The sequence below is a fragment of the Barbus barbus genome, assembly GCF_936440315.1.
Source record: "Barbus barbus genome assembly, chromosome: 5".
NCBI lineage: Eukaryota > Metazoa > Chordata > Actinopteri > Cypriniformes > Cyprinidae > Barbus > Barbus barbus.
Genome location: NC_136733.1, coordinates 27032330 through 27175175, shown reverse-complemented (window position 1 = coordinate 27175175; position 142846 = coordinate 27032330). Strand labels below are relative to the sequence as shown.

At 37.8% G+C, this 142846-nt stretch overlaps 13 protein-coding genes across 25 annotated transcripts; 6 read left to right on the top strand and 7 right to left on the bottom strand.

Moving 5' to 3' along the window:
- Window positions 1-2538: 2538 nt before the first annotated feature.
- On the top strand, window positions 2539-7445 carry LOC306869478 (transmembrane protease serine 4-like; the record flags this gene model as incomplete). The annotated part of the gene is made up of 11 exons (XM_079416250.1): window positions 2539-2674; window positions 2760-2912; window positions 3294-3420; window positions 3608-3724; window positions 3826-3869; window positions 5441-5603; window positions 5871-6040; window positions 6667-6756; window positions 6890-7032; window positions 7144-7293; window positions 7425-7445. 11 exons carry the CDS (start codon window positions 2539-2541, stop codon window positions 7443-7445), a joined length of 1314 nt encoding a protein of 437 aa, XP_079272376.1.
- A 2430-nt stretch (window positions 7446-9875) lies between these two features.
- LOC306869332 (sodium channel regulatory subunit beta-4-like) lies at window positions 9876-18705 on the bottom strand. 2 transcript variants are annotated; one of them, XM_079416041.1, is made up of 6 exons: window positions 18430-18703; window positions 17340-17749; window positions 14565-14728; window positions 12975-13197; window positions 12710-12839; window positions 9876-11212 (listed from the first exon to the last, which is right to left on the bottom strand). In XM_079416041.1, exons 2-6 carry the CDS (start codon window positions 17431-17433, stop codon window positions 11128-11130), a joined length of 696 nt encoding a protein of 231 aa, XP_079272167.1. In that variant the 5' UTR covers window positions 17434-17749; window positions 18430-18703; the 3' UTR covers window positions 9876-11127. The 2 variants fall into 2 exon arrangements, with proteins under 2 accessions (XP_079272167.1, XP_079272168.1); XM_079416042.1 differs by having other exon boundaries at window positions 10144-11212; window positions 17340-17536; window positions 18430-18705.
- A 3124-nt stretch (window positions 18706-21829) lies between these two features.
- Window positions 21830-28207, bottom strand: LOC306870422 (myelin protein zero-like protein 2). The gene is made up of 4 exons (XM_079417682.1): window positions 27966-28207; window positions 24875-25044; window positions 24405-24615; window positions 21830-23479 (listed from the first exon to the last, which is right to left on the bottom strand). Exons 1-4 carry the CDS (start codon window positions 28018-28020, stop codon window positions 23316-23318), a joined length of 600 nt encoding a protein of 199 aa, XP_079273808.1. The 5' UTR covers window positions 28021-28207; the 3' UTR covers window positions 21830-23315.
- Window positions 28208-33192: 4985 nt separating this feature from the next.
- LOC306870421 (platelet-activating factor acetylhydrolase IB subunit alpha2-like) lies at window positions 33193-36822 on the top strand. The gene is made up of 6 exons (XM_079417681.1): window positions 33193-33564; window positions 33991-34075; window positions 34212-34301; window positions 35093-35209; window positions 35309-35431; window positions 35567-36822. The coding sequence occupies exons 2-6, from the start codon at window positions 33998-34000 to the stop codon at window positions 35843-35845; spliced, it is 687 nt and encodes a 228-aa protein (XP_079273807.1). The 5' UTR covers window positions 33193-33564; window positions 33991-33997; the 3' UTR covers window positions 35846-36822.
- Window positions 36823-38251: 1429 nt separating this feature from the next.
- LOC306870420 (apolipoprotein A-Ia-like) lies at window positions 38252-40712 on the top strand. Its single transcript, XM_079417680.1, has 4 exons — window positions 38252-38345; window positions 38446-38497; window positions 38686-38830; window positions 39963-40712. Exons 2-4 carry the CDS (start codon window positions 38455-38457, stop codon window positions 40561-40563), a joined length of 789 nt encoding a protein of 262 aa, XP_079273806.1. The 5' UTR covers window positions 38252-38345; window positions 38446-38454; the 3' UTR covers window positions 40564-40712.
- A 32-nt stretch (window positions 40713-40744) lies between these two features.
- On the bottom strand, window positions 40745-59675 carry LOC306870419 (RING finger protein 214-like). 5 transcript variants are annotated; one of them, XM_079417678.1, is made up of 16 exons: window positions 59457-59675; window positions 59081-59170; window positions 58834-58999; window positions 58687-58746; window positions 45570-45710; window positions 45240-45373; window positions 44674-44742; window positions 44488-44584; window positions 44298-44386; window positions 44106-44193; window positions 43924-44019; window positions 42562-43124; window positions 42307-42424; window positions 42054-42203; window positions 41490-41582; window positions 40745-41400 (listed from the first exon to the last, which is right to left on the bottom strand). In XM_079417678.1, the coding sequence occupies exons 2-16, from the start codon at window positions 59134-59136 to the stop codon at window positions 41338-41340; spliced, it is 1983 nt and encodes a 660-aa protein (XP_079273804.1). In that variant the 5' UTR covers window positions 59137-59170; window positions 59457-59675; the 3' UTR covers window positions 40745-41337. The 5 variants fall into 5 exon arrangements, with proteins under 5 accessions (XP_079273804.1, XP_079273805.1, XP_079273803.1 ...); XM_079417679.1 differs by having other exon boundaries at window positions 40805-41400; window positions 59081-59149; window positions 59457-59560; XM_079417677.1 differs by having other exon boundaries at window positions 40805-41400; window positions 59305-59494.
- Window positions 59676-62003: 2328 nt separating this feature from the next.
- LOC306869636 (uncharacterized protein) lies at window positions 62004-65031 on the top strand. Its single transcript, XM_079416470.1, has 6 exons — window positions 62004-62250; window positions 62346-62432; window positions 62543-62584; window positions 62824-62948; window positions 63390-63479; window positions 64325-65031. The coding sequence occupies exons 1-6, from the start codon at window positions 62076-62078 to the stop codon at window positions 64424-64426; spliced, it is 621 nt and encodes a 206-aa protein (XP_079272596.1). The 5' UTR covers window positions 62004-62075; the 3' UTR covers window positions 64427-65031.
- Window positions 65032-65655: 624 nt separating this feature from the next.
- Window positions 65656-66605, top strand: LOC306869477 (uncharacterized protein; the record flags this gene model as incomplete). The annotated part of the gene is made up of 2 exons (XM_079416249.1): window positions 65656-65795; window positions 66374-66605. 2 exons carry the CDS (start codon window positions 65656-65658, stop codon window positions 66603-66605), a joined length of 372 nt encoding a protein of 123 aa, XP_079272375.1.
- A 106-nt stretch (window positions 66606-66711) lies between these two features.
- LOC306869246 (uncharacterized protein) lies at window positions 66712-70948 on the bottom strand. 4 transcript variants are annotated; one of them, XM_079415927.1, is made up of 7 exons: window positions 70607-70948; window positions 70027-70132; window positions 69834-69879; window positions 69133-69339; window positions 68822-69015; window positions 68632-68650; window positions 66712-68541 (listed from the first exon to the last, which is right to left on the bottom strand). In XM_079415927.1, exons 3-7 carry the CDS (start codon window positions 69841-69843, stop codon window positions 68486-68488), a joined length of 486 nt encoding a protein of 161 aa, XP_079272053.1. In that variant the 5' UTR covers window positions 69844-69879; window positions 70027-70132; window positions 70607-70948; the 3' UTR covers window positions 66712-68485. The 4 variants fall into 4 exon arrangements, with proteins under 4 accessions (XP_079272053.1, XP_079272055.1, XP_079272052.1 ...); XM_079415929.1 differs by having other exon boundaries at window positions 69834-69852; window positions 70607-70714; XM_079415926.1 differs by lacking the exon at window positions 70607-70948 and adding an exon at window positions 70301-70372.
- A 12187-nt stretch (window positions 70949-83135) lies between these two features.
- Window positions 83136-88884, bottom strand: LOC306869476 (insulin receptor substrate 1-B-like; the record flags this gene model as incomplete). The annotated part of the gene is made up of 3 exons (XM_079416248.1): window positions 83136-83248; window positions 83818-87015; window positions 88533-88884. 3 exons carry the CDS (start codon window positions 88882-88884, stop codon window positions 83136-83138), a joined length of 3663 nt encoding a protein of 1220 aa, XP_079272374.1.
- An 8746-nt stretch (window positions 88885-97630) lies between these two features.
- Window positions 97631-108830, top strand: LOC306870204 (uncharacterized protein). 2 transcript variants are annotated; one of them, XM_079417328.1, is made up of 3 exons: window positions 97631-98291; window positions 102165-102452; window positions 105970-108830. In XM_079417328.1, the coding sequence occupies exons 1-3, from the start codon at window positions 97742-97744 to the stop codon at window positions 106182-106184; spliced, it is 1053 nt and encodes a 350-aa protein (XP_079273454.1). In that variant the 5' UTR covers window positions 97631-97741; the 3' UTR covers window positions 106185-108830. The 2 variants fall into 2 exon arrangements, with proteins under 2 accessions (XP_079273454.1, XP_079273453.1); XM_079417327.1 differs by having other exon boundaries at window positions 105951-108830.
- A 669-nt stretch (window positions 108831-109499) lies between these two features.
- LOC306870205 (uncharacterized protein) lies at window positions 109500-115946 on the bottom strand. Of its 4 annotated transcripts, XM_079417331.1 has the most exons (5): window positions 115866-115946; window positions 115610-115689; window positions 113894-113970; window positions 110756-111746; window positions 109500-110253 (listed from the first exon to the last, which is right to left on the bottom strand). In XM_079417331.1, the coding sequence occupies exons 4-5, from the start codon at window positions 111707-111709 to the stop codon at window positions 110242-110244; spliced, it is 966 nt and encodes a 321-aa protein (XP_079273457.1). In that variant the 5' UTR covers window positions 111710-111746; window positions 113894-113970; window positions 115610-115689; window positions 115866-115946; the 3' UTR covers window positions 109500-110241. The 4 variants fall into 4 exon arrangements, with proteins under 4 accessions (XP_079273457.1, XP_079273455.1, XP_079273456.1 ...); XM_079417329.1 differs by having other exon boundaries at window positions 115610-115926; XM_079417330.1 differs by lacking the exon at window positions 113894-113970 and having other exon boundaries at window positions 115610-115902.
- Window positions 115947-116675: 729 nt separating this feature from the next.
- On the bottom strand, window positions 116676-140766 carry gucy2d (guanylate cyclase 2D, retinal). Its single transcript, XM_079416141.1, has 20 exons — window positions 140351-140766; window positions 136743-137760; window positions 135389-135690; window positions 134439-134814; window positions 134259-134343; window positions 134061-134175; window positions 133680-133799; window positions 132570-132653; window positions 132208-132384; window positions 131833-131989; window positions 131581-131730; window positions 131278-131426; window positions 127569-127732; window positions 127302-127494; window positions 125231-125405; window positions 122945-123043; window positions 119838-119932; window positions 118527-118612; window positions 118358-118446; window positions 116676-117950 (listed from the first exon to the last, which is right to left on the bottom strand). The coding sequence occupies exons 2-19, from the start codon at window positions 137551-137553 to the stop codon at window positions 118359-118361; spliced, it is 3426 nt and encodes a 1141-aa protein (XP_079272267.1). The 5' UTR covers window positions 137554-137760; window positions 140351-140766; the 3' UTR covers window positions 116676-117950; window position 118358.
- Window positions 140767-142846: the final 2080 nt, after the last annotated feature.

Sequence of the window (142846 nt, the reverse complement as noted above, 5' to 3'; positions counted from 1 at the left end):
TTTTATGTTAAATGCTTTATATTTTGTTGAAATGTAGTTTTTAAAATAAAAAGTGTAATTAGCCAGCGAAGACAGTCCATGGCTGCTAGAGGAGATGCCGTGTGGTGTTGTGGGTGTATATGCATGGATCGTGTTTATAGGCATGTATTTGCGAGTGTCTATAGGTGTATGTGTTCGTCAAGTTTATATGTATATGCAAGTTATTCACAAGTGTATTTGCATTCATTACTAACTTAAGATGTATTGGTATGGATTTCATATTAGTGTGTAAGTGTGTTTCATATATATATATTGAACAACCAATAATAGGCCTATGTGAGTAATTTATAGATGTATATATGCACGTGTTTTATGTATGTATTGATAAGCGAAGTTTGATTTAAATCATACGTGGCGCCTCATAGTAGGGAATAACGGACACACCTGCAGACACAAATAGAGTTGCAGTTGAATTTTCCTATTGGACGTTGCATACCCCTGTGACGTATGATGGCACTTACTAACCACGCCCCTGCACGAGCTCAATCAATCCGTCGCTGCGGGTCTCAGGTGCACGCCCTCCCCCTCCCCCGCTCCCACTGGGCTCTGCCCACTTTTCCAGCATTTTTCAAATATTGTCAGTGGGTGGAGTTAGGCTCTGACCTGGGCCCGTATCCCTAAAGATTCTGAGAATCCTCTCAGAGAGCTCCTAACTTAACCTAAAAATTCCTTGCCAGGAGTTTTAGCTTAGAAGTGATTCCAGAACATTTTCAGTGAACTCTGAGCAAGGAATGGATGGAAAATCCTATCTTAGTGAGGAGGTGTGGTTGACCCCGTTGCTAGGTATGAGTCATCATTTCAAAAGCCGTGATTGGTTGATCCTACAAGTTTGATGAAAATGAACTTTTGGTGATAATGAGCAAAGGATGTACCCTCAAATCAATAAACATAATTATACACTCTAATCTTATGCAGACTGTAATTGTAAATAATATTTCACATTCAAGAAAATATCTGGAAAATGAATAGTAAGCTGTAGGGGTTATAGCCTAACATTAGAATCTAAAATATGTGAAAACTTAAGCTCATTACACCCTGTTCAAATAATGATTTGTGTCTTATTTGCTCATATTAATATCCTAGCTGGCATATTTTGTACTTTCACTCCCATATGGACCCCATTGAAAACAAGATGGCCTATCTCAAGGGGCTGTCCTTAATGAAGTAGTAATTGCATCTCTAAGGAGATCCACCACAAACATGATTCCTGCACGATCCAATCTGTAGCGTCTCAATAATTCCCTGTCATCCAGTGTTTGCAGGACATCTCTCCTGCCTCCTCTGTTGGCCATTTTGTGCAGCTGCTTAGGGGAACTCCTAAGCCACTAAAAGTCCTCTTCCCTGCTCTTAGCAGATCTCGCCTTAGGAGCCCTTTTAAGCGCTAGGAATCTTGAGGAATAGCTTTTATATTAACTGGGATTTTCGTGTCACTTTTAGGGGAAATTCTAAGAAAACGTCATGACTCTGAGAATTTTCTTAGAATTTGGCCGCTAGGAGCCACTTTTTGCACAAAAATTCTTTAGGGATACGGGCCCAGGGGTTTAGTTACGCTTTAAACCTAATATGAAATCAAAAGCTGAATTCAGAATGCCATTAGCATACTAGCATAGGCTAACGTTACTGCCTACTCATATGTGGGAGAACTATAGTTCTATAGTAAGCTGTTTTGTGAGTTAGTTTGCTGTCCCGAATTCAGCCAAAAAGGCTGCATCCAACAACTTAGGCAGCTGACTTGCTGCCTCGCTGCCTTATGAGGCAATTACTTTGCAGGCAGCGGTTTTGCACGAAGGCACCACACGAAACTGATTTCGGACAGGCTTCTGAGGCAGCGTAACGGTTTAATGATCAACAACAAAATAGAACGAGTTTTGGTGATAACTGAAAAAATATTTAATTACTATAATACTAATTTCTCCCTAGAAATTACATCAAAAGTGAAAAAAAGTTAATCAGACACACATTTACACACAAACGCCACTTTCAGACGCCATCTTTATTTTTTAGCTCAACTGTCATGGTCCACGGAATGGAACGCACAGGATTGTGGGATATCAAAGACAGCGAAGGATACATCTAATCTATGCTGCCTTAAAAAATCGATCAGATGAAGGTATCTCATGAGACAGGAAGTGAAGCAAACTTTGGATTCGGACGTGCCTTGATACCTTCCTAGTTCCTACCTTGGAATGCTGCCTCTGAAGGCAACATTTTTCAGTTTTCGGATGCAGCCCATGTCTCATCAAAACCTGTTGCCAACTGATTAGTTAACGCAGATCAGCTGAGTGAAGGTTATAACTTGGGAGTCCCTAAACACTGCTAGTGTTCAGTGAGCTGCTAGTCATTCATACGAAAGGAACCCTTGTGAGATTCACTAATTAGAACTATGAGATAATATCAGTCACACATATAAACCTGTTCATAAGATATTTAGCCATACAACCAGTAAAATCCACTGTTTTGGCTAGATTTAGTTCTATCAGTTTTCTTCTCTGGTTTGTCATGGCCCTGAGGCTGAAGCGAAGGCGAGAACTGAGCACATTGAGGACTGAGGAGAGCAGAGCACGCTGGAGATTGACTGTTATCACCGTGTGCTGTGTGCTAGTCATAGCGACCTTGATAGTGGGGTTGTATTTTAGTAAGAATCTTGCCATGCCATTCTCCTTTCTCTGATACATAATATAAAAACATGCTCTCTGAAAATTCTCTTTGTTTCTTCCCAGCTGTTAAGATGGTGAATTCCAAGTATTTCTTCTGCTCTGGCTCACTGAAGTTCATTTCAATAGAAAAGGCATGTGATGGAAATGCTAACTGTGCAGACGGTGAAGATGAAATCACTTGTGTCTCCAAACTGCAGACCACTGATACATATCCAGGTGATTATGCACACTTACGCTCTTAAAAATAAAGGTTCTTAAAATGTTTTTTTTTTATTGCAATGCCATCGTACAGGGTTCCCTAAAGAACAGTCAGTAGTTCTTAAAATAACTATTTTTATTTTCTTATAAATTTCTAATGTGATAAAAATGTTTAAAAAATACAAATAAGAGCCTTTATGTAAAAATTTTAAACTTTTTTCCATTGTACAGAATCTTTTGTGAAATCGAAGGGTGCCACTGATGTTAAAGGTTCTTCATGGAACCAGAAATGCCAATAAAGAACCTCTATTTTTTTTTACACCACTTGAGAAATTAACTGTCCCCTGGCCTTGCTTTATTGAAGATGAACATGTGATTCATCTATATTTACCAATGTAGTGAGGCTGATGGGGGACAGACTGGTCCTGCAGGTGTTCATTAATGAGGGTGAATGGAGAACAGTGTGTGCTGATAACTGGAGGACAAAGCACACGCGGTTAGCCTGTCAACAACTGGGCTATACAGCGTAAGCAGAGCAGACACATGGCACAATGGTTTAAAACCAATGACCATAAGTAAACTAAGCTGTAAAACCACATGTAAGCGCTGCCATATTGCAATATTTAAGAAATCTGATCACCTTCCCACTGATTGCAGTATAAAGCAGTGCTTAGGCTACGTAATATAGTGTTTGAGGAAATATTCCACTACAGGAGTCCACGAAGTACACGAGTCCCGGTAAGGAGTCTGCTTTTCAAACCTCAAGATGCATTTGCTACAGTCAGCAAAAACTCCACACGCTCTGACATCCAGAGTTTCCTCTCACTCAGGTGAGATATACTTGCTATGATGTCATTTGTGATATTCTAATTCTCCACATAATGATCACATTGTCATTTACATATGGAAATAATGATGTGCTCTCTTACAGTGACAGATGTTTCTCTGGCTTAGTGGTGTCGGTGTCCTGCTCAGGTAAAACTGTTAAGAGGGGTATGTGTGTGCAGGGGCGGACTGGCCATCTGGATGTCTTGGAAAGTCCAGAACGGTCATCCGTTCAACGAACGGTTACATCAGGTTACCTTTGCCCGCATCTTTCACTATACACCGCATGTAGCGTATAACGTTAGCACTATAGTAAAATCCCAGGTCCAAGCATCCACTTCTATGTATCACTCCGCATTGTCTGGCATGAATATTCCATTCATTCATAAAGAGAAAGCAGCGATTCTACAACGGGTTACATTTGAGAGATATTGAGTTAGAAAATAGAATAAATGAAGTAGCCTATAAGGCGATTAGTCTGATTAACATGACACGCACGTTAGTTTTTCCTAGACTTTCCATAGACTTCTATTACTTTTATACTGACCAAACAATATTTTATATCCCCTAACCCTAAACCTACCCCTTAAAGAAAACCTGTTTGCATTGTTACACTTTCAGATAAACATCATTTACCATTTTTAATATTTTGTTTACATTGTGGGGACAATTTCAGGTTTTACTATCCTTGTGGGGACATTTGGTCCCTACAATGTAGCATAAACAAGTACACACACAGACATATGAATACTCAAATTGAAGAATTCTGTTGCTTCAGATTTATAGATTCTAGGTTTATCATTGTCATATACATTTTGCATTCTGCTCCTTTTATGTGGATTTCAGGTATTTTAGTTCATACAATAATGCATTTTTCAATCCTCTGTTGAAAAAAAAAAATAGAAACCATCACATAATTTGTAATGGTTTTACTGGTTATAATGAATTGTATTGTTTTAATGGAAACTGTAATGGCACCTGTTGGCCTCTACTGGTAATTGGTCACCTATTCATGGCTTTTATTAAAACCTAATCCTAATATAAAACACGCTGCAGGGAACAGTATGTTTTAATGGTTAAAATTTGATGGTTTGTAATATTTGTAGTGGAAATCATTCAGATTTCTGTGATGGTTTCTATTGTTTTTGTCACCATGGGTTTTGTGATGTTACTTGCCATAAATGTGATAGGATTGCTGTGATATTTTGAGATGGTAGCGACTGTTTGTAGTTGTGGTGGGCCTATTTGGGAGAAAATCCAGGGCAGTTTTTTTTTTTTTTTTTTTTACACCCAGTCCGTCCCTGTGTGTGTGTGTGTGCGTGGATCAGGTTTAGCATTGTTTTTGGCTTCCTTTCCTTTCCTGGGATTTGAATTTAATCGGCGATCTGGCTAAATTTGACAGGAAGTGGAATTTATTGAATTGCAGTTGAAAGACATTCAATATTCTGGCATATTATGCATGTTCTATGATGGTCCATCTATTTGTACAAAGCTTTGAAAATGAATGGCCTTTTTTTTCACATTTTTAAACTTTGAAATAAGTTTTTTTTTTTTTTTTTAACAAACTTTCCTTTTTTCCCCTTTCAGTTAATTTTGAATTCTATACTTCAAATTTGAATGTCAATTTTATTTCCAGTTTTTTTCAGGAATTAGGAAGCATACTAATATCTTGTTTGTTCATGTCTCCAATTATTATAAACATCTCCCCTGTGTTAAAACAGACTGTGGAGAAGTGGTTGGAGAGGACCGTATTGTTGGTGGGGTGGACACCGCAATCGAACACTGGCCGTGGCAGGTTAGTCTTCAGTGGAACCACCAGCATGTTTGTGGAGGAGCATTACTGTCCAAGCGTTGGGTCATATCAGCTGCCCACTGTTTCACAGGGTAAGTCAGTCACAAATGCAAGATGTGTTCTACAACAGAATTTTAGTCAAGCATTTAGATTTTTTTTTCAGTTTTTCTCCTAAATATCTTGGTTGACTAGTGAAATGTCTTAAATGGGTAAACCTAAACCAGTTGTTTTTAATAATTCTTTACGATAAGAAAACACATTTTTACTTGTTTAAATTTATGACTATAGATTAGTTGGGTGATCATCACTTAGATGTTGTTTTGTGACTTGCTACATCGCTTTCTCTCTCAAACTCTTAGCCGGACACGAGAGCGGACACGTCAATGGACTGTAGTGTTGGGTCAGACCGAAGTGGCGAGATCCAGGGGTGTCAGCGTAGAGAAGATTATTGTCCACAAAAACTACAGTCGCTTGAGTAATGACTTTGACATCGCCATGCTAAAACTTACTTGGCCTGTCACTGTTGGCGGTACGGTACTTCATTCATCCATTCTGATGAACTGCTTTCTTATATCAGAGATTTAAAATGAGACTAAATTATTATATAAGAGGGACATTTTAAGTTGCTTGAGTCCTACTTCAGCATCTGTAACTATTTTCCTAAATATTTTCCTTCCTTTGTTGCTGGTTTGACATTTTAAGAGACTTTATGAACCCACCCCCCACAACTTTTTTTTTTAACAACAACAAGAGATCTCCCATTTAAAAAAAAAAAAAAAAAACCAACAACTTTTACTCACCCTCATGTTGAGCCAAACCTTGATGTTGCTCCATGTGGCTTTCCCCCCCCCAAACAATGGCGGTTAATGGTTATGGTTCATTAGAGAGCTCCTAAAAAAAACCACACACACAAAATAAAGGTCGTCCATAACACAACGCGAATGGCCGTTACACAATGTAAAACATGAACAAGGATCACTTGCAGTACAATTTGGTTATTTTTAACTTAATTCCTTTGAGAAGCCTCATTGTGTAATTACTCGAGCATCCAAGTACTCGAAAGCAGTAATGTCAGTGGTTTGTGATGTTTATCATAGAATAAAAGGCCCAAATAAATGACATTGGCTAAAGGTCTTATTTTCTGTATATCCTTAGACTCGATCTTGCCAGTTTGTTTACCCCCTCACCAGCTGTCTGTGAAGGAGATGCTTGTGGTGACTGGGTGGGGATTGCGCAAGGAGAAAGGTAAAAGGAAGGGGCCAATTATACATTATCACTTAATGTATAATTGGTCACTCAAATAAGGCAGGACTGTGACCTGTTTTAAATCAGAAATCCACTTTTTGTTCAGCTTTTCCTATATTCTCATGTTACACAGGTGAGCTGGCCTCTGTGCTGCAGAAAGCTTCGGTGCCCCTGATTGACAGGTCAGAGTGTTCCAAGCCCTCTGTTTACGGTTCCGCCATAACTCCTAGAATGCTTTGTGCTGGATTCCTCAAAGGAAAAATAGATGCATGTCAGGTAACAACAAATGGAAAATCAAATACAGGCTCCCCTTCAGAAGAGATGTATATCATTGTCTTTGTATCCAGAAAAATGCCATTTCCAAATACATTGCACTCTCTTTTTCAGGGGGACAGTGGGGGTCCGCTAGTGTACCTTTCATCTCGTTGGCAGTTAATGGGTATAGTGAGTTGGGGAGTGGGCTGTGCACGGGAGGGAAAACCTGGAGTTTACACTGATGTTAGTCAACTTCTCAACTGGATCTACACTGTAATGGTGGTATGTTTCACATGATTTTGCACATTAATATATAAGAAAGGAAAATATATTTTCATATTGAATGTCATGTTTTAGAGACGGCCATGAGAAGGTGAACCATGGACGCATAACTTCATGCTTTTGTGACACAGGAGGAAAGACAAATCCTCTGAGTACAGAAATCAATGTTCTTGAATCTATATATTGTTCAATTTTATAATTATTGTGACATAAGTATTGTCAAAACATGCTTTTTTTTTTTTTTTTTTAGTCTCACTATTCACATTTCCTGTAGGTCTACTGTATGTTCATTGTAAAGCTGTTAAAGTACTTTAAGTATTTTAATTTTTTCTGACCATTTTAGAAAGCAAATAAATAAAATAAAGCTCTTGATGCATTTATTAATTCAGCACACATCACAACCTTCGTTTTATCCAAAACATTTTATTTTAGTTGCTTCTTATTATAAAGAAATATAATATGCATGACTGTGCAGTCCCATGGGGAATAACAGGCCTGCACACTAGCTTAAGGAAACAATGGGATCAAGAATTCTGGATTATGGGCTGAGTGGAGCATCTATGATACAGCATGTTTTACATTCAGTTTCACAGGGACTGATGCCAAACAATGTCTACTGTGTGTTGAGCTGAGATCGACTATCAGGATTGGTGTTCCAAATTTCAAGTTTGTCATTTTCCAAACAATACTCCTAAGGCAGTGTTCCTTCTGACTCTGTGGACTTTTGAGTCCTTGCGGCCTCTATTCCCCTTGGTCTTACATTTTTGTCTCAACAGTCTGGTGCAGCTCAGTTTTCCTAAAGCATCTGAATGTCTGATTCAGTAAAAAAAAAAAAAAAACACTGTACATTTACTAGTTTGAGTTTCTCAATTTAACACATTTTCCCCATCCATCTGAGTGATTTAAGTGATAGACTGAAAGTAACTGAAGAAAATCAAACCAGCCATCCACCTATTAATTGGTTTCTCCCACATCCTCTATTGCTTTGCCTCAGGCATTTCCTCATTCACGTTTTCCACAAAGCTTCACACAAGTTTTTGGAATCACAGGTTTTGTGAAAAGACATGCACAATATCACGATAGTTGATTTTTTTTTAGGTCTTAGACAGAAATTTGCTTTAAATTTCTGTCAAAAGATTAACAGAAATAATTTTTAGGAAAAACATTCACTTCAAATAATGGTGGAAACTTCCCCTTTGCATTCGCTCCTAATGTCTGTGGTTTGGTTGAGAAATGTGCGATTATCACAATTAGGCCATGACTACCGCCAAGCCTTGACAAGTAACTAATGTAACCCAAACTGATGTTAATTAAATAGACTGTAAGGATAACATTAATTAAAAGCCCAATATCAAGCAGAATATTAAACTCACTGAGCGACCTGAGAAAAACTCAAATGTTCCAAAATTTTAAAAACATTAAATGCAGAAATATTAAATGCAAGTTCAGCACAATGATATGATGAAAATGTTTGAATAAGAGGTAGTACAAGTGCTTTGAAAACGTATGAATGTACCTTTCCAATATTTCTCCTATTAGAAGTTAAAGAGCCCTCTAAATGTGTATTGCTTTACTGACCTGTGTGCCATAAGATTATAATGCATTTAAAAAAAAAAAATCTGAGGATCAATAATATCACAACTGAAAGTGACCCTTTAACAAACAGAATAAAAATCATTTCAGCTACTGCCCTTTACAATGGTAAATATAATTGCGGTTTCAATAGACATTTAGTGATGTTACATAGGGCTCAGAGAGGACAGCTACTAGATATACAGTACACATTGCTTTTAGATTTTTTGTTTTCAGGTCCAAATATGGTATAAATTTACCAGATTTTCCCTATTGGTTTTTGTGCTCTATAATTAAACATCTGACTAGATTGTTCATCTGGAGTTAACTCCTTTTGGCACTGAAAACAAGCTGCATTTTCAAGGAAGACTTTCATGACAAACATCGCCCAAGATTCGCAGTAAAATTCACTAACAATTGCAAAATCCAAAGACCTGTAAAATTCTTCAAGCATTCAGTAATAATTGGTGAGCTCTCTAAAGCAGATCAGTAGATTTTTTTCAATGTTTTTTTTAATATTAACAACTTTGTTAAAATATCTCACTAAATATTTAACTAAAAGAGTTAACATCTTTTTAAATGATGGGATAATCTGTTGTCAATCATTTAGAGTTATGTACAGCACGTCTGTATTTCTATAACAGATTATTGGGACATTTTATCTATTGATTAATCTTATTTCATTATTATTGAATGATCAGACCTCACCAGACTTGCTTGACGTCAGTCCCTTTTCTTGTCTCCACTGAATTCCCTGAATCCTTCAAGTGAAAGCTTGAAATGCTTATTAGCTAAACTTCTGAGACTACATCCAGTCATGTCTTGATTATTAAATCTATATTTACATCATATGTACTGTTTCATTTAGTTAGTTGTTTTGCATGACTGTATGATGATGAGTTTATTGCCTTTAAATATTGCATTTTCATTATGTCATAGGGTGAGCTGCATGGTTTTCAGGTCACAGTATGTCTGTTTGCATCGAAAGGTTATTTATTTTTTTCCTTTTTGGTATTCATATTTTGTTTAGCATGGAAATTCACCAAGCTATTTTTAGTTTCAAAGCTGATGATAATTATGTTCAGTATGTGACAATTTGTTTCAATATTTCAATAAAAAAAGCATTACATATAATGTTTCTACTGTTATAGTCAGCCATGTACTCCTAAAACTTCTGGCCATTTAACATGCTATAATGCATTGGAAATAGTTTGAAGCAGCATTTTCAGTGTTTCATTCAGGGATTTCTCTAAGAGGATACTGATTTCTACGGATTTTCAAGTATCATTCATTAGCTTGTATTTACTAACTGTTTGGAGGCTTTTGCAGTTTTGTAGCATTTTTTTTTTTTCTTTTTTTCTTTTTTGGATTGTAATGTTCTGTATTGATTCAGGTATCCTCGCCAAAAGGTGGCGACAGAAGCGTTAACAGGCACATGTGTTTTATTTTCAAGCAAATACTGTAATGAGGTTTATTTTGAACTGGACTCAAGACTGTTCAAATAAGGCCTAATTCTCCCTTCATGCTTATTACAATCAGAGTTCTGCTGATTTTTATTTATTTTTTGCTCTATTCAGAGGTACTGCATTAAAACATGCAGTTTCATTAACCAGCTATGACAGTTTGTCTCTGTCAGTGAAACAATGCAAATCACTGTTGCATAACTGATCTTTCTACAACAGATATATTTTCAAAGTTGATGGCCATTTGACAAACAGCACTTTTTGTTTTTCTTTTTTTTCAACAAGAAACCAGTACTCCTTTCACAACTATTTTAGTCACATACCTACAGTACAAATGAGGCCATGGGCCCTTCACAGTTTTACAGTCCAGTTCAATGAACTAAATGAATAGCATAGCAACATTTATCCCTGTGTCAAGCACTGCTGAAGAAAATATTTCATTTTTCTATCATAAGAATAAATACAACCTACAGATTCGGTGTGGGCCAAGAAACTAAAGTGCGTGAGGCTGCATGTGTGGTGCATATTTAAATGCATATATAAATTGAAATATATGCAGAAATACATTATGCCCCTCTTTTTATTCATATCCGTGTTTATGCATCAACTAAATGGGTCATGTGAATATATCCATGGAAATGTTATGAATGAAAATCTTGTTTAATACTACGATTGCTCTATATCATAAAAACATAAGTACAGCATTTGTAAACACGGATGTAAATAAAAAGAGAGGGCACAGCATGATGGCTGATCCATGTTTTCACGTGCATGTGGGACTGTATTTGGTTGAACGCTGTCATGCTTTCTTTGGTGTAGATTTGGAGCCCGACAGACCGTTCTCTGTGTTATCAATCCCTGAGGAGGTGACAAGGCACTCCTTACTGAAAATTAGAGAAAGAAATAGGCACAATGAGAGGAAGATAATATATAGATGATAAAGAAAGATGATATACACAGTATCTCACAGAAGTGAGTACACCCCTCAAATTTTAAAAAATATTTTATTATATCTTTTCATGTGACAACACTGAAGAAATGACACTTTGCTACAATGTAAAGTAGTGATACAGCTTGTATAACAGTGTAAATTTGCTGTCCCCTCAAAATAACTCACAGCCATTAATGTCTAAACCGCTGGCCACAAAAGCGAGTACACCCCTAAGTGAAAATGTCCAAATTGGGCCCAATTAGCCATTTTTTAATGTGACTCGTTAGTGTTACAAGGTGTGTTTAATTTGGTGTTATCGCTCTCACCCTCTCATACTGGTCACTGGAAGTTCAACATGGCACCTCATGACAAATAACTCTCTGAGGATCTGAAAAAAAGAATTGTTGCTCTACATAATGATGGCGTAGGCTATGAGAAGATCGCCAAGACCCTGAAACTGAGCTGCAGCACGGTGGCCAAGACCATACAGCGGTTTAACAGGACAGGTTCCACTCAGAAAAGGCCTCGCCATGGTTGACCAAAGAAGTTGAGTGCACGTGCTCAGCATCATATCCAGAGGTTGTGTTTGGGAAATAGACGTATGAGTGCTGCCAGCATTGCTGCAGAGGTTGAAGGGGTGGGGGGGGATGGTCAGCCTGTCGGTGCTGCATTAAATTGCGCACACTGCATTAAATTGGTCTGCATGGCTGTCGTCCCAGAAGGAAGCCTCTTCTAAAGATGATGCACAAGAAAGCTTGCAAACAGTTTGCTGAAGACAAGCAGACTAAAGACGTGGATTACTGGAACCATGTCCTGTGGTCTGATGAGACCAAGATAAACTTATTTGGTTCAGATGGTGTCAAGCGTGTGTGGCGGCAACCAGGTGAGGAGTACAAAAACAAGTGTGTCTTGCCTACAGTCAAGCATGGTGGTGGGAGTGTCATGGTCTGGGGCTGCATGAGTGCTGCCGGCACTGGGGAGCTACAGTTCATTGAGGGAACCATGAATGCCAACATGTACTGTGACATACTGAAGCAGAGACTGGGCCGCATTTTTCACTTAGGGGTGTACTCACTTTTGTGGCCAGCAGTTTAGACATTAATGGCTGTGTGTTGAGTTATTTTGAGGGGACAGCAAATTTACACTGTCATACAAGCTGTACACTCACTACTTTACATTGTAACAAAGTGTAATTTCTTCAGTGTTGTCACATGAAAAGATATAATAAAATATTTACACAAATGTAAGAGGTGTACTCACTTCTGTGAGATACTATAGATAAGGAAGATAATATATAGATATTATACATACTACTATTACTAACATATACATTTTATATCAATTGTTTTACAATTCATTTTTATTGTCAAGCAATGACATGGTCCATATATGGAAAAGGGTACGAGAATTTATGCTTATGTGTAAGTCCTAACAGTTGCCATGAACTCACTTTTTTTCCTCAATCTTTGCGAGAACGAACAGAGTGAAGTTCTTTATCAGCATGAAGGCCATTAAGAAAGCGATGAATCCGCCAACACAGGAGGCAATGATGATGGTGAGTGTGTTATCAACCTTCCTTACTGAGAATATTACAAAAAGGGAATGAGAGAGGAGAAAAAGGCAAACAGAGTTATTTTAATAATGACCTTGAAGTGTGATGTTCATATATCATTCTCTCACTGTAACTCCCTCTCTTCCGACCCTGCAACACTTACATTCCTCTACTACATATAGAGTGAAAATGGCGCTGTGATTCCTGCCCTTCTCTTTGGGGTTTTTGCCAAAGCAGACGTAGATGCCTGCATCCTCAAATGTTACATTCCAAAGCAGGATGGAGATGTTATTTTCTTTACTGGAGCCGACATACTCCACCCTCTCATGGTAAATGTTCACTTTATTTGGCTCCACATGATCCGTTGGAATTACAGAATCAGCCACCTAATTGGGAAACAGATGTCAGTTATTATTGTTAAACTGAGCATATGTAAAGTTCAGCTAACACTGGCTCAAGATATGTTTTTTGTCTTTAAGATTGTCTGAAGTGCAAATTTATATTGGGGCAGTCGTGGCCTAATGGATAGAGAGTCGGACTTGTAACCCAGTGAATAACCAGTGCTCTCTCCACCCTCAATACCATGATAATATATCTTAATATATTGATAATTCCAACTGCTCTCCTTGACTTTGAAGACTGATACTTGAAAGGACACTTGCAATGCTGCACAGAACATGACACTGAGAAGCAATATCAGGTCAATGGAATGATTTTTAAGAACGGTTCCCCTTCCACTTCAAGTGCCCTTGAAGGCACACAAAACCAGCTCAAGATACAGTAAGGTTTGCTATTTATATTTCCATCTAATCAATGTTAGACTTAGCAACAGTAACTCATTTTAAAATGATGTTCTGAATGTTGTCTAAAGTGATTCAAATCTGAATAAAAGTTGAATGTAAAGGATAATCCACATTGAGTAATTATTTATAATTAATTATATTATCTAGCTTATTACGCGACTGCTTACGACATTGCTTAAAAACAGAGAAACGCAAAAATCCTAAAACTTTATTTTCAGGTTTAAATTAGGCAAGATTTTAAATCACACATTTTCAATGTGGTCTCAAACTATTGATCCCCCAATAGAGTTTGTTGGTAAGTAGGCGTAATATTAAATATTGATTGTGTCTGTGTGTAATATCTAATTTAAGATTTTATTTTATTTAAAAAAAAAATTTCATTTCATATTCAATTCATTTTCATTTTCATTTTCATTTTCATTTTATTTTATTTTATTTTATTTTATTTTATTTTATTTTATTTTATTTTATTTTATTTTATTTATTTTTTTTCATTTCATTTCATTTTTAAATTTAATTTTATTTTGGGGCCAGGCCTAATGGATAGAGAGTCGGACTTGTAACCCGAAGGTTGCGGGTTCGAGTCTCAGGTCTGGCAGGAATTGTCAGTGGGGGGAGTGAATAACCAACGCTCTCTTCCACCTTCAATACCACGACTGAGGTGAGACCCTTGAGCAAAGCACAAAACCCCCAACTGCTCCCCACAGCAATGTGGCTGCTCACTGCCCCGGGTGTGTGTTCAATGCTGCGCAGAGCACAAATTCCAAGTATGGGACACCATACTTGGCTACACGTCATGTCACTTCACTTTTTTCACTATTCTATTCTATTCTATTCTATTCTATTCTAAGCAAATGACATGCAATTATAAGCTGCTTATTCTGCTTGTTTTATGTACATTAGTGGAATGAGAAGGCAATCCCATGATTATTAAACTGAATATCTGTTACCCTTTGCATGGTGCCATTATCATTGAACTCCCATTTGAAGTAGAGGTTAGTGATCCCAATACAGCTGGCATAGGTGCAGGGCAGAAGGACCGTGCTGCCGTTCACTGCTTCTAGAAATGGAATCTTACCAGTAGACATCTCCAGAGCATGAACGCAACACACGCCTGAAACAGGAAGAGAAAACAGGTGAAGACAGAAAACATTCCTAGACATGCAGTGTCATTATCAAAAGCTGAAGAGAAAGAAGGAAATCTATCAAAGGTCATTAAGATCTAATGACAAACTGACATATGCAGAAACACGTATATACAATGCACCCATTTATTCTTTCTTGCTTTCTCTCATAAAGGTAATGTTGAAGCTCCATTTACTCCACAACATTCTAGTTACTAGCCCAGAGTGTTATCTACTATATAACAGCATTTGTTTTAGGCTACCTGTATACTGTATGGTGTGCTGCCAACCTTTGGAGAACGTATGTTAACTTTTAGTAGTTTGCTCAGTGATCATTTCAGCACCCAGACATGTTAAAATAAATAAATCATGTATACAATTTTGTGAGAATTTATAGTGTCAATAAATATTAGTCAAGTAAGAAACCTCTCAACAACCCCCAAACAACTCATTCTTTTTCAGTCATGGTTTAGAAAGTGTAAAAAAACAAACCAAAAAAACAAACAGTAATACCAATAATAGTAAAAACAAAACTAAATTAATAATAATAATAATAATTAATAATGTTAATGAAACAAATAACTAATATAAACACCACATAAAAACAGTCTATGGACAGTTCTCTGAGGTGTTTTCTACCATGCAGAACACAGCTGATTATGGAGTTTGAATATATCAGCGTGTAGGTTCATATAACCGCTTTCACATTTCAGATGTGGTTCTACAGAGATACTGTTTCATGTGCATAGCATTTTTTAGTCATCTATATATAACTTTTTCTGTTCTTGGTGTTTACGATTACTTTTATGGCCTTCTATTACTGTGAAATGTGTAAGAGGCATAATTTAATGAGTGATTTAATTATATAAATGTTCTCTTGCTTCATTGTGAATACATTTGTTGATATGGTATATTGTATAAGTTTGAATGCAGTTTTGCAAGTTGACAGTGAAACTGCATGTATGGATATTGAAAGTACATATACATAATATACATAGAATATATAACATCTATAACTGTAACTATGAATGTATTACTGTATCTGAGAAACAAGCAGGCTGTGGTGACCTTGCATACACACTCTGACGTCAGGTGTCCAGAAGTTTGCTTGGCATGCAATTTGACAGAATGAACATGTGCCGGCGTAAGAGTGCTGAGTTTACACAGCTGTGTAACTCGTCAGGAAAGGTTACAGGAGCAGTGAAGAGGTCCTACCAATCAACTGTACCCTTTCATGAGAGATATTTTAAACCAGGACACGAGAGATTGTGGAAACACTGTGTACTCAATGTTGATTTAATCAACATGCTTGTCATCATGTATTCTAAGAGACATTGTGCTTCCGTTACAGAAATGTAGCCTGATATTTTACCCCAGAGAAACATTTAATTGCATATAAAAAGATGAGGAAAAAGTCTTATGAGACCTAATGATTCTCAGTAATGTATCTTCCAAAATACCTTAGAAGAAAAGAAATAAAAATAGGCATAAATTAGAATATTTTGAATAAAAATTTTGATTTACTATAAAATATAGATTTGCGGTGTAAAATAAATGTAGATAGCAAACCCCAGATCCTCTGAAACTATATGATGAAAAATATTTAAAAGTGTCTTAAGAAGTTTGCCTCAAACAGTGATGGTTTGCAGACATACTCGATTCTAGAGCCTATTTAATGGTCTCTTTAGCCTCTTGTCTTTCATCTGAGTTTTCTTAAAAATCTGCGATTAACTCAGCATGAATAAAGATATATGATACTCCCCTTTACCAGCCATGAAACAAAATTCCTTACTGTAAGTCTCATCTTGCATTAGTCCATGGTGGTCCAAAGTATGTTCTCGAGAGCAGCACGGGACGCCCCGTACACAACTCTCATACACAAAATTGTCTGTCACTGATTCACGACCATAATATGGCATCATAACTCACAAACAAAATTTGAACTTGCCATTTAATTATCTGTAAATTGAATGTATTGTTTGCTCATTGAAGAAAATAAAAAGTATCAATCATAAAAAAAGATCTTGCAAATAAGCAAGCAAGAAATATTCAGAGCCACGTCATGCCATATTCAAATACAAATACAGCTTGATGTGTGACATGCAAGGCCAAACTTAAATGATAAAACACTTAGCTTAATGAAATAAAGCAGTGTAAACATTTTAACATGATCAGAAAGCAAGTATTGAGTCAGATCTGAAATGACATGACGATGAGCAAATTATAACTCTGACCACATTTTCCTGTGAGTAGTTTAATTTTCAGGGACAAAAATGTTGAAATTTGAGCCACTAAACTAATGCTGACTTTAACACTTCACTCTACTGCTTCTCTGCAATGCAACATTAGGAGCTGGAGATGTGTGTGTCTGTGTTTAGTACAGAGAACTGCATATATAGACTTTGCAAGCTCACCGCTATAAGAATTTTTCCATATGAATTATTAGTACAGTTAGTACAGGAATTGGTACTAGTACATACTCTCTGACAAGAACAGGAATTCAGTTTTTTTTTAGCTTATTTTTGTAAATCAAATTCACAACTGAACATTATAGTTAACAACAGCATGTTTTCAATAGGAGAAGGTAGAGGAGGGTCTTACCAATAATGAGTGTGAGCAGAAGACAGGACGGAGTTCTTTCTGAAGGCACACCACCACCGCCTCCTCTCAGACTTCCTCTGGTCTGTGTCTCCATCCTCTCTTCGCTTTCTTCTCCCTTCTTTTTGTCACGTGCACCTGTCTTCCTCAGCAGTTCACGTCCAGTTTCGTCAGTTTCCCAGAAGTCCTCAAGATGCTGCCTGGGTGGCAAAGACTCCTGTAAGCTACTCAGCAGTTGTTCACTGGATCAATCTGTGCTTATAGTTCCTAACATCAAGCATAAGATTCCTCTGTCAAAGGCCTGTCCAGGTCTCAAGAGATCTGGAAGAACAAGGATCTGCCCAGCTGGGAAGAAGTAGTTTCTAGAATTCCATCTGGCTCTGTTTTTTTCAGTTGTTCGGTTGCCCTCTGGCCTGTGAAAAGTTTTGAACAGGAGCGCAGCAAGACTCAAGTACATGCAAATAAAACCACTCTACAAATCCCTGTATTAAAAAAAGTGATCCCACAACTATAGCCCTATCTTTTATAACCTCAACAAGAGAGATCAGCTGACAGAATCTGCTCAAGTCAGCAAGTTTTGACCATAATTTGGTTCGGATAAAAGCGTCTAAAGCATACATGCAAATGAATAAATATACATAAATGTATTTATAAATAAATATATATATATATATATATATATATATATATATACACACATGCACACTATAACTAGTTTTTATTAATATTGTTTTTTCTTTTATTATTATCTTAATAGATATGTATGTTTATATCTAACTGACAATAATAATAACATTATTATTTACATTTGTTAAATTATATTAATAAAATATATATACACAAACATACACGCACACACATACATATTACAACGACAAAGAAGCACACAGGACCTCATATCTTGGTTCTGAATGCAGTTACTGTAAAGATGAACACACTGAACTTTTGAATAAGTCCATTATTCAGCATTATAATACACATTTCTGACTATGACAACGCAACCAAAATGTTTTCAAATGACTCAAGAGCTGAGTGTTTTTGTGTCTTGTTGAGTCAGCATGTGTGTGTGTGTGTGTGTGTGTCTGTGCCGTACCTCTGTTAAGCAGGTAAATCTGTGTGTCCTGTTTGGAGAAGCAGAGGGCATCAGTCCACAGAATATGCTGCACACAAATCCGCAGTGCTTTGGTCCTGATACTGCTCAGACACGCGCACAAACACCCTCTGACACACACACATACACGCACTCTCACGACGCACTTTTTGAGGGACACGCGCAATCCAGCCGGTAAAACAGAAGTGAAGAGCATTGAAGCACTGGAGGTCTGAGGACAACTGCAGCTATTCTGTTCAACAGCAGCCCCCCCCCCCCCCCCCCCCCTCTCTCCTTCCTCTCTCCTTCCTCTCTCCTCTCTCTCTCTTTGAAAAATCGGCTAAAATCTGGCTCACGCTCAACTTTTCCCCTCCTTGGCTGACTGCCTGTCTCTCCCTTCTTTCCTCTCACCCCTTCTATCTCTGCTCCTTATTCTCCTCCTCTCTCTCTCTCTGAGCAGTAAATGTGGGTTCAGGTTGTTAGGCAGTGTTATTTGGGGTCCGGAGTCTCTTCTGCATTGCAGTTTTTAGAGAGGCAACAGGGAGGACAGCTCCAGAAAGAAACATGAGGGGTCCGCTGGCACCACAAATGCTGGGATACACATCGATTAACGATGACAGGGTGGCAAGAGTTCATTTGACCCCTATCAACAAGAGTGACACGCATCACTGTCCCGTACTGTGGAAGACACATAAATGAATATGAGCAGACTGTACATGTATGTGTGTGTGTATGTGTAAGGTGACTGCGACTTTGAAGATGTGTCTATGTCCCTCTCTCACACATCCATGATAAATTGTCAGAATTGAGTTTCCTATGACTCTGCATTTCTCAACCCCACCCCCTCTGGTATTGATAATAGGCTGCACCAGCAGTGTCAGGTTTTCCTGGATCAGGGCAATTGTCATCTGAAACCAGAAATTCTGTACTTGATACTCCTAGTAATCTATGTAAACTAGGATGTGCTGTAAATGGGTGTAAAGAGCTGCATTTGTATTTACTGGTGAATCATTGGAATAAGAAGCCATGATGAGTATGGATTTTTTTTATGCTAAACAAAGGACCAATAATCAGTTATTTAAATATTAAGGAAATATCAAGTTGTCATCTGCCATATTCCAGCATTTGTTGTTAGGATGTCAAAAGGTTTTATACATTTAGCTAAACGTTTTACAAGTGAATATCTAAATTTTTAAGCTGATCTGCCTCAGCAGGCTAACAGTGCTCGTCAAGATTAAAATTACTGAGATGGTTAATCAAATCAAAGAAAAGTCTTTATTGCTCATAAAGGCTTTATTGTTCGTGGAAACCGAACAATCATTCCTGCATAACACTTTCATTTTAACTATGCAATAGAGCAATGTAAGATGCCATGTTAAACATGTTTAACAACAGAGTGTCAGTAATATCCAGTCATGCAATCTACTGAAATTATTTGCACCTTTTTGGCCTCTAAATAACGTTTTTTTGGTTACACTTTAGTTTGGGGACCAATTCTCATTATTAATTAACTCATTTGCTGTTTATGAATAGTAAAGTAGTTGTTCAGTTTAGGTATGTGGTAGGATTGAGGGATCTAAAATATGGTCATGCAGAATAATACTATGTGCTTTGCAAGTACTAACAAACAGTCAATATGCTAGTATGCATGTTTCTTTGTTTTTTGTAAGAAATCTTGTACCATAAAACAGTATCATAGCTATTAAACTATTTCTTATTATGATTTTAAATTTGTATTTAACCTCAAAATGATCTCGAAGTAAATAAGAGGTGTTAAGTCTGATTTTGTGGTGGCTGTGCTTTAAATTAAATTATTACACAGCTCTGTGGAATGCTTGATTCTGATTGGTCAGTCGTGACATTCAAAGGTATCTTATTCCCGATAAAAGCTAATAACACAGACTCATCCGGGTAACTTAAGTCGGTGCTATACGCTTGCTAAGAACAGTTTTTCTTGGTGGAAGCTTTACGTTTGGTTAGCTTATTAAATATTAAAGCTTAATTCAATATTATGTATGCAATTTCTTAATTCTGTCATCCTGGTCTCGCTCTCTCGTTTCATACAAACTCAGCTGCTGCCTTTTTGTTTTGTACACAGTAATAGATAATTAGATAACTAACAAACTGGTACTGTAAGTACTGGTACTTATTTATGTGGTGAAATATGTAATACAAGTGGTATGTCTAGTTTGAACTTGCCGCTTAGCAACTGCTTTCTTCATGGAAGCTTTGCGTTCAACTATTTCAACTCAGATCAGTGTTTCATGTTTAATTATTTACTTTTGTGGCAAGCAGCCGTGTAATAATGTACATCCAGCCAGTTATCACAAAATAAAGATGGTAACACTATAGAATACTGATCCTTTGTTAATGAATAATACAGGAACAATGCACTATTAACACTGTAGTAACTACTATTACCTAACAAGAAACTATGATTATTGATTTAGTAAGTAATAGCGCTCAGTTGAAACTGGTAGTTCACTATTAGCTAATCAATAACTATTATTTTTTTATATATAGGCTATATATCCTGGATAACTACTAAGAACTACTGTATACAGGTTCATAATTATTGTGAATTATGCATAATGTATAATTAATTCTAAAATGAAGATCATGGTAACCCACTAGTAATGACTCAAGAATGATCAAATCCTTTTAAAGGAACTACTAACTACTTGGATAGTATTCTAAAGTGAAAAGCATCATAACTCCCTAATATTGACTGACGTCATTTTAAGCTTTTGAGATATATGTAAGGTTTTGGATAGTAATGACTCAAGTGTTACTACATCCGTCTGAAGAAACTACTAATTATTTGGATCAGATTCTAAACTGAAGATCCCACTAACCCACTAAGTATTGTATGTCACAGGTCACATCAAGTATCCATATACAGTATTGACAAGTGAGGCGTCAAAAATATCCATGCTGATAACATCACACACTGGGACAGTGCAGAAGTGTGCGTGTGTTTGTGGGATGAGGGCTGCAGTTTGGAGTTTTGAGGCTGCTCTGCAGCGCTGTGCTGCACTGAATGTGCCGAGGGTTTTTTCTGCTTTTCTGGACCAGTTCCCACCAATGCTGCATTTCTTTCTCATCAGACACACACACACACACACACACACACACACACACACACACAGAGGTGTCCTCTGCTGGTGCAGCAAAGAGTCTGGCAGGGGACAAGCCTCTTTCAGCACTCTCTGGTATACTGCAGTGAGTGAGCAAACACACTCATGTACAGGAAGTCAGGTTGTCTATCTGGTTGAAACAATTGAAAATCTATAAATTCAATTACTCCTTTTAAGTTTAGGACTTTGAAGTCCGTCATCCATCTTAGTAGTGCGCACGCACACACACACACACACACACACACACAAGAACAGAGTGTGTGTTTATAATAAACAGGCTCATGATTTTAGTGTGCGTTTATAATAAACACTCTCATGATTGACCTCAGATCAATGTAATGTAACACAAGCAGTAATATACTGTCTTGTCTCTCTGTCTCTTAAACACATGCTTTTAAACTACATCCTTTCATTGTGCTAAGTTTTGCTACAATAATAAACACACATTTATGTTCTGATTACAGCCATGTTTAACAAAGGAGCCTGTGCAAAGATGGTCCATTTGAGGGAGATGGATCTCTGGCTGTTCACTGTATTGAATGAAGCTCTTAACTCATGTTATCACTATTTTATGACAGACTTTACAGCCACCAGAGGGTGCTTTTTCATATATTTAATTTGCAATATTTATTCAGCAACAATGTTTATTTATTGATTTTTGCAGATATGTTCAATTCTTGTCTGTGTTTTTATGACTATGACAGTCTACTTTGAGTAAACACTTTAATAATCATAAAATCTGTCAGTTTAATGGAAGCACAACCAAAACTAGGATAGCTAAATTTAAGTTAGAATTGAACCCTTGCAAAAAAAAGTCCAACATGAACTGGCATACCATCAGACTCAGTGGGTTAGGTAAATAGTAAAAAGAAACCATGTGTTGTTTTTATGGCTTTTAAAACTAGCTTTACCATCTCAAAATTTCAAAGAGAACATTCACAATTAAAAAAAAAAAATGTTTTATTTACTTTTAAAATGTCAATTAAAAGAAAAATCTATAAACATTTGTAAAATCTAATACAACTAATGTAATAAAAAATAATTTGATATGAACAGACAAGTACAGTATTTTTTTCGAAACAACAATTAAAGGATGAATTTACTCAATTAAATCCATGCAGCATTGATGAACATAATCCCAGAACACTGAAGATTTGAGATGGGCAGTACAAACAACAATAAAAGTCCAAGTATTACATTTGTTCGATCATTTTTTTTCATGCAGTTTCCCTTTGATCAATCCATTCTGCAAGCTTTATTTACAAAATTTGTTACTGATTTTAGAATTTACATTGCTCCCTTAAATGGATAGTTTTTTTGCTGCACAGGTTTACTGTATGTGATGGAAACGGCTGTAAAGTAGTAAAACAGACAAACACAGAGTGAAGAATGACAAAAATTCTCAATCATACTGGCAGCAACACTCAATGAAGTCAGAGTTTAAACACACAAAACAGTTAATATCTCACATTTTTTTAAGAATACAAAAGATGTATGATATAACTTTACATATTAAATTTGACCTCACCTTAAGTTTTCATACATAAAAAGGTTATGATACCTAAAAACATATCTCTGTAAAATTATGAATAGAAGTAAGCTTCTACCGATCAATTTGCCATATAGATACTGTTATTTCTTATAATTAGAAAATCCTGTGTTGAAATATGTCATCACTAGTAGTTAAAGAGGGGTTAGTCCAGACAGAAAACTAACAGCAGACAGCACAGACCCTGAGTCGGACATCCTTTCTCACAGCACCTGATCCTTTGATTTGTGGTTCTCCATCTCAACAGCCATGTCATCGTTCTGTCTCCGGAATACCCGCACAACAATATAAATGATGAGGATCAAGAGAACAACGCCAATGGATCCACCCACAGCTATTGCCAGAATTCCAATTTCAGAGAATGAAACTATAAGAAGAAAACAGAATGTATTCTTAATGCTCAGCTGCCTTCTTGAATGTTTATTTTAAAATGTATGTTCTTATTAACATTATTATCCTTTTTAATACCATTACTGGCATCTTGTTTTAATTATTTTTCCTGTCACTGCTTTTATTGTATAAACTGATGATTTGGCAATACTGTATAAAATAATAATGCCCATTAACACAGGTGGGTAGTAACTGATTACATGTAATCTGGATTACGTTTCCAAAAATTAGGTACTTGTATTTAGATTAAATTATATTTCAAAATACTCGTAATCAGACTACAGTTCATTTTTATTGATTGAATAATTATACATTATTCACACAATATCGATAAATTATTCATAATTTATTGTTTCTTCCTAATTCTTCTTTTCCATCTTTTAAGTCTTTCTTTCTAATTAATTATTAGCTTTTCATTAAACTGACGTACCCCTTGCAGTTGCCTCACGAACCCCAGCTTGTAAAACATTAATGTAATGTAATGCTTAATGCATTTCATGTTGTTAATAGCAATGAATAGAATATATTTTCTTTCCCTTAGTATTTTTATATCAATATGGTACAAGATTATCCTTTTTAAATCAATGTGATAAACAGGTAAGGTCAAAAGTAATCAAAAATTTGATGTGAACTTTATCAGAGAATGACCAGTGAACTGAATATCGCTCACTGTTGCTACTCTTACACTCTCGGTGTCTGTACCATAACAGTCTCAGAGAAGACTGTCTGCTATTCTAGCCCGGTTGATTAGACACTTCTGTCCTTCAGCTGCTGGGATCAAAGAAAGAACACAATATCCTGCTTATAAGACCTTCACCTCCACTGCTACACAGGTTTGGAAGGGTGAGTAAATGATTTTTCAAGCTCATTTTTCAAACAAGTGGCACAGCATCTGCTCTTACCTTTTTCAACGACTTTGAGGCTGATCTCGCCTACAAAGCCCTGGATGTCGGGTGGATTTTTGACTTGGCAGCTGTAGGTACCATTAAATCTGAACTGCACATTTTTCAGCGTAATGGATGCGTCACCCTTCAGTATATTGCCAGACCATACAGCATGACCCTTAAACATGCCTATATCCGGGGGAAATGCACTTTTTTGGTAGTGAAAAATCTATGACAGAATAAAAGAAAGAGAGAGAAAGGTTGTTAAATTGGAAAGTTAAATAGGAAGGAAGGACTATGACCCACTGAAATGAGGTTGGAATTGGGGTATATAAAAAAGTGAAAGAGGAATAATAGAGAGAAAAGGGGCAGAAGGAAAATTGTATTGTAGACTTTTGATCAGCATTTTAAGAGGGCCTCAGCCTCATTTCTCCTAGTAGTAAATAAAGATTTTCAGACACATTAACTCCACACCCATTCAGTCTCACCGATTCTTCTGTCGTCTTTCCGAGTGGTCGGAAGCTCCAGGATACAGAGACTCTTTCTTCGGAGAGAGGATGTGTAGATTTAAATGTACATTTGAGCCGTACATCTGTCCCATTGACTGCCTCCAACTCTGAGGACGTAAGCAACTCCATTCCCTCCACCTGATGTACACCTGATAACCATGGATTAACATGTTACTAAGAGAAGTATATAGGTGACACAAACAGCTCATTCCATCAACATTTACACTCCCTCACCCTAAACTCGGCACTAAAATGTACATTCTATGGCCTTGAAGCAAACATTGAATGAGAAAACCATAATGTTACCACAAACTTCATGACAGATATATACAGGTGCATCTCAATAAATTAGAATGTTGTGGAAAAGTTCATTTATTTCAGTAATTCAACTCAAATTGTGAAACTCGTGTATTAAATAAATTCAATGCACACAGACTGAAGTTCTTTAAGTCTTTGGTTCTTTTAATTGTGATGATTTAGGCTCCCATTTAACAAAAACCCACCAATTCACTATCTCAACAAATTAGAATACTTCATAAGACCAATAAAAAAACATTTTTAGTGAATTGTTGGCCTTCTGGGAAGTATGTTCATTTACTGTATATGTACTCAATACTTGGTAGGGGCTCCTTTTGCTTTAATTACTGCCTCAATTCGGCATGGCATGGAGGCAATCAGCCTGTGGCACCGCTGAGGTGGTATGGAAGCCCAGGTTGCTTTGATAGCGGCCTTCAGATCATCTGCAGTGTTGGGTCTGGTGTCTCTCATCTTCCTCTTGACAGTACCCCATAGATTCTCTATCTAACACCATGGTCATTGAACCAGCTTTTGGTACTTTTGGCAGTGTGGGCAGGTGCCAAGTCCTGCTGGAAAATGAAATCAGCATCTCCATAAAGCTTGTCAGCAGAAGGAAGCATGAAGTGCTCTAAAATTTCCTGGTAGATGGCTGCGTTGACTGTGGACTTCAGAAAACACAGTGGACCAACACCAGCAGATGACATGGCAGCCCAAATCATCACTGACTCTGGAAACTTCACACTGGACTTCAAGCAACATAGATTCTGTGCCTCTCCAGACTCTGGGACCTTGATTTCCAAATGAAATGCAAAATTTACTTTTATCTGAAAAGAGGACTGTGGACCACTGTGCAACAGTCCAGTTCTTTTTCTCCACAGCCCAGGTAAGACATTTCTGAAGTTGTCTCTGGTTCAGAAGTGGCTTGGTAGCCCTTTTCCTGAAGACGTCTGAGCGTGGTGACTCTAGGTGCACTGACTCCAGCTTCAGTCCACTCCTTGTGAAGCTCTCCCAAGTGTTTGAATCAGCTTTGCTTGACAGTATTCTCAAACTAGCGGTCATCCCTGTTGCTTGTGCACCTTTTCCTACCCAAATTCTTCCTTCCAGTCAACTTGGCATTTAATATGCTTTGATACAGCACTCTGTAAACAGCCACACCTTTCAGGAATGACCCTCTGTGACTTACCCTCTTTGTGGAGGGCGTCAATGTTCGTCTTCTGGATCATTGCCAAGTCAGCAGTCTTCCCCATTATTGTGGTTTCAAAGAACAAGAGATACCCGGAATTTATACTGTAGGGATGGTCATTAATTGATACTCAAATGTAAATATTCTAATATTTTGAGATACTGATTTTTGACTTTCATAAGCTGTAAGCTCTAATCATCAAAATTAAAACAAAAAAACTTTTGAAATGTTTTACTTTACATGTAATGAATCTAAAATATATGAAAGTTTCCCTTTTTGAAATAACTTACAAGAAAAAATGAACTTTTTCCCGACATTCTAATTTATTGAGATGCACCTGTAGATACTTGTCGTAGAAATGTTCATGTCATAACTCTCTTCTCAGACCTAATTTACAATTCATTATCAGATCGGTACAATCAGATGTTACAAAGTAAAACCTCTCACATGAAAATCACATAACCGCCAAATCATTTTCTTTTATTAATACTGTATATTGACAAGTAAAAACAGAGATGACAATACCTGTATCTAAAGATTAGCCTACATTCTCTGTTGTACATGCCATATTTTGACAATCATATTAAATCCCAAGCTTTACACACAACTGAATAGGTATTTAAAATATTCAGTGCAATCTTAAGGGTTTTAAATCAGTCCTTCCAGCTAACAATTAGCCACAACAATCTGAACCATCAAAACACTTTTACAGTTTCACATGCTGGCAATGATTAATTTGTTTTATTCAGTCACATGGGACTATTGCTGCACTGAGATGTGCTGCACTTAGTATCCTGAACTAAATATTACGCATTAAGGTAAAGCTTTCATGGGTCCTGCTGTGATCAGTGTTTAACTCTGCTTAAACTGAGACTGCAGCCGTTCCAACCATTAAATCTGTTTCACTAGATCAGTGGTTTTCAAACCTCTTGCAGTCTCCACTAATGAGCTGATGAGTTGAATCAGGTGGGATAGATGAGGGAGACATACAAAATGTGCAGGGTTGGAGGTAGCCTACTCCAGGACAGGTTTGAGAACCATTGCACTAGATCACTCTCTACTCAGTAGGCCTACCTATATAGGCTATTTGTAAATACGTTTATGTATTTTGAGTAGTATATTTTTTGCGTACTTCATTTTAGATGTTATTTTTATTAAAAAATAAATTATATTTCTTCCAATTGTTACTACATGTTTTTTTCTACCTATATTGTTAATCTTTCTTACCGCACCTGCTAACCACTTCAAGACTGTGTAATTCCTGCATTAACCCCCTGAGGATCAATCTAATCTCATATAATCTTGTTTTATGAACGGCAGCACAGTGTAAATCTGATAAGTGTCTAATTAGTGCCGCAGAATAACACTAAAAATGAGTAGTGGTTAAACTATACTAGTTTACTCTCTGAGACTACAGTAGTATAATGTGACCACAGTAGTCTCAATTTGCCAAACGTAGCAGGCTGAGAATCTTCCTAACGACACCAATTATGACTCGTTGAATAAAAATATTTAAAACACATTAAGTAAATAAACGTTTTAGATTTTTATTCCGAAATCAAAGGTGGATCCAGGAAGTAGGAAACTCACCTGTCAAGACAAGCGCACATAGCGCAGGAAACAGGTAAATCCAGACACGACTCATAGGAAAAATATTACCGGAGGAGCTATCAGAGCTCCTTTAAATGGTAGGAGCCTACTATTAACCAGCCTATATATCTAGCCACTTGCTGTATTTATACACAATATCTGAATATTAGTTATACTTCGGCACTCCTGAAGACAGCGGCCATGCTAAACCACTCACACTGTTTGCTCTTCTCCGTGAGTGGAAAGAGGAGGAGTTAACAAAAACCGGTCAGGACGAGGCCTACCTGCACATCAGGGGGCGTATTACAGAAAGATCCTAACTTTAAAATCTTATCTTATCTGTTTGGTAACCATGGTAATTTCAGTTAGGACCACATTTAGGACAAAAGCTATTACAGAACAGCGTTTCCTAAGTGCATTATCCTATCTTAACTACAGATAGGAAAGGGGTATTACAGAAACCTCCTAACTTGACAAAAAACCCTAAAAACTGTCTTAACTGTGGGACAACCCCACAGCTGTCCTAACTTTAAAATTATTTGAAAGCTAACGGGAAAAAACGCTTACAACTGTGCTGTCCGACAATGGTATTACATTTATTAATAGTTGAAAATGAAAAACGAAGATGTTTAATGGTAGAAAGACTATTGGAGGACCCTGAAGATGTGTTATATTTTGATGACAAAACACTTATAAGTAATTACAGACTGCCACACAACATATTACAGTCAGCACAGGAACGGCAACCAGCATTATAGAGACCAACAAAAGTGTCACGGAGTATTACTAGTTGTAGTGCAAGTGAATAATGCCTTTAATGTCTTTAATTTTTGCAAAAGGCGATTTTGAAAGTGAAGTAGCTTTTGTTTACCTCATCAGCTCCGACAGTGTTGGTTGCTTGGTAACAGACCTGAGAGTGGATTGTCGAGCTTGATTATGTCATTTAAGATTTCCTAACTACTTTACTTACTTTACTTTTAGTCATTTAGCAGACGCTTTTATCCAAAGCGACTTACAAATAAGAAAAAGTAACTAAAACTACAAGTTAACACTCTGTAAATACTCTATACACACCCATATAAGAAAATACAAAAATTAAATAAAATTGACAAATGCATACAACAACAACATTTCAATAGTATACATATAAAGGAAAAAATAAATAAAAGCGATATATCCTTTGCCGGTGTCCTAGCCCGCTGGAGTCGCACGGTAGAGCCTATAACTTATGTCTAAAATAGAGATAATATACTATTTTGTAAGATAGGATAAGAATCCCAAATCAAGTTAAGATTTGCTTCTGTAATACGAATTTGCGAAAAATCCTAATTTAATATATATCTTATCGCCCCCATTTGGGGCCTCGCAGGTGAAAATAACCTACCTAAATTAAAATGGTAACAGTTCGTGACAAAGTGTGCTTACACAAACAAATTAGGTATCTTTGGAAAGAAGACACTCTGGGCTTTACTATCTATCATCCAGAGTTGTTAATGTTCAAAAAGATAAAAAGTTATACACACTGACGTGCCTTGAAAAATATTTTTCCACACTGAATGTTTTTTTATTCCATATACAAATACATGAAATAAGTCCTGGAGCAATCCAGAAAAGTAATGGGTTGAAAGCCATGTGTCTCATGAGTTTATATTTCAAATTTGAAGATGATACCATGAAAAATGAGATTCCTGCAATATTTTTTCTGAAACTATTAATAGTCCCCCCACCCCCCTGTTTGAGGAAAAATAACCACCAAATGGATTGCAGAATTATACAAGCTATTTTAGTCATTATACATGTTCCTGCATAGTTTTTCAACTATAAAATAATAGACAGATTTATTTGAGCACTAAAAAATACAAAAATAATTATTTGAGTAATAAAAAAGGAAAAAAAATAGAAAAAAAATGCTTTGTATATAGTATGTATACTGAAGAATTCTGATTGCCAGACATGAAGTGATATTGCCAGACATGGTCATACAGTCAGTAATCACACGCTGATGTGCGTCCAAACAGATGATAATCAAACAGATGGGCCATATAATCAATAATAGCCGATCATTGAATCACAATGATAGCCGTCATAGAGTCGGTAATAAACACGCTGATGTCCGTCCATACAGATTATAATCATGCAGATACGGCCACATTCCCCACACAATACACACACACACATATAAAAAATGTAGAAGAAAAAAAAAAAGTTTTTTATGGATAAAGCAGATCGCTAAGTTACGCCCCGCTCAGATGACAGCGTCATAGCCTGCGTCAGAGCTGGCAGGAGGGAGCGCCAAATTCAAATAATCTATATTCCGCTTTTCTGAGACTTTTTTTCCGTGGACGGTCTCATTATGTTTGTAAAACTGTATGCTGCAACACCGTGTTGTTTTTTTTACCACCAAGACGCTGTTTTTGAGTGTAATTTACTCCATAACGGACGCGAACAGTAACTCCCGAAGAAATGAAACGTAAACAAAGGAATATTCATCCTTATTACAACGTTATTGTTTCGCTGGACTAAAAGTGCTCGCTGGGATGTTGTTCTGTGGACCCTTACCTCTCTAACTAAACTGGAATTTCAGCAGTGGACGCGTTTGTGGCTCGTTATTACAATGATAAAGGTACGTGCTGCTTTTTTACTCTGCGTGTTTGGATGTGTACTGCTTACACAAATGTAGCAAATACATTCCTTATAAGCTTTCCATCGAAAAACAGCGATCTGTCGTCGATGCTTGAGGCTTAGACCCTCAGAATGATATATAGTTTGTCAAGATTAATTTTGTCCCGTTTCATTTATTCTATTAGAAAACAATGACACATGCAAACAAAGAGCGTTCAGTGCGACGTCGCTCTGGTGAACGTTAACAGGTTTAAGACCTAAAATAAGAAACTTTCCGTATTACACCCCCTTCCCAAATGAACTGCTCTCCTTTATGTATCCAGTACATGCCACTGCATGTTTCTCATAAGCAGTGTAGCAACAACATGCATTCTAATCGAAATAATAATTAACACAGTTTCGTTTCCTACAGGGATTTAGATGTTCATTTCATTTGTTTTTCTCTCCCACTAAAACAAATGTAAGCCTACTACATAAAGTTATTCTTAAACGAGACTAAAACAAAAATATTTAGTCTAACTCTATTTGCACTTGAAATGTGTAATCACAGAAAGCACACTAATGTCAGTGTGACATTTATTTATTTATTTTTACTCTGCTGCCATCTTGTGGAATATTGAAAAGTTGCAGCCGCAGCCTTCAGGTTCAAGTGACGTCATCAAAAAAATATCCTTAAACTATTTGTGACTCTGGACCACAAAACCAGTCATAAGTAGCACGGGTATATTTGTACCAATAGCCAACAATACATGGGTTAAAATGATTGATTTTTCTTGAAATCATTAGGATATTAAGTAAAGATCGTGTTCCATAAAGATATTTTGTACATTTCCAACCGTAAATATATCAAAACTTAATTTTTAATTAATAAAATGCATTGCTAAGAACTTTATTTAGACAACTTTAAAGGCGATTTTCTTAATTATCATTATTATTATTATTATTATTTAATTTATTTTTTATTTTTGCACCCTCAGATTCCAGATTGTCAAATAGTTGTATCTCGGCCAACAAACCATACATCAATTGAAAACTTATTTATTCAGCTCTCAGATGATGTATAAATCATATATATATATATATATATTAAAAAGACCCTTATGACTGGTTGTGTGGTCCAGGGTCACATTTAGGCACATAAGCCTTCTCATCTCATAGTTTGAAATATTGTAAATGGATCTGTCCTTTTCTTGTGCATAGTGGTGTACTCATTTTGTAAGAACATCCAAATAATTATTTTTGTTAACAACTGTATATTGAATTTTATTCTGTGGAACAGTAGTACAAAACAAAAAGCAGCTGTACAAATTTAGAACCCACCCCTACCCATCCTACCCCTTGGTAGACTTAAAAAAATAAATAAAATAAATAATAATAATATATTAATTAATACTAATAGATTAATAACAATAAAATTATTTTTGCAAAGATTTTTAGAAAAGACAACATTAAAAGCTGAATGCCATGAATTTACAGCTTTCACGTTAGATCCATCCATGTACGAGAATTAGAGAGTTCCATCGAGATACCAACAAATCAACAAATCCAACAAATACACAGTCCACAGTCCTGACAAAAGGTTTTTTTGTAACTAGTTGTGAACGTCTTTCAACATCCCTCCACGTGGAGAGGAGGTGGGTTACAATGGTACCAAACCGAGATTTACACTGCCTAAGCAGAACTCCCGAAAAAACAAGATGCTTCAATTTATACGGATAAACAATAGATTCCTCATTTGCTCTCCAAGACACAGAAGCGTCAGGATCAAACCAAACTGCTAAAAGGCGGAGGGAAAAGGCTTGAGCATACAGTCTAAAATTAGGGAAAGAAAGACCTCCAATCTACATTGTTGTAAGTAGTCAGTTTAATACGAGGACGTATCCCATCCCATATACCGTGGAACATCCAAATAATTATTTTAAAAAATGCTTAGTTTTATGAATGCTTAATTTTATCAAAGCTCTGTATTGTCTGTTTTTCATTATCTTTTAAAAAAATATATAAATATTGTATGGATAATCAGGTAGTGCCATATGTTGCTTCGGTCCAGTAAATGTTGAAATATTAACAATATTAATCTTTTTCTACGTTTATTTTGTATAAATAATGAGAACAAAAATATAGGCCCTACATGTATGACCGACCTCAAGGTGGTAATTTTTTTCAATCAGACTAGAAGAATTTTTACTCGGGCTACTAAAAGTATAAACTGAATAGCTTACTTTTATAAATTCCGAGTATGGAATTTCCCTTTCCTTTCACTTCCCTTGCCCTTTAACTGAATGATCAGTCAGACTGCAGGCATGTATTGTGTACAAGTTGTGTACGTTTTAATCACATATTCATTCTATTATATTCATGATTAAAATGCCTTAGAAATCCACGATTCAAATATGATACATCTTTATCGGGTTAGCAACAATATTAAGTTTATCGAACTGTTCTAAATATAAATATTCTAAATAACTGTTCTGAAATATAAGCAGGGCACTCTTTCTCGTGTGATGCCGCTTCGATTATAACAGTTATTCCAATCACAGATCTCGCCTTCACGAGGATGAATGGGAAGTGAGTGCTGATGGCTGGAGGCGGAAGTGAGGCTTCCAGAAAGTGCGAGAGCGGTTGCGCAGGGAAGTGGGGAGGTGGTTGGCTGGATGCTATTCGATTTACATAACCCAAACATTTACTGTGATTTATTGAAAAGACCTCGCGCTAAATACCCTCATAACTGTAACGTCCAACATTATTGTTACTGTGTAGCCTGAGTCAGCAAAGGTTGCATTGCTTTCTAAGGGAGAGCTGGAAAAACAAAGCCGAGGTGCGCGGCAGCAGAAACACTCATCTGCATCTTCCACCGGACAGTCAGTCCGTCAGTCGACTGCGGTGCTGCTGTACGTGACCGAGGGAGCCCTGCCCTGCTCTGCTGCACACCAGCTGCTCACTCACTGCAGACGGGATTTGCAAACACTGTAGCCAGGTTAGTCAAAAGGAAACGTGCGTAGAGATGGACGTGATGTGCGGGAATGTGGTTTCCTTTTGTCCCGGCTGTTGATTCATTCTTCTTCGTTATGCTATCAGACAAACAATACTGTGACCATAATCCCTGACAGGAGCAGTCATTAAAGAACATTATGAAGCGTTAATCTTTACCTCACAGCCTTTGCTGTATGTTGGCTTCATCCGGGGTCCATCATGACCATCCTCCTCCTCCTCATCCTCACAACACTAAAAGCAAAAAACAGGCGCTCTTTGTGCGGCGTAACCAGCGTTTATGTATCCGAAATTATATGCGTGTCCTTTCAATTAATTATATTTAGCTATTGACAGTTGAATGACTAAATGGCTGTTCATTTCCATTACGTCAACACGTCCGCTCATTAGTAGTGTTGTGTTTGTGTTGTAGACTCAGAATGAGCGCCGAGGAGAATCCCGCTGCTGAACCTGCGCCGGTCATCGACGTGCAGGGAGACGGACGCTGGATGTCACAGGTGTGCACCATTTAGGACGACTGTATAAACGTGCTTGTAACAGCTCAAGAGTTGTGCAAATCTTTTCCTGTTTTATAACACCTGGCTTTGATTAAGGGTAGTGTAACATGCTTGGATTTATCCTATATTTTTGCAGCATAACCGGTTTGTGCAGGAGTGCAAGGATGCAGAGCCTGATGTTCTGTTTGTGGGGGACTCAATGGTGCAGCTAATGCAGCAGTATGAGGTGATTATCATCTTGTTAATGAGTCAGTCCATGTAAGGAGAGCCATGTGCGTCCACGACATTCGATTACAATTCCATTTATTCAGTAAGACACTTTTATCCAAATACATATGAGAATAATTGTAACACAAGCAATGAACTCAAAAGAGAAACCAACGATTGGTGCTCCCATACTAAGCGTCCATAAATACAAAAGCAGTAGAGCAGAAGTGTGTGTGCAAAATGTTGAAATGCACTCAACACGTGAACTAATAAAAACTGGCACTCAGTGGTTTGCAAGCTGAAACAATGTTTTTATATTAAAAATTAATTATGAACTTAGTGTACCATAAGAAACTGGTATATTTAAAAAAATATTTTAATGTTTTTATAAGTATTGTACATGTATTCTTATAGCCAGTCTTAGAAATTTAAATATGACATTTTAAATAATCCTAACTACAAAACTTTGCCCTAATAAAAGTTTTTTTATTTCATTTTAATGACTTACTACCCAGCTCTTAGGAATCTGATCGGTCTTTCATGGCATTCAGTGGTCAGAAACTTTTAAATAATGTAAATGTAAATCGAATATATATTGCAGTAATGGCACTTAAAGCAAGTCTTACCGTTCCAAAATGAAAAAGGCATGACTCTTTTTACTTGCATTTTGGTAAATGTGCACCTGATATGTTTTGTGTCTGTTGTAGGTTATTATTAATAATAATCAGCATTTAATTTTTTCTATATATGTACAGAGTTGGTTTACATTAGTTAGAGTTGGTTTACAATTCTTATTGGTACTGGTCTCAGGTGTGGAGGGAACTGTTTTCACCTCTCCATGCTCTGAACTTTGGGATTGGTGGAGACACAACCTGTAATGTGCTGTGGAGACTACAGAATGGAGAACTGGAGAACATCAGACCCAGAGTGAGGAAGCGTTTTTTCTTTATTTGTTCTAAGAGCTTTTAACAATATTTGTTATAAAGTCAAATGTGAGTTCAACGCCTCCTTGTTTGTTTTCCACAGGTGGTGGTTTTATGGGTAGGAACTAATAATCATGAGCACACTGCGGATCAAGTTGCCGGAGGAATATTGGCCATTGCACAGTTACTTCTGTCTTGCCTCCCCAAGTCTAAAATTATTGTTTTGGTGAGTTACCTAAATCACTATGTCTAAATATTAATAATATGAGATTTGTAGTGTTCGAATTAATGCGTATACAGAGTATCAACTCTGAGTAGTTCATTTGTTCTAAGCTGATTAGTTGTAATTCCTGTCATTCAGGGCCTGTTGCCAAGGGGAGAGTTTCCTAACCCTCTCAGAGAGAAAAATGCAGCAGTGAATAATCTACTTCGTGCATCTCTTCCTCAACTCGGCCCTGTTCAGTTTATTGATGCGGGAGGTAGTTTTGTCCACTCCGATGGGACTATTTCTTCTCGAGACATGTTCGACTTCCTACATCTGACCGCCGGTGCATACAGGAGCATATCAACGTCTCTCCACGAGCTGCTGCTTCAAATGTTGGAGGAAACACCTCAGGAGAGGCGAGCCTCACTGGTCTAGGAAGGGGCACAACATTGGTCAATCACTGAAGAGGCAGCGTTAGGACACGTTGGCTATTCAGAATGTACCTAAAATACTTTAGCAAGACAAAGAAAAGTACAAAACAAAAGTGGATGTAGGACAGTGGCCAATTTTATATGATCGGTATAAAATGTGTATATGTAATTAAGATGCATAATAGACAACAGTAAGAGAAAGAAGACTAGATAAGAAATATTTGTGGCAAGAAATAGTTTTTCTTAGGACATGTTGCATTGCGGTGGGACCAGAGTCTCTTCAAAATCCCATTGTCACAGTCTGAACAACCTTTAATAATAGCACTTACTCTGCCAGCGTCTCTGTGCCTTCACACATGCACTCAGTCACACTAACAGTAGTGTTATGATGACAGCATAATGATTCAGACACACAAGAGAAATCATGCCTTTGAAATATGTCTTGCTCCCAATTTCAAGTTCTTTGGCACAGAAGCATATGAGACCTCTATCTCTTTCATATCCCCAATAACTCAATATAGACTGGAGTGAAAACCATCAAACCATGCCATACCTTGTGTGTGAGAGTTTAAGTGTGAGAAAGCTCCTCTTCTTAAGCATCTAATGCACTACCATGAGGTTTTCAGTGTTAATATTTATCTCACTTGCATCCCTGTTTTTGTGTACGTGTCCATGCGCTCTATAAAGCATTATGTAAAGTTAAGTGTGAGTATGGGAGAGCCAGTGGGCAAGAAGTGATGTATAAAGTTGTGTGCGTGTGTATGTATATAAATCTAATCTGTTAGTAATAATGTACAGTACTCTGTGCAAAGTGCTTACATAGCTGGTGCTGGTGTATGTGAATGTTTTTGTGTTCGAGTGTAAGAGATCAACCATCTATAACTGTTTGTATGGCCCTCAAAGCGTGCACAATTACTGCGGCACAACTGCCACTTGCTTCAGATCCAAGCATTCCTAATAAATCAGCAGGGATCGAACCTCATGTGTGTATAATTTATTTTACATGCTGTTAATATGCAATGTTTATATCAGGCTCTTTTTACAACATTTGTACTATGCTTAATGCTTTCAAAAATGACCAAGAGTTTCTATATTCAGTCAGTTATTTTAAAACAGTCTGCTTGAATATTCATTGATCAGTCTGTTTTCAAATGCAAGAATATTAGATCATAGTGCATTTTAAAACAACAAAAGACATGAGAGGCCCATCTTGCTGGAGGCAAACATATATTTCACCATTCATGATTTTGAATCTTATACACCGAATCTGCTTCAGAAATGACAAAATAGTAAAACTCATTCAGTCAGTAGAGGGAGACATAACACCAACCTGTGTAAATGACCTAGTGCGGAATCATGTATATGATTTGTAATCATTCATTAAGAGGTGAACAAACCGCCACTATAATGTAGGGTAGGCCTACAACATTGAATGACTGGGTCGGATAACCTCGTCCTCTGTATATTAGCATGCACATTTGAGACGACGACTGTAAAGTCTATTGCTAAATAACAGAAAAATCTACATTATATTGTACAATAATAGACTGAGTTTGTATTTGTCCTTAAAGAGAGTGACGTATATATTTTAAACCCCCAGTACAGTTTGTTTTAGAGGACAATGTTTTCTTCATCGTGTTCACATTTAATTAAATCAGCATTGTAGTTGATTTATGAATATTAAACTGAAATGTTCTCAGTTTTCTGTCAAAATGCTACTCGGCATAAGCCAATCAAGAGACTTTGCTTGAGAATGTGAACAGCTGAGTAAATCAAGGGACAAAGGTTGGCAGTTGATAAAATAGGATTTGGAGCAGGGGGTGGAGATCAAGGTTTGCTACACGTTGCTAAATGTTTTGAGGTAACTTGACAGTCGTGTCATAGTTTCACGATTACCAGCTTATGACAGCGAGATATAATCGCATGAATGCATTGTATTCAATAACAAACTGCTTAATCACAAACCAATAAATGCAACCGACAGAGCACCAAAATATAATCCAAAAAAATTTGTTCTAGCTTTCTTTAATGGCTGAATTTCAGCACTTAGATTTACATTAGACAATTTAGAGTGTCTGACTTCTACTGTTGAATTGTATCAGTGAATATTGATTTCCAAAATAAATATTTGTCCCAATAATCATCGTTTAGATGCAGTTAAACATCTCATAAAACTGATATGCTGTGGCATTTCGATGCAGAGATTCAACTAATGTAGATTTAAGTAAATCTACATGAAAAATGACTTTAGAAATGCCAGTTTAAATATTTTCTCTGGCAGAAATAATGTCATTGAATATTTACAAGTCCATTTTGTGAGACTGACGAAGAATGTGCATTGATGTATCCGCAGATATCTAAAAAGGCATCTCTTATTGCGCTTAACCTTTGAACCTCTGATGTGTAACAGGACAGGGTTCCAACTCCACATGCACTGTTCCGGCCCTATATAAGACCTTTGCCTCTGCTGTCCGTCCTCGCACATTCAGAGCAGCACCACTCAGGTAAGAGATCAAACCAGCAGGAGAGGAGGAGGAATGGATCAAGGGAATATCAAAGTAATTTTGTGTCGAACAGCGTTCTAATAAATGTTTCCTGTTTCAGAGCTTAACCATGAAATTCGTGGCTCTTGCACTGACCATTCTCTTGGCTGTGGGTAAGTAGCATACTGATTTTTCTTTAGTAATTTAAATTTACTTCATTTTTAACTAATCAAAAACTAATGATTTTGTTAATGCTTTGTTTTTTTAATGGTGACTATTTGACCACCTTTTTCTTGACATAGTTTAAAAGACTTCACTGTCCTCCCTTTTGGTTTCTGAAGCTTTTCCCGTGTCTTTTCAGGTTCCCAGGCCCATTTCCTGCAGGCTGATGCTCCTTCTCAGCTGGAGCACTACAAGGCAGCTGCCTTGGTGTACCTGACCCAGGTCAAGGAGCAGGCTCAGAAGGCCCTCGACAATTTGGACGGAACCGACTATGAGCAATACAAGTAAGAGCCTCATCTTATCATGATGACCTCTACATTGTCATGTCTCTCACTCTTTTCTCCTTTGCGTCTTAATCTGCTGTTTGTGGTTTTTACTTCTCCCAAATACTTTTTCCCTCGTCACAATTCAGTCACTCAAATTAAGAGTATCATGTCACACTTCAGCATCTCATCAATTCAAGTCAAGGCTCAGATATTTATATAATACAGATTGCTTCAAAGTAGCTTCACATTAAAAAGAAAATAGTGTTATTGTTGCCTCAATTATGAACTAATTTAATGTCAGCTTTAAAGGAGATCTACAGAAGTAAATGGTATTGCTATTGAGCTCAATTTAGTTCAGTGTTGTTTCATTTCCGTTCGATAACTGTCAATGCTGCAAATTATGAAAAGTTTAATTCAGCTATAAGCAGCTTCACAGAATGCAATGTCATTATTCAGCTCAAGTCAGTGCAGCATTGATTCAATTCAGATTAACAACTGTGTCGACGTTGTAAAGTTGGTGTCATTAACCAGCTCAATTCATTTCGAGTTTTATCATCATCTATTATCAGCAGTGCAGTTAAATCACTGATATTACTGTATTAATATTAAGTGAGTGAAGTGACATTCAGCCAAGTATGGTGACCCATACTCTGAATTCGTGCTCTGCATTTAACCCATCCAACGTGCACACACACAGCAGTGAACACACACACACCGTGAACACACACCCGGAGCATGCTGCAGCGCCCGGGGAGCAGTTGGGGGTTCGGTGCCTTGCTCAAGGGCACCTCAGTCGTGGTATTGAGGGTGGAGAGAGCGCTGGACATTCACTCCCCCCACCTACAATTCCTGCCGGCCGGGGACTCGAACCCGCAACCTTTGGATTACAAGTCCGACTCTCTAACCTTTAGGCCACGACTTCTTAATTAAGCTTCTGAGCAAGCCAAAGGCAACAGCAAGGAACCAAAACTCCATGGGATAGTAGTGGAGGGAGGGGGGGGGGGGGAAACCTTAGGAGAAACCAGGCTCAGTTGGGTGGCCAGTTCTCGTCTGACCTTAATGAACAAGCAAAGTGTGATTTATGATTCCAGACTTTCACCTGAAATGGTTTGTGTTTGAGTTTCCTAAATGTATGTTCTTTTCTCTTCAGGGTGCAACTTTCAGAGAGCCTGACTAAGCTCCAAGATTATGCCCAGTCCACCTCCCAGACTCTGAGTCCCTATGCTGAGACCATCTCCAACCAGTTCCTGGAGAACACCAAGCAGCTGCGCGAGCGTGTCATGACTGACGTCGAGGACCTCCGTTCCAAGCTGGAGCCCCACCGTGCTGAGCTGTACGGGGTGCTGCAGAAGCACTTTGACGAGTACCGTGAAAAGATGGAGCCCGTCTTCCAGGAGTATGCCAACCTGAACCGTGAAAATGCTGAGCAGCTGCGTGCCAAGCTGCAGCCTCTGTTGGAGGAGATGAGGCAGAAGTTCGAGACCAACGTTGAGGAGACCAAGTCTAAACTCGTGCCAATGGTCGAGGCCATACGCACTAAGCTGGCCACGAGTCTGGAGGAACTGAAGACCATGGCCACCCCCTATGCTGAGGAATACAAGGAACAGCTGATGAAGGTTGTCGAGGAGGCCAGAGAGAAGCTTGCCCCACACACCCAGGACCTCCAGACACGCATGGAGCCCTACATGGAGAATGCCAGGGCCAGGTTTGCACAGGTGTATGACACCATCTCCAAAGCCATCCAGGCATAAAAATGCATAAGGACTTTGCACACTCAGATCCTCAGGCAACAGCAAAGAACAGATATTCTTGTGTTTGGTGATGGAAGGAGTGTAGATGCAAGGATTGTGTTATGAATGTTTATGATGTTCAAGTTAAATAATCTTTGATGTAATAATGCAAACAAATAAAATGCAAAAAACAAAGTTCTTTGCATCAATGGCATTTTCTTCCATTCTAAAACAATATGGTATAATATCCCAATACAGTTTTTATATTGAACAATATTATCATTTATTTAATATCAGTGATTACAAAACATATAATATAACTATCAGTGATTACAAAACATTTCCTCAATGTATAAAGCTCTCCACAAAGGCATCTGTTGATCCTTAATTTAATAAAATACAGAAATAATATAACTTCAGCACTTTTCAGTGAAGTAAAATTTTGTATCACTTGGAAAAGTTCTGAAAAACATTTAATTTTGTTTTGGAGTTTGCATGTATGGTAAATGACCTTTATAAAAGCGTACATGATGTTATATTTAATATTTAATAATAATAATGTTTCCATTGATCTGCAAAGTAGCATCAATTAGTATAACAACATACTGTCCTTGTAATAATAATTAACTGACCAGGAATGGAACAATGTTTTTATATTAACCAGAGTTACCATAGAATTACAAAAACTTAATTCAAGTGTCTTGATAACTATTTCTGTAATCATTCCACTTTTATTATGATTTATTTTTTTGCAGGTATAGGCTCAGCTATGAGCGTGTATCCTGAAGTTAGACCTTACTTGGATGGGCAGAAAGGACAGGAGTTATTCTTGCTGGTTGTAAGCCAAACACTAACACACTAAAGAAAATGAGAGAAAAACAGTTATTAGAACACAGACAAAGCAAATAATGTGCCTTAAATGTATTTTATAAAAGTTACACTCTCACTTCTTTGTGCATGGTATGGGAGCACTTGGTGTTGTACTGGCTTCCAACATCCACAGGATTCTGACACATCAAACAAAATTTCCGAGTAGAGGGCTGAGAGAGAAAAGAGTGTATATTTATATGGTTAAAAAAAAAAACAATGACCAGAGTATTTAAAGGTATTCTAATACATTCAAATAATCTGAATACTGGTTTTCCTGGTTGGCTTATGAATATACCATATGAAATAATATGCAGTATTATAGTATTACCCTACTGTAAAATATAATAGGGTTTTGTAATGAGTTTATAAAACAGCAATAATATTTTTGTTAATGTGTTCAACATTCTCAAAATATTTAATATCCTGTAATATGGGGTTAATTTGTCTCACTTTTTTTTTTTGTCTTAAGCTACTAGCATACATCCTGAATTAGGCATAATAGTTTTACCTTTGACAAATTTCTCCTTATCAAGAGGACAACTTCAATAAAAAAAGTGGTACAGCTTATCCTACACTCCCCTATAGTTCAGAGGATTTTTTAAAAATGCGATTAAAGAAAAGGGTTTAAAGTTGAGTTGTACCTGTGGAGGTCTTGTGTGGAAGACCTGAGCAACTGGGGGTTGGAAATGAGGCCTCATGATATGTGGCAGCTGGGCTACGGGACGCTGAATCGGACCAACGGAAGCAGGAAAGGCTCTTGCTCCAGATGGAGGTGCTATAGGCCCTGGAGGCTACAACAGCGATAAAGTTAAAAATGATACGGGGAATGCACAGAACGAAACAAACAATAAAATCACAATGTGTGAGTGAAATAAGAATTATTTGATTACACACCAGTTTTTGGTTCTGCGCAAGTCTCAGTGCAACCTGCTGAGTAAGGTCATCAATCGACATTCCAGCCATAGTACCACGCTCACTCTTGATTTGCTGTAGAACACGTGTCAGCTGATCTCTAATGCAGACAAAAACAGAGATCAATTACAAAAAGCAATCAACAAACTCTCAAAGGAAGACAAAAAAATTACACTGGCTCCTAAAAAATGCTCTTGGACGGAAAAAAGCTTATCAAAAAAACTGTAATTTCATTACCTTGTGCATTGTGGGAAATGTGAGCCCAGTCTCTCCAGCAGCTTGTCCAGTTTTCCTGCTAGCGCAGAATTGGAGGGAAGGGGCTGGGGGGAGGAGTTACGAGCAGACGTGGATGGCATGAATGTTTGGGGAACGCGCACTGCAGCTTGGGGTTGAAAACTGGCTCCGTGATTATTTGGCAATACAACAAAGGCGGCTGCTGAGGCAGCTGGAACGCCTACATGTGTCTGTGGTAGGATCTGTGGGGCTGGTGTGACAGGAGCATGGGATGAGGTTTGAGGCAGGGAGATCGTTTGCATGGGTATTTGAGGGGCAGGTGCATGAGCTGTCTTGGGGACATAAATGTTTGTGATGTGTGCAGATTGTGGACCTATCGTTATGGGTAGGTATGGTGTGGTTTGAGGAGATGGGGCAGAAAGTGGTGGTGTGGCCCTTTGGGGTGGTGTGATTGAGGAGTGGAGTTGTGGGAGAACTAGAGGAGGAGAAGTTGTGGTAGTCGGCAGACCACTGTTGAAAACAGGATGGGATGCAGGATTCTGAAGTGGACTCATTATCATCTCCAACTTCGGAAAGCCAAAAAATAAATTATACACACACACACACACAAAATATACATTATTTATATAATTACTTCTAAACTAAAACTATGCAAAAAAATAATGATAAAAAAAAATTAAATTTAAATACAGTCACATTATATTCACAAAACATAAATATGACTGAATAGGCCATGTTTCCAACTGGAAAGCCAGATACTCTAAAACAGCTAGTTTATCAACTCTCTGCCAGATTATCAATTCAACAACAGCACGGCATATGCCATCATGCACTAGCGTTCAGTGATTTGGGTTCAGTGAGAATTGGTTTCGAAAGAAACTGATACTTCTATTCAGCAAAGACACATTAAGTTGATCAAAAGTGACATTAAGGACCTTTACAATGCTGCAAAAGATTTCTATTTAAAATAATTGCTGTTCTTTTGAACTTTCTATAAATCAAGGACTCCTTCAAAAAAGTGTATTAAGGTTTCCTTAATTTAGTTTTTTTTACATTAAGAAATTATCACTGAGTATCAAATCGGTATATTCAAATGATTTCTGAAGGATCATGTGACACTAAAGATTGGCGTAATTCAGCTGTGCCATCATAGGAATATATTATATTTTGAAATATATTCAAAAAGACAACAGTTTTCACTTGTAATAATATCTCACAATATTATTATTTTTTTTTTTACTGCATTTTAGATCAAATAAATGCTGCCTTGGTGAACACAAAACACTTTCAAGAACAATAACAAAAACACTTTTGAACGGCAATGTACCTCCAACCCTAGGCCATACAGCATAAACTGACACTTACTGTAGGCACTGGTGGAAGATACGGGAGCGAGACTGAAGGCAAACTGTCCAGCTGTTCACCTCTCTGCAGGAGTTGATGGTTTTTAATAAACTTATTCTGTGAATGAAAAACAGAAGGACAGAGTGAGAGAAGCTGCTAACTCCCTTCACCTGTAATCCACTAATATTAGATCCTCCCATCACCTTTAGTCCCACCAGATTGCTGCGAATGATCGCTACATTCTGCTCCCACTTCTGTCGCTGGAGCAGGTGGTTCTGGGAAGGATTTAATCTGTCCAGAATAAGCACAAATCCAGAATGAATCATATCACCTTTACGCATACAAACATACTGCACATGCATACCTCTCAACAGACATTAATTCACACAAAGTACCTGAGAAAATTCAGATATTTTTCAGCATCTGCAATCCAGTCCTCCACTTGAGAAAGCGCAAGCTCTTTCTGCATCTCTAACGCAGCTATCTGCTCACACAAGCACAGGCAAAAATACACAGTCAGTAATATATATGATTCATTACACTGTGAGATTTCTAGAAGATTTGCTGTGAAGGTGCAGCATTTACCTCATCTTGAAGAACGGTCTGACTGGCCTGCTCTGCCTGTCTGCAGAGTGTCTCCATTTCCACCCTCAGGTCAGCTATTTCCTGCTCCCAGGACAGCCTGTCACATACACAAGCACACAAAAAACAGATAAACACAGATACAGAGACATTGTAGGTATTTCTTCTTTTATGTTTTAAAATTTTTACTTTTCTTGATTCTGTTCCTCAATCAGCATCTTGAGTTTCTTTTCTGTGTCCTCCAGCTCCTGAGCCAGTCTAAAAAACACACACAAGCCGTATTTATTCAATGATCCACCCAATATTATATGCACTCAGAAAGGATGCATAAAATTGATCAGTAGCAAAATGTATAATGTACAATGAGTTATTTTTAGGTTTATATTCATCAAAGAATCCTGAAATAAATGTATCAGTTTCCATAAGAATATTAAGCAGCAACTGTTTTCAATATTGATAGTAATAAATGTTTCTGGAGCACCAAATCAGCATATTAAAATGATTTCAGAAGGATCATGTGACACTGAAGACTGAAAAAAGTCAAATTAAAATACAGCTTTGCCATCAAAGAAATTAATTACATCTTAAAATATATTAAAATTGAAAATGGTTAAATTGTGATATTACTGTTTCACACCGGTTTTGATCAAATAAATGCAACCTTGGTGAGAATAAAAGACTTTAAAATCTTTTTTTTTTTTTTGAACAGCAGTGTATATTCTGCCCCAAGCGCACAGCTGGATTTGATAAATTACCTTGTTTTCTCATCTTCCATCCGCTCTTTCTCTGCAGTAAGCTCTTGTCGCTTTACCATGAAGTTTTTCCGTGTGGTCTTGCTGCTATTCAGCTCCAATTTTACTTGCAAAGACTCAATTTTTTCAATAAAACCCTATACAAATAATAAAAAACAACAACAACATTTCAACAATAAAAATTAGGTCATGCCAGAGGCTTTTGACTAAGATGCTTCTGCACAAAGTAGCATTCCCTAGTGAGTTCAAAAGAGATTAAGCACTGCTATTCAAATAACCATGTGTAAATGTCAGAACCTCTACAGATTATTATTAGAGGTAGTTATGCTGAACCTGGTACTGATGATTTCTGTCATCTCTTGTCTTCTCCATGCTGTGGACATGGAGGTTGTGCTCCTCCTGCTCCGCTGCATGCTGTTTCATAAGAGCCTCACACTGCTCACTCAGCTCAATACTGCAGTCTTCTAAAGCACACTACAGAGAGAGAGCGAGAGAGAAAGAAAGATATACATTAGGGTCTGAAAGTCCAGGAAATAAAGAGAACAAGAAAACAACAACAAAAGAGGAAATATTTACTTTGAACCCCACTGCACAAAAATTCACATTTCCAAAAACCTCTGTAACTCATTTATAAACTTCACAAACAGTTAAACAAAAAAGCGCAGGGTTCCAAGGCTGATTTTTCTTCCAAATTTGAATTTAGAAAACAAGTTTGACATTTTTGCTACAAATCTTTCAAAAGAACAATAACAAGGTTGTTCTGTCCAGCAGTACATGGCTAAAGTCACACACACACAAAATCAAATACTGGTTACACTGTCATGTAAACCCATAACACGTTTAAAGCAAAACATGTTTTGGACAATTTATGAGCATTTCAAGGACCACTTCAAATGTCCTTACAACTGTTCATCATGTTTCACTATATTTGTGAAGATATTTTCAAACTTGTTTGCTAGCATAGTTTGTGTACACACACACACACACACACGTTTCCCTGTTGTATGGAGACCAACTTTATGATCATCACCTGTGGGGACCACTCTCTAAAGGCTTTAGAGGTCTGAAAAAAAATATAGAAAACCATTGCCTACACACAACTTCAAATATCTGAACTGACGAGGTAATGACTTGACCATGCTAAAAAAAAAAATTGAGTGAACATGCCTGATAGGGACCTTATTTGCACAATACACACACTTTCCCATTTGATTTGTGGGGACCTTGCAACAACATGTATATTAGTAATGACAAAAGTGAAGTTAAGTGACATACTGCCAAGTATGGTGACCCATACTCGGAATTCGTGCTGCATTTAATCCATCCAACGTGCACATACACAGCAGTGAACACACACACACCGTGAACACACACCCGGAGCAGTGGGCAGCCATTTATGCTGCGGCGCCCGGGGAGCAGTTGGGGGTTCGGTGCCTTGCTCAAGGGCACCTCAGTCGTGGTATTGAGGGTGAGGAGAGCGCTGGACATTCACTCCCCCCACCTACAATCCCTGCCGGCCCGAGACTCGAACCCGCAACCTTTAGATTACGAGTCCGACACGCTAACCATTAGGCCACGACTTACCCATTTATAACAAGTAAATCAGATTGCATTTGTCCATTTGTACTTCTACAATTAAGTAAAATTAAAATATACAGTAGTAGTAGAAAACAAGTTTCAATTTTAAAATTTAGCTAAGATTAGTTGTTCCAAAGTAGTGGTTGAGATGTGATGAGTCCTGCAATTGGTGCTAGTGATGCATAGATTCACTCTTTCATAGACCACCTAGTGTTCTGTATGTAGTCATCGTCAGTCACAACACGCAGAATTTTTGGTTTGATTGATTGACTGATGTTCCAAGGTTTCACCGGAATAGCAGTGTGACTGAAGTGAACAGATAAAGTGAAAAACTTCTCTATTCACATATGAAGGACTGAAATTGTTGTGAACTGTTGGTTGGATATTTTGCAACCCTTGTTAAACCTACAAGTGAAACCTTTAAACCTTTCCACTTCAAACGATTTTCTTCAATTGTAATGATTTAACTGTATATCCACAGCCAACCATCAGCTACTAGTTCCCCAGATAATTCTTAAGGCCCATTCACACCAAGAATAACCATAAAGAAAACTATATCAGCATCCACACCAGTGAACATTATTTTTTGTTTATTCTAAATGCATGCTCGTCTGTCGCTTTAAATTCTCGAGCTCGTTACAGCAGGATTGAATCTGATTGGGTGTCGCTGTTTTTACTGTGCATCAGCTGGAAAGGCATCCCAACGATATTGTCTCTCTGTGCCTTGATTGTTTTAGCATTGGTGTGGACTGTGCTATTCTTTAGTATTCAGAATTATTTTAGAACTATATCTTTATCGTTTTCGTCCTTAGTGTGAAGAGGCCTTTACCGTGATAATAAATCTACTAATAACTACTAAATGAACCTCAAGACATCCAATCATTTCATTTGCTGAATGTAACTTTTAATGAGTTCAACTTTACAAATGTTTAGAAAGTCAAATAAACCCTGCAAATAAATTATATTAAAAAGTATAAAAAAAAAAAATTACTGAGACAGAATGTAACCAAAAAAGGTCAAAACTGTAAAACTGTTTAACAAGTTTTGCTATTGCATTCCAGTTTGTGGCCTTCATTAGTCATCATAAATCATACAGCAAAAATATCTGTCTCCCATGTCCACTGTTGGACACCCCTGTTGCTTCTTTTCCAGCCTGTGACAAATATCTACGTAGGTATCCCACTGGCAGTGTTACTTTTAAAATGTATTCTGTTACAGTTACAAATTACTTCCTTAAAAAAGTATTCAGTAACCTAATCTAAGTACCACAATATGAAAGTAATGTAGTCGATTACTTTTGGATTCCTTTTAGTCACATATGTAAGTAAAGTCAAAAAAGCAATATCTAAAATACTTTATTTAACTATGATTTTAAAATGAAAACTAATAAAAACTATTTGAAACTATTAAAAGTCTTGTCTTGTTTCACTATCTAGATATATTTAAGGCTATGCAGACATCTAGTGGCTATAGTATTATGGTTTTATTTTTATTATTTATTTCTTTAACATGTACAAGTAAAATACACAATAAAAAAAAACATATACAATGTATACCATATACATTAGATTATTTTAAAATAAGCCTACATGTCGAAATGTATGTGAAATGCTACGATCTTTTTTTATTGACTGAGCGTGGGGATTTCTACATTTTCCAGCTCATTTTCCAAGCAGCGCTAAATATATTATGTCAAAATACTCATTTATTTAATTTGAAATGAAACCAATGTAATCCTGATAGTATTCCCACTTTACAAAATGTAACTGAAATATGAATACTTTGTTTTTTGATGTAACTGTAACGGATTACAGTAACTAGATTTTTGTATTTCGTTACTCCCCAACCATGCCCACTGGCCAATATGTGTGGATGCAAATTATTGTTGTATAAATAAATTCTTATTTTAAAATACATAAATTATTTTTTGTTTTGCTTCACACTCTATTTGAAAGGTTATTTGCAGTATAGGTTTCTGATGAAAGCTACAAGCTGAAAAGAACTGGTTTTACAATAAAGTTGTTTAATATCCTACAAGTTATGCTGGAGTTTTGACCTCTTTGGATATAGTTTAGGTATTTCTGGCACAACTTCACCTACCTCAGAAGTCAATGGAAGAGAGAAAAAGGGCTATTGTCAACAAAAACGGCCATACCAGAGAGTTGGTAATCTTCATATTATTTGCACTGCAAACTCTTTTTATAGGCTGTAATACGGTTATATATGAAGAACTTCACATTCTTCCAGTCCCTGTTCTTTAGAGCTTCTGGTTCAGCCTTTAAACACTTCACACAGTCACTCTTTCCTGGTACAGTAAAAGATGTGATGAACCGCATCATGTGCCTTTCCACTGCCTGCACCTCTGTCTGCTGCCAGGGATTTTTCTTATGGGTAGTTTGACCTTAAAGGGGTGAAAAAAAATTGACAAGATACATAAGGGTGTGTGCTGGAATTCCGATCCAAAGTAATGAATCTTATATCAATAATTATATGATCAGCATATTATTTCAAATGACAGTAAAGCTACTTGAAGTTGAGATGCTTCTACAGTATGAGCAAGATTTTACTATGCATCTATTCACTCAACTGCTCAAGGGGTTGGTTATTGTTGATGATTTAATTATTAAAACAGACAAAGTTACTAGTTCCATTTAAAGCACCTAATAGATTTTAGCAACAACCAAGTAACCTTAACAACTACAGATTTCTGAGCATTGTAATCTTGATCAAAATCAGCATTTAGTGATTTAGGGCCTCGTGTATAAAACTTTGCATAGATTTCATCCTTAAAATCAGATTTTGTTCAACAGATGTCAATCCCATAATCAATCGTAATTTAAATTAATGATCGATTAATAGTTACACTTCATACTGCCAGATGGCATATAGTCACCGGCATGACAAGATGTGCAAATGCCACTCAAATGCCACTCTTCTTCATCTGAATGAAACATTGAAATAAGTCTAAATAAAAAGGCAAGTAGCAGGGTTGTACAATGAATCAATGTGATTATGATCATTTGATTAAATGAAACGAGCACACCTTAGTTATGTTTGGGATCATTTTACTTTTAATAAAGGTTATTGTTGGCTGTTTCACAGAGAACGCAGAAAGCGCTGTTTTCAAATGGTATCATGATGCTCGTTGTAGTACTGTATTTTAAAACACAATCACAACATTTGCAATTAACAGTCACCATTTAAAGTAAAATGATCGCAAACGTAACTATGGCGCAAATTAAGAATTTGATCCCCCAACATATTAATTTAATTAGCTTCCTCATTTCTTCTATTTGTTCCCATAATTGAGTGATAATGAAGTGGCTTGGAGATCATTACATTAAAATTCTGGATTCATGGGCAGGTAACTCACTTGATCTTAATTAAATGGAGAACCTATGGTAAATCCTAAAAAGCCGAGTGGACAAGCAGAAGCCCACAAATTATACACTAAGGCAAGTATGGAAAGTCATCAGTCAGTCAAGAGTGAGGAGCTGGTGTGGTGGAGGGATACTGGAAAACTGCTGTAGGGACAGAGGTGAGCTGGTCTCCTCTCGTGCTAATTGGGTAGATTATCTGAACGTGCTCCTTTAGAATTTGTTAAATTAACATCATTTTATGACTATGCAATGTTTATACATCAGGCCACTGGCCTGAGGCATGGACATTGTGAATATTCTAGTAATGGGCTATTCCTAGTACTGCAACATTTGGCCATTTCTAGTTTAATATTTAGACTGACAGTGCATCTTCAAAAAGCAGCAGATATAAACATTACTGATATTAAAAAAATGTGTAGAGAGTTCACCTTGAAAACAAGGCCTCACAGCACTGGCCCCTGAAGGTGGTGATGGTGGTTTTTGTCTTTTGGGTGGTGGTGGCATGTCATTCCTCTCAGCAGGAGGAAGTGTCTCCTCTGATATTGGTTCTATGTAAAATTATAAAAAATGATCAATTCAATATTTTCAGAAAAAATACTTTACATGTACTACAGAATACAGACAATACACAACTTCTGTCATTTGAAGCACTAATGGTTTTAAATTATAATTAGTGCATAAACATTAATAAACCATTAAGTGCGAATTTCTGTTCATCATTGCAAGTATAACTGAACCACATAATATTCAATTAATGAATGGGGAATCTTTCATGTTAATTTTATTTTGTATTGACTGATATTGCTGATAATGATGATAGTACAATAAAGTGCTGCCACAAAGAACCAAGTGCTCATGAAGTTTACTTTTAATGGTGTAGCCTACTCAGGTGAAGTGTTTGAAAGTAATACAAACCATAAACAATAGATGAACAGTGTCCCTCTTGTATTATCCTATCTTCATCACTTTCCAGAAATGTTTCTGTTGAGGCCAAACAAAGTTTGTAACAATGTGACTTAGCAGAAAGGAATGTATGGTAAACACAGAACAAGCAAACAAACAAACAAAAAAAAAAACAACTAACACACCATCAGGATCTATCACAATTTCATCCAAGTTCTTGCCATGGAACTCAGCTAATCTTCCTTGTTCGACAGCCATTAGAACTTTGCAGATCTTGGCGAGTTGCAGGGTCTTCTCAGGGAGTCGACAGAATTCACGATGAATTTTTATATCATGTCCAAGAAAGTTTGCCAGCTGGTCCATCTCGGTTTCTGTCATATTCAGCACCGTTGAAAGAATTGCAGCATGCTTTCGCAATCTGGTAGATGTCAGTGATTTGGGACACTTTGCACCACTTGCCTTTGCAAAGCCACGGAGGCAGTCTGACCCCCGTAAATGTGTCATGGCTTCTGGTCTTGCAAACATGTAACCATTGTCTTTTAGAACCCCACAAGGCTCTCTCTGCTTAACAAGGAGTTCTAAGGAACACAGCATTTTCGGAGTCAGAAGAATTGGAACTGGTTGACCACACTTTCCCATGGTGATAATCCTTGAGAAGTGTCTGCAGAGGTTTTTTTCTACTTCGGACAGTGCCCAGTCCACATCCTCATGTGGATCAGTGTCTCTTGAAAAAAATGCAGACAATGGCATGCTCGCCACCTCTCCTCCCCTGCACCGGTTAAAGAGAATTATTTGGGCTAGACAAACCTTTGCCAGCTCCATCCAGGCTTTAGTAGAGGAACTTTCAGAGAGTGATTTGTACCACTCATCTTGCACTTGACTGAGATGTGTGTGCATTTTTTGGGCATCTTCAGTAAAGGGCATGAGAGCGGGCACATTCCACTTTGCTTCCCTAATATTCCTCAATGCTGTATCCAAGATCATTTCGTTCCACTTTTCCTGATGGACGTCTTGAAACTCACTTGCATTCATCATTTGCTGTTCGTCGTTTGACATTAAGCCCTGAGCTTTTAAGAGTTTGCTTACTTGAAGCAGAGAATTCCCAAGCTTCTTTGCAAGTGATGGAATCCTGAACTTGTCAGATTCAAACCCACATGTATACTTGACAGCTTTGACAGTCTCCATGTACTTCTTTGGATTTACACAATCTTCCATTGTTTTTAAGGAGGTGACTCTTCTAGCATTGTGAACCAACCTTCCCAATTCTCGCATCTTCTCTCGCACACACTGTTTATTCTTGGCTGATAGCCCACCTGTGTTTAACAAATGCTGACCAATATCGATAATTACTTTGTCTTTTTTTATTATATCTGTGATTGGGTCAAAATTCATGACACTAATTACTTCCCATAGTTGTTTAGTCATGTTTGAAGGCACAGGCCACATGGACTGAACACGTTTTTTTCCTGGTTTGAGGGGGACAGACTGAGGTTGTAGTATACAAGTGCGCATATGTCGCCACAGGACCTTTCTTACAAAAAGTCCTTGACAGTATGCACAATGCATGAAATCTTTTCCCTGTGCTTCTTTGGATGGTCGTTTGCATGGCACTAGTTCCCCCTTTCCTATTTCCATAACAGCAGCATTGTGAGCATAGTTTCCTCTTTTGCGAATATAATCCAGCTGTTTTTTTCTCTCTTTGGAACTCTTTGGAAAGCTTAGCGCTTTAGCCACATCAGATTCATTTGCATGTGAACCTTCTAGATGCCTTGCCATCTTAGCATAAGGCTTACAACAATACAAGCAGTAATGTCTCTTGTACACTCTATTAACACCTCTTTTTTGGTGCGCACTAACAACTACACCATCTATTGTATTCTGACTTGAACATGGTTCTTCTGTTCCAGATGCTTCAGATGCGAGGCGGTGCATTTTTTCTGGTGTTGCTGTGTCACAGTCAAGGGAACTCAGTGAGCCAGAATCATCAACATCCAGTTCATCATAAAGAAGCTGAAGTTTTTTCTGGTTTGGTATAAGATTAGCATCACTGTCAAAGTCACTTGCGGGCACATTCCGCTTTGCTTCCCTAATACTCCTCAATGTTGTGTCTAAGATCATTTCATTCCACTTTTCCTGATGAACGTCTTGAAACTCACTGGCATTCTTCACTCGCTGTTCGTCGTTTGACATTACGCCCTGAGCTTTTAAGAGTTTGCTTACTTGAAGCAGAGAATTCCCAAGCTTCTTTGCAAGTGGAATCCTGAACTTGTCAGATTCAAACCCACATGTATACTTGACAGCTTTGACAGTCTCCATGTACTTCTTTGGATTTACACAATCTTCCATTGTTTTTAAGGAGGTGACTCTTCTAGCATTGTGAACCAACCTTCCCAATTCTCGCATCTTCTCTCGCACACACTGTTTATTCTTGGCTGATAGCCCACCTGTGTTTAACAAATGCTGACCAATGTCAATAATTACTTTGTCTTTTTTTATTATATCTGTGATTGGGTCAAGATTCATGACACTAATTACTTCCCATAGTTGTTTAGTCATGTTTGAAGGCACAGGCCCTGTGTATATACACATTGACTGCACACGTTTTTTTCCTGGTTTGAGGGGGTCCGATTGAGGTTGAAGTATACAAGTGCGCATATGTCGCCACAGGACCTTTCTTGAAAAAAGTCCTTGACAGTATGCACAATGCATGAAATCTTTTCCCTGTGCTTCTTTGGATGGTCGTTTGTATGGTACTAGTTCCCCCTTTCCTAATTCCATAACAGCAGCATTGTGAGCATAGTTTCCTCTGTTGCGAATATAATCCAGCTGTTTTTTTCTCTCTTTGGAACTCTTTGGAAAGCTTAGCGCTTTAGCCACATCAGATTCATTTGCATGTGAACCTTCTAGATGCCTTGCCATCTTAGCATAAGGCTTACAACAATACAAGCAGTAATGTCTCTTGTTGTACACTCTAACACCTCTTTTTTTGTATGCACTAACAACTACGCCATCTATTGCATTCTGACTTGAACATGGTTCTTCTGTTCCAGATGCGAGGCGGTGCGTTTTTTCTGGTGTTGCTGTGTCACAGTCAAGGGAACTCAGTGAGCCAGAATCATCAACATCCAGTTCATCATAAAGAAGCTGAAGTTTTGTCTGGTTTGGTGTAAGATTAGCATCACTGTCAAAGTCACTTTCAGAAGTGGTATCTGCAAAGTAATAATCTGAACTCTCTGGTGTAGAATCAAAGAGTTCATCAGAATCTTCAAGATCTTTGTCTTTCATCTAAAAAGATGATTAGAAAGTTAATTAATTGATCAGTAATTTAGCAGACATCAATTGGCAACTGCTTTGATAATTAATTGTTCAGGTACATTAATTAAAAAAAACAATTACATACTTTTGGGCTTAAATAAAGGTGATTCAAAATTCTTGAAAGTGATTATCTTTGATCTTTTGTAGTTCAAATGATTTATCACCTAAGAATATATTAATATTTTATAGTAGAATACGACTTCGACTTACTATTATAGTTTTAGTCTGTCTCAGTCTTGGTACAAAACTCTCATTTTCATTTCGGAGCGGTGTCACAATCTGTAAACAAAAAGCAAAAGTATAAACAACACTTTACATTATTATGGTTTTTGAAATGTAAAAATATACATTTGTTCTTCTTAAGCTTAAATATGCTTGAAAAAACACTTAAGCATGACAATAAGAGACAGTGGAATTCTAAATCTTTAGAGATAAATGTGAACATACCGGTTGAGGAGAGTTGTTTTGACCAGTAGCATCATTCATCTGTGACCTGGGAGAAGGTTCATTGTCATCATCTGCCTTGGTATTAGCAGCAATGCTGGTTTTCTATAAAAAAAGACAATAGGTAATAGGAGATAAGTATGATGCAGATGCTGCATGACTTCCGAATAAAATCAACTTTATCTTAAAACATTTGTTCCTGTCCAGCTGATCTCTGTCTGCACTCACACATCTGGAATAAAACAGGCTTCATGAGGACTGCTCACACACAAAGATATACCGGTAATTCCCTATGGCGACCAGTTTCGTCAAATTCGAAACAAGTTTGTCCTCAAACTATGACTAAAAGGTGTGCTGTGGGGAAGTCATGAGTATCCATTATAAATAAACAATTAACCAAGAAAAAAAAAACCTGTGAATGATAAAACTGGCCCTAAATATAAGACTACCACTAACGAGTTGCAACAATACAAGCTATTCTGAGCACTGTGCTTTGCAACATACTTGTGTTCTCCATGGGTAGTTTTCTCCTCCATAATCATATGTAATTTCTTCTCCTTCTTTAATGTCATTCAGGGCAAACAAACAAAGGTGTATCTTTCCATTCACATCAATTTTCTTCATCTCACAGTTTGGATGTTTGTGGTCATCATTAACTATCCGCCCAAACGATCCATCTTCTCTAGAGGCATCGATACTTAAAAATATGAAAACATAAGGATAAATACATGTATTATAACACATTATCACAAATTAGTGCCTCATTTACTATAATACAGCATAAAAATATAGCTTTGGTACAACTTGATTTCTTACCACCATGTTTTCCCTCTCCACGTAAACTCAAACATAAATGCAGCACTGGATGTGTGGTAACGTTTTCTTCTGCTCTGCAACTCTGCATCATCTATAATATCTCCCCTATATTCAACAACAAATTCACCTTTGCAAATGGAAGCCTTTGCAAATAGACCACGTCCTGCAAAATACATCAAAAACATTAAAAAAAAAAAAAAAACAGGAAAACCTATTGATTTAAAACCTCAACAAGTCTAAGAAAATAAATGCTGCAAAATAAAAAAAAAGTCTTGCAGATAAAGGATGCCAATTACACACACACACTAAAAAGACATCAACAGTTGGTAGCTGATTAAAAATATGCTGCAATCAGGTGCCTATTTAATGCACATATGACAGTAATTATTAACCAATAAATCACACCAGACACCACCTTACCTTTCATTGCATTGATAAACTTCACCTCTAATTTGAATGTTTTGTCAGTCTTTGAAACAATATGATGCGTGGCATCCTTAAAGGAGCTGATTCGTGATGACTGAAAGAAAAAAAAGAGTGTGAAAGTGTGAACTACTGTGAAAATAGAGGGACATGAAGAATAAGCAGATAAGAATGTTGTTGTAATGTAACACTGTACTGCATTATAGTTATGTAACGTTAATTACAATGTTATCATAATATATCGATGAAACAAGAAATCAAAACTAAGGCTCAGTTAAATATCTGGCAGGGATGCTCCGATCAGGATTTTTGCAGCCGATACCGAGTACCGATTTCTTGTCATGGTGATCGGCCGATACCAATGCCGATTCTGATGCTTGAAGCTTTAGATATAATGTTATACAATTAATCACAAAAAAATATTCCTTATACATTGAACATTTTAATATGCCTTTAAAATGAGGTTTATGCATAAAATTATGTATATCAGGATACTTAATATAAGACAAAGAATAAATACAAACAAAATGGAGCAGTCTGATGCAACCCACAAGGTTTAAGCATTATCCAATAGTAAACTGTGGAGGACAAAATAAACATTTAATCTCCTAAAATTGAGAAGTCTGATGTAACTTAAACATTGTCCAATACAAATTTGAGCAGGACAAAATTAATTAAAAAACAACAACAACATTTAAACTCCTAAAAGAACTAATTGGAGTAGTTTGATGCAACTCATTAGGTTTAATTTAACATTGTCCAATGTTAAAGAGAGGACAAAATAAATACAAACATTTAAACTCCAATATGGAGAAGTCTGATGTAACTCATAAGGTGTAATACTGTCCAATATAAGACTGAGGAGGAAAAAAGAAATAGAAACATTTAAACTACTGAAAGAACAAAATGGAATAGTTTGATCACGGTTATATCCACTGGCGCTGCGGATAATTCGCAGGTCGGGTAAAAAAAAATTCTGATTATTTGTGGTTGGGTCGTGCATGGATAAAATAAATCATAAATGATGCAAATATCAATAAAAAAAAAATTTAAATACATTTTTTCATCAGGCAGACGATTTCCTTTGTGTGTGTGTGTGTGTGTGTGTGTGTGTGTTCGCCTGATCAGGAAATTGCAGTGACAGAAACGGTGACATTCCAGATAAAGTTTGAAAGGAGTAAAGCCTGTACTGCTATTGAGTAGGTTAATATGGCCATAGAAGATATTTTGTTTTATGAATAAATGTTCATTTAAAAGCAACCCACGATCAGCGTATTGCGTTACCGTTGCCCCTTAAGGCTTCAACAAGGTTTTGTTCCATTCTCCACTCGGTGCCAACTCACAAAATACTATTTTTAGCCAAGCAGCGCAGAATATCAAATAAAATGTGATTATCAGCCAATACCGATCTCCGGCCGATTAATCGGAGCATCCCTGGACAATGCTAGGCTTGAGGGCATCAACACAACTTATTATTTTTCATATAATCCCAAGTAGCCTTGGGAAATTATTTAACTACTGATTTGGACCTCATCCCAAATACTCTATTGGACAATCTCACCACACAAACTCATGTTTAATTAAACTACTTTCATAACATTTAATCATTCATAATTTTAAAAGTTTAATCATTTTGTCATTTAAAGCTACCCACCAATTCATTGTTATTTTTATTTTCAAATTTTACTTAATTTCTTTGTGAAGCAATTCAGTTAAGATCTGTGACTTGTATGTTGTCAATAAATTCACTTAAATGTAAAAACAAATATTGATCTTTAATTCTACATATAATCCCCATCCCCTCAGAATGCCCTGACAAGACATATAAAATAAGAAAATAAAAAAATTAATATTTTATGCATTATATTAAATAACCCACCCCTGCCCCCTTCCAGCACTAATGCTAACTAAAAAAAAAAAAAAAAAAAAAAAAATACAGACTAATATTAACAGAATCACTCCATTTGCAGTCATTCAGGCTAAAGATTTGACAAGACACTTGATTGTGAGATTGCTAGTTGGAAAAACATAGAAATATTTCATGTCTCACAACAGTTAGTTAGTGCTAACTAGCTACCTATTTATATCTAATTAACCTCATTGGTTGGATACATATATGCTTACCTTGGGTTTCACTTTTTATCCTCTGCAAAAGTTCTTAGATCCTTAGTTGGCATCCCCTGCAAATAATCTTCTTCCTTGTTCTCCGTATGTAGTGTCTTTAACACTTACATTTTCATTTTTCTGCTGAAATTCTTGCTAACGAGGACTAGGAAGTGGGTTGTACCCAACCATATTTGGAATATTTGTGTGCGTGAAGAAGTGAGTGCATTATGAGCCAGAAATGTTTTGGGGTGCAACTGAGCACCCCTTACACACACACCTCAACTGATAAATGTGTTAAGGACCAATGTGAAAAGAAAAAAAAAAACTTCACCAGCAACTTCAGAATAGCTGAAGTGAAATGGGTTTCCCTCATGGGGACCTGATTTTTGGTCCCCATGATGTGACCGTAAACAGATCTTTGTCCCCACACTGTGATGATCATCAGAACACACAAACACCTGCAAACACACGAAACCAGAACTTACCATGTCTGTTTCCCAGTCCTCATTTGTGTTTGTAGATCTTTCCTCTGTCCAGTCCTCCGTCTATGGTTGGAGACAACAATCAAACTACATAAAACTACATTTAAATGATCACTTATGTGAAATGTGTCATTACGAGGGTCTAAAGACCTGTATGGTTTGACTCTGTGTTTCATTGCTGGGGATAACCGTGCTGTAATTTGGCGCTTCAGCATATTGATTGAATACTGTTGGGACGCTGCTCTCCGTGGACCAGGGCCCGGCTGATAGGCTCCATGGAGAAGGACCCGGCGGAATCACTGCAGAAACGGGATCCCTGTCAAGAGAACGGGGACAGTCGTGTTGCTGAATCATTTTAAGTAGAAAAAAATTCTACCTTAAGCTGTTTTGTACTTACTGAACGCTGTCTTCATCTAAAGCCGAGCCCCACTCGGTGTGTTTTTCACTTTCCATTGACAGGCAAACTCTGCGACACAAGACTCCGGATCTGAGATACAATATTCAAATTTAACACCTAAGCGGCAGTATTGTCTTAATATATGCCGACGATGCACTGGTTTTAAGTCTTTTTACAGTGAAATATGAGCGCCAAAAGCGCACAGAAATGAACCCAATACTTACACTAAACATTCAAAGAGTTGGACTTGATGGGCAAATGACTTACAGTATACAGTATGTAATGTAAATAAATTAAATTAATAATGATCTTTTTTTTTTAAAAAACGGAAAGAACAGACAACTGTCGAAATTTTCATGACATCTTCTAGACCGACCTGTTTTACTTCCGTTGACGTCGCACGCGTTCTTCGTCTTCTTCTTCTTCTGCGTTTTATGGCGGTTGACAAACAATCGATAGGTTTCCGCCACCAACAGGGCTGGAGTCAAAGACATAATAAATTATGGTATTTTATATGTTTATGGCTGGAATGTGGAACAATGGGCGAATTCCAAACGGAAGTGAACATCCCTATGCCCTACTCCCTTCGAAGTGTGTTCTTTTAAGGGTGTAGGGCATTACTGTCTCGTGTAAGCGTTTGGAACTCCCTTGGTGAAGGGAATTGTGTTTTATTTACTATTAAACTTTTTCAAACTAAACTTGCTAACAATACAGCCTTAAATCATATTTCTATCATCACTGTCGAAAATATTTTGTATCAAAATTAAGACAAATTTAATTAGCTTATTCTACTTAGATTTGTATGTAGCAGCCCACAAGATCCAGGGGTCGTGGTTGGATCCAGATCCCACCTAAACCTACCAATCTCCACCCCTAGATAATTTTAGCGATTATTTTACATACCTCTTATTCGTGTCGCTTCTAGACTTAGTCTGTTCTGAGGCTCATACTGTACAGCCTCCCCCTGCTGGACGCATCAGGAACAACAGGGCCGTAAAACTGTCTTGGGCCGTAGATCTGCCTTGCTCCAGGTCTGCAGCCTCCCCCTACTATTTCTAAGACAATTAAAAGCTAGAAATAAGAGAAAAAATGAAAGTTGCTCAGTAAAAAGTGTTTGAACATTAAGATTTTTAATGTTTTTTAAAGAAGTATCTTCTGCTCAGAAAGCCTGGATTTATTTGATCCTAGGCCTACAGCAAAACAGTACGATTTTGAAATATTTTCACTATTTAAAATAGCTGTTTTCTATTTGAATATATTTTAAAATGTAAATTACTTCAGTCACACGATCTTTCAGAAATCATTCTAATATTCTGATTTGCTGCTAAAAAAAACAAAACAAAAATGATGATTGTTTATGATGATGTTGAAGACAGCTGAGTATCATTTTTTTCCAGGTTTCTTTGATGAATAGAAAGTTCAGAAGAGCAACATTTATCTGAAATAGAAATATTTTGTAACATTATAAATGTCTTTATCATCACTTTTGATCAATTTAAACCATCCTTGCTAAATAAAAATATTAATTTCTATAATTTCTTTTCCAAAATAAATAAAATCAAATAATAATAATACTGACTCCACACTTTTGAATGGTATAGTGTATAATGTTACAAAAGCTTTTTATTTCAGATAAATGCTGATCTTTGGATCTTTCTATTCATCAAGGAATCCTGAAAAAATTACTCAACTGTGTTAAATAATAATAATAATTAAAAAAGGTTTCTTGAGCAGCACATCAGCATATTAGGATAATTTCTGAAGGATCATGTGACTCTGAAACCTGGAGTAATGATGCTGCAAATTCAGCCAATATATTCAAATAGAAAGCAGTTGTACATAGTAAAATTGTATTTTGGATGAATGAAATAAAAACATATATATTACATATCTGTGGACTGCAGCGAGCCCTATACTTGCAACTTTGCTTTAAAATGCATAGCAAGATCTCCTAAGTGAAGATCATGATCACAAACGGAAATCACTTCCTGAAGTGACCATCGCATGTTCCCTTTGCTAACAGACTTCTGGAAGGGCCCTTCGTGAAGGGAATCAATAATGTGTTATATATTTTAGAATGATTCAATTCGTTATATATTGTGGTGTTTTAAGTGTAAGATTTAGATTGCCTATGCCCGTTTCTCTTCCTTCTTCCAACAACTGTGAACCCTTTCCCTTTCATAAGCAGTGCAAAACAGTTTCTGCTGACGTACATATACTACAATTCCTGCCAAGATTTACCAATAATTTTAAGAAATTAATTTTAAGTCAGAAGCCAGATAAGCAGTATGTTCCCATAGGATGGATTTGACGTTTTCTAAATAATTATAGGCTATACTTGTTGTAGACATGATTTGGCTTAGGCTTCCCACCAAGATACCTTGAAAGATATACTATGCAAAATGAAGTCCCCATAATATGAACAGAGCCTGACCAGAATGAGGATGTGTTCTTCAAAATGCTCACACCAGCCACGGTCAGGAAAACTGACTTAAAACTGCTTGCTCAAATGCATGTCAATGAGTGGAGAAAGACAGAGCAGTGGAAATGTGGATAAAAGTAAGAAATAGTTCTTGGGTGTATGCAAATGAGCAGCGACTCAATGGGAGTGCAGATAGTGATCTGCCTGATACAGTCTGAGAAGGAACACATTCTAGAAACCAATGGAATGTTTTCATTCTGCTTTATCTGACATTTTGCAGATTGTGTAACATTCATTTTATCATGATCATCAAGTTATAGTTACCTTTTTGTGTTAATGCTTCCCACTACTTCCTGTTTCTGTAGACAGAAACTGCACTGCTGTTTGTATATCCAACCATCTCCACACCATCATCAAGTGATGTGGGGAAGCGTGGTCTGACTATGGACAGAAAAGGAAGTGCAGAAGAGATAAGAAAATCAGCATCACAACTATTTTTTCAGCCTCAGAGGGTGTGATATATGATTCTAACAACTATATGCATGTGCAGTTACTAAAGTGCTTGCGAGTGTAATGGAGCTGCAGCAGCGTTTTTCTGATTCCGTGAATGATTATGAAAGTGAAGGAAATGCAGAGAAGAGGAAGATGCAGAAAAAATATGATGTTAAAACAGAAGATCTTTATCAAAGTCTTCAGTTTCCACCTACTGCACACCATGGAATTATTAACAGTACAACACTGCTCTCAAGTAAGATAACAGAGGATGGCTAGATGGATGGAACAAATTTTTAATGTTTACCGCTAGTGCAATCTTATTCATTTCTATTAATCTCTGTTTAACAGAACATTGTGAAAGAAAGTATGTGTTTTTACTGTTTGCTGTGAACATTCTTATCTCAGCCATCATCCTTGTCATTGTGGGCTTAAATTGTAAGTAGCATGGCACAGTATTTGAAATTTATTGAGTCACTAAATTATAATCTAGAAAAAAATCGTGTCAGTCAAATATTTCACATTTCTGAATTTACGTTTCCCCCTAGACTCTCACAACAGAGAAACACAACCAATAAAAGGACAAAAAGGTTCATTTTCATTTTTACTTGCTGGTGTAAAAAATGTACTTACTGGATATAAAGTGATTCACACATACTTCATTATTAGATTAACTGTGTTACATATCTGTGTTAAATGTTCATACATTGTTCTTCACTTTGGCAGTGTTGTGCAACTAAATGAGTTTATTGTGTGTGTATGTGTGTTTTTTATTTCTGTCAACAAACAAACTATTCTATAGTTCATACTATTCTTTGATATATTCCAGATATGTGGCTTCTCCATGACAATGTGTTTTATTTGTTCTGGAGTGACCACGGTGACTGCAGCGCTGCTGAGAGCTTCTGTTCTAAGAGAAATGCCAGTCTGGCCATTTTAACTGAGCATAACAAGGTGCAGCAGCTATTCATACACTCTTCATACATTTCTTTTCATGCATAGGTATTGGTTTAATTGTGTTTATTTAGAAGTGGAACTGAAACATTATAGAAAAAATTGCAACAGTACACAGGAATAATAAACCTATAATATTAAAAAATATACACAGAATGAAAAAGTAATTACATTAGTAGTTTACAAAGATAATATATGATGATGAGTTTATGAAGATGATGTGTGATTATGAGACTGGGTTGCACATTAAATTAATTGGTTCATATATTGAATGTGGGGTAATTTCAACCTCATAAATTGATAATTATTTTCAAAGTAATTTAGACTTATGACGTAATTTAAGATTTATGGTCAACATTTATTTTCATTTAAATTAATTAAATATGATTTTAAATCTTTTTGAAATTGAACATATTTTTTTAAATGAATGTGTATGGGCAGGTCTGGTTGATGTCTAGAACCAATGGAAAGCAATTTTTGGTCTCAAGAGCCACATCAGATGGATCTGGAGACACTGCTTCCCCATCAGTGGTATGCATTTGAAATGTACATCTTTTCCCCCATTTTCAAATTTAAATAGTGCTTTATATACACAGATTGTTTTAGAGCAGCTTTACAGGGATAAACAGGAAAATAATGATTCAACGATGCAAACAGAGATCAATTCTGCTGTAAAGCAGCTCTAAAAACAAACAAACAAAAAAACAATAGTGTCATTGTTCAGCTGAGGACAGTTCAGTGTTAATTCAGTTCAGTTCAATTACTGTGAAAAGATCTTCAATTATGAGATCAATTCAGATGTAAAGTATCATCCAGCTCAGGTAAGTTCTCAACCAGTGTCAGTACAGTCAATTCAGTAATATTACTGAAAATGATGTGTCCCCAACCCAACTAAGCAAGCCAAAGCAAGACAACAGTGGCAAGGAACCCAAACAGTGACAGAAATGAATAATATATATATATATATATATATATACATACACACACACACACACACATATATATATATATATATATATATATATATATATATATATTGCAGGGGACAGTGAAGAGCATGGGAACAGGAAGTGTGGTCGGGGGTTTGATTGTGTGATTGTGTTAAAATGTAGGCTAAAAAAGTGTGTGAGAAAAAAAAGAAATACGGGTAGAAAATATATTGAATATAATATACTGTAACTCAGTATAAAATTTTATCAAATATAATTTAATATAATATTGAAATATTTACAGAGCTTTGTTCCCAATAGGAATTTTATTATTTAAAATCAATACAATTATTATTCATCATTCAAATGAATTATATGTGTATAATTTCACATTTTGATACATTTCGGTAAAAATGTCCTTCTGACTATGTTCTGGTTGTGCCTCAGGATGATGAAGATCATGAATGTGGCATCATGACGGCTGAAACAGATCATGGAGAAGGATTTGTGTGTGAGAGGAGAGTGAATCCCATAGGCACAGCTTTCTAGAGCTTGTCTAAATGTAATGAATTTGGCTTCTTCTTTGTCTTATAATCATCATTACTTTTGCCCCCTTCTTCTAGCACTTGTCCTCATAACTCCAGTAGTTCAAAGTGATTCAGATTATCCAAGCCATCAATGGCTAGGAATTTTGAATTTGAGCTGTAATAAGAATAGCTCCTTGGAACATATTCAGCTTCCAGAGAGCAAATATATAGGCCTGTTTTTTAATTATTATTATTTTATTATGTCTTTATCATTATTTTAAAACATTATTTTCTACATTAGTTCATACAATATAAATTTTACTTACATTCAACTTGAAGTCATTTTTTTTTTTTTTGCTTCTTTGCTGTTCCTGTATATCCTCATATAATGTTTAATGCCCTATCTGTTCGAGGCAAAACTCATCTCTGTAATTAGACAATATCTGTATTGTTTCCAGAAGTTACTGATAAGAAGTTGTCTCCCTCCAAAAGTGTTTTATTGTTTTTTTAAAAAACAATAATTTTCCATTGTCTTTTTCTTGTTTGAAGAACACTTGATGAATTTGTTTCAAGGCAAGTGGAATCGGGCAGATCTTTGGATTTAATAAAATTCAGATAATTATGATCACTCGGTTTCCGATCTCTTGCTCTTCCCCTGCATCTGCCTTGACTGACTGAATATTAGATAAAGATCTAAAATTAAAACGGATTACAAAAACTAGACTGACTGCTTTATGCAAACACCTTAAGTGATCATTTCGCGCATATTTTCCCGGATTCTAGCGCCCCCTTCCTGTTATCTTTTGAAGTGCTGAACGTTTATAACCGTTGTTGGAAGTTACAAAACAGCAACAAAACGTAAACCTAACTAGTAACATCGCGCTGGTATCCTCACTTTAATTTTTAATCAAAAATATATAATGGCTGCAGTGTTTCTACTCTTTGACAGAGCACGTTCACTGATCAGAAACAGACCATTATTCAGGTAGGCTATATCAAAGATTATATTTATAACGTAGATCTTGCACTAACTTAAACTGAAAATCATTTGTTGTTGTTATCGTTTCATAATTCATTACAGTAGAAAGGTGTTTCATAAGGAGCTCTTGCAGCGTTAAATAGCCTATCAACCAATTAGCGATGAAACGTTTTAATTATACTGTTTACAGTTATTGTTCAGTATGTATTTCATAAGGTTCACTGAGCATATGTACATTTCTCAAAACAGTTCATGAGCGTGTGTTTGTAGGGATGGAATCAGGAGATTCTCTGTCACGGTGGCTGAACTCTGATGTCTTCGTCGTGTTTGTGGTGTTGCTGTTGCTCCTCCTGCTGGTCATCTTTGCTGTCTGTTGGCTCATAAAACGACATCACACACAGAGACCCACAGAGTACTAAAACACACACACACACACACACACACACAACTCTGTATAGCTATCTTTGTGAGGACATACATTCATTGACACAATGCAATCTCCAGCTCCTTACCTTAAGCCTACCCATCAGGACTAAGTGCCTCACCCAAACCCTTACCCAAATATAACCTGACCCCTAAAACAAAGTCTTGACCCTCAAACAGGCCTCTAAATGGGTCACAGAAAGGGGACCGGCCAAATTGTCCTCAGTTTACAAATTTGTCCTCACTCCGATGGTCTAAAACTCAAACCGGTCCACACACACACACACACACGTTTACCATAAACACTATATCAATCCCATGTACATCAAGAGTGTTTGTTCCTGTTCCTGGGATCTAATTTCCAGCAAAGTTCATCAGTTCTAGTCTTGATCCAACACACCAACACATCTGTTTGTAATTATGAAGTGTTCTTGAAGATCTTAATTAGTTGGTCCAGATATATTTGCAGGAAGGTACTGTAGATCTCCAGGAGCAGGACTGAGCATCTCTGCTGCACATTTGGCCTATGCCTTACATTATGATTGATCTCTCTCTCTTTTTCTCAAGGAAAATGGCCGAAATAGAGATTATTCCAGTTGATGGCACACACGTGGGGAACCCACCCAGATTTACCCTGAAGATTGTGACTGAGCAGACACATGCAACAGAGCTTGTGGAGATATTAACTCGTAGAGGTTGCTCTATTGAGCTTCCAGACCGCCATAACCCCTCTGTCTCTGCTGTTACAGAAGATGATGGCAATGATCAAGATTACACAAATGCATTACAGAATATATAAATCTTTGTGTAGATTAGGATTTTTTTAGCACAGTATGTAGTTTACTTCAATTGCTTAAATTAGAAATACAGAACTATGTACACAAGTAAATTGGTTATTATTTTTTAATAATTATAAAACAAACTTTATAATAACTTTGTAATAAAAACAAACATTTATAATAACAAAATGAATAATGCAAGACAGCATTTGTAAATTTTTATTCTTTTTGAAATATTTATGCCATTTTGTCAGAAAGAAAGTGTACAAGAAGAACATAGACATGAATCAAATATATATATAAAAAAATACTATTGTCTCCATGAGTCTACTCACAGGCTTCAGCATCCTCACAACCCTACACAAGACAAGCAGTCTGGATAACGGATGGAAAGATTAATCCACTGTACAAACTTCATAAAGGGTTGGACAAAATAATTCAAGTTACGTAATCAGATTATTTTTTAAGCAACTAGTACAGTAAAACATACCTTTTTAATTCAGAAGTAAATATCGGAAACTCAGAATATTATACAAACTTGCGATAATTAAAAATGTTAAATAAGACAAATATAATTTATGTAGGCCTAATTAATCCCATTTTAATAACCAATGTCTTTGCTGCTGACCTTCGATGATAAAATTCTATCATACTAACAAGCAAAAATGACACATTTGTTATTACAGAACAGTGATGAACTTTCTTCTCCTGCGTTATATTCTACTGTAGAGATGTGAATTAATTTACATTTCCTTCAGCCTGAGGCATATTCATTTCACTTTTGGTGTGAAAGGGCTGTTACATTTGTAAAAGAAGAATTTTTTATATTAAAAACAAACAAGCAAGCCCTGCCCCGATTTAAAAAGGAACCCATAAGTAACATAACACATTACTTTCCATAAAAAGGAAAGTAACATAATTAGTTAAATTTTTAGGGAGTAATGCAATATTGTAATGCATTACTTTTAAAAGTAACTTTCCCCAACACTGGCTGTGGGTGAAACCTGTTTGGTGTTTTAAGAACAACAGTCTTTATGATCATGACTACGTACACAAAGCATGGCAAGACTTCATCAACAAAGAACAATAGTGTCATATCAAAACCAAAAGTGAATGATATGGACACTATGGATTGCGTCTAAACAACACAGAACTACTGTAGCAAACTGCCCTCAATTTTAAATGTTCACCCTGAAGACTGAAAAAGTGACCACAGAGTACTTTACAAAGCCAACATCCATGAAAGGTCCAAATGCTAAAATTTTCATCAGACATCATGCTAAATTGCAAACAATATAATAATAATAATTTGTTACATTTATATAGAGCTTATGGTGTCATGATCGTAAAACCTGGGTGCGTGGAGCACCGAAATGAACTTCAACATATGCCCTGGCTATTTAAATCACCTGACTTTAATATTATTAAATCTAAGTCTATTCAAAAGTTGTATGAATCAATTCTAAGGCTGATGATACATGGGGCAACTTTTTTCGAGCAATGTTGCTTGTCCACTTTTCCATTGAGAATGGGTAACACATTTCTATGTGGATAATTTATATTGGTTGTGGGCCCTGTGTCTCACCTGGTTGCCTGTTGACTGCAACATTGCCCAAAATTGCCCGGCAACATTGCTCAAAAAGTTGCCCTGTGTATCATCAGCCTAAGAAGGCTGGAAGCTGCAAATGGTGGTAAAACACCCAATAAAGAAACTATTAACTATTTCCATGCATTCACATAATTTTGTCCAACCCCTATAGGAGCACCTTTGTAGAGCATCTCTTAAACATGACAAAAGGAGCCTGCAAAATGCATAAGGTTACATTTTGTTATCAATATGTATACACTATCAAAACATTTGAGAAATTAAAATTCTTTTCCCAGTGCATCTGTGCAGTTTTCAAACTGGAAGTTGGTCAGGATTTGGTAGGGGATCCTTTTTTTCATCACACTTTTCTGAAGATAATTAAGTGTAAAAACAAAAACAGTTATCTAATATGGCTTTTATGATATTATTAAGCATAATGAATTGACTGAGTAACTCACGTTGCTTCAGGGTACGTTTCTGGTAAGAAAAATGAGACAAGTTATTAGAAAGTTCTTGAATCTTAAAACTTACCAAAATTCTAACAAACACACACACATTATTGTACATGTCTCCATATGTAAACATGCATGTGAGGAAAAAGTTATACACTTGTAAAAAAACAAACATGCTATTGTAATGGCAACGCACCATTGATTTCAGCCATGTTATAGCATGTTCGTAAGCTTCATCATTTCTTTTACACTCTAGTAATCCTTTGTCCTCATAGAACAGACAGTCCACTGTAAGTGTATTCTTCCTGTTCACAAATTTATCGCTGTCTGACACAACAGCCTCAGGATCAAATGTGTGATGAAGAACCACTAAAATGACCGGCTTATCATCTAGGTTTAAGAAAGAGAAGATGTTTGTCATTTACCCAGTATATGTAACATATTATATGTTTCAGATTTTTTTTTATTAGGAATGCCATGCAATATCTTCTCTAAGCCATTTCTTACCTTTAATGTTACTGACAGCAGCATCAATGTCAGTTCCAGTGCGAGAAACAACTGGGAAGAAAACTAGGTCAATATCACTGGGCTTATTTTTCTTTTCTGCATTGTTCAACTTGATTGCTGATCCCAATGTTATCTTATTCTTAAGCTTTTTCTTGAATGTGCCAGCAATGTGTTTGACACTGGCAGGTGCACTGATGGAATATTTAACTGCAAAGAAAAAGCATAGTCAGGTGAGAAACACTGAAACCTCTTGGTTTCTATTAAGTTTGAAAGCTTGAAACGTCTTCAAAATATTATTACAAATTAGACATTTTAGAAATTTATGTAGCAAATTAGTTTTATGACAGATGGTAAATTGACAGACAACCTAAATTCTTACTGATAAGCTATATAATCTTTAATAATATCTAAATGCTATTTTCAAACAAACACAAACTGCTATGTTGAATTGTCATGCTATTTTAGATCTTATTACACGAGCCTGCTTCCTATTAAACAGAATGAAATGCAGTCATTATTTACTGGCTTTCATGTTGTTCTAAACCTGTATTCTGCCTGAAGACTTTTGTGCTTCACAGACGAAAGCAAGTAATTCAGGTCAGACTGGTTGGTTGACTTATTGTCTGAACTGCCATTTTAAGGCACGGATTACACTCACAAGGTTGCAACAATGTTTTGTAAAGTAATAATGTCTGACTTACTCGATTGCATCGTAATTTGCTGAAGTGGAGGGATGAAAAATGTTAGCTGCAAAAAGAACATGAGAGAGTTGGCTAATTAAAAGAAACCAGTTACATAAAGTTGCTTTTAAAAGGACCTGTGACAAGCGATCCAGATCTGTTTGAATTCAAATTATTAGGCTATCATCTGCAAACCTTGTTAAATTCCTCTTACCTTGTTTGTCTTGTTAAATGTTGTTGTTTATGGAAATCTCGAGGGGCGAAGCTGATGTTTGACCACCATGAAAGCTAAAAACGTCTGGTGTACGGTTTAGCAGAATCTGAAAGTGAAAGAAGTATTTTAACCTACGCCACACATTTCAAAACTGACCAGATCAGAACAGACCAGAGTCACGGAAAGAAAGCATAAAAATACAAAGGCTAGCCTATCTATTATTAATGTTAACCATGTTATAAAATAAATTCTTCAGTGCATATGCTGTGACAACCTCAAATTGATTGTAGTCCAAAGAATGTCAATGAAAACTCATAACAGCAGGTGGCGCAAGCTCCTAAACGGGACAAACTTTATTCCGCTTTTATATTTCTTAGGTGGGGGGATGGGTTAATATTTTCAAGTGAACGCTCGAAATACATTACATTAACTAACATTAACTAATCGAACCTTGTTGTAAAGTGTTACGATTAATTGTTATTAAAGCATGTTCACAAAAACACTGTTAAATTAAACAGAAAAGCAAGCAGGTGTGCATGATTTGGCGTGGCAGCCATACAAATAATAACCGTTTCCTTACCTAAATCCTGCGTTTGGACCAGGCTCGGTTGCAGAATCACACCTGTGCTTTTGAAATTCTTATCTTTTTCTATATACTAGTGTAGTAGTTAGCGTGGCCGCTTGTCATGCATGAAAAACACGTTTTATTTAAATTCTGAATATTTTATCGTAGCATGCAAAGAGTGCTTCCTTTAAATTGATTAAAACTGTCACTCATTCATCACGATCTCACAAAGTTCCAAAAAAACAAAACAAAAAACAATGAACGTAACTATACACGATGAAACTATTTTTAATGTCTTTGTTAGAAAGTTACGAGCAAAGAACTGCACTAGAAAAAAAGGTGACTGGAGCGGTGAGTGCGTGGATTCCAACCTAAACACCTCTGATTGGCCATTGCGTTTTACAACTCAACAAACATGTCTGTGATTGGCTACATTGGATAGTTTGCCAAATCTATTTCGCTATGCTATTATTACGAAGAAAACAGATCCTAGACCAGGGGTTATGGGCAGCTTTTCCATCTAAAAGCAACAGCAGGCAGTTGTATAACACGCCAAACTCAAGTCCGACCGTCGGTCCGAATGGGGGGCACAGGGATGTCCGTGCCCCCTCCCCCCGGCCCCTCCCTGGCGCATCTGGTCTGTAAATATTATAGGGGCATTTATGTTAACTTTTGAGGTTCATGACTGCCTATAAACCTTAGTCAACAAGTAACATTTGTCATTAAAACAAACAATAAATTAGCCAATTTGTTTAGCAACACTGATTCATTCTGGAACAAAACTTCACCTCTGCCTTCTGTATTAGATTGAGAACAACTCCAGCTAAAAGATACAAGAATAAGTGGAACATTTGTGAACCTGGACCACAAAACCAGTCTTAAGTCGCTGGTGTATATTTGTAGCAATAGCCAAAAATAAATTTTATGGGTCAAAATTATTGTTTTTTCTTTTATGTCAAAAATCATTAGACATTAAGTAAAGATAATTTTCCATTAAGATATTTTGTAAATGTCCTACTGTAAATACATAAAAACTTAATTTTTGATTTGTAATATGCATTGCTAAGAACATTTTATTGAAAAGAGAATTATCTGGCCAGGACTATACTTTATACATCCCAGTTTGGGCCTTTTTGCTAAATGAATAGTCTTCAGGATCCTTCATCTCTCTGTTCCTTTTCTCAGTGCTTGGCTGCTTCTGATAGAGGCCTCAGTTTCTTTTTGTTCACCATATTTGACTGCAGATTAGATTATCAGCAGTAAAGTGTTTTATTCTGCAATCTGTTTTGCAGCTCAGCCACCCACACACGTATTTGTTAAATAAACACATTTACATGTCCCCATATGTAAACATGAAACTTCAGAGTTTTATATATGGAAAGAAGTTGTGATTATTAACTATAAAAGAAAATAAGCGAAAGACAATCTTTATGTAATGCATATTAATGACATGAAAACATACTCTAGAAAATCTTTCATTCTCATAGAACAGACAGTCCAGCAAGTGTCTAAAACTTCAGTAAGTAGAACATATTCTTCTAATCTATTCTCCCTGTCCACAAATTTACTGTTGTCTGGCACAATGCGCTCAGAGTCATAATGTGTGATGAAACGCCCAAGGGTCATTGTCAGTTATCCAGTATATATAGTTTTGTATAAATTCTAAATCATAAACATCTTAAAGACATCTAATAAACATCTATGTGACATCTGATAAGAAACGTCCTATAGACGTAGGCTATTGCAGATGAGCAAATGTAACACTCTAAAATACATATGTCTTGCAGCTGTAAATGCAGATGTCAAATAGACGTTTTCGTGATATATGTGTGCTATCAGGGATCACTGCCCTCCTGTTTACCATTTCTCACATACAAAATGCAAAAAAGTGACCAGTGATTGGTCACGTGTTTATGTTTTACCCCACACTAACCACACGGTGTCCTCAGAGGCCTAACTTTGGCACACAGACACATTGAACGTTGGTGAACGCTCATGTCTTCCCTTGCGAGGGGTGTGATGTTGTTTTTTCAAGGGGTAATGGCCGCCTCAGAATCTCGGAAATGGGGACCAGGCTGTACGTCGGCACACGCGCGTTTACGTTGAGACTCGTGTCTGTTACGATCATGCGGCTTGGCAGGTGGTTTATCCTTGGAAGTCATTTCATAGGCGACTATCTGTCTAGACTTTAGTCACATAAATACTTGCAGGCGGCCACACACTCACCTTTCCAACATGGACGGCAAATTTATGTTAAAAAAGACACGGGACACTTATTTCAGTTCTCATACTTTTTTCATCTTTTTTTTCTTCATAAATTGGAGTGACATTGTCTTAATCACAGGCAATAATCATTGAGGAATTTCTGAATTCAACAGACATTTCTACTATATCCATACCATACAGTCGCCCATTGCCCACCCGAGCCCATATTTCCCCTTATTCACAGAACTATACAGTAGCCTATCAATTCTCTTATTAAAACCCCTTTATACACAATTGTCATTGACTGTTTCATAGAATTAGATATACAGAAGAACAGATCAAGTTTGTAACTTTACACAAACCCCTGATTGTGCATATCAGACTTTTCCCCAACAATTGCAGGTACAATAAAGGATTACTTTTCTTTTTTGTATCTTTTTTTCTGGACTATATAGTCCATACCTACAGTACACACATGACCTTGGCTGTATTTCTACATCACTTAATACCATGTTAATGTTTTCTGGAAAGAAAGTCTGGGGACACAATTTTATACACCAAACCAGACTCTATAAAACTGTCATTCTCAAGAAAGAAAAATCCCACTGCTAGAATGCAGAATCTTCAAACATAATTCCCACTGTTCTAGAATAAAAAGCATATTTTACAGCTGCCATGTATTAAATAAGACCTAATACAGACAATAAGGCAATCAAAATATAGAAAAAAGACACACTGAGTAAAACAGAATAGCCAAACGCGCTTTGACAGAAACAGACAAACACACACGCACGCACGCACGCACGCACACACTAACAAACAAACAAACACAATTTGATGGTTTCTTTGCCTTTGTAAAGGTCTACCTATGAAGTGGATTAAAAAAGTCATATGTCTTGCTCAGGATGAGAAGTAAACATAGAGGTTAAAACTCTTAAGGGGACATTATTAAGCCCACCCAACATTATAATCACCACCTGTTGTTGTTCTGTTAGTTTTAATCAGATTATGAAGCATGTGAGGTTTTTGGTGGGAGGAATGCATGTTATCTGTAACCACTATCAATCACTGTAAAAGTGATGAGATGATGAGTATAAACACTAAGCAAGTGTCACCTCTATTAAACACTTAGAAACACTGCATTGAATGTCGCATGTTTTTATATATCAATGAACCTGTATACAATATGCATAACCTAAGGAGAGTTTTATTTTTACATGATAGAAAAGGCATTCATATAAGCACTATAAGGCTTCATGTTGATTCCTGGTAACTGATGGCAGCTGTTGTACTATGTGAGATATGAATTTACATTGCCAAAATAGGTGATAGAAAATACGCAGATTGTGCAGGCAAAAGAGAAAAATATTGGTTACTAAAAATCTGGTATTAAAAAGCATGTTTCAGTTTATGAGATCACTCATTTTCCTCAACGCATGATCGATGGTAGTGTGTGAGTTAGGAATTTGGCACTAAAACAGGATCATTTCTACATATTGTTTGTGCAAGTTACATACACTACACAAAACAAACTATATTAATTAGAAAATTGCAGAGGCCAACAAAATGAATCTTAAAAGTCAAAACGTGTAAAAAAATAAATAAAAATAATATATATATATATATATATATATATATATATACATTTTTTTTTTTTTTTTTAAATCAATAAAAAAAATAACAACATGCTACGTTTCAGCAAAGACAGGCACAACTGTCCGGATGGCAGAAAAAGACCCTGTTTTCTTATAACTCTCATCTTTAAATGGCAATACTGAACAAAATAAGTGAAAGCAGAGGAAACTGGAGCACATTCTCTACTACAGGACAAGTGAAGTGTGCGTCTGTGTAAAAAGTAAATTGCAGGTGTGTAAAAACCATTCAGAGTATCGTCAACAGGTCAGACGGAAACATTTGATGGATATCTGCTGTCTGGCTAAGTGCTAAGTGTATGTGTTAAATTTATATATCAGTTGAGACTGTGATAACAGAGCTGCATTTGAGGGAGGCACAGTTTTAAATCTGAATGCGAGTGTGTCACCAAAGTAAACTGGGGATGGGAAGTACTACACTAATACACCACCCTGGTTATACAACTAAGGACAATAGTCAATGGATGGACACACGCACATGCACACACAACTTTCCGTTATATTGATTAGACAGCTATCAGTAATCTGATTTTGTGCTCCCAGCCATTTGATGCCATTATGCTATATTAATAGAAGGGTGCATAATATTAATGTGTGTAAGTGTTTATTTGTGTAGAAGTAGATGCATTTACTAAAGTTTTAATAAAACAGCAATATGATATATGCAATCAGTTTTGATCTTATTGTGTGTGTCCAGATCTTTTTTAGTGAACTGAGGCACAGCATGGCCGAGGCTTAGATGACTGATTACACACACACACACACACACACACACACACGCACACACACACAAACAGCACAGTAAGGCAATCTGATTACACAAACCATAGCAAATCAAGCTCTACCATGTATCCAATAGCTGTTCTTCACTTCACTTATTTGTAACTATCTTTCTTTCGGCTTTGTTCGGCATAGCGTACACAAAGGAATGGGAAAGCAAAAAAAAACATTTTTTCTTTTACAGAGCACATTGAGACCTGTGTAAAAATGGCTACAATCAAAAATGAGGCACTTTTATAAAAAAAAGTTGTATTTATATATATATATATATATAGATAGATAGATAGATAGATAGATAGATAGATAGATTAGATAGATAGATAGATATATTCTCAGTAATATTATGTCTGCTATATATTTTCAATCTATCATTATACTATTTAACATCTCTCTTACAATAATTTAAAGTATGTGGTAGAGGAAAAAAGGAATATCATTGGCTCCTGGTTGGCAGTCAGAGTCTCAGTGGCCCTTCATAAGCAGGTGAAGGACACGTCCATCTCAGTGATCTCTGGAGGAAATGACTGATAGTCTTTTGGCACAACTTTTATTTTGATTGAACAATGGCAACTAATGAGAGTAAATGTTTTAATGAGGTTTCCACTGCTGAGGGATGTGGGCAATCGCACCGTTTTTTCAGGACACATCAGGTGTGCACACAGACAAACACACTCACGCAGGAAGGACAGGTGCTGACTGGTCCAAATGCAGGAGCACATTAACAATCTGCAAAAAGAAAAACAGACAGAGACGCTTGGTTAGGCATCTTAAAATTATTAAAAAAAAAATCAAAAGTACTTACTAGTTAAGGACCCATAATTACAATCAATGACCTTACAAAAAATATACAGACATGTCTATTACAGATGATCAGTAAATAAAATCAGCAGATGATCAGTAAAATAATGAATATAAATATAGAATTATATACACAAAGGTTCAAAAGTTGTAATAATAAAAAACAATCATTCATGAAATGTTTTTGAGGATCATGTGACATTGAAGACTGGAGTAATGGCTGCTGAAAAATTTCAGCCATTTTTACCATATTTTTGTTTAAAAACAAATGCAGCCAGTATAAGAGACTTTAAAAACATAAAAAAAATCTCAAAATTCATTCTTTCCAATACTTTTGAACTACAAAAAGCTTGTTGTGCTCTTAATTTGTGCCATAAAAATTATGTTTTGCTTTCTTTTTTTAAACATCTGATTTCTGACAGTTTACAATCTCAAGGCAGCAAAATTATGTGTTTTCACAATACTGTCTTCAGATGTGAGGACATTAGAGGACACTGGTGCCAGTCTGCTGTATGCCATTACCTACGGTGGCAGTCTCATACTCGTAGTCTCAATGTTAAAACAAACAGCATACCAGAGGATAACATAGTCACAGAGGCACCAAACCACTTTCAGTTTAGTCTAGAGACAGGAGACAGTGGGAAAAGATTCAGATACGCACACACACACACACACACACACACGCAAGCAGAGAAACACACACTTGAAAAATATCAAAAGGACACTCAATAGACAGTAATGATAACAGTGTCACTAGAAACTGATCATCACTTAGATTTTTTAATTCTATTTACTTGAGAGTCACTCTTCTTTCTTTCTGTCTATATTTCTTCTACTCTCTTTATAAAAGCATCAATGAACAGGTCCCATGGGATTACCTGGAGTTCTCAATTTCTCATCTTTTTTTTCTTCACTGCACTTTCACTGTCAAACATGTTTAAGAAACATCAAAATACTCTATTTCGGTTATTTTTACTGCCATTATTTCTGTGTGCATTTACACAAAGCTGATATCATATTCCTGATGCCCACACACAGTCGCACACATCTGTCTAAATGCACAAAAAGGCCAGACGGGTTCACAGTCAAAGATGTAGTGCAGTATGTGAACAGCCAGTGAGAAGCACCTCACACACAATCAGCACACTGCAAACGCAGCACACAGTGTCCACACTGCAAACATTCCTCCCTGTGAAAGTCAGTCAAAGCCACGGTCACACTTTGAGCATGTGAAATTTCTACAGACACTGCAGCGGTCGTAATAAAGCCTTGTGTTTGAGAAATCAGGGAAATGTTTATTTCCTTATTACAATACCATTTAATGTTTTCATATTTTATTTTTCCATATTTTACACATTTTACAAAGTACCAGATCTGTAACCAGGTCTGTAAAGTGACATAGAGGAATACCTCACACTAAAATCTGGATTAGTGGTAAAAGATATTGATTTTTCAAAGGCTGATTCTATCTATATATATATATATATATATATATATATATATATATATATATAAAACTTGCTCCAAATGACAATGCTTCTAGTATACCTCTACCACCCCAATACTAGCCCTAGGTATTAACAATTTCATTTTAGGTAATTCAAGAAATATAGACAATGCTTTTCCTAAAATTAATCAAATCTTAAAAGTTACTGAATCTAGTCGTGTGTCCAATCAAACTGAATCATTATGCGTTTACAGAAAATGCATTAATGTCATTTTTAATTGTGAATGCATTTAACTGAAAACAAAACTGATTTACTAAATCTGTGTCAAGCCAGACATTCACACCCCTAACTTTTGATCATTTACGAAGGTTATGAATGTTGGTTGATATTTTATTGTGTAAGACGGACAAACATTTTAAACAGTCATACAACAAATAATAAGAGTTCAGCTAAGCTCAACATCCTGTAAATTATAGGAAGCACTGCACCTATGAGAATATTCCACCACTAATATGCTACAGTACAGAGTGAGTAGATCATTTCCGTACATATAAACATATGCACACAGTGTGACTTCCCATACCTCATGAAAACTTATAGTAAACTACTAGATTTAACTAATCTGGATCACAATATTGTCTCTCCATGCTGAAATGGTGGCTCCCTCCTCTTCTAACAGACCAATACCGTCATTGCCAAATATAGAGAATAGGCATGAGACAAACTCAAAGAAATAGAGGCTAGGACAGATGTGTGTGTGCATGTGCTAGTGGAGAGAGAGACACGTAGAGAGCAGTTTCCATGTGTTTGGGTCTGTTTATGTACTTTGGGAGGTGTGTGTAAGGATCAGTTGTGATAGAGAATGTTGAATGGATCTGTGAAAGAGGACTTGCCAAGCAGAGTGTGACTTAAGTTTGAAAGGCCAAGAGAAAAAGCAGGCCGAGTGTATGAGCCAGTTATATTAATTATCTTATATTAAGGCTATCTAGAATTGTGTTTATAGTGGGCCGCATTTAAGATGCCTGTATATATTCAATACCATTCAAATGTTTGGGGTCAGTAAGATTTTTTGGAAATGCATTAAACTGATCAAGGGTGACCGTAAAGCCATTTAATATTATAATGTTACAAAAGATTTCTATTTGAAATAAAAATTATTTTGAACTTTCTATTCATAAAAGAATCCCCCCCAAAATGTCTGAATGTTTAATCCACACACACACACACACACACACACACACACACACAAGCAGCAGAATTGTTGTGAACATTGACAAAAATAAGAAATGTTTCTTGAGCACCAAATTAGCATATCAGAATGTGACAATGAAACTGAAGTAATTTGCAGGAATATTCAATATTACTGTTTTTACTGTTTTTTTGATCCAATCAATGCAGTCTTGGTGAGACTTCAAAAACACATTTCACACTCATTGTTGATTCACGTGATCAGTACGGAAGAGGTAAAACAAAGGGAAAGCTCAAAATAACATCATTCTCTCCACCAGCAAAGCTATTTCATCTCCCAATAAAAATGCTAATTCTTGACATCACTAGTAGTGGGCAGGGTACATCCCATGCTTCTTGGAAGATTCCCACACATTTTCTGTATATGTGTGTGAACTGGCCAGCTGCCACTTTCACCTTACTGTATGAGATGCCACAGACTCTCTAGAGCAATGAAATGAATCCAGCAACACACACTCTCTCTATCCCAAACTTACTATATCAGCAGTCTAAGCACACACATACAACACCGTCTCTTCCTCATTCTCTAAACTAGCAGTCTAACTATGCCTATATGCACTCCTGCTCTGAGTGCATACACACAAGTGAGTGTGTGTGACAGTATGTGTGTGGATGGTTTGTTAACAGCAGACAGATCAATTGGCTCTGCTCTCTGTACACCCACTTGATTTAACCATAATCTCCCTGCAGACAAGCACCTACCCACACATATATACCCATATGCATACACTCTCTCACACACAAAGCCATTCTGTCTCAGACACACACAAACACACACACACACACACACACACACACACACACACACAAACACACAAACAAACACACACACACACACACATACACATGCAGATGGTGTTTGCTTAACATAAATATTAACAAGAGTTCACTGTCAGTCTTTTACAGTCTCGTCGGTTGAGTGTCTATATGAAATTGAATTTTAGGATTTCAAAGGTGAATTCACAAATTCATTAGCTCACTGTCCATCATGGAAGGCATGTGCAAAAAGCATGTTCAAAATTACCACTGGATCACTTAATTACTACAATTAAGCAATATTTACTAGAATATTTACAGAATAATAACAAAATGAAATATTAATTGACAGGATCAGATGAGCAAGAACAATTGGCAGACTAACAAGCCAAGTGTTAATATAAATTTTTATCAGTTAGACACATGCAAAATCTTACTTTCCTGCACAATTTAGGGCCAACCTGGGTCTAACAAACCTATCAGTAATTCTCAAATAATCAAGAAGACATTGATTAGCTGGTTCAGTTATTTGATAAGGATGACCACACAAGGTGTATAAATATGGACACTTTTCACATTTCCAGGGTTTTCAGTCATAGTTGGGTAAACTCCTAGTGGTGAATGGAAACTACAGTTCAACACGCATATTTCCCAATCCTATTTGAAAAAAAAGAGAAAAATCCACAATAGCGTTTCTATGACTTTCCAAAGGAGAAAATATATTGAGAGATTGATTACAGTGTTCAGAAAAAAAATTGACTATTTTTAATTTAGGTAATATAACACAGCATAGTGTAAAATGTAGTGTGTGTGAGATTCTGTCAAAGACTTGAGGTGCTAAAGCGTTGGCTGGCAAACAGAGGCTGAAAGAGAAAGACAGACAGGCAGGGGGCAGAAAACGAACAACACTCTCATTAGTATCACTAAGGAAACGAAACGGATGAGTCTTCCTTTGACGTAGGAAAAATCAAAAGTCCAGAATAAGCATCAAATCTTTTCTCTTACACTACAAAAGCATGTTTTTTTCATGTCATAGCAAGTTCTAGGCTTGAACTGCAATAAACAAGGCTAGAAATGTCAAAATCAAGCATGTAAATTAACAGTACAGTCAAAAACAACTGCAAAAGCCAAGAGCCTCAGAGTAAATCCACACTCACTGTGAATATCAACTTTAACAGTGATGTTGTGATTCAGTAAATAACAACTCAAATTTCTTCTGTTCCTTAGGAAATAGTAACATTAATTTTTCACATTTCAAATATTATTTACAAAATAACTGGTTTCTATTAAGCCACATTATTATTACTATTAAACTAAATTTTTCTGTTCAGCACTGTACTGTTACATGTATTATTTAATCTAATTTTAATCTAATTTTATTTACTTTAAAATTCTTGTTTTTATTATTTTCACATTTTTACACTGATCTTCTCAAAGCCTTTCCACAGACCCCGTTGCACTCCCTTGTTGGCCCCTGGGAGTCACCGGACTCCAGTCTGAAAAACCAAAGTCCCTTTCAAGGAAAGTCCGTTCACTCGGCCGCCATATTTGCAAACGCCTCCGGCCAGCTCAAACAAGACCAAGTCCTTTCCAAATGAATGGGGGAATCCTGAAATCTCAAAAACTGCTCGCTGAACTCGCGATTAAATTACATATTTCAAATCAGCCACAAAATCCTAAACCCATCCTAAACTTCAGCCCTATGAGAGTTGTGTTACTGGGAAGAGTTATGCTGAGGACAAATTGGGTTTTTTCTCCATTTTTTAACTGATAATGATAATTCTAGCTGGGTAATGTAATGAATTACCGCACATACACAAAACACACACATACATTGCAATGTATTAATGCTGGTGTGAGTAAATGCCCTCCTTCAGGTCCATTATAAAGGAATGTATTCTCCTCTGGACCGCTGATGGGTCAGCTTGATTACAGCTCCTCTGACCTACAGCAACCTGCTTGTCTAGACAGCTTTGGGTCGGAGCAGAGTCCCCTCTTCTTAGCACCACTGTGGTGACTGGGTTTGTATGAGGTAAAGCCTTCAGAACGTCACTTTGAGTCACACAATACCTGCATTGATGCTCTGTCTCCTTGTCTGTCTGTTAATCTTTCTCTGTCTATCAAGTCTCAACCTTACTTTCTTTCAGAGGCTACATACTCTCTCCTAGTCCATTCTTTTGTTGTCTGTTGTCATCTATCTTTTAAAAACCTTTCGTTGTCTTTCATACTATTCGTCTTATACAATTTACAACTTCCACCCCCACACACTTTCCACCCTGATAGTAAGTAGTTTAAGAAAGATGGTTTTCAGGACGCTAGCACTGAACTAAATTGAAAATTCAAGGATAATAATCACCTTGACAATTCTTTCTTTTTTTAAATTTTGGACTAGACTAAATATTTTTTTACCTGCATAGCTGAGGTGTGAGTTATGGAAGATGGGACGTTGCTTACTCAAATTAGTATTGCATGCAAGGTCAATACACACAATGAAAACTTTCACATGGACAAGCACCATTCAGTTTTTTTACAGAAAATGTTAAAAAGTAAAAATTGCAGTGTGCAATTTCTGTGCCACTTGTATCACCAAGTAGCGTCATTTTAAGACAGCTATATGCACCAGTTATTTGGTCAATGGCATGTCACTGAGCGTAAATTGAATTACAGATGAAAATCATATCCTTAGTGCCAATTTATAACTGAAACATTTAAAATCGGCATGAAATGGAAGTTGCGATTGTCTTTTCTGAGAGGGCGGGACTTGATTTCGTCCTTCGAGAATTGATTGGATCGTTGGAAGCTGGGGCGTTACTAACAAAATGGAGGCAGATCTGAAATGCCAGTTTGCAGTTAGTGGTGGGGGATTTCTCGCCACTGAATTTACCGCCGACACCCAAGCTTGAATAAATGATTTATTTATTAGGGATGACAACGACGATTAACGGCACAAAACATGCCTAAACAGCGAGAGAGAGAGAGAGAGAGAGAGAGAGAGAGAGAGAGAGAGAGACTGCCTGAATGACTGAGAGTGTCCTCCATCAGGTTAAGTCATATTCATGAAACAAATTAGTTTGCAATGTCCTAAGAGTAATGTTGTCGTAATATCCTAATATATTTTCAGTGTTTAAGGGTAACGTACTCCCTCATCACTGGTGTCAGTGCTATAAAGTGAAGCATCAGCTTTAACTTTCCCCCTGTCGTTTATCCCAGCGTTTACCCCTCACATCACTAGCTCTGCTCTTGCGCCATTATTCGTGACCGGAAGAGTAGAGGAGTCGTTTTGAGGGGGAGGGGAGGCTAACATTTTGGATTAAAGATTACGAGGGCACATGAATTAAAAAAAATAATGAAGTGTACGGATAAATTATTTACAATAAACACTACAGTATTCCATCAAAAAGTAAGAATTGTCACTTTTGATTTCATGCCGACTTTAATAAAGGATTGAAATTTCAGTAGTACATTCCAGCTGCCTATATGTTAGAGAGATAGAGAGAGATAAAAGGTCAAGATGAAAGACTTGCAGGAAAGAAAAGAGGAGAGAGATGAGTAGAAGCAGAACCACATTCAGGAACATTTTCAGCAAGACTGAAGTTAAATAGCCATAATTATCTACAATCACAGTGAGTTAAATATACTACAGGGCTACAGGGCTGCTCAGAGGTATCCCTTATAAACACTTAGACAAGCCACAAATATGCTATATTCTCTATCCACACACATCACAGGCACAAATATGCATATGTCTATACTCACACTGCACTCATGACCTGTAACAAAGACACACTCACAACTAAGAACCTAAATGATCTGTGGTTAATACTTCAACACAGAGGCTATCAGATTCTTCTTACACTCCATCTCCCCATTCCTAATGAAACCAGGCAGAGTGCGGCCGAAATAAAAAAACTAGGCCTCTTACAATATTTACTATTGTTCTATAACAAAAGAAAGAGAGGAGTGAGGCCCCAAAATAACCCTTGAAAAGCCCATTACCATCACTGTGAGCCTCAGCAGGAAACATTTTGAAATTTCCAACACAAATAGACTGAATAACAAATAAAGAATTACTGCATATATTTCTTGAATGAATGTTAGATGTTGATCTGGGACATTGTTACTTTATAGCCTTTAGAATTCTTCCTTAAAAAATAGTTTTTTGAGCGGTAACACCACTGATCATTTTCAGCAGTCACATGATGGCACTTTGGTTAGGTTGGAAAAACACCAGAGATTAATACTTTGAAAATCCAAACGCTAACAGTATGGAGAAGCAAATGCATGAATTGGGCGTTGGTAATGCAGTAAATAAAGTTTAGTAAAAGGACAATGCTTTTACCTTTGCTGTCCTTCCTGCTGCTCTGATGAACTCTTAATTCATCTGATTTGATGAAATCAATGCTGGCATATGTGTTGATGCTGGAGCTGCTGTTTCCTCCTGCTCCACCCAATCCCCCAGTCAACCCTCCAACTACAGAAGAGAAAAATGAATGAGGGCCAGAGGGTCCATCCACACTGGTTTGATTCTCCTTACTGACCAAGTCCAAATCAATGTAGTTCAGGCCTTGCTCCAGGGTTAAGGAAGATGCCTGAGCAGCAGGAAGATTTGCTACTCCAGGGCTGGCACACTGTGGAGAGGGTGGCTGATTATTAGACCAAAGGTTGCTCTCTAATCCTTGCTGTCGTGGTGGACCAACATGTGGAATTTCAGAAAAAGGAGAAGGAGAAGCAGAGGGGGAGAGGGGGTGAGTTGGGGGTGTGATAAACGTCTCTGAGCGATGCCGCCTTCTTGCCATTGATTCAGCCCTGACTAAACGGGTACCCTGATCCACGTTTGAAAAAGCCTTGGGTGAGGGGAAATTCATGTTATGCTCTTGCTCCATGAAGGATGGCAGAGGTGTTTGGCCAGCTTTTGGGGACTTGGATGTTGTATCCGCACCCAATCCAAACTTCATCTCAGTATAGTCTGTAAAAGGAGCAGCAGCCACCTCTGTAGATGTCATGCTTGTCATGCTGCTCTTCCTGAGTTCCATTTCCAGTTCTTGTTCTACTGGAGGAGCTCTGTTGATCTCCTCTCTGACTTTTGGGGCAGGTTTAAAAGAAGAGAGGGTAGTGAGAGAAGAAGGTGAGCTACCTAAGTCCATGCTTACATATTCAGATGATAAAGAGATTGAGGTGGAGAGGGGTGCTGAGAAGCTCCGAGGAAGGTTGGCAGATCCACCTTGGCTGTGACATGGCTGTGGTCGGTGAAAGGCTCTTTGATGTCCTTGTGCCATAGAGTTCCCTGGCTCAGCTGTAGTCATCCCCTTGTTATGTCCTCCTCGCTCACCCTGATATACAATGCTCACATACTCTCCTGGGCTCTGGGATGCAGTTGGGAGCAAAGTCTCTCTGACTCTCGGCAGCGTATTGGCTTTGGACACATCCACAACAAAACTAGACAACTTGTCCTTCCTTGACTGTAAATTAACCTGTTTCTGAACACCTTTCCCACATCTCTGCTGGTGATGGTGTTGGGATGAAACTTTGGGGTGAGCCCCCCCTACCCTGTGTCCTGCACTCAACCTAGTTGCTCTTCCCACTCCACCAACAGACAGAGACAACGACCTGTCCTCAAGGCTTTCACTGCTAGCTGAACTAGAGGAAAAAGAGGATGAGGACAGAGATAGTTGTCCAGCACCACCTGAGCCCACAGGTGTGTCCCCTCCACAATGGTAACCACTATGCCCAGCTTTTACTCCAGCTTCACCTCTACCAATACAAACCCTGTCCAGATCATCCTCAAAACGGGTTGAGAGGGTGGTGTGTTTGTATGAACGTGGCAGCGAAAAATAAGAATAAACCATCTTTGGCTGCAGTGGTTGCTGCTCTGGGTGTGATGGAGGAGTACTGCAAGCTGACCTGGCACTTATAGGTGACATGTTCATGTAGTCGCTGCCTGTCCGACTCTCCATGCTGCCCCTACTGCCCCAAATGCATCCACTTAGGCCGTGTAAGTCTGGTGAACAGCTGCTGTTAGGAGACATCATCATGTAGCCCTCATTGATAGGTAGGCGGATGTGCTGAGGGGGTGAGACACTACTATTTGGGGTCATGGCCATGTATTCATCTCCACCCTTTGGCACTACATCTGAACCAGAAACTGATAGCGACAATGAAGCAGGAGGAGCCGTAACGCCTGGTAGCATAGACATGTATCCACTGTCAATTGAGGAGTCTTCAGGCCCCCCTTTAGTACTGACACCTTTATCTGCTGAGTTTTCCTGTACCAGTGATGTTGTAGCTGAACCCCCTGAGCCTCGGCGAGATGTGAAAGACTCTCTACTTGCACTGCGTGACATCACTGCATAGTCTTCTTCATCCTCTTCTTCCTCCTCCCTGCGGCGTGGGACCAAACGCTCTTGGGTAGAGGTGGGGGGAAGGGAAGCACGCTTGCTGAGCAGCCTGCGCTCAGCCTTACACTCGCGACTAGATGAACGACGAAGAACTCTGCGTCCATGAACACGTTTGTGAGAACCTTCTCGGTGACCCATCAGGATATAACTGGCTCCACCTTCAACAAGGGCAGCAGGGAGTCCTGTGGCAAGCAGGGAGTGCTCTCCGGGGCTGGAGCCGTACTCGTCTGACGAACCATAATCACTGGGTGATCCTGACATCGACACTCTCTGAGGAATTCGAGCATAAGTGCAGATGGGCACTGTTCCAAAGGCAGCTCCACCCAACCCACATTCTGACCCATGACCAGAGCTGGATGAGAGGCTGGGGGCTGGGGAAGATGCAGGGTTAGGGGTGTATCGTGCCAGGCTGAGGGTGATCTTTGCTGGAGTGGGTGCTCGTGTAGGTTTAGGCCTCAGGGTTGGGGTAGTTGAGCAGGATGAACCATTGAGACTCGGACTTGTGCTGAGTGCCATTGCTCTGCCCCCTCCATCATCTGTGCGAGCCCCAATGCTGGCTGTCCGTGACCTAGAGAATCCGTGGCGTGGAGTTGGAGACGTGTTGCTGTTGGAGACTCCAGGGGTTTCCGTTCTAGCACGTCTGGAAAAGCCAACCTGTGAAGGTGGCAGATTTGGGTGGTGTCGTCTAGAAGGTACACTGATAGGGTTAGAGGCAGTTCCACCTCCACAGCTCACACCAACAGTCTGGGATTTGCTTCTTTGACGGAACTCTTCACTCAGAGCCTTCATAGCCTCAAGAAGGGTCTCATGCATGTTCTGCGCCACCACTGAATCCTCTACTTGCATCCAGAATTCTCCAGGACCTGTCATGGCAGAACGGCCAACTTCAATGAAAAAGAAGTTCTCTGAGTGGCCACAGCGTCGCACATTCATCAACTGGAGGACCACAGCTGCAACATCAGAGTTGAGTTTGACAAAGTTGACTGTTTTGTCCGTCAAGCAAAGTCGGTAGATTCCAACTAGATTCCTGGCCTGGCCCAAACCTTTAGGCCAGACTTTAACTTGCCAGACCTCCTTAAAGGCAGGGCCAGGGGAAGGCAGTCCACAGTCTCCTCCACTGCCACACTCATCAGGAGTCTTACCTATAGATATAAAAGAAAAAATAGAAACACTATAAAAAATAAATAAATATGCATATATTTAAAGCAAGTGTAATGTAAAGTTGTAATGTAAAATGTAAATGTTGATTTTGTTTATCTATCTTCTAATAGACACAATTTAAACATTAAATTTAAAATTTTAAATAGGAATTGTCCCTAAAAATGTATATTTTCCATTCAGCACACTATTAGTTGAACAACGCTAATATGAAGAAAATTACAGTCACTTGCTGGCCACATCCTAAAACTCTGGGTTGAATTTCATATGTGGAAAAAAAAAATATGTTATACATATTTAGAGCAAAATGTTATATGATGTGCCTTTTCTAACCCAATGTCATCTTCTTAACAGAACTGCCATGAAAACATTCTATTTAATTAAATATACAAACATATATGTTTCAATTACTTCATTACCACATAATTTTATCCTCACACTTTGTGCAGGTCAAAAGGGCACACGCTTATTTGTTGCATATTGTGAAAGTATTCAGTTAAGAACAAGAAAGTCCTGTGTCAACCAAACCAATCAAATCAGGTCAGGACTCATTTTGAATGATTAAACAATAATATACTAACTGATTGTAACTGATTTGTTTGCATGCTGTTCGATTTTATTAGAGTTTATCTGACCAATGTTGCACTTGCATGTTTTGTAGCGTGCTTGTAAAACCCCCCAGAAAATTAAAGATGCTCTCTGTGCAGCAGCTTGATACAAACACTACAGCCAAGTGAATCCATTATAGCCTTTACTGACGCTAATCAAACCAAGGAAGATTTATAGAATCCCTTGCTCGGCAACTAATGTCTCCATATCATCACGCGGATGACCTGCTGTTCAACCCGGTGATCGGTTCATTCAGCGGCGTGGTGGGGGGATTGTATTCTACCAAAACACGAGGGATGGGGCAGGAGAAGACCCGTATTCCAATAAACACGCACGGCTGCCGCGGCTCCCTCCCTGGCAGAATCGCTATGACAGAAATGTAGGTTACACGCACAACATGCACAAATGTGTAGAAAAACAAAAACAGTCGTGAGCGCTGCAGCAGCGCCCGCTGCACAATGCGCCAATCTTGCACTAAGCACTAGTTCTGTCTAGTGCTGAGAGCATTTAAATATTAAACATTCTGCATCTCGATTTTCTATATGCAGTCTTAATAAAAATTAAATTACGAATTCGTCAATGTATGAATGTATTGATTGGCTCTACAAAGCATGCACCGTAATTTAGCAATTTGGCCATTTTAAAACCGCGTGCGTCCAGATTTCCAGGTGTGGTGGCTACATTAAACAGACGGGTGGGGTGGGGTAGAACGTGCATTTGAATCCGAACAAATATAGATCCACTGAAGCCAAGGGGGCTCCCATAATCAACACGCAAGTTGATGGGCATATTAAGTAACTACAACCACCAAGGTCCATGCTGCAGCCTATATGTGAATGACAGATCTTTCACGAATTCGACTCACGGGTACAATAATAATTTTCTGGCTCACATTTACATTGTAGATCCAACATGGCCTGGTACCATTCGTTTTGGACCTCTTCGGTGTCTGCGGCTATGGCAAAGCTCTCCCCGCGGGTATACAGCACTATCATGTGCTTGTTCTTTGAATCTGCTCGTTTGTTGATGTTGAAGCAAGAGTCCAGGTTCACTGCTTTCTTTGGGACCGGTGATTTGCTTCGGAATTTTTTTTCGTTTTCATAATATTCGAGTCTGGCCGGGCCCTGCTCCGAGGCAGCCCGGAGAACGAAAAAGCGCCGGTGCATAGATTTCTGCTTGCGGAGATAACCGCTTTTCCGCACGTCCTCGTAGCTCTGCTGCTCCATCGCCGCCTGGTTCTCCATTGCTGTGCGAGTTGCTTGTTTTTTATCCACCAATGTCTGTCTAAAATCTGTGGTATGTTTTACATTCGTTCATGATAGCAGCAGTTCTCTTCTCTCTCATCATGCAATCACGCTCCCTCGAGGAGAGCCCAAATAAGCGCGAGCTTGTTTTCCTCCTGGTCCAGCTGGTATGGTTGTGTGCACCCAGACTCCACTGACAGGCGTGCACATGCGGCATGCGACGTCTGCACTAGCATGCAGTTCTGCTGTGTATCATTGCAAGCGTACCAGAATTGTTTACTGTACCGCTCTAGCCCGCACACTCGGATGCCCCCCTTTGCCTGTACGTCTATGAGACTGGTAAACCCGTTAATGCCAGTTCATGTACACGGTGTACACCGAGCGGAACGGAGACTACATTGATTCGGAGATGGATTCGTTGAATGAGACAGTTCGGCATCCTCTGGGTTTAATTAACACATTTCGCAATTTGTGAATTTGGATATGGCAATTCATTGGCAACGATGTCAGATTTTTTTTTTTTTTTTATTATTATTATTATTTTGTTCAAGGAAAATCTACACATGATTCTGTTTTTCACGTAGTAGTGTATTTTTTAATTATTAAATGCGGAATCCCCTTCTCTCCGGTCATTGGCAAGTCTCTTGCGCTAGTGCATCCCTCATAACGAGGCGTTTGCGACACCTGTTGGTTGCCTTCTGCAATTTTTGTGTCAGTGCAATATGGCGAAACTCACTTGCCAGTTTTCACCTGAGAAATTAGATGTATATTAATGCTGACTGAATTAATGCTGATGCGAAATTACGATCTGCAGTTTGCGAAAAAGCATGCACATAATCCATTTACAACATGAACATGAAACAAGCACTTAAAATTATGCTGAAAACGATCAATTTGTACTGAGAGGTGATGCGTATAGACCAGTGTTTCTCAGCAATATTCCAGTCCCCACTGTTAGTCCAACTCAATCGATGACCTCCGACACAGTCTATTATTTTTCCTGTTGTAGCCTAGGCTACTCCTGCTGAAATGACAACAAATGTTCAAACTTTTTAAATGTGTAACTGAGAGTAGAACTTCCACTGTAATAAAATCATGAATCATGCAAGTTGTTCAGTGAAGCATAAAACTAAATGTCATTGTTGCATTATTTTATAGTTTAATACATAAGGCTGTCAAAGTATGATAACGTTACTTGATAATTTTGCAATAAGAGATGTTATTCGTTCTAAAAGTTCCATTCCTCCACCCCATCTTTCATTACCCCAACACCGCCGTTTTCTTACCTGTCAAGCAAAAGAAACGCAAGCTCGGCATTTAAGCCGCTGAAGCTTTCACCTCTTTCCAGCGTAGAAAAGTTCTACTGTCCGTTTCCATTAAGCTTCTGTGTGGTTCTGCGTTTGGCTGAGTACGCCGTTGTTGACAGATGTGATTAACATTTCGCACCCCCAAAACTCTCCAAAAGTGAATGTAAACAGGTGGGACAAAATTATACATGGTCGATAGGATCTATGCATAAAGCCAAAAATTTAAACACAGTCCAAGTTCATGTATCGCGCGCTCAGCTTCCGGCTGCCCTTACGCACTGTGGACGCACAAAAAGCCAGAACGCGCCTCAGAATACTTCTAGGAACAAAGAATCTGACAGCGGTCACTTTTTATTTTACAGTTTATTGACCTAGGGCTGTCACGGAGATCGGTATGATAAAGAGCGGTTATTTTACTGGTTATTTCATTCTTCTAAGGCTCCCTTGTGGACCCCGGTCCCTCGGTTAAGAAGAACCAATGAGAGGGGACGATTGTTGTGTGGTTTTGACGTGAAACTTACAATTATGAATACTTTCATTTACAAAGAGCTATGACATATAACTAAATAGCCTACAACTAAATGCATTTTTCGTTTTTATCAATAACATGTTTACTGACTTTAACTTTACATTAATGGCATCCTTTAATAGGCTACATGCTTTATAATTTAATTTATTGCTGTAATTTCCAAGCTGAATATTTTAGCATCATCACTCCAGTTACATGATTCTTCAGAAACCATATTAATATTCAGATTTGCTGCTAAAAAAAACATTTATTATTATTATGTTGAAAACGGCTGAGTATAATTTTTTGCAGGTTTCTTAGGTGAATAGAAAGTTCAGAAGAACAACATTTATCTGAAGTAGAAATCTTTTATAACATTATAAACGTCTTTATCATCACTTTTGATTCCTTGCTAAATAAAAGTATTCATTTCTATATTCCAGTGCAATATCTTCACTTTTTAGTGCAATGTTTTTATATCCCCATTCCCAATAGTTTTACTCAGAGCCAGAAGTCTACCTCATATCAGTGCAATAATCATTTTGACTGTTACTTACTGTTTATTTATTTAGATCTACAAGCAATTCTTTCTATTTTCATTATCTTTATTCTCTTGTCTTAGCTTAAATATTTTAATTGTACATCTCTTAGTAAACATTTATTTCATTTATTATTATTATTTTTTTTTTTTGTCTATTATGTACAACGCACCATATATGGATAACATAGGCCTATATGTCCTGAAAATTACTAGAACTTTTTCCATTTTTCTATATATTTTTCTCACTGTGTACCAACAGATCAACAATCGCAGGTACAAGCTATACAAGGTGCATTATAAATTAACAATGATTCAATTATTATTATTAAATTGAAGAATTGCAAATAGCAGCTAACTTAATTCATGTGTGTACTGCTAAGCCTCTTTGGTTCCCTCTTTTTGTGTAATTAGATGGAAAATGTGCCTTTTTATTGTCTGAGTTGTTTATCAAAAGTTGCTAAAGGCCAAATAAATTTTAAAAATAAAAATGTGCTTCTGGAAGAAAAGGTTGCTAGGGTAAACTGAAAAGTTGCTAAATTTAGCAACAAAATTGCTAAGTTGGCAACACTAGGCCTATAGTCTACTATGAATACATTCGCAAGGCACTGTATATTCAGTCGTGGTCAGAATTATTGGCACCCTTGGTAAATACGATCAAAGAAGGCTGTGAAAATTAATTTGCATTGAGCTTTTATTTAAAATATTCACAAAAATCTAACCTTTAATAAATAAATGTTTTTCTCTAATACACATTGGCCACAATTAACGGCACCCTTTTATTCAATACTTTTTGAAACCTCCATTTGCCAGTTTAACAGCTCTAAATTTTCTCCTATAATGCCTGATGAGGATAGAGAACACCTGATATCAGATATCAGAAGATAAAGATATCAGAGACCATTCCTTCATCCAGAATCTCTCCAGATCCTTCAGATTCACAGCTCCATGACGGTGCTTCTTCTCTTCAGTTCACCTCACTCATTTTCTGCAGGGTTCAGGTCAGAGGACTGGAATGACCATAGCAGAAGCTTGGTTTTGTGCCCAGTGACCCATTTTTGTATCGTTTTTGAGGTTTGTGTTTGGATTATTGTCCGGTTGGAAGATCCAAATATGGCCCATTATTAGATTTCTAACAGAATAAGTCACTAATTTTTTATCTGTTGGTATTTGATAGAATCCATGATGCCATGTGTGTAAACAAGATGTCCAGGACCTCCAGCAGAAATATAGGCCCACAACATCAAAAATACAGCAGTATATTTAATTGTACACATGGGGTACTTTTTTATCCCTGTGTGCACCAAACCCATCTTGAGTGTTTGCTGCTAAAAAGCTATTTTTTTTGTTTCATCTGACCATAGAAGCCAGTGCCATTTGAAGTTCCAGTCGTGTCTGACAACTGAATATGCTGGAGATTTTGGATAAGTGAGGAGAATTTTTCTTGAAGCCCTCCCGAACCACTTGTGGTGATGTAGGGGCTGTTTTACAATTTTATTTTTAAGGTTTTCTGACCCCAAAACTCAAACTTTCTCTACAATTCTCCAGCCGTGGTCCTTGAAGAGACTTTGGCCACTCAAACTCTCCTCCTCACCGTGCATTAGGACGATATAGACACATGTCCTCTTCCAGGCAGATTAATAACATTTTCTGTTGACTGGAAATTCTTCATTATTGCCCTAATGATGGAAATGGGAATTTTCACTGCTCTAGCTCATTTCTTGAAGCCACTTCACTAATTTGTGAAGCTCAATTATCTTTTGCTGCACATCAGAAATATATTCTTTGGTTTTTCTCATTGTCATGGATGATTAAGGGAATTTGGGCTTTGTTTTCCCTCCTATTTATATTTCTGTGAAACAGGAAGCTGGATAATTTCATGTTCATAATCCCCCTGGAGTGCTCAAAATTGTAAATATGAATGGGAATGGAGATATTTTATTCATAAGAATTTCTAGGGGTACCAATAATTAATAAATAAAAGGGGGAAGTCGTGGCCTAATGGTTAGAGAGTCGGACTAGTAATCGAAAGGTTGCGAGTTCGAGCCCCCGGCCGGCAGGAATTGTAGGTGGGGGGAGTGAGTGTCCAGCGCTCTCTCCACCCTCAATACCACGACTGAGGTGCCCTTGAGCAAGGCACCGAACCCCCAATTGCTCCCCGGGCGCTGCAGCATGGCTGCCCACTGCTCCGGGTGTGTGTTCACGGTGTGTGTGTGTGTGTGTGTGGATTTGTTCACTACTCACTGCTGTGTGTGTGCACTTGGATGGGTTAAACGCAGAGCACCAATTTCGAGTATGGGTCACCATACTTGACAATACGTCACAACTCAACTTAATTGTGTCCAACATATATTTGAGAAAAACATTTATTTCATAATTCAATGAAAAGTTAGATTTTTGTGATTTAAAAAAAATAAAAGATCAAAAGGATTAATTATGCAGGTTTATTTTCAGAGCCTTCTTTGATCATATTTACTAAGGGTGCCAATCTTCCTGACCACGACTGTATGTACAGTATATATATATATATATATATATATTATGTTATATTATGCTATATTATTTTAGATATTTCTTCATGAGTTTGTCAAAATGTTTAAAACAAAAAGTGCAGTTCAGATTGACATTTTTGTTAATGAGTCCATTCCATGTCAGATATTGCTACTTTTTTAGTAAATGTTATGCTCCCTGTCTAACAATGTAGATTGTGGTATATATAAAAAAGAGAAATAGATAAATACAACGCGGACTCCATTTAATAAAAGTCCGGGCCCAGATGGTCTACCATTTGAATTTTATTGATAATTTTGGAATGATATAAAAATTCTTATTTTAGATGTTTTCAAAGAGTGTTTGGACAGAGGTGAAGTATCTGAATCGATGAAGCAAGGCCTAATAACTTTAATATCTAAATCAAATAAAGATCTTTTTTTTTTTTTTAGATAATTGGCACCCTATAACCTTGCTTAATTCTGATTATAAATTATTAGCTTCTTTATATGCAAGGAGACTAAAATCTTGCTTAGAAGAAGTTATCTCACTCACACAATCTGGCTTCATGTGAGTGAGACCAGTGGCAACACTGGCTCCATGGCTGAGTCCCGAGGTGGGCTTGACAACGTGGCACTCACCGGGTCAAAGTCACACTGGCCTGCCGCCGAACCCTCACCCCGTGGTCAGACCTCTCATTTCTTCGGGTGGGAGTGCCCCTGGAACAGGTCTCCAGGCATGATGTGGTTTAAACGGATGCCTCCACCACTGGCTGGGGCGCCACGTTTGACGGGCTTGCAGTGTGGGGGGTTTGGACGGGCCCCCAACTGCACTGGCACAATTGCCTAGAGTTGCTTGCAGTACGCCTGGCCTTGATCCGTCTCAAGAGGCACTTACGAGGCAAGCACGTACTGGTCCGCACGGACAACACTGCGACCATTGCGTACATCAACTGACAAGGTGGTCTGTGCTCCTGTTGCATGTTGCAACTCGCCCTCCACCTCCTCCTCTGGAGCAACTCGCCCGCCACCTCCTCCTCCTCTTCTCGTGGCACCGTACTAGCCCACTTGGACTTGGTTCCCAGAACTGATGCTCCTCGTGACAGCCCCTCCTTGGCAGATTCCGCTGAGGAAGGATCTACTGACTCAGAGACGGGGCACCTTATAACACCCGCGTCCAGACCTCTGGAAACTTCATGTCTGGTCCCTGGACGGGACGCGGAGGTTCAAGGTGACCTACCCCAAGAGGTAGTTGACACCATCACTTCAGTGAGAAGACCCCCAGAAGTGCCCTATCAGAGTCGTGCTGTCCTTTTTGCAGCAGGGGTTGGAGCGAAGGCTGTCTCCCTCCACCCTTAAAGTCTATGTGGCTGCGATTGCTGCCAACCACGTCCCCGTGGACGGGAAGTCGGTGGGTAAGCATGACTTGGTTATCAGGTTTCTTAGGCGAGAAAGTTAAATCCTCCACGGCCCCCCCTCTATACCCTCTTGGGACCTGTCTCTAGCGCTCAGAGCACTACAGCAGGGCCCATTTGAGCCTTTGCAGACAGTTGAGCTGAAGTTTCTTTCAATGAAGACTCTGCTCCTGCTTGCATTTGCCTCCATCAAGAGGGTAGGGGACCTGCACGTATTTTTGGTCGACGATTCGTGCCTAGAGTTGGGTTGGCTGACTCCCAGATAATCCTGAGGCCCCGGCCCGGCTATGTGCCCAAGGTTCCCACTACTCCCTTCAGGGACCAGGTGGTAAGCCTGCAAGCGCTGCCCTCAGAGGAGGCAGACTCAGGCCTAGCTTTGCTTTGTCCCGTCCGAGCAGGACCTCAAAGCTTCAGGACCTCAGACCAGCTCTGTGTCTGTTATGGAGGCCGGCAGAAGGGGAATGCCGTCGCCAAGCAGAGGATGGCCCACTGGATAGTGGACGCCATCACCCTGGCTTATCAGGCACAGTGTATGCCCTGTCCGTTCAGGTTGAGAGCCCTCACTCTACTAGAAGTGTTGCATCTTCCTGGGCGTTGGCTCGTGGCGCCTCGCTGGCAGATATATGTAAAGCTGCGGGCTGGGCGACCCCTAACACATTCGCTAGGTTCTATAGCCTCAAACGGGTAGAAGCACTGAGAGGCTCCGGTTTCAGGTCGGCTTGCTAAAACTGCTCCAGAGAGTCTGTACTGTAGACCTGCGCCAAAAATAGGGGCGCAGCAGTCTTCCACAGGACACTGGAAGGGGCAGTATCCGTGGCCCTTTGGTAGGGATCCCAAGTTGTCGGTCACCAACGTGATTCGGAGTGACCGACTGATAGGGAACGTCTCGGTTACGTATGTAACCCTCGTTCCCTGAAGGAGGGAACGGAGACGTCACATCCCTTCGGCTGCCGTACCACCGCTGAGCGTCCGGGTCACCGGCTCGGCTCCTCAGCGAAAACCTGAATATACGCTGCACCTGCTGCCTACTTATACTCATGCTGTGATCAGTGGCAGCTGGATGCAATAATCGCATGCCAATGTGCATTGGCTCGTTTAGATACTCGTAGTGGATTGGTCTTTATAAGCGAGATCCCAATTCGTCGGTCACCGACGTGACGTCTCCGTTCCTTCCTTCAGGGAATGAGGGTTACATAACCGAGACGTTTCATATCCCCAGTTTATTTTTTGAAAAGTGTGGTGGGTAATTCTTTCTACTATTGTGTGACTTCAAATACAGTAAACTTCCCATAAAATTATCTTCATAAACAATCTTTCATAACTTTCATAAACAATCACTAGAAGCATGGGAATTAGCCTTTAAATATAATTTCTCTCCACATTCATGCATACTATGGAATAACCAATTTGTGTTGTCTAAAAACAAGAGTATATTTAAAAAAGAATGGTTTGATAAAGGGATTATATTTCTTTCAGATTTATTGAATACTGACAGTGAGATTCTTTCTCAGGGATTGAATCTTCCTATAGAGATTATAATTTGGTTGTGAAAAGCATTTCCCCTAAATTGCTTCACCTTGTAAAAATACATCTCATTTATAATTCAGATGTCTGACAAATTCAAAACTTGTTGTTGGAGGTATTAATATCATGGATATTAAGTGTAACTCACACATTAGCAAATGTCTTACTCGAGATGTCAGCTGTTATCCAAAAGCACTCATTAAATCGAAACAATTCTATTTCATTCCTTCCTCTGAGAAAATATGGTCGACAACTAATACATTTTTACTGCCAAATAAGGTAAAAGAAATAAATTTTAAGATATTGCATAGCTACTATCCCTGTAATACATTTATTAACAAGTTTAGAAAAGATGTCTCACCAAAATGTTCATTTTGTAATCTAGAAAATGAAACACTTATACACTTGTTTTGTAACTGTAAATATTCTGAAGACTTTTGGAAGTTGGTTTTTGATATATTTTATAAAATAATTAAAATAGATTAATCTATTATCCTTTTTTTTAATTGTAATCTTTCTTCTTAATGTTCTTTTTGGGAAGTTTCATACATAAAGCAAAAATTACATCTATTAGTCCCTCTTTTAAGTTTTTTTGTAAATAACTTAATATGTTTTATGACTCACTGACTTTAATTAAACAAGAAATGTATAAAACATCTCAACATGTTATTTGTAAAATGTAATGCTTTTGTGTGTGTGTGTGAGTTATGTTTGAAGTTAAGTATTTCTGTACAATTGATTTTGAAAGAGAAAAAAAAAAAAAAATACAACGCGGACTATTGTGTTTCTCGGAGTTTTATTCAGTCAATTATATAGGACATTTTACCAGTTGTTTTTTTTAACATGTATTTTGTTTGTTTGTTTTTTTAGGGGTTGAATGAGATCGACTGAAATAAATACAAATACAGTACATAAAACTACAAATGTTCAGTTGTTTTAACTGCACGCAACGAAGGGAACGTTTTGGTTGGCCAACTACTAACCGTTCACCACTTCAGCGTTGTCCAGTGAGCGGTGCACTTCGTCTCTTAAGATATTAGAATATTGTCGAAAAGTTATTTTAAACAAGAAAGGAGATGGAGGTAAACGTCGGCCCTGCAAATCCCGCAGTGATCGCTGACGTCTCGTTCTCGTTTCAAGATGAACTGACTGCTGCCCTGCAGAACGCGCTCGGTGTCGCGGTAGAGATCGCCGTCGTGGAGATCAGCAGACTGCTGGACAGAGCGCTCAGACACGTGAAAGGCAAATTTCAAGAGGCTCTGCAGGACAACAGTTCGTTGAGGTTAAGGCTACAAACAGCTGAAACACAGCTTTCTAATGTGTGTAGTCGCCTGGATCAACAGACACAGAGACTCGAAGATTTTAACGTTAGCTGTCAGCTGGTGACAACCCCCATCAGCTGCAGCAGGGTGCAGCGCGGAGGTACACAGTTAAATACCCTTAATAATGTTCGGCATCAAATTGAGTCCGCTGTGGATTCGGAACATGTTTATGAGGTATGTGGACCCAAGGAAACTAATGTATTCCAGCGAGGATCAGTCTGTGGGAACCCCCGTGGAGGCGCATGCGCTCAGGCTTCGAACTCGCTTGAAGAATCAACCCCCTATAGATTAAATGAGACAAATGGTAAGATATTTGAAGACGATTAAAATGCGTACATTTACAGGCTTAAACCACTTAAAATGACCTAATGTCAATGGCTTCGCAATAACAAACCGCCTCTGTAACACCTGGCACATTTTGGCTTGCTTGTGCATTTATTACCATTGTGAGTTGTTATTACCCATAACTTTGGTGCTGTAGCAGTGGTGGTGTCTACAGATGCATCTCAAAAATTTAGAATATCGTGAAAAAGGTCAATAATTTTTGTCACTCATTTCAGAAAGTGAAACCAATATATTATATAGATTCATTACACAGAGTGAAATATTTCAAGCATTTATTTCTTGAAATTTTGATGATTATGGCTTACAGATAATGAAACCCCAAAATTCAGTGTCTCAGAAAATTAGAATATTACATAAGATCAATAAAAAAAGGATATTTTAAACAGAAATGTCAAGCTTCTGAAAAGTATGTTCATTTCTATGCACTCAACACTTGGTTGGGCCTCCTTTTGCATGAATTACTGCATCAATGCGGCGTGGCATGGAGGTGATCAGCCTGTGGCACTGCTGAGGTGTAATGGAAGCCCAGGTTGCTTTGATAGCGGCCTTCAGGTCATCTGCAGTGTTGGGTCTGGTGTCTCTCATCTTCCTTTTGACAATACCCCATAGATTCTCTATGGGGTTCAGGTCAGGTGAGTTTGTTGGCCAGTCAAGCACAGTAACACCATGGTCATTGAACCAGCTTTTGGTACCTTTGGCAGTGTGGGCAGGTGCCAAGACCTGCTGGAAAATGAAATCAGCATCTCCATAAAGCTTGTCAGCAGAAGGAAGCATGAAGTGCTGTAAAATTTCCTGGTAGATGGCTGGGTTGACTGTAGACTTCAGAAAACACAGTGGACCAACACCAGCAGATGACACGGCAGCCCAAATCATCACTGACTGTGGAAACTTCACAGTGGACTTCAAGCAACATGGATTCTGTGCCTCTCCAGACTCTGGGACCTTGATTTCCTAATGAAATGCAAAATTTACTTTCATCTGAAAAGAGTACATTGGACCACTGAGCAACAGTCCAGTTCTTTTTCTCCACAGCCCAGGTAAGACGCTTCTGACGTTGTCTCTGGCTCAGAAGTGGCTTGGTAGCCCTTTTCCTGAAGACGTCTGAGCGTGGTGACTCTTGATGCACTGACTCCAGCTTCAGTCCACTCCTTGTGAAGCTCTTCCAAGTGATTGAATCAGCGTTGCTTGACAGTATTCTCAAACTTGCAGTCATCCCTGTTGCTTGTGCATCTTTTCCTACCCAAATTCTTCCTTCCAGTCAACTTTGCATTTAATATGCTTTGATACAGCACTCTATAAACAGCCACCCCTTTCAGTAATGACCCTCTGTGATAGTGTTGTTTTTGGCGGCCTGTTTTAATTTTAGTTTTAGTCTAGTCTTTGTGTGAAGCTGGCTGTCATTTTAGTTTTTATTAGTTTTAGTCACGTTCATACTCTTTTTAGTCTAGTCTAGTTTTAGTCGACGAAAACTGATGACATTTTAGTCTAGTTTTCGTCAATGAAAATTGTATTTTAGTCTCTTTTTAGTAATACAATTCTATTTAACCCAGTCAATATAGTATAAGTACCTAGTAACGTTAGTATAGACGAAACCAAAATTTTCTTTTAGCCAAACCCATTTCAAACAAGGTTATCTTATTATATTATTGTTACCTTATAGACTCAAGAATACATCCATTCCAGACACGGAAGACGCTCTGATTTGAATTTACAACATTTATTTTACCAACCAAACATGTTAGAAGTACACACACATCTCCCAAAGACGAACCCCGGCTGGCCGGCCATCGGTCCCTTTCTCTGTGTCAGACTTAACTTTGTTGTCGTCTTCTAAATAATGCCGCGAGTGGGGCTTGAGGAAGTGACGTCACCTGCGTCTGCGCAGTGCGACCTGAAGTGAGACACGGGAAACAGAAATACTGCAAAATAATAATAATAACACGACTAAATGAGGCGAAATAACGTTATAACATTTCGTATCGTTTTAGTCAACGAAAATGAAGAGCCATTTTAGCATAGTTTTTATTTTGTAAACCACATTTAGTCTCGTTTTTATTCGTCAACAATATTGCATTATACATTTAGTTATCGTCATCGTCACATGACCAGCATTTTCAGGTGCGTTCGACTTCATGCAGCACTTAGCAGACCGATCGGCGGCTGACTTGAAGCAGTGCATGCCGGTTAGAAATTTAGTCCGACTTGAACCGGCGCCGACCACACGTCACTGTCACGTGTGGCATCAAAGTACTGACTCAGCCGGCGCAATTTCTCCAGAGCTACTGCGGGAGCGCTGATGACGACACAGCTGTTTCACGATTGGCCAAATTCATCACATGACAACAACGACGTGTATTTCGGGTTTATTCTGACAACTTCAGTCCCACTAATGCTCATATACGGACTTTCAAAAAAATAAAAATAAATTAACTTTTCATGTCATCTTCATCTCGTAAATCATGTTTATTAAAAGATTTTAATATCTTTTTTTAATTTTAATAACTTTTAATAAACTTTTGTTAATTCGTTTATATAGGTTTTGTGCATAGGTTTATTTTGGACCTTTTTCATACAGACCCTTTACAGTATTAAGCTGCATAACCTATTTAGATAATCATTTTCTTATGGAATAAATCAAATGTCAATCTTACAGACTTTTAATATAATGTGGTCATCATGGATTCTGATTGATACTAATTGTCTAGTTGCTGGGTTCATCCATCTTCACTTGCATGTGATTACTGCCAACAACTCTGGCTGGATGTCAACTTAATACAACATTCAGATCACTTTCATAAGCTGGTATAAATCATAATAGAAAGGCAAATAAATCGGGCTTATCCGTAGGCCTGTTCATGGTGTTCACGTATGAATGTTCAATTCTCTTTCCGGCTCAGGCTGCATTGGTTAAGCGTATGGGGCTGTCATGTGATGAACGAACGACCCGAGACTCGATATAGACGAACTAATCAATTCTCTTTCCGGCTCACGCTGCATTGGTTAAGTGTATGGGGCTGTCACGTGAAGAACGAACGACTCAAACCCGAGAATGCTGTGCAATGCGCATGCGCGACTGAACGAATCACTCCCCGAGACGACTCGTTCTTCCCGAGTCACATTAAAGATTCGAATCGTTCAAGAACGACCCATCACTACCACCGTCTGTAGCCGTGCTTCAAGTCGAACGCACCTTTCGTCTCGTCTCGTTTTCGTCACGTGATAAAGGTTAGTTTACGACGATATTTCGTCATAATTTTCATTGACGAAAGCAACACTACTCTGTGACTTACCCTCTTTGTGGAGGGCATCAATGTTCGTCTTCTGGATCATTGCCAAGTCAGCAGTCTTCCCCATTATTGTGGTTTCAAAGAACAAGAGATACCCAGAATTTATACTGTAGGGATAGTCATTAATTGAAACTCGAAAGGGTGAAATACTTATTTGACTCATTAAAATGCAAATCAATTTATAACTTTTTTGAAATGCGTTTTTCTTTTTTTTTTTCTTTTTTCTTTTTTGTTATTCTGTCTCTCACTGTTAAAATATTATATTAAAATTATAGACTGATTATTTCTTTGTCAGTGGGCAAACGTACAAAATCAGCAGGGGATCAAAAAAAAAAAATTCCCCCAATATATATATATATATATATATGAAGAGTTCATTTATTATCTGTTTTTTTCATGGCAATATTCAGGCACCAATATGCCATTCCATAATAGCTTAAAAATTTCCACATTGCCTTTTTTTTTTTTTTTTACAAGATTTTTGTTTCTACTGTGCATGGTTTGGACAGTATTGATGAAATTGAATGAGACACTTTCTTTTTTAGACATCAAGAATGAGCAACACAATATGACCAAAACTGGAGGACCAAACTGTGCTGGAACGGTTACAAATGTGCTGAGTGAGGAGTCATCCCTTGAAGTGGCTGTAAAGGTAGAAAAAGAGGAGGGATATTGTGAACCAATCCCAGTAACCCTCTCTGTAGTGGAGGAACCTAACTCAGACAGACTTTCTCTGGCTCAGTCTCAACTGCTGGAAGACTGGAGACCTGAGCCATTGCAGTTAGAGAGCTGCCAAACAAACATGCACTGCCAGTCCACCAACCAATCCCTAGGTAAGTACTGTATAAGTAATATGCCATGCTAGTGGGGCTGATATTAATTTGCAAAGGGTATTATATTATTATAGACTGTAGGGCTGTCAAAATGGCTGAAAAACTAAATTTGAATTTTGTACTAAAATATCAATATTCAAATTATATTCGAATTTAAAAAGCTAAATTTCTGTTAGGGGGAAAAAAAGCTTTTGGCTTCTCTCCTGAGGCCACAAGAGGGCACATCAAGCAAAATACTACTAATGCACGTTTCTTCAAAGCAATAAAATAACACAACTATCTTTGAAAAAAGTGCATAATGTTTCAAATAATGTTTATAAACCATATATAATTAATTGTGTTGCTTAACAATTAGAAACAAAACGGAATCATGTATATGTATAGTTTAATACAAAGGAATGAAAACCAATCACAAAGAGCACTTTTTTTTTTCCATTTAAAAAAATGAGATGCAGTGGGATGGGGAAAAACCGCCATAAAGTCTCGAGACATGTTTTTTAAAAGTTAAACTTACATTAATTTTAGATGACTTTCTAAACACGCGGCTCTCTTGTGCGAGATTTGAGTGCAACAGTGATAGACGTCCGTCTAGAACAGTGGTCGGCAACAGGCAGCCCGCGGGCCAAAATATACATACAATCAGAGTATGTGAGCGGAGCGGAGCTCGGAGTGGAGCTGTGTGATTTTGAATGGAGCGAGGAGCGGATTTTTTAAAAGTCGGAGCGTCGTGGTTTTCACTCGCTCCAAGAGCGCTCCATCACGAGTACAATTCATGCCAACGACCTGTAATATAACTGCATATTTAGCAAGAATTCACATGTTAAACATATTTAGCTAGCTTGATAGAAAAGGATCACTCAAATCAGAAAGAATGTGAAGGCTATGATGACTGCAGTGGACATGAGCGGGAAGTTATATTTCTCAATGAATTTATTTGTTCCTTCTGAATATTTTCAGCTGACAGCTGACTTTTTTTTCCTCAGAATTGCGTGATTTAAACTGGCACTTGCGAGATAAAAAGTTCTAATTCGGAGATTCTGAGAACATATCAGTCTTTTTCCCACCTCAAAATTGGACTTTAACTCGCAATTCTGACTTTATAACTCGCAATTGTGAGTTTATATCTCACAATTCTGTGGGGGAAAAAAGTCAGAATTGTGAGATAAAAAGTTGCAATATCCTTTTTTTTTTTTTTTTTTTTTTTTTTTTTTATTCAGTGGTGGAAACGGGCTTCCATAGAACTGTGATATTTCAAACATACTGAAATACTTTAGACGCGGAGCGGTGTTTCTGAGTGGAGCGGGAGCGGAGTGATTATTAAATGCTCGGAGCGTGGAGGGGAAATTGTTGATGCTCCACTCCTCTCACATACTCCGATCGGACACCGCCACACAAATGTGGCTTTTTGTTAATGACTGTCGCAGGATTTTACACACAGTAACAGCTCACTACCAGTTACAAAATACACTGTAACAGTCAGTCACAGGCAATTCTGGTTGCATTTTTCATCAATTAATATCTTAAATTATACTTTAACTATGTTCTGGCCCGCCATCTAATCTGGCGGAATTTTTTTTTGGCCCGATGCCAAACTTACTTGCCGACCCCTGCTCTAGAAAATGCGTTCTGTGTGAACGGCTTAGTTTCAGTTTTGACATAAAACAAAAATCATCTCCACATTGAATTTCTCTTTTTCCACAATATTCTGAATGAGCAGCGCCGCATCCAGTGGGTTCAACTGGATAGGCTAAAAAAAAGCGTTAAAATGCAATAACACCTACATCGTCATCACAACTTGTGCGCCACTGATAAGGCTGCCTGATGCACACCTACAATTCTATGTTTTTGCATTCGAATGTGGATTTTTGTTTTAAATTCAACGAATATTCGAAATTCGTGTTTTCTTTTTTGACAGCCCTAATAGACTGATAAATCCATTTGAGCGTGGATACAGGCATGTGAAAAAGTTAGGACATCCTATAGAATTCCATGGTTTTTTCTATCAGGACATCATAAAAAATATTTGGTCCTTGGCTGGTCTTAAAATTTGGAAAATATTTTCCTCCAATTATTTTCTTAATAATAATTACTATATTATATTAATCACAATATAGCTATTTTTATTTTATCTTTGTTATTAAAAATAAGAACAAAGATGCAAATAAACAGTAGCCTAGTTTAATCAAGAGCAGCGAGTGATTCTGTCTTTTATTTTAATGTATGATTAACATTGAGACAGATCTATATTAAGACCTACTGTAATGCATGGATCAAATATAATGTTACACATCAGATTTTCCCCCAACCATTACGTTCATGAAAGACATAGCAGATTATGATTGTGTGAATCTCGCTAAGACATATTTTGCAATAATGTACTTTATAAGGGAGATCCTTGCTTTTCCTCGCGGAAAGGCACACGCTTTGCAAATGTCAGTCAGTGCGATCGTTTTGTTTTCATCAGCATGGGTTTAAAAATCATATTTCACTGGTTTGGACTCATGTCATTGAGAATTCAATATGAATATTCACAAAGCTGGAATGCTGCACTTTGCAAAAATAGACCTACAACTTTTGGTGAGAAGCAGCAGCAGTCGTAGGCTATTTTACATTTAATTTAATTAGAAGTAGGCCAACAGCGCCCCCTACAGATTACAATTTCTTACAGAATGGGATTTAGGACCCGGGGGAGGCTGACACTGCTGCAGCTGCATGTGCTATTACTGTTTGAACTCTACAGGTCTCAGTTAACATGTTAGATGACAGAGTTCATGGCAGTACAATTATACAAATATGGGACAAGTATGGCATGTTTGTAAGGCTTGCCAGAAGAAAGCTTCTTCCATCTAAAAAAGCATGACAGCACAGTTTAGGTTTGCAAAGTTTTCTTGAGTCAAATGTGAGGACATCTGTCCAACAGCTAAAGCTTGGCCAAAATTGGGTGATGCAACAGGACAATGATCCCAAGCACACAAGAAAATCTACAACAGAACAGCTGAAAAGAAAAGAATCAAGCTTCTGCAATAGTCCAGAGCTCATCCTGACTGAAATCATGTGGTTGGAGCTGTGCATTAACTAATGCCCACAAACCTCAATAAACTGGAGCAACATTGTAAAGAAGAGTGGGCCAAAATTCTTCCAGAACGATGTGAGAGACTGATTAAGTCACACAGAAAAGTATTAATTACTTCAAGTTATTGCTTCTTAAATTTGATCTACAGGCAATTGAATCATAGGGTGTACTAACTTTGTTGCACATGGCTTTTCCATCTTGGCTTTGTTTTTGTTAATCAAATAATGACACACTGTCGTGATGTTGTTCATCTGAGGCTTTATTTCCAAATTTTAAGACTTTCCAAGGACCATATCATTTTTTATGTCCTGATACAGATAACCATGGAATTCAATAGGGTGTCCTAACTTTTTCACATGACTGTATATGCCATTATACAAGACTTTTTTCATGTATTTTTTCCTTTCCTCTGCCTCTTGACCTAGATTTCTTGTCATCCTCAAGCTCAGGTAAACAAAGTCACTTCTCAAAGCTCCACAACAACAATTACAAGGGTCCTGAGCACCATGCATTTCCCCCCGGCCAAAGATTGTATCGTTGTGGCTTGTGTGAGCGAGACTTTAACCGTAAGCAAAATCTCAAGATCCATCAGAGAATCCATACAGGAGAGAGACCATACACTTGCTCCATCTGCAGCACACGTTTCCGTCACGCATTGACACTCAAGCGCCACTCCCGCATCCATACGGGAGAGAAACCTTATGTTTGTGATCAGTGTGGGAAAACGTTTCGAAATGATGGTGGATTGAAGTTCCATCAGTGTTCATGATAACAGTTGTATAAAATACACTGTTTATGGTAGTCGTTTTGCAGGATGAATCCAATATAGGGTCACCCCAGGAACAGAAAGGTTATTAAATGGACAGTTCACCCAAAAATGAAAACTCTGTAACCATTTACTCACCCTCATATTGTTCCAAATGACTTTAGTTAATCATTGATTTTTAATATCTAAAGATATTTTTAATGAAACCTGAGTGGTTTTTGTCCCTCCATTAAACGTAACCAAAACTTACAAGAACCAAAATGGAGTTGTAAAATTAATTCAAATAAATATTTTTCTTTTTTTTTTCCTTTTAAAAAAAAAATGAACCGATTTAATTCAGACTTTTATTTACATCTTAACTATGATCAACATGCATACATAGAACATTACATTTGGTAAACACAGAAGCTTAATCAATGAGGTTTGTTGTAGCTTGTGACATGCATAAGCTTCCATGTTTACCATACGTGATGCACTTTATGTTTGTTTGTCTTTATATGTTGAATCCACAAGACTTGGATTAAACCGCTTGATTCATGGATTTATTTGCAATGCCTTTGTGGCCTCTTTGGATCTTATAAGTTTTAGTTACCTACCTAGGGACAAAACATGTTTTATTAAAAATATCTTAATTTGTGTTTCAAAGAATTAACAAAGTGTTATGGGTTGGAAATGACATGATGGTAAATAAAAGTTTTTTTGTGTGTGTGTGAACAATCCCTGTGAGATGATATTCCTGGATTTATCCATGAAATGACTGTCCCTGCATTAGGTAAAAGCATCTGTCAAATGGATATTGATTTTACCTTAATGCCTTTCAAAAATATGTATTTCCCTAAGATTTAAAGTGCCTGACAATAAGACCCTGAATCTGGACAATACTTTGTTGTGTAAGACTTTAATATGAATACTGTTAGATTGAATCTCACTCTGAAAGCATGAGATGAAGTGATGTTAAAAAATGAGCAAGTTTTATGTTATAATCTCAGGGCTGGACTATACTACATAACTTTTTCCCAATGCTTAAAATGGAACTGTGTGTGTATCTTTTTGTATTGCACCATGAGCTATTATTTTAAGTGACAAGATTGCTGACATTTTAGGTATAAAATTTATAGTGGTAGAGAGTCATAGATAATGTATGGTCAGTTTCACTGATAAGATACAAATCAACTAGTGTCAAATTGTGCTACTTTATTTATTTTTTTTAAGTTGAATTTTACTTGAGTTGTTATGCCTGCTAACCAAAGTCCGGTGTCAGGCATAGTATAGATTCAAAGAACAGGAAAGATGGGATCAATGCAATGTTATATTTCTTTTGTAGATTGAATCAGTTTGTGAAATTAATTCTGTTACTGATTACTCCTGTATAGCAATTGACAAATCTTGCATTTGCATTTAAGACAATATTGTCCAACCCTGGGAGGAGTCTCTGTTTAGGATTGTGGTGCCATAAATCTCTGTCTTTCTGCTCTCTGCTTTGTGCAAGTGAGATTCCAGTAGTTTGCCTTATCCTTGCTACAATCACCTTCCAAGCAGATGAAACAAAACCGGTGAAAGCATGTGCATGTTACAAACTTGCATCCTTTTTCATGCATAATCAGATTATGACACTTAGGACAGGCTCTGAACATTGGACAACCAAACACTTTGCTCCGTGGATCTGATACCAAGTCACAGGTTAGCAGTGTGGAGACGAGGGGGCACAGCTTGTTGGTGCAGGCAGCAGAAGTGCAGGGGTAAAGGCAGGAGCCACACAGAAGCTGAGTGGTCAGGCATCGAGTGCACTGAAGCAGTTCAGTAGTACCCTTTATACATGCAGGTTTAAGTGCAGAGAAGCAAACCGGGCACTTTGGAAAAATGCAAGACATGGGCAAAAATTAATAAAGATTTACAACTTCATGACACCATGTTGAGTTTGGTTCAGATGCTGTTGGTGACAATGAAATGAAGTTAATATACAGTGCTTACTGTGTTTTTTGGATCTAGTTTGTTTCCATCTTCCTGAGCTCCAGAAGTGTTAACAGATTGGTTATTCATTATTGATTGAGTTTGAGAGAGAAGAGAAACCACCTTCACAGACTGGACAGAAGATACAATAAGTAATTTGATAAGTTTAATCAGTGACTTGACCATCATCATTGCCAGAACTAGAGCTCCATGAGACATCACTGTCTTTATTTTTAAACAACTTTTTACATATCTTTTGTATATTTGATTGACGGTGTTTTATGATGCAACCATGTTAAAAGCTATCAATATAGAATGTATTTAACATAAGAGTGTTCTCACCTCCTTGCTGAGATCATCAGTCAAATCATGCGCTTGTGAATATCCTACAGAACAATGATTGGCAGTTTATTGGATAACAAACGAAATGTGCAATATGAATTACTGAAGTATTGATTAGGCATGTTGCGTCGTACTATTCTCAGGACAAAGTGAAAGTGAAAGTAATTGTTCAGTGGTAAATATATTTATAAAATTGTGTTCGTTTGCCATTCAAATGTATAAATGGTTAATAAATAACAAATACCAGATCCCACTGTTGTCTGTCCTCTTCCATTCCACCGTATAACCGTCTGTCTCACGCTTCTTAGCTCTTCCTTGTTTGTGTTTATACCATTTGTGTTTATTTCACTCGTTTTTTTTCTGGTTCTAGTACGTTTCATCGTATCTGTTTGAGATTATTTTAAAATTCTCACTGCAAATACATGTGCTGTCCTGTCGATCTGTTCTGTATGGGAATGAAACTGCGACAGTACTGTGCTAACATAAAAAGCCACAGCTGAGCTCTGGAAAGTCCTGGAGATTCATGGCATGGTAATAAAACTTTTAGTGATTCGAAATTGTCTGTGTATTTGTGAATTAAAATATACAGTCCATAATAAAATCAATAATATTCTTTTGTAAATATATATTGAAATTTGGCTGTGTAAACTGAGTTTCATAAAATAAACAATGTTACTGTTTCTCTCTAACTTGTTACTGTTGCTGTTACTAATGTTACTGTGTCTCTCTACTTGACCTTTGCTGTCTTTCACAATATCCATTCCTAAAATGAGTTTTGTCACTGTAGTTGTTGATTTTGCATTAGCTCCTTTGTTTATATAAAGCATAAATACTTAATCTACGAAACTGAGAGCTAACCTGTCAAACAGGTTTTCTTGCAGAGGGCATGCCTGTACTAAAAATGGAACATTTGTTTCTGTATGAAAAATCTTTACTCACACAATTAAACACTTGAAAACAAGCGGTACATTTTTAATATTTAAAGCTACCAGCTCGAAGCCACTAGACATTAATTTCCAAAAACATAAAAAGTACAAAACATTAAAAAGCTAATGTAACAAATTATTATCAAGCCTGTTTGTTTGTGCAGCATTAACAATAGCCATTATTTTGTAGGCACCCAAAGCTAAATATTTAGCCTGCCACCATGCACACAGTGTGGGGAACACATATATAATAAAATTCATCTTCTTACGCACCAGTCCATCGAGCTTCACCCACCCCTGTAAACACGCTGATATATGTGTGGAAGAGACTATAAATCTGGTTCTAATCCCCTGTCTTGAGCCGAAACCCCATTATGTCTGATGGTCCTTATGTGGGGCAGTAAATATTGACCTCTTCTGAATCATGAATAGGATACTCTGTGTGTATGTGTCGGCACTCTCGCAAGTGCACTGTATGTGCATGCTTATTGTATGTTTGTGTGTTTCTGTCTGTCCAGTTATGCATTTTTAGACTTCACAACATCTTGCATTCTCCTTAAGGTCTGAACCCAAACTGTCTAATGTGCTTAATGTGTCTTGGATCTCCCTATAGTCCTGCCAGCAATGTCACTATAGCCAGTTACAACACAAAAAGGCCTCTGATGATACAATTCCAAATGATGTGGCATTAACTGTTAGCCAAAAGCAGTTCTCACTCAGTACTTCTGCACATCAGTTTGGTCTCTGTGAAGATAAGACGACATTGTGATTGTTAATAATGATGCTGAATGAAGAAAAAAACAGTTGTGATCACAATTTACTTTAAAAAGGACTATAAAAGGGAAATTATGCCATCATTTAATCATTCTCAAGTTGTTCCAAACCTGTATGAACTTCTTTCTTCTGTTAAACACAAGAGAAGATATTTTGAAGAATGTGGGTGATTAAACAGTTGCTGGTCCCCATTGAAAAAAAATAATAATATATATATATATATATAGAATGGGGACCAGAAATTTAGTTACCCACATTCTTCAAAATATCGTCTTTTGTGTTCGGTGGAAGGAAGAAATTCATACAGGTTTGAGATAACTGAAAGGTGAGTAAATGATGACGGAATTGTCATTTTGTGTGAACTATCCCTGCAAGTTACATTGAACATAGTTGTGTATGTCATGAAAGGAAGTGAGAATTTGTGTTCATTGTCTATAAATAGTTGGTTTGTTGAACAGTTAGCGTTAGTCACCTTATCTCTATGCCTCCGCTGATGAGCCCTGAACTGCTCGGGGTTTGTGAACATCTGTTGGCAGAATGGGCAGACTGACTCCGGGACGGTTTTCCACGGTACCCGTCCGACTGAATCTGGAGAGTTCAATTGTTCTTCCAGGTGATCTGCCGTTATCCAGTGCTTCTGCTTATCGGTGTGCACCATGTTAATAACCGATGGTCTGTCGTTTCTCACAACTGCTGTGGCGCTAAGAGATCCAGAACCAGATTCTGCTCTGGATCTGCAATCTGATCGCAAAGCAGCATCTGGTTTAGTAGCACGGGACCTTAGAGGTGTGTTACCTTTCTCTAACCTCTGTGGCACCTCTGAGGTGTAGTGTTGAGGCCTCTCCTCCTTGCCTGAGACGGAGTTGTGTGTGTTTCTTGGGAAAGAAAATGCTGTAACTCTACTCCTGTCCTCATTGTTTTGATCTCCTGCCTCACTACTTATGTTGTTCTTAACAGTCCCAGGTTGAGAGGCCCTCTTCTGTGACCCAGAGCCGTCCTGTTTCCCTTCTGCATTAAACCTGACCAGCCCTGCACTCCAGCTTTCTAATGGAGGCACAGACAGCTGCTGAATGCAGTGGTGGAGAGATGGGTAGTCCACATATTTAAACTTGGGCACCTTTTCCTTAGGACTGGCAGGCCTATAGTTTGGTGTCTTCGCCAACGAGCAGGATCCCAGCCAACCGTTCAGCGGAGGCACAGAAAGTTGTTGGATGCACTGGTGCAGGGAAGGGAAATCCACATACTGGAAACGAGGCACCTTGCGAGGTACATCACAGAGATCATCTTTTCTCACATGCATTTGTGTGGAGGCCTCAGGGTCACCCTGCTCCTTCCTGACCACTCTATCATCTGTGTCACACTCAGCTGAGGCAGAGCGTTTGGCATTGCCACCTCCATCTGGTGGCAGGTGCCTCCTGTCCTCCATTCCTCTGACTGCACAATGGTGCTTTCGTCTTCTGTGACTATAAAGAGATAAAATGTAATGATCTTATGAATAATATTAAGTATCCTATTCAGTTCTATAAATCAGGACTAGTTTCGAATGTGATTAGTTTTTAATGAATATTCCGGATTTAGCATTTATGGCACAAAAGGTGCGGTCACATTAACAAAATTTCAGTGATAGAAGGTCTATTGCCTATTGCCAACAAAGAAGTCACTTTCAAACCAAGTCGTTTTCTGATGGTGGATTTCGCCTGCAGAATTTTCCCAAGCAGAAATAAATGTGATCACACGTTAATGTTAATGACCACAAAATGATTTAGATTCATCCCTGATTTTCTTAAAAAACAACAACTACAAAAAAAAAAAACTAAAATGGATTTTATGACTAGGCAATGACTTACAATGGAAGTAAATGGGGCCAAGTTTTAAAAGCAGAAATATGAAGCTTAATGTGAAGCTTAATTTTATTAAAGCACTTACATGAATTCTTGTGTTAAAACAGTTTTACAGTTGCTTTACGGCTTTATTATTTACAACAATGTAATAACAGCAAAGTTGTAAAAATGGTTACAGTTTTACAAGGTTAGTAAATTTTGTGTATTTATGCTTTGTGGCTGTACTACTGAACCAGTGGGTATTTTAGTGTTTCACAGATTGACCCCATTAATTTACTGTAACCTATGTTTTAGTTTTTTTTAAGAAAAAAATGAAACACCACATTTCATTTTTATATTCATATTATTATTTTGTGGCAATAAAAATTATGGCACAAAAGCTGTTGTTTGAACTTAACTTTCAACCCAGAATACTCTTCTGAAACATATTTGTTCATGCAAATCACGATACGATACACTTTATTGTCAGATGGAGTCAGAAATTGGTCTTGCGTTACAGCAGGTTAACTCAGAATTACAGTACTCTATCACATAAACAAAACAGACTAACAGCGCTTTCTCTCACACAACAAAAAAACAAAAACATTTGAATCTCCGGACCAGATTTACTTTTTATATGAGTTATTCAACGCTAATACAGCTTGATGTACAAATGAATTCTTTAACTTAATTCGACTGTATCTTGGGACCTTGTACCGTAGATTAGATGGCAACAGTACAAATTCATTATAGAACACATGATTAGGTTCACAGACAATATTATTAGCTAGTCTTACAAGATTATTAAGGTAGGATAGTTCATATGCTTTTTGAAGTGGCTGACCCACTATTTTGGGGCACATTTTTAGTAAGTTCATTAGCTTTGTTTTTAGACTAACAGATAAACTCATACTCAAACTGAATTACAGTACTGCAAGACACTCATGATTACAGACAAAAATAAAAAATAACAAAAAGAATCTGCTTTCTTGCTCCAAATGACCTCAATCTACAGAGAAAGTAGATTCTTTGCATTGATTTTTTACAGATACTATTTATATGACGTCTCCATGATAATGTTTTGTCTATCCATACTCCTAAATACCTATATGCTTCTACTTGTTTGATGTTCTCTTCATGTACAACAACAGGTATTGTATGATTGTCATCAACAGGCCCAAATACTATCTCCTTAGTTTTTTTTATATATATTAATACTGAGGGCATTATAGTCACACCACTCGACCATTTTGTTTACCGTCTGTTGATGCTGTCCTAAACACTCTTAGTTGTTCAATAATGATATTAACACAGTATCATCGGAGTACTTTAAAATCTGGTCCTGTTTGATTGACAATCATCTGTATACAGAGTAAATAACATTGCAGAGCTTACACAACACTGAGGTACACCAACATTTGTTTTTACTTCTGTTGACAGGACATTGTTCACTTTAACTCTTTGGGTTCTATTGGTAAGAAAAGAGAGGTACCATTTAATTAAGCATGGGTTCACGTCTAACTTCATTAGTTTAGACAAAAGGGTGTGAACTTGAATTGTGTCAGCAAATCAGCAAGAATCAACTTGTCTTTCTTTTGTGATAAATAACCCAGTTATGGTTCAACAAACTGTAATTCAGTCTCTAGAAATTCTGGGACAAACAAATAATTACAGATGTGGGTCGATCCTTATTACATAGATTAAATATAAAAAGGCATTCATGCTTTGATATATGAAACAGGCTTCTACATGCATACTGGGACCAGACCCTTTAAAAGAATACAACTCACCCTCACTGCTCTCCTTGAGGGGGTGTGGATTTCACACTGTGTGGGTGGGTGGGTGGGTTTGCTCTCCACAGGCCAGGCTGGGAAAATGATCATAACAACCAGATAAAAAACAAAACAAAAAAAAACCTCAGAGATGGCAGGAGATGTGTACACATAAGTGTGTGAGCACTATAGAGAAAGTGTCTATGTGTGTGTTTGTGAGGGGAGAGATGGTCCGAGTTACTCCTGTAGCCCTGTGCCATGGGTATAAATAGCTCTGCAGGTATGGAGTAAAGGAGAAAAGTAGGTCAGCTTCAGACTGATTGCCTTCTCCAGGGGGCCCAAAACAAAATATCTGTCACACACGCACACACACAACACTACAATCTTCTCTTTCGGTATTCACTGTGGTCAAATCCAAGAACACCCAATATACTGCCACACAAAAGCCTAGGAGCAGCCCAGCCCACCCTGACTTCAGATCACAACACACACCTACTGAAACTGACACTGGCTCACTCCCCATGTGTAATCAACAGGTGAAGAGATGTGGTTTACCACCTGGTCAGCCCACAGGCTATACGTAAAATGGAAGAATCTTTTTTTTTTTTTTTTTTTTCTAGCACCAGTGTCTCACAACCACACCCCAAGCATTATCTATAGTTAAAATCATAAACAAACTATAGTGTAAAAAACAAAACAAATTTGCTCTTATATTACAAGAAAAGTCCCAGTTGAGCCTGTGCCGAGTGAAAAAGCACATGCTGTGCTTAGTTGTGAAATATTTTCTGTTTTTTGAGGGCTGTGGTCAGTAGAGAGACTGAAGGGCTGATTGTAGGTTTCAGACAAAAATAATTGTATACAATATTGTTTTCTATATACACACACACACACACACACTTTTTGTGTATATAATAATAATAATATAATGTTTAAAAAAACAGTTTTACTGACTTACTATACGTTATGTCAAAACAGTGACGAGTCATGACATGCAAATACTTACAATAAAAACTTTTGATACCTTGTTGCTATTTTAAACAGCCAATTGGATAAATGTGACATTTCTTTCTTATTTTTTCATATTTCTAAAAGCCCCCGAACATTGCCTGGCACAGAGAGAAAAACACACTGTAGAACCGCCCTGGAACCGTGCCGGGCGTGGGGGATAATAACCGTGCTCCACATTCACACTCGCTGTGTTGTTCGTGAGGAACTGGGTCACGCGCCGTGGCCTACATTTTTAAGGTTTGTTGTCTTCGTTTTTCCCCTCCCCACATTTATTTGGGCTGGCCCCGCCCTCGTTGCCTGAGCAGTGCAACGGGGGTTGGGGAAAAGCGGCAGCTCGCACAGTTTGAAGCCGAGAGCCCAAGCGCTGCCAAGCAGTTAGATGCGCCCTCGCAACATGTAGACAAACAGAGCATTCACACGCGCGTGACAGCAGAACAGTGCGCGAGCCAGAGAGAAATGTGCGCGTGCTGACAAAACGAGCTAATACAGAACGATGTGCCTGCGTATAAACATATTAATTAACTTCTTATTAAGCCACGTATCCCCCCGCCAAATATTACACTTGTCATGGATAGCACATAGAAAATAAGCTCATTCAGACAACTGTTGTTACAAACCTGCATTAAGTCATACGAGATGACGACAGTAATTCACATATGAATACATCTCAGGTTAGATTAAACATTTGAACGTATCAGATATAATTGCATGTTTCCAGAGGTTTACCTTATGTTACTGTAGTAGTCCGTGGAGGTCCGTGAAGTGCATGTCAAGTGAGTTCTCCGTCGATTTAATCGGAATTGTGTCTTATTTCAAAGAAGAAAGAGCATTATCATCTACACATTATTTAAAATAAAACACAAGGAAATTATTTCTCTCTGGTTTGCATTCTTGAAGGACCATTTAAACTTCTTAAGTTAGAAAACAGTGACCAGGAGGGCACGATATTATTTATCCCGTCTTAGCATCTGCGACAATTTACCAGAAACAGTTCCTTAATGTGTAAAATGTGGTTTGGCTCTAGGAGCCGCTATTCGGATTCTGATGGAGGGAGACGAAAGCCAATCATAGTTTGGTCACGCTTCACGACACACCCATAGACTCCGCCTCACTCGCGTATCTTTGTCCAATCAACGAGCTCCTTTTTGAAAAGTGGGCGGAGCCACCATGTCCTAGTTCTTGGCGAATTATAATTCAGCTCAGACTCCGTTTACTCGAGTCACCCGAGCGCGAGTTGACACCCAATCCTCCACGCGTCTTTATCAATCAGTCATATTAGCCCAGACATATGCACGCAAAACAGATATCTTTCCTTCTTTTAAAATCACACGGATATGCAACTCGTTTAAATGTTTAAAATAATAGGGCCTAATAATAAAAATCCATCTTGTCAGAATTAACGCTAGGATCTTTTGTCTCATGACATTATTTTACCCCATTATACCTGTAACTCTTGCTCAGTGTAGGAGAAACATCCATGTTACTTCATATTTGTTTCGATGTGCTAAAAGACATCAAGTTGACATTATCTGAAACTGTCCAAACAAACAAAAGATATGACGACTGAGGAAATCCTACCTTATTGCTGTTGATAAAATGCTTTTTTTCCCTTTTTTTTATTCTACAGTTTTTAAGTTCCAACAGTAGAGCGGTACTTCCGCTATAATTGTGTAATTTATTTAAATGTCATATTTCTAGGAAGGGTACTCTGTAGATTAAGTGTTCACTTAGGCTACTTATATGGAGCTAATAAGCACATGTATGCACTAAATACTAAGAAAGAATCTACACACTCACTAAAACCAGCTTTTATTTACACAATTACACAGACAACAAGATAAAATGGTGAGATTGCAATTGAAATTCAGCTACATCCAGCTATGACTGTAGCTCCCTAGATTGTGGTTTAGGTATCAGGTGACAGAATGTCATTCTGTATAGCGGCAGGCGCCAGAACCCTCCTATCTTAATGACGATATCCAGACCACACGTTTAACATTCCCTCTGTCATGACGCATAATACCCCTTTTAGGGGGCACATATCACTGAGTGTATGAGCAGGCAAAGCAGTGCTGAGGATAAATCTCGTTTTCTCTTTGGTAATAGACTGCATGTCAGGACTTTGAAGCAGGGTTTGACATCAGAATATTATGCATGGAATGTGTTGAATATCAGGATCAGTCGCCATGCTATTATAAACATGACAATTTTAGTCTCAGCTCACGAGTTTCCTTTTTAATGCATCTCTTTTCTTAACTCAAAGAGGACAATGGAGCTAATAATTGTCTGCCATATAACCTTGAACTTGAAAGGTGTTTGCTTGGCCGTGAAAACTGCTCTGAATGCTTTTCACTTTCTATAAAGGCCCAACAGTGCCACAAGAAATTAAACTGAATGCAAGCATTTTCAAAAAGAAAATGTGAAGAATGTGAAGAAGTTATTTTTTGAACTAACACCTAGTTTTTAAAGCCTGATATTCCTAGCAAATAAAATCAACACGGTATTTTAAATAATTTCAATACATGGATATTATTGGTGTTATTTCCACTGAATTATAACTAAATTGTCAGATGCTGTTATAAACAAGCTCCATCAGTTTATTGTTTTTGCTTGTTTTGTTTTATAAACAATGAAACAAAGAAAAAAAAAATCTCTTTGCAGCAGTGGATTAACTGGAGTGATCGCATAACTGCAGAGATGAATGAGGTGTGTGCTGCTGTTCTCATTTTCTCATCTTGATGAACTGTTATCTCAGCAGTGTCTTTAATTTGGTATTGGATGAACTGCAGTATAAACTCTATACAGTTTTTAAAAAGTCCTCTGTGACCATCCAAAGCAGCTGGTACATGCCATCTTGTTGAGCTGATGGTTTTGATGGACTGGCATTCAGCGTTCAAGTGTTTTTGCTTCTTGTCAGATGTCCTAGTGAGCATTTCCACTCTTTTTAGGAATGAATCAAGTAGAAAAGGGTAGTCGAGGGGCGAACACCTCAGTCCACCCCTTTCATCCCCTTGCCCCACTTTCTCCTAAATTTGATAGGCTGGTGCAGAAACATGAGCATCACAACCTATTGGAAGGCACAGAAACAAAACAGCGTGGCTTTGCAAGTTGCATGGCTTATAGGGATATTTTACACAAAATGAAATAAATTCGGGTCATCATTTATGTCTTTCCAAGCCTGTTTTATTTTCTTTCTTCTGTAGAACACAAAAGATATTCAGTCGAGTCCAAAGCAACACTGGACCCCACTGACTTTTCAAAATGTCTTTTTTTATGTCCCACAGAGGGGAAAAAAATCAGTCGTAAATGAGTAAATTAACTATCCTTTCAAGTTGCTCTTACATGACATATAGGATGCAGCAACTACAGCAACAGCAACTACATTAGTGAACTTCAGTGAACTGTAAACACTTTCTTTGATTCATTAAGTATAAAATAAGTAAAATATGACTCAAGTTACTGAAATGTCTTTACCTCAATTGCCCATGTTCTTCTGTCGATCCAGGAATTTCTGCCGCCTGTCCGTCGGAATCTCATCCAAGCTGATACCGTGGTTGCTCGCCCTTTGTGGCAACATAACCAAAATGACATTATAGACATCATCCTGAAATGAACATTCATATAGAACTGATTTCTTTCTTACCCAGGAGTAAGGTCTGGTGGTACAGGTAGCGGCTTATTGAATCCATCTCTCCCAACCAACCAGAATGTTTCCTCTACACCTTTACCCTAGAATGACAGATAGAATGCTCATCTGACAGGTTTCAGGACATTTAAGAGGCATTTAGTGTCATGTGTGATCCCAGGAGGTTTCTTGGCAAATGCTAAAGCATAACCTTTCCTAAAAAATTTCCCCCCTCACACTATTTTATTTTATTTGTTTACTAGCCATGCCTTAAGGGTGGATAGTGCAATATGTGAAACAGTGAAGAATTCTGTTATCTTTTTCCTTTTTTTTCTGAATGTCCTGAAACTTTCTACCATAGTGTAAACCCCATTATTGTGTGTAATAACACAATGGAAATTTAGAACATTAAACTTTTGAACATTTTTGGGAATAAAGTTGTCGTCTCTTTTCTTTTGTTAATTTTATAGATAGCATTCAAAATGCATTTGCCTTGGTATTTTTCCTCACACAACATGTCTCATATTTCATCTCAAGTGTGGTCATCTCAAGTAGCCTTGTGGGCAGCGCTGTTGTGCTATGGGTGTCCCGAGTTCGAATCCTGACTCCAGGACCTTTCCTGATCCCCCACCCCCCTATCTCTCTCCCACTTCGCTTCCTCTCCTAATCTGTCCTTTTGTAATAAAGGCGAAAATGCCAAAAATCAATCTTTAAAAAAAGTGTGATCTTCGCTGACACTGTTACCTTCTTATTAAACAAGTGCAACTTTTGATAAAAACATAATAGGGACAACGCTGTCTGTTCTGGAAATTATACCAGAACTCTGGGACAGATGCCATTCTATAATAATATATCTGGTATATAATCATCATAATCGCATAGCTAATACTGAATTGGCTTATGATTATTTTACTATTTAGGATTATCTGTTTTGACCATAGTTGTGCATATACTGTCATGAAAGTGCCTGAACTGAAGAAACACCTATCAGTGTGTGTGTGCATGTTTATGTGGTTTTTTATAAGGACACAAATTTGTATAATGACATGGGTATGACAGAGGTATTACAATATGAAGGTGGTTTATGAGGACACTGCATATGTCCCCGTAATTCAAAAGGCTTAAAAAACATACTAAATTGTGTTTTTTTGACAATCTAAAAATGCACAAAGTCTCCTGTGAGGGCTAAGTTTAGGTGTAGGGTTGGTGTAGGGCAATAGCACACACAGTTTGTTCAGTATAAAAACCATTACGCCTATGGAGAGTCCCCATAAACCACAAAAACCAACATGTGTGTGTATGTGTGTGTGTGTGTGTGTGTTTGCATACCTTGAGCTCTGTCCTGCCCCTACAATCTATTTTGTAGCCAAGTTTGAGGCTGTTCAGGACATCAACAGTACTCTGGTTGACATGAATTCTGTAAGCTGTGAAAACAGGGACAGCAAAACTTTTAAGAAAAACATAGTAAATTATTTAATATTACAATAGAGAATGAGAATGTGACGTATCGCCGCGTTGAGTTCTGGGAAACTGCTTTGTTTATCCGCCATATTGGCAGGATAGCGCTGCCTTTCCGCTATTGAATTGTGAAAAATGTCACCATTGTATGTCATTCATGCTGCATCGATAATTGCAATAGTAACTCAGATCATCGTTCTGAGAGAAAACTGGATAAAACCGTTTTTTCACCTTTTTTTCTGTGTAAAAACACCAAAGGAAGCAGGTCGCAGAGAAGACGCCGAATAGTAAATCTTTTAGTCACTGATCAAACCCACTGCCTCTCACTCAATAAAAGAATCACATTTCTGTGTGTTTTTGAAAGATTTGATGTGGTTGGTTTAATTATTAAAGTTACATTCTTTGCTAGTATGACTCTCAGTAGACTTGTGAATTAGCAGATCTTGAACAGGGGACTTTCTAAAATGCTTAAGTGGCTTAATATACCAAGACAGTGATAAAGACAAAATTGTAAAGCATACACAGCTCAAAATATGAACGCAACGCATTTTCCTCTCATAAGAACAAGCTTAATGCACAGAGACGGTGATAATAAAAGACCACACTCTGTAGCCTACACACCTTACTAATAAATCATAATATGTGCAGAGAAACAGATGAGCATTTTTTACAGTCTATGGTTAACATCACGTCGCGTTAATTATTCTGGCTCGCCTGCATGTCTTTTAGTATCACAGTCTTAGTACATTAAACCAGGATTTTAAAATGCTATAAAACTGTTCACAAGCTCCTAGGGATTAGATTTTGCTTGTCATTTGTTGACATAAAAATACAGCGGGTTTGTGACTGTTCGCTGAATGTGACCCACAATCTCTGATTCTCCTCCGTGGCCATGAAAATAATGACAACAATTATACTTTCTCATTTAAAAGTTTCCAACAAAGAAACAGATTGACTTCTGTCAGCTTGTTGAACACATTTTCATTTGGATAATTTAATATGACGGCTGTAACAGCAGCGAGCGTCCAGTAATCAGATCAACACCGTAAATTAAATTCTACAAAACACTATTATCATGCACTGCATAAATTAGCTTCTCTTCTCTGCAAACGATACAATGAAGAATGAATAATTGTTTAACTTAAAGGCAAAAACAAAACAAAACATGAGCAGTTATCTGTATAAAGAATGAGAAGTAACCATGGAAACGGACTGCATATCCCATAGACATAAAGACTATTATGTCTATGGCATATCCTGCTAATAAGCCTGCGCCTTCCCGAAATGCAACGCGAAGTGGAAAGAATGTGACGTAAATCCTCGTTCTCTATAAGAAGTGTTACAAATTAAACAACACTTGATCGTTGCCCATATTGGTTTCTTGTGAACATGCAGACCCACTCAGGACATCAAAAACATATTAAGCAGAATTCCAAATGAAAGTAATGATGTTTCTTGAGAAACCACTAGATGGCAGAATGTCCATTACTGCTTGACTGTTCATTCTGAGCACTGCGCAGATGACATCACTCAAGACATTCTGTCGCTCCTCTGTTACTTTCAGGTGATCTGGACAACTGTGTTTTAGTCATTTCATTGTGTAGGTGAAAACACAGCACTAAATGTGTGTTTTTTTTTTGGTGGCCTAATCTATGAAAATAAAGCAAGAAGCCGTGGTTTACTGTGAATTTATAACAGCTAAACATAACAGGGCGTTGTTACGACATGAAGCGGAGCAACCCCCTTTAGCTGTTATAAATTCACTGTAAAAATACGGCTTCACGAGGTTTATTGCTTTTATAAAACGGTTATTCCATATATGTAGTAAGGTTTCAAAAAATAAAACAGAGCAAATAAAGTGTAATGATATTAATAAAAACAAAATGCAGTTCCTCAGAAACGGTTGTGGTTCCAACAACGTGGTTGCCCAGCAACACACAAATGTAAATAAAGGTGTAGGTTTATAGAGTAATTTACAACAGCTTCGAACTTGGCTCAACCAATCAGAATCAAGGACCGGAACTATCCGTTTTATAACAAATATTTAATTTAAAATTTATTTGAAACCAAAAAAAAAAAAAAAAAAAAACTTCTTGTACATTATGATAATATTTATAATAATAATTTTGAGGTATTTAAACTCTAAAATTTACGCTACAATTCAAAACTTTGGGGTCTTTAAGATTTTTGGAAAAAAGCCTCCTAATCTACTTTTGTTTGATGCAAATACAATAAAACAGTAATATTATGAAATATTGTTTTTTATTTTAATATATTAAAAAATGTAATTAATTCATGCAAAGCTAAATTTTCAGCCGCAATTACTCAACATTATTATGTTGAAAACAGCTGTGCTGGTTAATATTTTTGTGGAAACCGTAATACATTTTTCCAGGATTTATTGACGAATGGAAAATTTCAAAAAGCACAACATTTATTTGAAATAGAAAACGTTTGTGAAATTATAAATGTCTTTCCTGTCACATAAAAGTATTAATTAAAAATGCACTAACCAAACTTTAGAACGTCAGTGTATATTTTTAGACATTGACAACTTGTAATCATGTTTCACACATTCTTCCATGTTTTTCAACATGAAACGCGTTCTAAAGGTAAAGTAAACGTTCTGGGATAAATGTGGCACAAGGTCTGATTAAAGGTGAGACAGTTCAGGGTGATGTTGAGGCGGAGGAGTTCTAAGAGGACATTAGCTTTAAAGCAGAATTTTCTTTCTAATTTGGCTTATACTCTTAAGAGCTTACAGGGAACTCTGCACTTTAAGCCCTCTGAGCTTCTCACTGACATGCACTCACTGATCAGCACACACACAAAGTACTAACCACTGAGTCTTCAAACTGATCCTTAGTCAAAGACAAATTCCTGGAATCACGACTTCAGAGATAGCCACAAACGTTTAGATTGTTACTAAGCAGACACGTGCTGATGTATATACATATGAAACACATAAGTTTACTCACGCAACCCTGTGGATTCCATTCGGGAGGCTGTGTTTACTGTGTCCCCGAACAGACAGTACCGAGGCATCTTCAACCCAACTACACCTGCTACCACTGGACCTGTCACATACACATGAATAGTAAGTTAGCACATTAGCAAGCACATAGAATTACATGTTGTTTCAGTCACACCTGTGTGAGCACCATGTGATCTCTGCTGAGTTGTAGGGTGGGGGAAAGGGCCAACGGCATGCTAACTAATTGGATGAATCTGTTAATTGGATAATGCCCGGGATTTACATTTCACTTGTTCTAGGAATACACAGCCATCAGAGGATCAAGTGTAAATACGTTTTTACATTTAGCACAATGTTCAGTTCAGTGATGTAAGACAAAACCATCTTTTGTCAATGAAAATTACATTCATTTGGACAGAGAATTATATAAATCTCACTCCGGACTATGCATTTTCTGATACCATGATTGTCTGGGATGTTTGATATACTGTATTGTTTCTTGTATTTTGTGTTTTTGTTATTTCGATTTGTAAAGCGCGTTTTGGAAAAGTGGAAAAGTGCTATATAAATTAAACATTATTATTATTATTCAGGGGAGAAATTATGTAGGCTATTTGATTTTTAACTTTGTGAGATTATGGATTTTATTTAAGGGTGTAAAGCGCTTGTAAAACCTGGTTTAACTGTACTCTTGACATAATCTGAAAATACTGGCTCTGTTATGGCTTTGTTAGCTGTGTACTGTAGAGTTACAAGGCTGCTACAAAGTTTAACCAGTTAAATGCATTTTGTAGACTGCCATTCAGAAGTTTGGGGTCATAAAGATTTTTTTTTTTAGAGGTTGAATACTTTTATTCAGCAAGTATGCATTAAATTAATCAAAATTGACAGTAAAGACTTTACAATTGTTACAAAATGTTCAATTTTAAAGAAAAGCTGTTCTTTTGAAGGGATAGTTTACCCAAAAATACTTACACAATCAAGGTCCAGAAATGTAGTAAGGACATCGTTAAAATAATCAACGTGACATCAGTGGTTCAACCGTAATTTTACTAAATTAATTAATTTAATTTGTTTTACGGGTTTGGAACGACATGAGGGTGAGTAATGACAGAATCTTCATTTTTGGGTGAACTATCCCTTTAAACTTTCTAGCCATCAAAGAATCCTGAAAAAAAATGCATCACGGTTTCAACAAAAATATTAAGCAGCACAACCATTTTCAACGCTGATAATAATAAGAAATTTTCCTTGAACACCAAATTTAGCATATTAGAATGATTTCTGAAGTAATGTAGTATTTTGGAGTAATGTAGTAATGGCTGCTGAAAATTCAGCTTTACTATCATTACTATTATCCAAATCTGTTAAAGGATTGTTAGGCTGCATTAATTAGATTAACCGGAAACGGGAACACTCCTCATAACACCTGATGTACTAGTTACATCGTAAGAAGAATGGCATCTACACTAATATTTGTCTGTTTCTTTCTTATTCTGTTTCTCAGTCTGTGTCCGGATCAGATGGTGAATCGGCGCCGGGAGATGATGTCTCCCTGATCGTCGGCGGAGGCCGGGACACCTGGATGAGCCCCGGGGACATATCCCCAGTGAAGACCTCGACTTAAATACAATAAAACTTAAAATAAAAGAAAATAACTAAAAATATAATAAAATACCTAACTACATAATACTATTATTGTTAGAAATCGCAACAATATAAAATAGAGATATAATACATTTATACATTTAAAATTTTTATTAAAACAATAAGTAAACAATAAATAAACAATAATCTCCTGGCCAGAGGAGAACTGGCCCCCCAACTGAGCCTGGTTTCTCCCAAGGTTTTTTTTTCACCATTCTGTCACAGAGGGAGTTTTGGTTCCTTGCCGCTGTCGCCTCTGGCTTGCTCAGTTGGGGACACTTCATTTCTAGTGATTATCATCAATTTGATTTCGCAGATACTATTTAAACTAAACTGAGCTAGACAATGACATCTCTGAATTCAATAATAACTGAAAATTGAGTGTTTAATCTTATTTCTATACATTACTGACACTCTATCCTCCAATTTGATACTGTTAATTGCTTTGACACAATCTGTATTGTTAAAAGCGCTATATAAATATAGGTGACTTGACCATCACAAGAATACATTACCTTTTAATATATAGTAAAATATAAATTATTTTGATCAAATAAAGAGCAAGAGACTTCTTTAAAAAACATGACAAAATATCTTTTAGACTCCAAACTATATGTGTTTGTGTGATTTGTGCTCTTCTCACCAGAATGGAGTCCAATGCGGATTTTGACTTTGACGTCAGGCATGTGCCTCATTTTAAATGTCCCGATACAGTGTAGAATGTCCAGAGACATGTTGGCCATCTCTGCTGCGTGACGGTTACCGTTACGGTTTGGAACCCCTGATGCCACCATGTATGCATCACCAATAGTCTCTACCTGTTGATATATATATACAGGTGCATCTCAAAAAATTTGAATATCATGAAAAATGTCAATATTTTTGTCACTCATTTCAGAAAGTGAAACCCATATGTTACATAGATTTATTACACAGAGTTAAATATTTCAAGCCTTTATTTCTTGAAAATTTGATGATTATGGCTTACAGATAATGAAAACCCAAAATTCAGTGTCTCAGAAAATTAGAATATTACATAAGATCAATATAAAAAGGATATTTTAAACAGAAATGTCAGGCTTCTGAAAAGTATGGTCATTTCTATGCACTCAAAACTTGGCTGGGCCTCCTTTTGCATGAATTACTGCATCAATGCGGGGTTTGTATGGAGGCAATCAGCCTGTGGCACTGCTCAGGTGTAATGGAAGCCCAGGTTGCTTTGATAGCGGCCTTCAGGTCATCTGCATTGTTGGGTCTGGTGTCTCTCATCTTCCTGATTCTCTATGGGGTTCAGGTCAGGTGAGTTTGTTGGCCAATCAAGCACAGTAACACCATGGTCATTGAACCAGCTTTTGGTACCTTTGGCAGTGTGGGCAGGTGCCAAGTCCTGCTGGAAAATGAAATCAGCATCTCCATAAAGCTTGTCAGCAGAAGGAAGCATGAAGTGCTCTAAAAATGTCCTGGTAGATGGCTGCGTTGACTGTGGACTTCAGAAAACACTGGACCAACACCAGCAGATGACATGGCAGCCCAAATCATCACTGACTGTGGAAACTTCACACTGGACTTCAAGCAACATAGATTCTGTGCCTCTCCAGACTCTGGGACCTTGATTTCCATATGAAATGCAAAATTTACTTTCATCTGAAAAGAGGACTTTGGACCACTGAGCAACAGTCCAGTTCTTTTTCTCCTTAGCCCAGGTAAGACACTTCTGAAGTTGTCTCTGGTTCAGAAGTGGCTTGGTAGCCCTTTTCCTGAAGACGTCTGAGCGTGGTGACTCTTGATGCACTGACTCCAGCTTCAGTCCACTCCTTGTGAAGCTCTCCCAAGTGTTTGAATCAGCTTTGCTTGACAGTATTCTCAAGCTTGAGATCATCTCTGTTGCTTGTGCATCTTTTCCTACCCAAATTCTTCCTTCCAGTCAACTTTGCATTTAATATGCTTTGATACAGCACTCTGTAAACAGCCACACCTTTCAGTAATGACCCTCTGTGACTTACCCTCTTTGTGGAGGGCGTCAATTTTGTCTTCTGGATCATTGCCAAGTCAGCAGTCTTCTCCATTATTGTGGTTTCAAAGAACAAGAGATACCCGGAACTTATACTGTAGGGATGGTCATTAATTGATACACAAATGTAAATATTCTAATATTTTGAGATACTGATTTTTGACTTTCATAAGCTGTAAGCTCTAATCATCAAAATTAAAACCAAAAAACTTTTGAAATGTTTTACTTTACATGTAATGAATCTAAAATATATGAAAGTTTCACTTTTTGAAATGTTACAAGAAAAAATTTACTTTTTAATGATATTCTAATTTTTTTAGATGTACCTGTGCATATATATATATATATATATATATATATATAAATGCTACTTGTGAAATGCAAAACTATTTGTATGTGCTATAGATATTAACTCAAATTATATGATATTAGATAAGTCATTTATTATTTTCATTTATTGCATCACAAGATAAAAATCCTTAAAAGAATGTCTTATCAAATAATTCACTCAAAGATTACTCTAAAAAATCATCACTGGGTTTGTTAGCCTATCAAAAGGTATTAAAATGTACACTTTAGGTACTAATATGCAACGTTATATGCAGGTACTAATAAGCTTTTTCTTCTGAGATCAGCATAATGAAAGAATCTACTCAATTTCCACAACAGTATAAAATAAAGATTAAAAAAAGCTTTTGCAAACCTTGTAGACATCGTGGATCGCAATGATTCCATCAAAATGTGTGTAGAGGTCATTTAGCAGATCGACCACTTCGATAGGTTCACTCAGAGCAGAGATAGTGGTAAAACCCACAATATCACTGAAATACAGCGTGACTTCTGAAAAGTGCTCCGGCTTCACTGGCTTCCCTGTCTTTAATGCCAAGGCCACAGATCTGAAAGACAGAATGGCATTATAACAAACAAAAGAAATGTGAAAAGCAATCTGAACATCTGAAGTGGGACTCACTTGGGCAGCATCTGAGCTAGAAGAGCATCTGTTTTCTGACGTTCTACCTCTAGTTCTTCAGTCCTCTCTCGGATCAGATCCTCCAGGTTTGAGGAGTACTGCTCCAGCATCCTTAACATTGAGTCAATTATATTTGTCTTCTTTCCCTTGTTCACATTCTTAAACTGAAAGTTAGAAAAAAGGGACAGAAAACTGAAAAATTTCATGATTTTTTTTTTCCCTGGAAGAAAAGTCTTTATGTTTGTTTATTTGCTTTCTTTTTTAATGTCATGCATTGAAAATGATGCTAAATTATACCTGTGTGTGTGTGTGTGTGTGTGTAAAGTTATGTTCAAGATTCAAGATTCAAGATTTTTATTCGTCACATACACAATTATACAGAGTATAACCAGCAGTGAAATGTAAGTCAGGTCCGCTCCAGTGCAATTGTATAGACAAATATTAAGAAAAAGAAAAGTAGAAAAAAAATAAAAAGAATAAAATAGAAGATAAAAAAATATAAATATAAATGTGCAGGTCAGTATGTTGTTGACATAAATAGTAATATAACAGGAATGTGCAAAAGAATGTGCAAAAAAGTTGTACCGGGTATTTAAATAGCAGCATATGAGGTAGAAAAAATTATGAATAGCTTATTGATATAGTGATATTTACATGAAGTCAAGTGATGTTATGACACAGAGTTAGAGTTTAGGAGCCTGATGGCCTGGGGGAAGAAGCTCCTCCTAAGTCTCTCAGTTTTTGACATCAGGCTACGGAAGCGCTTACCAGATGGAAGCAAAGTGAATAGTCGGTTACCAGGGTGATTAGAGTCCTTGATAATTTTGACAGCTCTATTTTTGCAGCATTTGAGGTAGATGTCCTGCAGAGAGGGGAGAGCAGACCCTGAGATGCGCTCAGCTAAGCGCACAACTCTCTGTAGTGCTTTGCAGTCCTGATTTGAGCTGTTTCCATACCACACTGAGATGCACTGAGTCAATACACTTTCTATGGTCCCTGAATAGAAAGTTTTCAGGATTGCTGGTGAGACCCTGAATTTCCTCAGCTGTCGCAGATGGTACAGTCTTTGCCTGGCTTTCTTTACCTGTGTTTGGATGTGTGTAGTCCAAGTCAGGTTCTCAGATATGTTTACACCGAGGTACTTGAAGCTACTCACCCTCTCCACAGGGGTCCCACTGATCATAAGAGGAGTGTAGGGCTGCTGCTGTCTCTTCCTAAAGTCCATGATCAGCTCTTTAGTTTTGCTCACATTCAGAGAGAGACAGTTGTCCTGGCACCATGATGTGAGTCTCTCTACCTCATCCAAGTATGCGGTCTCATCGTTGTTGGAGATGAGGCCCAGAACCACAGTATCATCAGCGAATTTGATAATAGATGTAGAGCTGTGAGAGGACACGCAGTCGTGCGTGTAGAGAGAGTAGAGCAGGGGACTCAGGACACAGCCCTGTGGGGCTCCTACGTTCAGGGTGATGGAGTTTGAGGTGAACTGGCCAACTTTCCCCACTTGAGGTCTGCCGGTGAGGAAGTCTTGAATCCAGTCACAGAGTGTGGAGTTTAGGCCGAGGTCTGTGAGTTTAGAAGCCAGCTTGATGGGGACTATAGTGTTGAAAGCTGAGCTATAGTCAATGAATAGCAGCCTTAGATAATTCCCATTGTTGCTGTCCAAGTGTGTGAGGCAAGAGTGGAGGACGTGAGAGATAGTATCGTCCGTAGATCTGTTTGGGCGATAGGCAAACTGAAGAAGGTCCAAAGTATCAGGGATGGAGGAGCAGATGTGGCTCTTTACAAGTCTCTCAAAAACCTTCATGACTATAGATGTGAGGGCAAGTGGGCGATAGTCATTCAGGCAAGAGGGTTTATTGTTCTTAGGCACAGGGATTATTACGGATTTTTTGAATGAGGTGGGAACCACGGAGGTAGCAAGGGACTCATTAAAGATAGACGTGAACAAACCAGCGAGCTGATCAGCGCAGGACCTCAGAACACGGCCGGTTATCCCATCAGGTCCGCCTGCTGTCCTGACGTTCACTTTCTTTAGCGCCCTCCAAACCTCATTCTCTGACACGGTGATTACAGGATCATCCCTGCTGTGCCTGCTGCTTCCTGACGCGCTGGACGGCAGAGACGCGCCGCCGCCGTTGCAATCGAAGCGGCCGTAGAAGATGTTTAACTCGTCGGCCAGCAACGGATCTGCTCTCACCTCCGTGGAGGATTTGTTTCCAAAGGCACAGATGGTCCTCAGTCCCTGCCACATCCGTCGAGAGTCATTGAGCTGGAAATGAGACTCAATTCTCTCTCTGTATCTGTGTTTAGCGGCTCTTACTGCGCGTCGAAGAGCATAGCACGATGCTTTGTACTCGCTCATATTCCCGGTCAGAAGAGCCTCATTGTAAGCGGCAGTGCGTGTGTTAACCGCAGCATGGATAGTTCTGTCCACCCACGATTTCTGGTTGGAGAATGTCCTTATCGTTATTGCTTCTGTAGCTTGCTCGGTTAGCGTGTTTACAAAGCTTAATGCTACATCCGTGAACTCGCTGACGTCAGAAGAACTCGCCCAGAACATGTCCCAGTCGACGTCATCAAGAGCCGCCTGCAGCATAGCCTCTGAGTGGGAGGACCAGCGCGTCACTACTCTCTGCACCGGGGGATCCTGAACGAGCCTTTGTTTGTATTCCGGTGTGAGGAAAATGGCGGCATGGTCTGATTTGCCAAAAGCCGGTAGTGAGCGGGCTTTGTAGGCATTCTTGAACTGAGTGTAGCAATGATCCAGTGTGTTTGGTCCTCTAGTTGGACAGGATATATGTTGGTGAAAGTTCAGCATGACCTGTCTGAGGTTAGCTTTGTTAAAGTCCCCCGCGATGATAAAGGCAGCGTCAGGATGTTTGTTAATGTAGCCGCTGAGCACATCGTGAAGCTTAGACAAAGCCAAGCCAGTGTCTGCCTGTGGTGGAATGTACACAGCAGTAACTATGATCGATGAAAACTCCGGGGGCAGATAAAATGGGCAGCAAATAATGGAAAGATGTTCCAGATGAGGCGAACAGGAACGCGACAGAATGGAGATATTCCTGGGGTCACACCATTTCTTGTTAATCATGAAACACACTCCTCCAACCCTGGATTTACCGGCCTCTGCTGTTCTGTCTGTCCGAAAAACAGAGAAGTTATCACTTGGCATAACAGCAGTGTCCGGGACCATGGACAAAAGCCACGTTTCTGACAAACAAAGGATCTTACAGTCCTTTATGTCCCGTTGGAAACTAATCCTGGCTCTAAGATTGTCCATCTTATTCTCCAAGGATTGGACATTTGCGAGCAGAATGCTCGGAAGGGGAGGACTGTGAGCCCTTTTCCGGAGTCTATCTCGAATCAGCGCGTTTCCTGCTGTGTTTCTTGATCCTTCGCCTCGGGGGGTTGTTGTTTATCTCTGCGTTCCGAAGAATCTCCAGAGGCCATGCTGGATTCCTGGATATTCCAATGTCCAAAAGTGTTTATTTTTCATAGGTGATCAGTGCCGACGTGAGATGTGTAAAAAGAGAAAGTAAAACTAAGTAAAAAAGTAGATAAAAACACTATCTTAGCGGAGCGACCTGGACGGCGTCCGAACAAAGCGGCACCATCTTGAGAAAAGAGGAGATCAGAAACTGTCGCAGTTTAAAGATCTTCAGACACAAGTCTCGTTTATGTGTTTGAGAGAAAGAGGGTGTACCTGTCTGAAGATCTCCTCAAACGTGGGCCTATTGTCAGGCTCCTCACTCCAGGCCTGCTTCATGATCTGAATCACCTCCAGCGGCGCTTCATCCACAGACACAGTGGGTCGGCACAGCGGTGGAGGATTGCGCACCTTATCTATGATTTCTGCACACAGAGATACACTACTTAGAACACTGTATTCATATCTGAATTGCTCCAAACCAACTCTATTAAATCATTGACATCTTTGGTTTTTCCATTAACTAGGTGAAAACCTGAATGGTATGTGATTATGTAGTAGTATATGAGAGTGTCTAACCTTCAGGAGGCATATCCAACATGCAGAAGGGTGCACAGCGTGAGATAACCTCCTGCATGATTATAGCAAAGCTGTATACATCAGCTGCACACGTCCCCTTCTTCTTCAGTTTAGGATCCCGCAACATCTCTGGAGCAGTCCAGAATTGATCTGTACCAAAAATACAGAGATCAGAGTCAATCAGAAAGACTGAATTTATATATAAAAAAGCTCATCTCATGGTTTAGCAATTTGCACATGAATTACACGTACCCTCTGGTTTGATGTCTTCCAGGATGATGTTTTGACAGTTGATGATTTCACTGAAGCCGTAATCCGTAACCTTCAGAACAAACCGACCATCTACCACACAGTTCCTTGACTTCAGGCGTCCATGAATAATCCCACGATTATGCAAGTACTTCATTCCCTGACAAGGAAAGATAAAAAAAAAAAAAAAAAAAAAAGGCCTTAGAAGGAAAGTGACAGAGAAGCATGAGGAGATGGGAGCAGGTGACATCTTTGACAGTTCATTAGTGAACAGCCAGCCATTCTTTCCCACATTTTTTCATCCATATCTTCATCTTCTTACTGAGCTGTTTTACTTATCCCTTCATCTATGCATTCATTCAACCCTAAATTCCTCACCCTGATCAGGTCAAGGAGAAGAGAGGATTTGAACATCCAGTCCAGTCTCATTTCCTCGTTGTTGAGCAGGTCTTCCAGGCTGCCTCTGGTGCAATGCTCTGTAACAATGCCAAATATGCCAGTATCCAAGAACAAACCCAGAAACAGGTTCAGATTCTCATGACGCATGTCTCTCAGCTAGAAAGAGAGAAGAGGAGGACAAGCAGAAGGAACAAAAAAAAGAAAGAAAAAAGAAAGAGGTGCAGAAGACAGGATGGGAAGGTAAGTATAGTGTTCAGTTTTTCGTTTCAAAACCTGTCCACAACTTGTAAGCTAAACAATGTATTATTAACTTCCATTCACTTCATTCACTTATCTCTTACCTTGATAAAGATGGTCTGAGTGCTCTCATTGATTTCTGAAACAGAATCTTCACAGGGGCATTTCTTCAGCCAGACCCAGTCACCCTGACAGCACAGAATAATACAATTAAACACATCTCCACAGACTCAGACAGAATCTTATTAACTTGTTTTTCAACTTTTCTGCACCAAATTTGATTTATTTCATTTAAATAAGATAAATGGTTTAAATAGAGTTTAGAGAATTGCACTTTTATTCTTACTTTTGTTTTATTGAATATGTAGAATTTTGTGACAGTTCTTCAGAGCTTTTGTCAAATTCTGTACAGTATTAATACTTTTCCACAACAACTGATGTACAAACAATAGCTGTATGTTGTTCATATAAATATACAGGCTTCTTTATACTACATACCTCTAATTTGACTGTTAGTGTATTTTGCCTGCAGTGATGAACAACTTTTTGAAAGCTGAAAAATTAGCTTTTGTTTTTACACGTGAGGGTGGAGCGTGAAATGGAAAACCTAATGGAAGCTGGTTTCCTCCATTGAATAAAAAAATAAATAAAAAAGATAATTGCAACTATGTATCTCACAGTTCAGAGTTTATGTCTCACAATTCAGACTTTATTTTGCGAGATATAAACTTGCAATTCTGAGAAAAAAAGTCGGAATTTCAAGATGTTTACTTGCAATTGCCAATTTTTAGAGTTTAGAACTGGCAATTGTGTGATATAAACTCGAGATTCTGAGGAGAATTATACAAATTGTGAGTTATAAACTTGCAAAATTGCAATTGAAACAAAAAAAAAGCCAGAATTGTGAGATGAAAAGTAGCAATTACCTTTTTAAATTTTTTTATCTTGCAAAAACTTTTCTTTTTAACATTGCGAATTTACATCTCACAATTCCGAGTTTATATCTTCCAATTCATTGGTGGAGAAAAATTAAACAGAAACTAACTGTCTGAAACGTTACTTCTTATTAACTTACTGTTTATTTAATTGTTTTATAAGAGCAATACCACACTTTTCTTTGTGTGATATTGCTCCATTCAGTACCAAAACACTATGCTAACGACTTACCAAAATGTATCTATGTCTGTACACAAAAAAGCACAAATTTCACACACCTCAAATACAGCAACGTTGGACGTTTCAGGAGTTGACGTAATGTAACTGCGTCCTGAAACTGAGTGGTGAGGGGTTTTAACATCTAGTTGACTCTTCACCATACTCTCCTCATTCAGCTTCTACACAGAGAATGGAGAGAAATGGAGAATGTGAGAGATATAGACAAACATCTGAGCAAGAGCGAAAGTGAGAGTGTAAGTTCTATGAAAAGACTCATTCCTGTCCTATTTAGTATCATCACACTTGCAGCAGATTACACACTAAAATTATATTAAATTAATTTTGATTATTACCAAACTCTCCTCATTCAGCTTCTACAGAGACACAGAAAGAGACAAAGTCTATGAGCAAGACAGAGAGAGATAACATTTATGACTGACCCTCCTGCTGAGTGTGGTGTTGATGAAGACCAAGTCATCCAGTGTCAGTATTATCTTAGTGGGGCTTCCAATTCCTCCTCCACCAAATGCTCCTAACATCCCTAGCCCGTGTTTCCTGGACAGATACACACAAATATGCTTATTTGTTTATCAGTAATACAATAAACTTATTCAATACAAGGTGGATTCAATTCATACCTTATATGGATAAATAATACACTTGCTCCACTTATAAACACACAGAACAGGAGAAAGAGGAGGAAAATGGTCACTCCATCCAAGCCTGCAATGAAAGGAAAGTAACAACAGACAGAATCCGTGGTTAAATATATTGTAGCTAATAAAATGTATGTGGTACAAGAATTTTTGCTTTCTCACCTCCACTACAAGTGACATAAGGACTGAACCAACAGTTTGAGTCAGTGCTCGGAGATGCTCCAGCAAAATGAATCGATTTCCCCAGGTACTTCAGCCCTCCATATTTCCCATATGTGTGCGATGCTTCCAGGGCATGCGTGCGGTGTAGGCTGGACCCAGAGCCATCTGAATCCAGGACAGCGTAGCAGGCCTGCATTCCTTCTCCATCGGTACCTGCCAATATCCGCTGGTTAAAGCCATTAAATTCAAATCCGCCCTCATTTTTAACCAGTGTATCTCCCGATACCCAGCGCCCTCCACTCGCAACTCGGCTCTGCTCAGCAGCCTTGGCTGTATAATAGAGCATGTTATAGATGGTCCCAAAGAATGGAGAAACCTGCCAAGAAAAACAAAAAAATCAAAAATGGAACAAATAACATTATGAATCTTAATGGGATTCTAAGCAATTTCTCATACTAAGAAAATGTAATCAAATAATAAAAGTTTTAGTAGGTTATTTTTTTTAGTAGTAGTTTTAGTCGTGGCCTAATGTTTAAAGAGTTGGACGTGTACTCCAAAGGTCATGGGTTCGATTCGCAGTACCGGCAGGAATTGTAGGTGGGGGGATGAATCTACAGCTCTCTCTTCCACCTTCAATACCCATGACTGAGGTGTACTTGAGCAGGGCACCGAACCCCTATTACTCCCCGGGTGCTGCAGCAAAAAATGGCTGCCCACTGATCCAGATGTGTGTTTACGGTGTGTGTGTGTGTGTTCAGTATTCACTGCTGAGTGTGTGCATTTGAATGGGTTAAATGCAGAGCACAAATTCCTACTGTGACAAAGATGCTTTCTACATAACTATAGCTTTTCCTATCCCAATCCCTGTATTTCTTGTTTAAAATGATACCTCTAGTTGTAAACACTCAGACAAGTTCAGACCGATTATTTTTCAGACCGATTACAGTTACCTCTTCAGGTGGTGTGCTGGTGCGTATGTCGTAGGATTCCTGTGCTGCACTAAAGGCCTCATAGAAGTTTTGTTCCCCTTGGTCCATGGTTATTGTCAGGACCCCATCATATGCTCGTCGCAGTTTGGTGTCATTGGCCAGGATTGGATAGTTCACATTTTTATATGGCAGTGAATACAGGAGGGTATCATATGGAATGAAGATGTACCCTCGGTCAATCATTCTCATTTCCATTGCTGTGGTTAGCAACTGATACTGTTCCTCTCCACCAATCAGAACAGAGTGCATGCACATGATGACAACTGCACACAGAAAAAGAAGAGGGAGGAATAAGAAAGTGGGAATGTGGAAAGAGGACTGAGGAATAAATGAAATGATTAATAATTATTAAAACACTATGTGATATATTACACAAACAGATATAACAAATTAATATTTATAAAGTGCCTACCCTACTTTTGATAACACTCTCATGGAAGAGGACACTAAAATTGCATTTATATATTTTTTACAAATTATTTAAATAAATTAAATATTTAATTTTAAATAGTTAAATAATTAAAATAATTAAAATTAAATCATTTTAAATAAGTATAATTTAAAAATAATTTAACAGAATTACTATAGATTAAATTCTCAAACAGTAATTACAGATTTAATTATAATTTAATCTCAGTATATCTAAGGATGTAGAAGCAGATCATATTAACTGAAACCACTAATCAGTATTAAGTAGTTGTCTTTTTTAATTCAAATTTTTGTTCAATTGAAGCCTTAAACGTCAAAATTGAAAAACGCTGAAAAACGATGGACAAACTGTATTGGGCATTACATGTAATTTAACGGTAGTATACGCTTTTTGCAAAATGGAAAAAAAAAGTGAATAACAGTAAAGAACTGTGAATAACTGTAAACTGACATTCCCAGAATTCCATGCATTACATTTCAAATTGTTGTTAAAATTCATGTTTATTGCATTATTTCAGTTTCATGTGTGTTACCATGATGGTGTTTAGTGTTTGTGTGAATGATGACACTGTGCACCTTCTATATATGTTAATATTTAAAAGCTACTTGTGATGGGCTTTGTTTCATCATGTCACGTTCTCATCACCATCAGCTTTTGGTGGTCATCAGTGTATTAAAAAGGTACACAACAGATTTCAGTACTTCAATTGGTTGGTATATTAACATTATATTAGTTAATGAAATTAATGAAATTATTTAATTAAATTATCAGTGAATGAAAATTACATTTACATTTAAAAGCTAAAACGTTGCTACAGTATTTTTTTTTACAGTAAAATTCTGGCAACCACAAACCATTTTTTTTTTACAGTGTGATAGAACTTACCCCTCACTCGATCGGTCTCCCGTATTGCCTTTAGGGCTCGCCATGGCCCTTCCTTGTCCATTTCCATGGTAACAACCACACCAACTGGCAGACCAAGGGCACGCAGGGAAGCTGCCAGTTCATGCCCAGTCGCTTCCCACATGTCGTTCTCCGCTGTTATAATCCCAACATGTGCCCAGCGGAAAAAGCGCAGCACGGAGAAGAGCACACGAGAAGACAACGGGAGCGGCCGCAGGAAGGTAGAATACATTCCCTCATCCATGTCAGCCTTCAGACAAGCCCAGGACAGGATGCCCTTGTTCCAATTCTTTGCCAGCAATGCAGCAGCTGTGCAGTAGCCAGGGTTTGCCGGTCCAAGAAAGGCCGAACCGTAGCCCTCCAGCTCGGCAAAGCGTGCCAGGGCTTTCGAGCTGGAGCAATCCTCATTAATTAGTGTGTAATCATACCAGTAGCCCTTGTTGAGGTCGGGGTCTTTGTTTATTCGGCTCATGGCTGACCGTGCAGCCAGATCTGGCAGGGCTTTGGAGTACATGGGGTCACATGCCCATGGTCCTACAATGGCGATTTTGAAGGTGGTGCCCCAGGCCTCACAGGGCAAGTATGATAGCATGACTAGAGGAAGGAGAAAACAGTTGCCCCACCAGTTGTGGGTGCATAGCACTGGGGTCGAGGACACAGGACACAATGAGCCATCAGTTTTTTTTGCTTTTTGCTTTGAGGTTTGTTTTTGTCGTCTCTTTCCAGCACTAAACTGTTGCCATCGTGGGTGGTGGGACTGGCGAAGAAAGCTAGAGTTTCTGTGGTCATCCATTTTATTTTTGTTTTACTGTTAATTGTCTGGGACAATGAAAAGCAGGTGGCACTGAGAGGTGCCGTGCTGTATTGTGGGAATATTTGGCTAGCGACAGTATAAAGGCTGATAAAAAAAACACACCCAAAACACTCAGCTCTCGATTTGGGTTCTACCCACTGAGGGGCACTAGCCCAAAACTACTACACAATAACCAGCCATCACTGTCTGTTTTAGAGATGGAGGGGAAAAAGAAAAGGGATGAAAACAGAACAGAAAAAGACAAAGTTAGGACTTATATGTGGAAATATTAATATACAATACATTGCATCTCTTTCTATCATAGTTTACTACATGCAGAAGTGATGTGAGAGTGTAACATTGGCTCAAACATCAGCATCAGGGTCATATAACTGATTATGGCAAGGTCAATAGATCTATACTGCATTTCAAAAGTCAGTAAGATTTTTTTAAATAACTTAATAAATCTTAATACTTTAATTCAGTGAGGATGCATTAAATTAAACCAAAGTGACAATAAAGACCTTTGCATTATTACAAATAAGTATATTTGGAAAAATTATATTCATCAAATAATAGTAAAAAAATAAATAAAAAACTTAATGGTTCCCACAAAAATGTTCAGAAGCACAAGTGTTTTCAACTTTGATAACAATAAAAATGTTTCTTGAGCAGTAAATCAGCATATTAGAATTCCTTCAGTGACACTGAAGACTGGAGTAATGATGCTGAAAATTCAGCTTTGTCATCACAGGAATAAACTACATTAATCAAAATAGAAAACAGTTATTTTAAATTGTAAAAATATTTCACAATATACTGTTTTTACTCAAATAAATTCAGCCTTGATGAGCATAACAAAATTCTTTCAAAACATCATAAAATCTTACCAAGCCCAAACTTTCAAATGGCAGTGTAATTAATAAAATGAAAGAGTAGATCTGTTTTTCCCTATGTTGTACAGCACAATACAGAAGCCCATTTCTGCCTCAGAGTAAAAAGTATTAGGACTTTATTGCTCCTAATTGTGACTTAAATTCTTATTTTAAACTTTATCTCACAGTTATCTTATTTTTTTTACTCTGAGGCAGATTATATGTTTAACAGATAAACTATATTTCGTATTTGTTTATTTTAGTGAAATAATATCTATTGGTCCTTTAAGAGGCAATCCTCAATTAAATAATTAAATGTTGTTTGTTAATGAAAGTTTGGTTTTTCAACCCTCTTATCATCCTGTCCTTCCCACTGTGATCCTAGAGACCTAAAATATCTAACTGCAGGCCTGGTCCAATCAGCTGACCAACCACATCCTCACCTGACTCATGTGCCATCTGTGTTTAAAGGTGGAGCTGGGGTGAAGTGTCACACGACTTGTACCAGGCTGTCTGCCCATTCCTCCCTCCCTCTCTTTCTCTATCCATTGCTCAGCAAGCAGCAAGCAGATTACAATTAAAGAGCTCTGCCTTCATTAGCCCTGGCCATAATAACTGCCAAATAACGTGAGGCTTAATCAATCTAAATCTTAATCAACCTTATCTCTTTACACCATCATGACTCTCCTGACCTGTCAAAAGCCTTTTTGTTCTTTAATGTTTTTCTGTGTTCTCCACCCTCTAATTCATGTATTTATCATTCTGTCTAAACTCTGTGTAAATGTCCTGTCTACCCCTCACTTCTTAACCACTAGGTCTGGCTTATTCTCATTCTTAGTCTCTTCATACTCTTTGGACTTTTAGCCAGCTCTGAAATAACTCAGGATTACAGAGGATTGCACGGGACCTTGCAGTCAGACTCATGCTACACCTTTGTTTGAGAGCTTTACTGTCTGCAATATTAGAGAACTGTCACACCACAGCCCCCCATTTACTCAGTCAGTTTTTATGTACGACATTACAACATTATAGTGTCATCAGATAAAGGAATTTCAGAATCTGTGCAAATATTTAATTTGTACTGTTATGTATGAAATGTGCTATATAAATAAGATTGCCTTGCCTTGTAGTACTTAAATATGTAAATCTAGTAATATAGCTATTGTGATTCGATGATATGGTTATATCAGCTGCCATACAAGCTCTCCAGATATTCCTCCCTACTAAATAGATTACTAATAACTGTTTTAGGTTAAGTTCTTTTTTTTTCAAAGGGGATGTCCTGTTATATAAATGTGCCAGTTTGTTGCTTGAAATGACTGCTTGAATCTCATGACCTGATCATGGATAACATTTTGTTTTAATCAAGTTTATTTTAACTTTGTGATGTCACATTATTTTACCATAAACACTAAAGACCACTAAACTGGCAATTTTTTGCAATTAGACTCTAAGTGACTGAACATTACAGTAAATGGACAATACTATTTCAATAATATTTCTTTATCGACAAAGACCCATATATTTGAATGTTAGTGAATGTTAGCTGAGTTAGCATAATTAGCAATTGACATCTTTAGTAGCAGACAGACATTTCATTATGTAGTACCAATAAAATTGGTAGCCTAAATTACATCTGTTTTTGATGAGTAAAGTAATAATAATAATATAATGCAATTAATTGTTAAATTTAATACTCAGAATACTGAAATAATATAACGCATATGTTGAAACAAAATTATTTATCAAACTCTAATACAAAGAAAAAATCTTTCTAGTTATGCTGTAACAACCTAAGATTACTTAGCATCCCTCAGGGAAATCCTAATCCTCTAAGCCTCAGGGGCTAGCAAATTCAATATTGAAAACTACTGTTACCCTTCACAAAGAATTGCTAGTAAAAGAGCAAAAGATCGGCTAACCTGGTAAGTGTGGCTAATTGAGAGCCATGGCAAGTACTTGTCCCATTAGAACAGAGAGTCTGAGAAGAACCAGAGGGGGACCAGAACAACACTTCCAGGGAGGAAATAGTAATAAAAAATAACAAAATCCAAATTAAAAATGTTAAAGTCCAGATCGAAGGTGGGGAAAAGACAGATATTCCATGTCAAAATAGAAAAAAAAGTTCTTTGTCTTATCGTCTTTGAAAAGAATAGTGTAAAAAATGTAGATGTAGGAATCCACCTTTCTCTTTTTAAAACGGAGAGTTGATCTTTGGTTTGTGGTCCCTGGAGGTTTGAGGCCCTCTATTGGACTGAGTCCTGCCCCAATCTGGAGAGCCTAATAGGGGAAGCCACTGGAACAAGAGACTCTCTGAGTCCTGGGTCTTACTAGGAATAGGCAGATTTACAAAGAGAGAGAGAGACAGCAAGATACAAGGAACGAGCAGAGGAGAAAGGAGGGGCAGGCCGGGAATCCAAGCAGTGACTTCTTAACCCTCTTTAGCCTATAATCCACACATACATAGCAAAAGGCATTGTCTCTCCTCAGTGTGCATATGAGCTTGGGGCCCAGTAGCATTCAAGATACTGACTTACAATTTAAAGTAGAAATAATAACAACAACACTTCAACACTGACCATTTTTAATTAACTTTAATTCACCAATTTTACTGTTTCTAGTCTAACTGTAAATGGAAGTTTTAGACTAGTTTATGTTTAATGCAATACCATGTTAAATATAACAATAGACAGGTTGTATGATGGTTTCTAATTAAGCTGAGAATTTGATCCCGCTGTCTGTGTGGGATCAGCAGCAGTGAGCCATCAAATGTTACAGATTGTACCAGTAACACTTTATTTTAAGGTGTCTGTTACACGTTACATTACCTTATCGTTATAATAACAATAAATTATGCATAATTACATACAAGCAACCCTAAGACTAACCCTAATAGTAAGTATGTGTAGTTAATTCTTTTTTCTCATTATTTAAATGTATAATTACACCGTAACAAGGACACCTTAATATAAAGTGTAACCATTGTACCTGTACTGTCCTGCTCCGTATTGTTGCCTCAGGTGCACTCTGTAATTTTTGTTTATGTTGCACTGGCCAATATGGCAGTCGTCTTGGATACCTAAAATGGCTGTACAACTCACAGTCAGCCTTGATTAATGAAAGTGAAAGATAATAGTAACTGAAATAAGTGAGTGACATTTGACAGGCCATGTGGCCTCAATACAGCAGCCCCACTGTTAAGGTCCAATAAACAGATTTTGCAAAGCTACTGACATGACTAAAGTCTCGTTTTTTACTATTAACTTCTTTTGGGGCAATACTTTTTAATTTAACAAAATTTAACACAATGGACAGAAATGCAAATTATATGAAGATCCCAAAGCACAAATGACACCAGACTTCTGCAATGAGTTTTAGATGAGGTGTTAAAACATTAGTGCCACATGTCCTCATTTCACTTTAAAAAAATCAAAGTGTCAAAAAAAAGTGTCAATGTGTCCTTCTTTCTTTTCTGCTCCTCCTCCCTTCTTCTTGATCGTTCATGAGTTTATAAGCTTGGCTAGTAGCTCCCAACAGGTGCAAGGAGATTTGAGTTCCCAGGGAGCCCTAAGTCACGATACATCTTTTGTTCATTGTGACACTGTGTCCTATAGCACAACCTAATTGCACTCTTCTTAGAGTTTTCTTTGACATAAAAGCTACATTTCAGTCTGATATTTGCAAGTCAGACATAGCGCTTAAAGGCCTGAAAACTGGAACGAAAGGTAATTAATCAAGCTGTTATTGCAAGACGCAGCGTTCAAAATAATGAAATGAAAGCATGGAGATATATGAAACAAGAGAGAGGCAGCTGTGAGAGATCATTCAAGCGCTTGTGGCACAGCAAGAGCTCTAAGGTCAAAGCCTGGGAAGATTATCTCCCGACTATAACCTTGAGCAGTCCTCCAGGACTGGAGCAATGCTCAGACTTTTACACAAATGTAGACCCTATACAAACTAATTTATACAAATCAATTTGACCAAAATTTTAAATATTCATTTGTAAAATAGAAATGGGTATAAATTATTTAACAAATAGACACATAATGGGTGATGGTGATTACAATATGGTGATCACAATAATCCCCATAATTAGTCCCATTAAGAGAATTCTTTTGGAATTATCTAAAAACGATTTATGGAGAGAATTAATGTGTTAATTGATGTTGATGCTCATAAAACAGGTGCAAAATGGAAAGAGGAAAATAGCTCTGACAAAAACGTTCAATCCTAAAAACCTGAGAAACATTTATTTACAATAAATACATACAGACTCTCTCTCTATATATGAATCGTACAATCTGTATATACTGTTCAGAAGTTTGGGGTCAGTAAGATGTTTTTAAAAGAAATTAATACTTTTATTCAGCAAGAATGCATGATCAAAGTTGATCAAAAGTTACAGTAATGCTGTATGT

Coding starts and splice junctions, on each gene's coding strand:
- LOC306869332 (XM_079416042.1), bottom strand. CDS start 17,433: ATGGAGACACAGACCAGAGGAAGTCTGAGAGGAGGCGGTGGTGGTGTG. Junction 14,729..17,339: donor TCTGCTCACACTCATTATTG/GTAAGACCCTCC, acceptor TTCCTGTTTCAG/GCGTGTGTTGCGTTCATGCT. Junction 12,840..12,974: donor TCTATATGTAGTAGAGGAAT/GTAAGTGTTGCA, acceptor TAATATTCTCAG/TAAGGAAGGTTGATAACACA.
- LOC306870422 (XM_079417682.1), bottom strand. CDS start 28,020: ATGAGTCGTGTCTGGATTTACCTGTTTCCTGCGCTATGTGCGCTTGTC. Junction 24,616..24,874: donor GAAAGACGACAGAAGAATCG/GTGAGACTGAAT, acceptor ATTCTGTCATAG/ATTTTTCACTACCAAAAAAG. Junction 23,480..24,404: donor CCTCAAAGTCGTTGAAAAAG/GTAAGAGCAGAT, acceptor TTCTTCTTATAG/TTTCATTCTCTGAAATTGGA.
- LOC306870421 (XM_079417681.1), top strand. CDS start 33,998: ATGAGCGCCGAGGAGAATCCCGCTGCTGAACCTGCGCCGGTCATCGAC. Junction 34,076..34,211: donor ACGGACGCTGGATGTCACAG/GTGTGCACCATT, acceptor ATATTTTTGCAG/CATAACCGGTTTGTGCAGGA. Junction 34,302..35,092: donor AGCTAATGCAGCAGTATGAG/GTGATTATCATC, acceptor TACTGGTCTCAG/GTGTGGAGGGAACTGTTTTC.
- LOC306870420 (XM_079417680.1), top strand. CDS start 38,455: ATGAAATTCGTGGCTCTTGCACTGACCATTCTCTTGGCTGTGG. Junction 38,498..38,685: donor GACCATTCTCTTGGCTGTGG/GTAAGTAGCATA, acceptor GTGTCTTTTCAG/GTTCCCAGGCCCATTTCCTG. Junction 38,831..39,962: donor ACCGACTATGAGCAATACAA/GTAAGAGCCTCA, acceptor TTTTCTCTTCAG/GGTGCAACTTTCAGAGAGCC.
- LOC306870419 (XM_079417676.1), bottom strand. CDS start 59,136: ATGGAAAGTGAAAAACACACCGAGTGGGGCTCGGCTTTAGATGAAGAC. Junction 56,193..58,686: donor AGGACTGGGAAACAGACATG/GTAAGTTCTGGT, acceptor TTTTTCTTTCAG/TCATCACGAATCAGCTCCTT. Junction 54,962..55,360: donor ACTACCCATGGAGAACACAA/GTATGTTGCAAA, acceptor CTTTTTTTATAG/AAAACCAGCATTGCTGCTAA.
- LOC306869636 (XM_079416470.1), top strand. CDS start 62,076: ATGGAGCTGCAGCAGCGTTTTTCTGATTCCGTGAATGATTATGAAAGT. Junction 62,251..62,345: donor CAGTACAACACTGCTCTCAA/GTAAGATAACAG, acceptor TCTGTTTAACAG/AACATTGTGAAAGAAAGTAT. Junction 63,480..64,324: donor ACACTGCTTCCCCATCAGTG/GTATGCATTTGA, acceptor GTTGTGCCTCAG/GATGATGAAGATCATGAATG.
- LOC306869246 (XM_079415927.1), bottom strand. Junction 69,016..69,132: donor TGCTGTCAGTAACATTAAAG/GTAAGAAATGGC, acceptor TCTTAAACCTAG/ATGATAAGCCGGTCATTTTA.
- LOC306870204 (XM_079417327.1), top strand. CDS start 97,742: ATGGAGGTAAACGTCGGCCCTGCAAATCCCGCAGTGATCGCTGACGTC. Junction 98,292..102,164: donor TAGATTAAATGAGACAAATG/GTAAGATATTTG, acceptor TTTCTTTTTTAG/ACATCAAGAATGAGCAACAC. Junction 102,453..105,950: donor GTCCACCAACCAATCCCTAG/GTAAGTACTGTA, acceptor CTCTTGACCTAG/ATTTCTTGTCATCCTCAAGC.
- LOC306870205 (XM_079417331.1), bottom strand. CDS start 111,709: ATGGAGGACAGGAGGCACCTGCCACCAGATGGAGGTGGCAATGCCAAA.
- gucy2d (XM_079416141.1), bottom strand. CDS start 137,553: ATGGATGACCACAGAAACTCTAGCTTTCTTCGCCAGTCCCACCACCCA. Junction 131,731..131,832: donor GGAAGACATCAAACCAGAGG/GTACGTGTAATT, acceptor TTTTTGGTACAG/ATCAATTCTGGACTGCTCCA. Junction 118,613..119,837: donor GGGGCAGGACAGAGCTCAAG/GTATGCAAACAC, acceptor CTGTCATTCTAG/GGTAAAGGTGTAGAGGAAAC.